The following is a 126,065-nucleotide window of genomic DNA, read 5'->3' on the forward strand; positions in this document are numbered from 1 at the left end:
CAGTTTGTAGTAATAATCAGAACTTCACTAGTCATCTGGCAGCAATACTTACCAATGTCTTTACTCACCAATGCCAGGCCAACAGATCAGACGCAATCTGGACTCATCTCTCCTGGAATCTTTTACATTGCAGCACCATCTTTCAGTACAAGAAGTTGCCTGCGAACCAGGAGCGGGAATTTTTTGAAACTCAATAGTAAACCAATTGTGCTGCACAACCTTTCACTTGAGAGAGGCAGTAGTCTGTCTCATATGACAGCATGGCAACCTTAGCAAGCTTTCAGCACCCTCTCTGTACATTCTTTAATCAGTAGTGTTGAGTGGACTTGACGAATTGTTCAGGTTCAGCAAAGTTCTCTGAAGTAGAACATGCAGAATTTGACTCCTGGTGTCTGGAGTAGTTGGATGCTGCCCTGGGGCTGCCAGGAAAACATGGATACAACCTATGCTGGCATCCAACTTCTCCAACCGCTGGGAGTCAAATGACAATCATTCAGACTTAGAGAAAGTTTCTGAACCCAAACAGTTCGGCAAATCCGCTCAACACTATTCGTTAGACACATGGCCCACATGGACTTGCACTAGACCAAGATGCACAACCCTCTCAGCTATTGAATATCATCATCAGCTTTTTCCTGACTTTCCCTTTTCGGTGGCCTATATATTAATGAGCGCCACTTATGGGTGCTATGTCCACCTATACACAACAGAAAACATTAATTGGCTTTCACTTAAAGGGGTTACCCAGTCTTAGAAAAACATGGCTACTTTGTACCGGAAAAAGCACCTTTCCTGTCCTCAGTTTGAGCGAGGTTTTTTTGCAGATCAGTTCCATCAAAGTGAATTGAGCTAAATGTTCTAACATATTTAAAAAAAGAAAGAAAATGGCCACTGGAGGAGTTGAGATTTTTAAATAGAAGTAAATTACAAATCTATATAGCGTTCTGAAACCATTTTATTTGAAAGAAAAAGATTTTCGCTGGACAAGCACTTTAGGCTATAATGCATATAACACTGTCATCTAAAGGAGTGTATAATACTAGCATTGCCACTGGAGATAAACTACGGCCTGATAAGGTAGCAAAACTCATAGTCTCGGATTATACATAGGCCCTACGCGGAAATAATATACACAAACCATACAATTGCACAAGGAAAATTGTTGATATATAATAATAATTTCAGTGTAACACATACCCAGAATTTACTTTTTTTTTTTTATTAACTTCCCATTCTTGAGATTTCCATCCCACTATTATCTACAGTATACAGGATACAATAGAAGATGACATGGCTTATATTGTCCTCGGTTGCAGCGATTAGACAGATTTATGGCGCTCTATTATTAATGTGGAGCCATCACTCTAGCACAGCCCAGATAAACAGATTCCTGATAGTAAACATTCATCATTTACCAGCAGCGCCGCTCTTCCATTTGCCGATCCTCTTACACCCCATGGAGCAGTAACATCTGTAGGATAAGACTCACACTGTATTAAATGCTTTATGTTCACAAGATTTTATTGAAATAATCTTACAAGCATCTTCAACCACTCTTGGAACCCTCTACCCACGTACGGCTTATCTGCTGATGTAGCGGCTCCTTTTTTTCCTTTAACTATTTGCTCCGAGCACTGTGTTAGCTGTCTAAGCTGCGATAACTCATCAGGTTTCCCTGCAGTCCAATGGAAAACCCCAGGTAACACACTGCAAGAAGAGCTCTTGTACCATGTGAAAAAGCACTGACCAAATCGGCTCTGCTACATCTTTATTTGGACACTAAATCGTATATTTTTAGCCATAACTATTGTATGCATGCCAATATTTAAAGTGCCTCTGTCTCCAAGAAATAAACATTGAAAAAGCTGTAGCACTCCTCAAACTCCTTGGCAAACTCCTTGGCTGCCAGGTGATTGGCAGGGGTGTCACCACTGATGTAATATTGATAGGGTAAATAGGGTTCGATAACCCTTTTCACGTGAATGTACCATGTTTTGTTTTTTGCATGAACAGACTGTCACCGGTGCAAGGATGCCGGTGCCGCTGTCTTTTATTTGAACCACCACCTGGTTCCTGTGCACAGCACCGGTCTATTACTGAGCACCATCCGGGCATGAAGCACTGGAGGCAGGCCCACAGGCCCCCACTGTGACAAAACTCCTTCCCTTCTGTGACGCGGCTCCATTAGAGAGAAGGAAAAAAAAAAAAAAAAAGCAGAAAGTGCAACAGCAACCTACAGGTGCAAGTGCTTACCATACATACTCCCCCTGGCGTACACACAATAAAGACCTATGAAAAAATCTGAATCTTAGCAAACTATTTGATCAAACAGAGTGTACCATGTCACCACATTAAGGTGTCCTCAGAGACATGGTCCCTACTCTATTCTCCCACTAGCAATGGCCTCTCCCGGGCTAACAATAAGCTTACAACTGTGTAGATAGGATCTAAATCTCATTAAATGGAGCTGCATCACAGAGGGAAGGGGAGAGCATCACACTGGGGACCCGTGGGCCCGTCTCCAGTGCCCGCCGGCCCCCAGTGTGAATAAACCCCCTCTCTTCTGTGATGCGGTCATTTAGGGCCCTATTCGACGGGACGATTATCGTTCAGATTATCGTTAAGTTGTTCAAATCTAAACAATAATCATTCGTTTGAATAGCAGTTAACGATTAATGACCGAACGAGAAATCGTTGATCGTTAAATAAGACCTGGACACTTAGAATCAGTGGAGCTGTGTCATAGAGGGGAAATTGCCACACTGGTAGCCAACAGGCCTTCCTCCACTGCTTTATCATGGGAGCATATGAACTGAGCGGCGGTTTAAAAAAAAGGACAGTGGATCCGATATCCCCACACCAACGCCGGTCTGTTCATATAAAAAAAAAAAAAAAAACAAGCGATGTACCTAGTGGTACATTCGCGTTAAGGCCTTTTTTATCCAAAAAATAGATTGACCTTTACCTTTCCAATTCTATATAAGCAAAACGATTCTTGGGTTAGACCCCCCCAAAATTCCTTTGTTGATGTGGAAGTGCTAGTAAAAAGGGTTGGTGATCTGCCACAGGTGGAAAGGGCACACCAGACCCCCGATCCTTATTTATACAAAGCTGAGATTCCTCCTTTATATATACACCCTTGACTGTTAACTTTTATGTGTCAGACTCGAAACAGAGTTCAAAACAATGGTCCAAATACTTTGACAATAGGGCAAAAATTTACATTAAAGATTCTAATTTGTATTCTGAAATTAAATATTCAGAACATCTAAATGATGATTTAATAATCCATTATGTAAGGGAGAGGACAAAGAAAGGTTATTAATGCTTACAATACTATGCCATGAATGTTTAAATCAGAAGACGTTTAGTTTAGTTTAGTTCAGTCTGCATTTATATAGAGATTGTTTGGCGGATGTACCACATTATATTACACATTAGTCAAAAGTGGTGCACAACTTTAAGGCCATGTTCACACAGCGTATCTTTTCGTAAAAGTACTTTCTACGAAAAGACATGCTGCATGTTCTTCTATGGGATCCCGGCCAGGGCGTATACAAATAGTATACGCTCCGGCCGGGATCCCAAGTGGCGCCACAAAGAACTGACTTGTCAGTTTTCTGCGGCTGCTATTCAGCGAATAGCGGCCGTAGCAAACCCTTTCAGTGCACACTATGGAGCGAGCGGCTGCGGCCGCTTACTTCACAGTGTGCTATGGGGAGTTATGATGTGGGCGCGCGCTGATGCGCCTGCATCAGAACTCTACGGCCATAAAGATTAAATTTAAAGGAATGAATATTACTGCCGTGGCCTGGGGTGCTGTGGTGGTGTTATTACAGCAGGTGGGTCAGGTGTTTGGTGGCTGGATCACTTGGACACTTGTCATGGTGGCCAGAAGTGGTATGACCCACCCTCGGACACACGGGCACTGCTCTTGAAAAGGGTAACACAAGGTGTAGGTGTAGGTGCAGCAACAAAAATAGTCCAACACCTAACCAGGAATAAGCCTTTTATTTGTCAAACTTCAGTGCAATACAATAGAGACAGTACTAGGACCTTAGTAGATGCATAGGCTGATTTTAATGACGGCAATCTGGGCTACAGCCCGGGGCCCTGGGCTCCAGGGGGGCCCAGGGAGATTGCCCCCATTATAATAACACCGCCACATACCTCTGCCCCTCGGTCCAGTCCCCCCAGTGTGTTAAAGGGCAGCGGCTGCCAGATCCATTTACGGCCGTTCTGCCCCTTTAAATGCTAGAGGATCTCACGCCACTTCCTGGATGCAGCATGCGGCACGGAGCCAAGCAGAGGAGAGAAAAACAACGTCGCTCTGGGAGGAGAGATACGCTGCTGGGGAGCGATGTGAGAGGCGAGTATACTTTTATTATTTTGGTTTTTATATTGGGGCTGTACAACAGAGGGGCCTATTTTACATAAGAGATGCCACAGAGGGGGCTATTGTGTATAGGGAGATGCTACAGAGGAGAGGCTATTCTCTATAGGGAGATGCTACACAGAAGGGGCTATTCTCTATAGGGGGATGCTACACAGAGGGGGATATTCTTTATAGGGGGATGCTACACAGAGGGGGCTATTCTCTAAAGGGGATGCTACACAGAGGGGGCCAGTGGTGTAGCTACAGTGATCGCATCGGTCGCCATGGTGACCGGGCCCGCCTTCCAGGGGGGCCTGCACAGGCCCCTGCCACCTCACTGTGTCCCTAACCTTGATTGGTGCAGCAGCCCACCCATGGGTCACAAAGACCCATGGATGCAGCAAGCTGCTGCTAAATGGCTAGCTCCATTCAGAGCTCTTGTAGAAAGAAGGAACACCAGGGCCCCACTAGGGGGGAAGTGACCAGCAACCTCTTCTGCAGTGACCAGGACCTACAGCTACAGAGACTAAGTGCCTGGGGACTACTGCACCCAACATCTCCTAGGTAACCTGCTGTGTATACCATGTAATGTACACTACTACACCCAACATCTCCTGTATACATCTCCTGTATAACCTGCTGTACATCACATGTAATACTAAACACTACTGCACCCAGCATTTCTAGGGCTAGAGAGGGCGTGGTTAACAGGGGCCCAAATTTTCTGAACAGCCCGGGGCCCATGGTACCCTTAATCCGCCCCTGAGTAGGTGCATGTGACTGCAGTGTGTGAAGTGGTAGAGTGAAGTAAGGTTTGTCTGAAGAGCAGGTATAGGGACTGTCCTGGGGGCCTTGTCCAATCTAGTAGTGTGCTCTGCTGCCTTCTGCCCAACCAGATCAAAGAGTGCCAGGTTGGGTAATACAAGCCTTAGGCCTTTACTACTGGTGTAGCAGTCTCCTCAAGACCTCCCAAGGCAGCCGTGCGTGAGTCAGTAAGATACTTCAGCTTTCCCACTCTTTGTCTTACTGGGGATAAATTACTTGATTTGGTAACTGTCCTGAGAATACAGGAGAAGGATCTGTGGCGTTTACAAGGTGCACCCCAGAGGACGGTTACCCCTCCTGTGGGTTTAGCACTGTATACTGAAATAGATCTTTCTCATAAGAAGAATCTGTTTCTTGTTTCTATTATCCCTGACAAGGGCTCTGGCTTGGGCCAGACCCGGCTTCACTGCAGCAGGAACTCTTTCTCTCTCTTGTCTGGCTCTTTCTCCCCATACGCTGACAATACACCTTCCACCAGAAACTAACTATCCCTATATAGGGCTCACCAGAGCTAACTCCTATTGATGGGGCTGTGTAGAGAAAGGAGAGGGAAGAAGTATAATTGGTGGAAAACTGTGATAGCCACCTGCCCCTGTAATTGGACAAAACAGTGAACAAACAGTAGCCCATTCCCTTTAACTGTGTTCATATACAGAGTTATAGAGAAGAGGGAGACATCTAGTGGGGAAAACACATATAGCACCTTCATCCCCTTAGTGTGATACCTGACAGAGATACTTTACCCAGGCTTCGTGAACCACCCGTACTGGGACACTACATTACTGGTTTTAATATCCTGACTGATGCTTATCTTTCATCTTGAGGTCAGAACACCTACAGTATGATAGGTCAGTAAAACAGCCTTGAGATTTGACTAAACTAGACAGCAACTCTGAGTGTTTTGGATTGAGAGAAGAGAACTGAGAACGAATACGCTAACTGCATCTCCTGTTCTCTCTGCAATTGTCTTCAATTTCTAAACAGTATCTCTTAGCTCGGATACCGTCTGGAAAATTCTGAGCAATCCAAGTTTTAGGAATTTTTTTTTCCTTTTTTGTTCTAACACCATATGGACATAAAATCTCCCCCAAAAAATGTGCCAATGTAGCTCTGAGTGTGCGTGGGAGAAGAAGTGTGTCAGGACTGTCGATGAGATAAAAGGGAGAGTGGATAGGAATGAAATCCACCCACGCAATGAAAAGGTTATTTACTTGTATGAAAACAAGGAGGATTCAGCTCCGGTTGTATGGCAGCACGTCTTAATAACAGCACATTATTATTTTTAGTATTCAAATCATCATTACCCATTAACTTTCTACATTACTTCTCTCATTTGCATAGAGGATAATTATCCTTATTAGATTTCAGTAAAATCAAGGCAATTATCGTTCATTCCTCTTTATATTTTCATTGTCCTCCCCGTCTCCCTTCATGGGGGAAACTCACTTAGGTATCTTGAGAAGAGAAGAAGGTGGTTCAATGAATTTAATATCACGCAGAGACTCGGAGCAGGAAAGCGTCTGAAGCCTTTTGAAATGGCAGGGATATTTACATATCTTTTTGGTGTGATTATTTCCATGCGTAGCACGCAGGCTTTAAATGACTGGTCTAAGATTATCAAAGAAGAAGATTTTCTTGTAGGGGAAATGTCAGTATGTCTATGTCTGTAGAGCTAGAAAAACAATGAAAATTCAACGTGTTGTTATGTACTGTAAGACACTTGGGAGTTCACTGTTGCACAAAAGGGTATTTCAACATTTTGGGGGCCTACAATTTGCTGTCCTGCATGACCTTCAATCTTCCAACCTGGCAGATTGCCAAAAAATAAGCTAATGGTCACCATATACCTTAAGGCTATGTTCACACTACGTAAAACTACGGCCGTAGTTCTCGCCGCAGAACTATGGCCGTAGTTTTGCGGGGTAGGACATAGCTTTATTTTTAATGGGATCCCGGCCGGAGAGTACACACATTGTATACGCTCCGGCCGGGATCCCGTGCGGCGCCGGAAAAAAATGACATGTCAGTTTTCTGCGGCCAGAATTCAGTGAAGCTCTGTGAAGCTATGGGAAGCTCTGATTCGGGCGCACGCTGATGCACCCGCATTAGAGCTCCGCGGCCTGAAAGATCACCCGGCCGGTACTTAAGTATGATCCAGGCTAAGACCAGCCGTTCTGTGACCCGGCCGGGGTCACGGAACAGACGGTTGTTCACAGCGTGTGAACATAGCCTAAATGGTTAAAAGGTGGCTGAAGCCAACAACTTCGGCAGGACCACCTGACTCCACCCCAACAGATGATGTCCCGGAAGAAAAGGATCGGGCATGTAAGAATCAAACCCTTTTGTTCTCAGAAAAATAAGCCACCACCAGAGCTGTCTGACAGCGACATACTCCATCTCTCTCTTTACTGATAACATATTAAAACAAATGTACAAGTAGGTACTTTGCTTTGTTTTTTTTTTACATGAAAAGACTGGTGCCGGCATGTGGATGCCAGTGGCGCAGTCCTTTTTTTTTTAATCTCCCCACTGTGTCTGATTGATTCTAATGGAGCCGAACCACAGAGGGGAGGGTTTCATCACACTGGGGGCCGGGGAGTCCGCCTCCAATGCTTCATGCCGGGCTGATACTCAGTTACAGACTGGCACTGTGAACGGGAACTGGGCAGCGGTTCCAAAAAAAGGGCCACGCCACCGGCCTCCCAGCACCAGCGCCGGTCTTTTTATGTTAAACACCAAAAGTGATGCACCTAGTGGTACATTCACTTTAATGCTTGACCATTACAGATGAGTGAACTTGAATTTGCCTTCATACGAACCTGAACGATCGTCATTTGAATCCTGCTGCCTAGAGAGATGGATCCAGCCGAGGACTGCCTGGAAATCATGGATACAGCCTTTTGGCAAGTTCCCTCATCTCTATTGACCATGCCTAATGTTAATGTGTATGGAAGGATCGAGAGAGACACCTGTCAGCCAAACAAACATTAAGCCAACAGCTTTTGAAGGTGTATGGCTTCCTTTAGGGTAAGTCCTCCTAGGGTAAGTTCACCTTAACAAATTAACCTTTGAGCATTGTTTTCGGGGAAAACATGTTCAGCCTATTTTTAAGGGAAATTATTGGGGCAGGTGACCATGACCTCAAGCTGGAGAGATGTTGGGTGATATAACAAGGCAATGCCCCAAAGCATGCAAATAAATCAACTAAAGAATAGTGGCGGGGGGGAATTGGTGTTTTGTAATGGCGGTTTTTTAAGGAAGTGTTCACTTTACTAAATGTAAAAAAGGGGTGGATGTGGTGCACTGGGGGAGCGATTACCCTTATCAGTGCACCGATCCACCCCTACTCATGAGGTGGCACACTGTAGTAACATCACTCCAGTACACCGGATGAATATTAATGAGAAGGTATGGGCCTGATCGATGCACGAGACTGCTTCTTTTCCATTATATTAAAGTAAACATTTCCTGAAAAGACGCTAAGGATGAAGGTAAGAGACCTTCATCCTTACCACTCTGTGCCCCATGGGAACATAACAGCAGTTAGAGTCTTCTAGTGTCCCTCTATATATCCCATCCCTGGAGCGATGGATTGCAATAAGAGTGCAGGATAAGGAGCCCTATCTTACATTGCCTTTACTTTACCTAGTAAATCATGGTCCAAAATGTGCAGCAGCAGCAGGAAACATTTGCTGCAGGTGACCACTGCAAAGGCCATGCAAATGCAATTGCAATGTGAATTTATCATTTATATGCAGTAATTGACAATTTCATTGCATTACAGCCTCACCCAATTGCAATAATTAATCTTTTAACTGCCGTCCAGCCATCATTGCGTTAACGCTTTGAAACTCCAGTGTGTGTGAACATATCCTAAACAGAGAGCTAAAGCTCTGTTCACACGGAGCAAAACAGGCGGAATTCCCGCCAGCCTCTCTGTCATAATGACAGTATATGGGAGGCTTGCGTGCCTCCTCTCTCTGCGTCTCTCTGACATGGACATGTCTATTCTTCAGCGCGGAGAGAGGAGGCGCGAGAGCCTCTCATAGACTTTCATTATGAAAGGGAGGCTTTTGCTCTGTGTGAACGGAGCCTAATACATTCAAGTGTTCATTTACATTGTTTGTCTATAATAGTGATATGACCATATTTTATGAGTAATTACTGTCTGGATCCATCCATGGTTTACCTACTCTTACCTGCAACTGTACATCTTCCATAGAAAATGGATTTTAACGGGTATGTCTTATATCCTATCATTAGTATCCTAGAAAGCATCTTCTCTGTGCTATACAATGAATTATAAAAGTATGCTATGATGGGAATACCCCTTTAAAAGATAGATTATATTCCAATTTGTTTATAGGGAGCTCCCAAAGTCTTTACCTTTTGTATCTTGAAGGTATATATTCCCCACTGCAACCCAGCAGGACACTTGATGCAGCTAAGCATGACGTGTTGGGATTGTCAATTACTACATACTACTGTATGTCTCTGTCTATATATTATGCCAAAAATAGAAATAACTATCCCCCCACCCCATTAGTGTTTAGAAATGAATTCTCATTCTCTAAAATGAAGTGGCAAATATTTTCTCATTTGTTCTCTGTGGAATTAATAAATGGAAATGTCTATAGAAAGAACTAGGTGGAATGGAATAGATGCAGCACTAGTCTGTGGTCATCGTCCTCATTGCAGGTGATATGTAAGTCTATGGGGGGGGGGGGAAACATTTCTGTAAAAAATGACGAACGCACTAATGACGAATTCACTAAATGCAAAAGAGGACAAAAAACAGGATGGATTAAACACCATATGGCAATTGGATTTAATATTTCCCCATTAACTCTCAGCTAACTTCTGACAGCAGAGCTTCTGACCACAAAAAAAAAACATGCACCAATTTTAGCATTTTTAGTGATTTTTTTTTTTATGAACAACACCTCGCCTGAGTCCATTCTTATAGGGGTTACCCAGGCTTGGAAGTACGGGTATTTGCACACTACAAAATACACGTAGAGACTGCAAACAGATTGCGCCGCACAGCCTACACTTGAAGTTCTGCCCGTCCCATAGATTTAATGAAATTCACCGTTGAATTCTGTCATCCGCCCAAAGAATTGACATGCCAATTCTTTGGGTGGACAGCAGAATTAGACGGCGAATATCATTAAGTATATGAGATGGGCGGAACTTTAAAGGGGTTGGCAACTTTATAGTAAAATAGTTTGGTGTATTAGTAACTGTACTCAATGTATATACTGACAGCAGCTCTCTGTGTGCCTCATGGAGCTTAGTGTCACTGTTATTTATTTATTTATTTATTTTTGCAGAAACCAATAGTACAGGCGATTTTAAGAAACTTTGTAATTGGGTTTATTAAGCAAATATGCCATTATCTGCATTTAAAAAAGACTTTCCCTGGGTCCCCCCCCCTCCCTTCCTCTCTCTCATCCACTGCTCATTATTAGAAAATCTGACTAGTTTACATCAGTCGAGCCCTGTGCAACCTATGGAAAGGGGAGGGGGAAGGAGGAGGGAGATTACTAGCCAGCAGAGAACAGAGAACAAAGGATTACACAGTGGGAGCTGTGTGAAAGCTGGTATTCAGAGGTCAGGGAGGTCAGTGCTGAAGGAGATGAAGCCTGGTGATTAGCTGTAAATTAACTCTTTGTTGTCCTGTTTTGGTGCCTCATCTCCATCCACCCCTCCCTTCTCCATAGAGAACCATGAAGACAGGGGGGAGAGCTTCAAACTGATTTTTCATGATAAGCATGCATTTTTAGGTTAATAAATCCAATCACAAAGTTTTTTAAAATTGCCTGTACTATTGATTTCTGCAAAAATAAATAAATAAACAAAAAGAAACGACAGTGACACTTAAAATCAGACTCCCCTCCTTCAGGCTGTGCTGCCCTGCTCTGTTTTGTTTCTGTACATAAAATGGCTGACATGGAAAAGCATGTGACCATGCCCCGTCCCCTATGTCCTCCATAGACATACACAGGCTCAGTGGTGAACACTGGGGAGCGTGGCATGGTCAAATGGGGAGCTGCTGTCAGTATATACAGTGAGTACACCTACTAATAATGTATACTGAACTATTTTGCTATTAAATGGCCAACCCCTTTAACCCCTTAACCACGCGGGCGTATATTTACGCCCTGCGGTCGTTAAGGACGTTCAGAGCGGAGGAGCGATCTCCCTTACTGAAGCCGGCCGGGGACCGCTCCAAGATGGCGCCGTCCCCGGCTCGGCACTCGTTTACTTCCGGTTGCAGCAGCCGGAAGTAAACGAGTGCCTATCTCATGGATTTCTGCAGCATATCTATGCTGCAGAGATCTCTATAAGAGATCAAAGCACTTATACTAGAAGTCCCCCAGGGGGGCTTCTAGTATAAGTGTAAAAGTTAAAAAAAAAAGTTTTGTTATTAATAAAAAGCCCCCTCCCCTAATAAAAGTCAGAATCACCCCCTTTTCCCAGGTTATTAATAAAAGTAAATAAATAAATCTATATTATAAAAATCAAAGTCTGTCTGTCTGTCTGTCCTTGTGTCTGTCTGTCCTCTATAGACTTCCAAATGCCTGAACCGTTTGACCCCAAATTTGGCACACAGATACATTGGGTGCCCGGGAAGGTTATTGCGAAGGTCCCGTCCCCGCCAGATGTACAGGAGGGGAGGGGGAGGGGAAAGAGAGGCGCCCCATAGAGATGAATGGGAAAATCTCCTCACTGCAAACACAGGTGATATAATTAGCTGCAGCAGACACGGCAGTTGGAGCCTTAGCAACCAATAGGATTACTGCTTTCATTTTCACAGGGAGCAATGGTTGCTAGGGAAGCTGCCTCACAACATCCACAGTAATAACTGGTAGACCCCCTACTCCATCTATACAGTACATGTATATACAGGGCCCCCTACTCCATCTATACAGTACATGTATATAGGACCCCCTACTCCATCTATACAGTACATGTATACAGGACCCCCTACTCCATCTATACAGTACATATATATACAGGACCCCCTACTCCATCTATACAGTACATGTATATACAGGACCCCCTACTCCATCTATACAGTACATGTATATACAGGACCCCCTACTCCATCTATACAGTACATGTATATACAGGGCCCCCTACCCCATCTATACAGTACATGTATATACAGGGCCCCCTACTGCATCTATACAGTACATGTATATATAGGACCCCCTACCCCATCTATACAGTACATGTATATACAGGGCCCCCTACTCCATCCATACAGTATATGTATATACAGGGCACAACAGGTATACCAAACTGACTGGGTAACACTGCCACACCAGACCTGACCAATACCGCCATACTGTGACTGAAAAACACCTCCATACCAGACCTGACCAATACCGCCATACTGTGACTGGGTAACACCGCCACACCAGACCTGACCAATATCGCCATACTGTGACTGGATAACACCTCCATACCAGACCTGACCAATACCGCCATACTGTGACTGGGTAACACTGCCACACCAGACCTGACCAATACCGCCATACTGTGACTGGATAACACTGCCACACCAGACCTGACCAATACCGCCATACTGTGACTGGATAACACTGCCACACCAGACCTGACCAATACCGCCAAACTTTGACTGGATAACACTGCCACACCAGACCTGACCAATACCGCCATACTGTGAATGGATAACACCGCCACACCAGACCTGACCAATACCGCTACACTGTGCTGGATAACACTGTCATACCGGACCTGACCAATACCGCCATACTGTGACTGGATAACACTGCCATACCAGACCTGACCAATACCGCCATACTGTGACTGGATAACACCATCATATCAGACCTGACCAATACTGCCATACTGTGACTGGATAACACCGCTATACCAGACCTGACCAATACCACCATACCGTGACTGGATAACACCGCCACACCAGACCTGACCAATACCGCCATACTGTGACTGGATAACACCGCCATACCAGACATGACCAATACCGACACACTGTGACTGAATAACACTGCCATACGGGTAAATACAACCCTGCAGGTATACAGGACACTACAGGTATACAGGACCCCAAAACTATACACTACAGGTGCACGGGACCTCCACAAAACTATATACTACAGGTATACAGGACCCCAAACTTTACACTACAGGTATACAGGACTCCAAAACTATATACTACAGGTATACAGGACCTCCACCAACTATATACTTCAGGTATACAGGACCTCCACCAACTATATACTACAGGTATACAGGACCCCAAACTATACACTACAGGTATACAGGACCTCAAAACTATACACTACAGGTATACAGGAACTCCACCAACTATATACTACAGGTATATAAGACCCCAAACTATACACTACAGGTATACAGGACCTCAAAACTATACACTACAGGTATACAGGACCTACACCAACTCTATAATACAGGTATACAGCACCTTCACCAACTCTATACTACAAGTATACAGGACCCCAAATATACTACAGGTATACAGGAACTCCACCAGCTATATACTACAGGTATATAGGACCCCAAACTATACACTACAGGTATACAGGACCTCCATCAACTCTATACTATAGTTATACAGGAGCCTCAAACTATTTACTACAGGTATACAGGACCCCCGAACTATATACTACAGGTATACAAGACCTCCACCAATTATACACTACAGGTATCCAGGACCCTCAAACTATAAACTACAGGTATACACGACCTCCATCAACTATACATTACAGGTATACAGCACCAACTATATACTACAGGTATACAGGACCCCCGAACTATACAGTACAGGTATACAGGACCTTCACCAACTGTACACTGCAGGTATACAGAACCTCCCTCAACTATACACTACAGGTTTACAGCCCCCCCAAATACACACTACAGGTATACAGGACCCCCCCCAACTATACACTATAGGTATACAGCCCCCCCAACTATGCACTACAGATATGCGAGACCCCTAAAAACTATACATTGTGGGTATACAGAACCCCTCCAACTATGCACTACAGGTAAACACTAATTCCACTGATTAACTCAGATGAAACAATACCTTTAGCTTGGCCTCCTGGGCACCTTAGAACAAATCTTATTAACACACTGACACTTTATACCCGGGCAGCGCCGGGTACATTTTCTAGTAAATCAATAAACATGTTTGTAATCGCCCGAACTATTAATTAATCACATTCGTGATCTCGCACAGTAAACGACGTAAGCGCAAAAAATCCCAAAGTGCAAAATTGCAAATCCAGAAAAATGTTAATAAAAAGCGATCAAAAAGTCGTATATAAGCAATCAAGGTACCGATAGAAAGTAAACATCATGGCGCAAAAAATGACACCTGACACAGCCCCATAGACCAAAGGATAAAAGTGCTATAAGCCTGGGAATAGAACGATTTTAACCCCTTAACGACCGCGGGCGTAAGTGTACGCCCCCAAAACCCGTGCCTTAACGCAAACGGGCGTACATTTACGCCCGCGGTTTCCCCGATCGCTGCGTGTACACACGCAGCGATCGGGGAAGATGGCCTGCTATAATGTATAGCAGGCCATCCCTGCTTGTCGGCACGGGGGGTGATTAACCCCTCCCGTGCAGACGATCCCCGCTATTGGCTGATCAATTCAGATCAGCATATGGCGGCGATCTGCAGCTTTCCAGGTCACCGGTGACCCGATGGCCCGGAAAGCAATGGCGGTCGGTGCTGTCCGAGGACGACACCGACCGCCATTACTGTTAAAAGTAACGGTGGCCACGGTGCCACATCCCGATCGCCGGGACCGGCCGGCCAGGAGCGGCCGGCCGATCACGGCGATATAACTACCCCATGAAAGGGTTAAATACCTGCTGTGGACACCTCAGCTAGGTAGCTGAGGTGTCCAGAGCAGGTATTGACCCATACTCACCGGATCCAGCGTCCCGATCGCGTCTTCCGGGTTCCGAACGCGACTTCCGGGTTCCGAACGCGTCATCGTCTTCGTCGGCGTCTTCGTCTTTTTCCGGCGGTCCCCATCGGTAATCATCGGCTCCAGGGTCGTCAAACTTCGGCTTTTTCCGGAATTGGCGTTCTACTGCCCCCTAGCGGCTGATAAGTGTATATAATACACATATCAGTAGCTATAGGGTTGAAGAAAGATTTTTTTTTTTCCCAATTTTTTTTTTCTATTTTCCGCACCCTATCGCCGCTGAGTGCTGATCAGCATCGCACGTAAGTGCACCACTGATCAGCAACTCCTCCTTTTTGGCGTAGAGTGTTTTTTTCCTATATCCTACAGCCATGGTCTGCTTATAAGTGCCGCACATAAGTGCGGCATTTATCAGCAACTCCTTTCTTGGCGTAGTTTTTTTTTTTATACTTAATGTTAAAAAAACATGTAAAAAACACCATTACACTACACGGAATAAAGTTTTACACTACACCACTACATACCCCATATACCAATCCCCGTATAAAGATGACCCCCAGGGTGTTTTCGGTGTCGGACCCATACGCTATTATTGCCTCCGACACGGAAACAGCCAGTGAGGATGAATGGGGGGGGTCCTTTGTTCCTCCATTCATCCTCATCCTCATCATCCAGTGACGTGTCTGGGGGTAGCGTAGCGTACGCTGCCCCCCAGACACGTCTTTTCCGCCAGTACCGTCCCAATAAGAGATCACGGTATGGCGTGAAATTCTACAAACTCTGTGAGCCTACCTCTGGGTACACTTACAGATTTAGGGTACGTGCACACTGCGGAATGGCAAAGGATAACCCTTTGTACATTCCGCAGCTGGCACCCGCCGGCGGACTGATGCAGGCGCGCGTCTCCACCCGTGTCATAGACTCCATGTTATGCTTGGGCGGATTCCATCGTCCATCCAAAGAATGAACACATTTGACGGAGAGCGGAATCCGCCCGTGCATAAAATGGAGTCTATGACACGGACGGAGACGCGCACCCGCATCAGTCTGCCGGTGGGTGCCAGCTGCGGAATGCACAAAGGGTTATCCTTCGCCATTCCGCAGTGTGCACTTAGAGTGTATGAAGGAAGGGACACCCAAATCCAGCCCCAGATGCCCCCTCCCCCCCCCCCCATCCTCGGAGTTAGTGGGGAGATCGTTCGGGAACTGATCTTCCCACTGCTGGATAAAGGTTACCACCTGTACGTGGATAACTTTTATACCAGCACCCCCTCTTCCGGTCCCTCGCTGCCCTGTAGCTTGCGGCACGATCCGAACATATCAGAAGTAGTAATAGCGCCCTAATATTTAGCAGCCATGGAGCGGACCCAGCGCTTCTGGATATGAAGGACCCCGTATCGCACCAGGGCAACATTTTCCAGGTGACGTCCCCCACACTGGAAAACAGGAGACCCCAGAAGAAGTGCAGAGTGTGGTGTAACAGGGGGATCAGGAAGGACACAATTTTCCAGTGTGACACCTGTCCTGATCACCCCCGGCCTCTGCATACTGAATCGCTCCAAGGCGCACCACACGTCATTGGGGTTCTACATTATCTAAATTCTGTCCCTTATTTCTATTTCAGGGGTCACGTTGATCCGGGGATTATTCTGATCGCCATTATGGAGTCGGGAAGAAATTTTTTCCCTGTGATGAGGCTACTGTTGTCTGCCTTACGAGGGTTTTTTGCCTTCCTCTGGATCAACACAGGTTGAGTTTGATGGACACCTGTCATTTCCAACCTTATAAACTAATAATTGCCCTAATACCCCCAAATAAATTAGAATTGTCCCTTTTCCCCAGCTAAATAGGTATGGCCGCCATTCCCATTAGAGGATGCCATGATGCAATTACAGAGCCTCTGTGCGGCCAGGACAGTAGAAACCCCCGACAAGTGACCCCATTCTGGAAACTACACCCCATAAGGAATCTAACAAGGGGGGCAGCGGGGATATGGCCCACTGGTGACGGCCACATTTGGGACGTGAAAATGAAAAAAATTGTATTTTTTATTTTCACGGCACATGTTCTACATATGTGCCTGTTACCAGTGGAGTCCATATGCTCACTGCACCCCTTGTTAGATTCCTTATGGGGTGTAGTTTCCAGAATGGGGTCACTTGTCGGGGGTTTCTACTGTCCTGGCAGCACAGGAGCTTTGTAATTGCGACATGGCCTCCATCCTCCATTCCAGCCTCTAAATGGCGCTCTGTCCCTTTGGTGGCTTGCCCTGTGCCCATATGGCACATTATGTCCACATGTGGGGTGTTTTCGTACTCAGGGGAAATTACCCTACACGCTTTGCGTTTATTTTCTTTTTTAACCCCTTGTGGAAATGGAAAACAATCAAGGCTAGACCAACATTTGGTGTAATTTGTTTTAAATTTTTACTCTAAATCATTAATCTTGTCTTGATTTTTTCATTTTCACAAGGGGCTAAAAAATAAAAAAAACACAAAATTTGTAGAGCAATTTCCCCTGAGTACGGAAATACCCCACATGTGGACATAAAGCGCCATGCGGGTGCAGGGTAAGCCTCCAAAGGGAAGGAGCGCCATTTGGTTTTTTGAGGCTGGATTTGGCTGGAATGAATTTCGAGGGGCCATGTTGCATTTAAAAGGCCCCTGTGTTGCCAAGACAGTTGAAACCCCCCACAAGTGACCCCATTATGCAAACTACACCCCTCAGGGAATGTAACAAGGGGTGTAGTGAGCATATGGACCCCACTGGTGACGGGCACAAATATGGAACAATGTGGCGTGAAAATGAAATATTACATTTTTTACACTATAATGTTGGTCTAGCCTTGAATTTATTATTTTCACAAGGGGTTAAAAGAGAAAAAAACACACAAAATGTTTAGAGCAATTTCCCCCGAGTCCGTAAATACCCCACATGTGGACATAAAGCGCCATGTGGGCGCAGGGCAAGCCTCCGAAGGGAAGGAGCGCCATTTGGATTTTGGAGGTTGGATTTGGCTAGAATGGATGATGAACGCCATGTCGCATTTATAGAGCCCTTGTGCTGCCAAGACAGTGGAAACCCCCCACAAGTGACCCCATTCTGGAAACTACACCCCTCAAGGAATCTAACAAGGGGTGCAATGAGGATATGGACCCCTTGATGACGGGCACATTTTTGCCGTGAAAGTGAAAAAATGAAATTTTTCACTTTCACGTCACATTGTTCCACATTTGTGCCCGTCACCAGTGGGGTCCATATGCTCACTGCACCCCTTGTTAGATTCCTTGAGGGGTGTAGTTTCCAGAATGGGGTCACTTGTGGGGGGTTTCCAGTGTTTTGGCAGCACGAGGGCTCTGTAAATGCGACGTGGCCCTTGAAATCCATTCCAGTAAAATCCAGCTTGCAAAGGCCAATTGGCGCTCCTTCCCTTTGGAGGCTCGTCCTGCGCCCCCTTGGCACTTTATGTCCACATGTGGGGTATTTCCGTACTCGGGAGAAACTGCGCTACATGTTTTGTGTTTTTTTTTTCTTTTATCCCTTTGTGAAAATGAAAAATTGAAGTCTAGAACAACGTTTTAGTGTAAAAAATACTTTTGTCTTTTTTCACGCCATATTGTTGGGAAAATCTGTGAAGCACCTGTGGGGTCCAGATGCTCACCGCACCACTTGTTACATTCCTTGAGGGGTGTAGTTTTCTAAATAGTGTCCCTTTAGGGGTGTTTTTTAGGTTTTGGCACCCCAGAGCCTCTGCCAAGCTGAAGTGATACAGTCAGAAATGACCAAATATAACGGAGCCATTGAAATGCACTAGGCGCTCCCTTATATCTGAGGCTTGTGGTTGCGTCAAATAGCGCAATAGGGTCACATATGGGGTATTTCTATAAACTGCAGAAACGGGGCAATCAATATTGGGGTGCATTTCTCTGGTAATAAGTTTATAATTATGAAAAATATTGGATTACAATAAAATCTCTGCACAGAAAATTAAAATTTTCAAATTTCTTACACACTTAGCTTTTATTTCTGTGACTCCCCTAAAGGGTTAAAAAACTTTCTGGATCTGCTTTTGCAGAGTTTGAGGGGTGCAGTTTCTGAAATGGGGTGCTTTTTGGGGCTTTCTAACATACAGGCCCCTCAAATACACTTTAAACCTGAACAGGTCCCTAAAAATATCTGATTTTGAAATTTTACTGAAAATTTGGAAATTTGCTGCTAATGTTTTACGCTTTCTATTGTCTAAAAAAAATGAAATATAGTTTAATAAATGCTGCCAACATAAAGTAGACATGTTGCTAATGCTATTTAATATATAATTTATGTGGCATAACCATTTTCTGTATAAGCAGAAAAGGTTTAAAGTTGGAAAAATGCATTTTTTTAAAATTTTTCACATTATTTTGATTTTTTTCATAAAGATTCGTTATAAGTATCGACTCCAATTTACAAGAAATGTGAAGTACAATATGTCACGAGAAAACAATCTCAGAATCAGCCGGATAGGTAAAAGCATCCCGAAGTTATTAATGAATAAAGTGACACAGGTCATATTCATAAAATTTGCTCCGGTCCTTAAGGCCATTTTAGGCCCGGTCCTTAAGGGGTTAAGGAACATATATTTGTAAACAATGGTTTTAATTTTTTACAGGCCATCACATAATATAAAAGTTATACATGTTATATATCGTTTTAATCGTAAAGAGTTGTGGAACATATATAACAAGTCAGTTTTACCCCAGGGCGAACGGCGTAAAAACACATATCCACTAAATACACAAAATGTGTTTTTTTTTCAATTTCACCACACATTGAATTTTTTCCTGCTTTTGCAGTGTACTTTATGCAAAAATTCAGCCTGTCATTGCAAAGTACAATTAGTGGCGCAAAAAATAAGGGCTCATTTGGGTTTCTAGGTGAAAAAATGCAACTGCTATGGCCTTTTATACGCAAGGAGAAAAAAACGAAAACGCAAAAATCAAAATTGCCCCGGTCCTTAATGGGTTAAGTGGAGGCTGCGCGGCGGAATCCGCTTGAAGTCTGTGTGTGTATTCCGTAGTGTGCACATACCCAAACACAGCTATTTATTGCAAAATCAGCACCACCCCTGTCATCAGGTTGTGTGTGGTATTACAATTCAGCTTTATTCGCTTCAATGGAACTGAGCTGTAAAACCGCACCCAAACTGAGGATAAGAGTGGTGCTGTTTTTGAAAGAAAGCAGCCATGTTTTTCCAAGCCTAGATCACCCCTATGATCTCTAAATAGAGGCAGGAGAAGTGGGCAGCTGAGTGCTTCTCTCCCTGACTCCCTAGGATTTCCATCTTGTTACATAAGACAACCTCCATCATGGAGCTCATTCTGTGTAGCAAGACGGAGATCGCAGAAAGCTGTTGAAAGAGGATTTCTGCCATGCACTTCTTGCTATATCTAGAGATCAGTAGGCCAGACCCTAACTAATAAAAAACTCTTGATGTGGTGTCCCACCACAGGTGTTGCTATTGGTTACACCCTTCATAAAAGCCTGTACTTATTGTGAGTCAGTGGTGATAAAAGTAGTGATAAAGTTTTGCCACTAGAGGTCGTTATTACAGATGTATGTAAACAGATGCTGCACGGCTGAAGTATGGAAAGGGTTGTTTATTTGTGTGTCACATGGATCTGTGAACTTATGGGTCTTCTTCTTCTATCCTATTATCTCTCACTTTACTTCTTCTAATGCACTCTTCACCCATTAACAGCACACCTTAGATACGCTAAGGAAGGAAGTCACATGGGTAGAGGAAGCATATGAGTCTTTTGTTTTGGACGTTGTAGGGGAAGGACACAAGCTAGAAAACTCCCTACAGTGGTCCACTTGGGCCCTGGCCCTCTGCCAGGTCCCTCTACCTTGTGGGTCAGTCTTAGTCAGGTTCCTGTATGAGTAGGAAGCAAGGCAAGACACTGCAAACAGTTTCGCCTCCGTTTATTCTACACAACACTATGCAGTGTTAGACCCCTCACAGGAGAGGAGAAGTCAGAGATCATCTCAACCCACGCCATGGACTAGGAGAGTATCCACACACCTCTAGGACGGGTCCCCCAACACTGGTAGGGCATTAGGTGGTGCGAAGACCCAAAGGTCAAAACATGGGCACAAGTATTCTTTTCTTCTTCTAAGTATTCTTCTACCTCATCCTCCAACATCCCAGCAGAGCACAGTACTACTTGGGTTGGGACTCTCATGACATCCTCCTCTCTGCTCCTCTGATTCTTTGTATCTCTCAACATGCAATTCAGTCAGCACAACTGTACTCTCCACTGTATCCCTATCACAGATCTGGTTGCTGTATTATTAAGTGCACTACCGAGTGTATTATCAAGCGTCTTATCAAGTGTTTTCTCAAGAGAAAAGTATCCTGTCAAAGCAAAGCTGTATGACCTGCTGCACACAAGTACTTTCCAAGTAAAATGAGAATATTTATGGTAAAGAGACTTTGTGATTCTTCACCCCACACCAACACAGTGTACACTACATCCTTGGGACATCTCCCCTTTCTGTGGGTGGCAGTACCGATAGTCCAGGACTCCACTCCAGCCCACCCTGATTATAATATCCCAAGGGACCCCGTAGCAACCCGGCAGATCACTGTCCACAGGGGAACAAGGTACAACTGTCCCTTTAAAATAAAAGTAGGTGTGCCACCATACCTGTGTGCATAACCGGCTCTGGCATCACGACATAACATCACTGGGCCCAGTTGTATCTCGGCCAACCACCTTAGATCTGGCGTCACACCTCAACATCTAGCAAGTGACCGTCTGCTCCTCCGACATAACACCTAATTGGGTCACCACATTGACACATTTCTGACAGAGCGGGAAATACCATTATGTAAGGTCTATACGATTAAACAAGGGAGGTTTATAAACTGCTTCATGAGACAGCCTATTTAAAATGGTTTTCCATTAATATCTTACCAGTGGGGGTTCTGACACCCCACACCACCACAATCATCTGCCAGAGTCACAGTGTCCACATAGACAATAAAAAGAGCCTGAAGCAGACAGCTCCATACACTGTGTAGTGGCCATGTTGGGTACTGCAGCTCAGCTCTCATTTACTTCAGTGGGAGGTGGGCTGCAGTAACCCAGCATGGCCACTACACAATGTATGGAGCTGTCTGCTTCAGGCTCTAGTGTCAGTGTACTCCCCCACCTCTAGCAAAAAGCTGATCAACAGAAGTACCATTAGAGATGAGCGTAATTTGAGCATGCTCGAGTCCAGTCGTTTGGCATTTGAATACCGGTGGATAAAGAAGTTGGATTTAGCCCCAGAGAGTCCAGAAAAACATGGATACAGCCATAGGCCTGCTCGAGTTGCACTCATCTATAATCCCTACCTATCACATACCGATGACCTACTCTAGGCTATCCATGAAAAGTATACAGTACACTATTACAATAAACATAGATAAGTGCAAACCATGTCTTTACTTGACCTTTTTAACCCCACCCACTAGGGACCACTATCGTTTTCTAATAACCCTATCCATTACAAGGATCCCTATAGTGAATTTCCAGTGCAGGGCTCTTCCTCTAATAATGTATGCAGCCTTGCTGTCTCATGATGTTTCTAATAAATGCTCAGCATTTAAAAAAGCTGAAATTTCCATAATGTCCCACAGATGAGAAGTTACCCTTGCTTACTACATCATCCATAATCAAGCAAAATGTTTTCCTTTACAATATGCTGCAGCATATGATCACTACAGGCTGACCTCTATTTGGTGACATTATACGCTGCAAATTACATTTCTGCTGATTGAATTTTCTAATTCAGTGTTTTTCTAACAAGAGTACTCGAGAGTAACCCATAGGTTGAGCAACGGGGAAAAAACAAATTACTGTGCGATTTTAGTGTATTGTCAAAGGGAGATTTTGTATAATAAAAATAGCAGGAATATGGAGGAATTTGCACTTGTGTCTGGAAGCGGTTATTGTCTTTCTGATAACATGGTCATTGGAAGTGGAACCTGTATTTATAATCAGGAATTCGATTTCGTTTTTTTGAACTGCTTGATGGGAAACTGTTGATAGATTTAGCTTAGGATGATGGCTGTATAAATAACATAGGAACTGCGGTTTTCATTAGACGTGACAGCGTTTTATGTCGCCTTAGAGTAGGAATCCCATTTACAATATGAATAGTACAATATGAATTGAGGGATTACTTAGGCTAGGTTCACACTGCGTTTTCAGCATCCGGATTGCAAAAAACGGATTCATTTGTGTGCATCCGTTTTTCCATTGACTTCCATTATAAAAAAAAACGGATCCGTTTTTTTTGGCGGACCAAAACGGACCAAAAAACGTTGCTGACCCTATTTTTCTGGACGTTAAAAAAAACGGATCCGTTAAACGGATGCTGAAAATGCAGTGTGAACCTAGCCTTAACGAACAAGTATTTTCTAGAATAAGGCAAGCCTCTTGGGTACATGCCCTCAGAATCAAAAAGAAAAATTCTACGACTCTCCGTTTGTTCTGCTGTTGATTTCCTTGTGACATTAGACTTCTTCTAGAATCTATCATGACAATCCGATCCTTCCACCTTCCAGGTGTATGGCCACCTGTAGAGAAGACAGACTTTAGATGTGCCAGATTTATCAATATCAAGCGGGCTGTTAAAGGGATTTTCTAGGAAAAAAGGTAACGATTAACTTTTTGGCACGACATTACACAGTAAACAAAGTTTTTTTCGGTTCATTTTGTGGCAGTGGTTACCTGTAACTGAAGATCAGGTCCTATTCACTTGAGCTGCAATTACAGTTCGCCACCACTAAACAATAAATGGAGACGAACTCTGTTCACCGTGTAGTGTGGCACCAAACAGCTGATTGGGGCAAATGCTGGGTGTCGGACCCCTTCTGATCAGTTACTTACAATGTGGTAACTCAGGGGTGCTAGGTTTCACTTCCAAGAGTACTTGTCACGGGGCTCAGAGTGATAGTAGTTCTCCCTGGATACTAGAACATACCCCTTAAAGTATTCCCAGAGTTCCCCTCTGTTGTGTAGTGGTGCGGATAAGAGCCTAAGATAACTTAAACAGTTGAAACGTTTCCTTAGTAGTTTTTTTTAAAAGACACAGTACAGGGCCTTTTTCCAAGGCTCAATTTGCAAAGTGAGAGGTAGTTCTGCCAGTAAGTTCCCCTTCAGAGGTTTTGTGGGTGAATCCTATTTTACCAGTTCAGGCTGGGTTCACACTACATATATTTCAGTCAGTATTGTGGTCCTCATATTGCAACCAAAACCAGGAGTGGATTAAAAACACAGAAAGGCTCTGTTCACACAATGTTGAAATTGAGTGGATGGCCACCATTTAATGGCAAATATTTGCTGTTATTTTAAAACAACGGCTGTTATATTGAAATAATGGCAGTTATTTACTGTTATATGGCGGCCATCCACTCAATTACAACATTGTGTGAACAGATCCTTTCTGTGTTTTTAATCCACTCCTGGTTTTGGTTCCAATATGAGGACCACAATACTGACTGAAATATACGTAGTGTGAACCCAGCCTCAGTCTGTAGTTAGAGGATACTTAGTTTAGCAAAGTCTCTGATAGTTTTAAAGAAGATTGGTACTTGAGGAGTTGGGCCTATGGGGAGAGCTGCCTGTTTACTGTTTAAATATGCCTGGCACTCTTTTATGAAGATTCTGACAATCTTGCATAGAGCCACGATAGACTTTAAGGAATAATCTGTACAAGAGATCACAGAATGTCAGGTCCAGTGGTACAGGCCCCAGGTTTGCATTACTGGGCAGAACTTCTTAACCTGCTGAGAGAGCCAAGTACAAGGCAGCAGGATACATCAGCTATTAGCAATTTCTCCAACTGCTTGAAATATGTCCTTGCTCAGGCTTGTAGGACTTTAAGATATTTGAGAGCGACAATCCCCTAAAACATGAACAGTTGTGATCCCCTCACCTGTTGTAGTTTACTTACCCCTTTAGTACTCTAGCAGGCAGTGGCTTGTTTTACAGGAGCTTGAAGAGAAATAATCAGGTTACAGTTTATTATTTGCTCAGGCTCTGGCCACAAGGCCAGGCCCTGGAAAGGACTTCCGCAGATACTCTTTTCTGTGCTGCTGTGCTCAGGGACTAAACTAGGACAAATCTGAGCACATGGCTGTCCTCACCAGACATCTAAGTAAGGGCTGAAACTTGTTTCCTATAGCGGAGAGTAGCCTAAGTTACCTTGGTACCTGAAATGGCAAAATTAGAGGGAACTTTACACAGGGCTATGATAGGCCCAAAGGTTTAAAAGGCAGCTGGCAAATGTCCTCTCACACATTTACACATGTCACATAGGAAATTAAGCATCCTTCAATTTAGCATCCTTCAGCCTGTGCTTGCTGTAAAGGAAATAGTGCCATCTTGTGGCCAAAATCCAGTAAACATCTTTTATCCACAGAGTACCCTGAAATATACATAGTCTCAGTGCTGATATAAATACATGAATACACAGCAGTGGCACATGAGTTCTGGGACATTGCAGTGGGTTATCCTGTAGTGAACTCTTCAGTTAATTTTGCCTGGAAACCCCCTTTAAGTCTGTTGCATTTAAAGACCATCTACTCTCAGTTTAGTCCAACTATTAGTTTTTCAAGCTAAAAAAGCTCTCTATATTGGTGCAAAATGGGAGGTGGGAACTTATATTTAACCCCTGGATTCACATCAACACCTACATTCACCTGCACCAGGCCCAGTGGGCCGCACTTGCTGCTGTGTGCAGTCTCCATTTAGTCGCTGAGGCAGGACACCACTGCAATCACTGATTGGCGACTACACACGCCGACCCCAAACATAACAAGTGCTGTCTACCAGGCCTGATGCCGGTAAATGAAGGTAGAAACATCAGCCCAGGAGCTTTTTTATCTCAAAAATGTTGAGCCAGATTTTAGTGCACCTTAGGCCACACCCCTTTTTTCAGCCTGGCAGAAACAAGTATATAAAGTATCTAAAATTCATATTTAATGTGAAAAAAAAGTCCTGTTCACCACATTTTTTGTATCTTTTAATGTATACCAGAAGAGAACTGTATGTGTATCTAAAGACTAATTTACTCATTCAAGAAGAAAAATGAATCAAAAGAAAAACCGTAGACGATCTTATTTATCGGTGTTTGCACGCCTCATTTATACACTCCGGCTTTTGTACTCTAATGGACTAAATGAATTAGAAAATCAATGTTTATTCTCCTCTGTCCATCCCAGTAATTAAAGGAATATTTCAGCGTGTGTAATCTTACTTCACATAATAACAGAAGTCGTTCTGAAACGTCTTCAAAGGCAGAATGGAATATGCTTGTTGGGCAAAGCCTGATAATGAGAGAGGCAGGGAGGGGGTGGAGAGGGAGTGGAATGGGGGGGGGGTGAGGGCTCGGGGTCTGTTCGAATTATAATTTTTGGGGCTGAAAAATATTAAGGAAACCTACGGCAGGTCTGAGCTGTTGTAGGTTGCCCTACATGCAAAAAAAATGCATGTCCCCAGAATGTCAGCAGAAAAACTAAAGGAGCTGTTTTATTATGTGGGGAATTTTCCAAGGTCACTTTTTTGTCTTTGTTTTTACTTTGTCATTTTATATATTAGAATTTTTTAAATATGGAGACTTTGGGGAAAATTTTAATAAAAATCAAACGCCCCCCACCCCACACCCCTGCGTGCTGCGCCAGATTGACTAAGGCTCTTAGAAAATCTGGGTAACCCGAAACGGGCGCACAAATCTACACCTGCACCAGAGCAGCCACAGATTTACATCTTCTAACAGGTGTAAATCATGATAAATCAGGCGTCAGGACTGCCAGGAACACATGGTTGGCTGTATCCATGTTTTCTTGGACAATTTCTTAAGCCACTGATATTCAAATGCCGAACATTCGGAATGGAGCATGCTAAGCAGTGTATACCAGGAACATCCCACAAGACCTGTAGTTTTGCACACACCCCGTCATCTGGCCATCACAATTTGCCCTTGTCGAGTTTACTTCCAATTTTTCCTGCTCCCAACATCAACACTGCTTCACCTGCAGCCTCATTTCTCCCATTCGTTCACACGTGCCGTGGCATTGAGATAACAGTGTTAATTACTTCATCCATGAGTGGTTTTAATGGTATACTGAGTGGCATATCTGTCACCGAGGTGGTGGATAGTCTGTGAAAGCCAACTAATATTAGTGAATGTATACTCTCCCAAGAGCAATTAGTGAAGGTGGCAGTTTTTTTTATTAATGAACTGAATGGTACATAGAAAAAAACATTTTTTACATCAGAAGAAGCTCATATAGATGTCTATGCCTGGCTGATATATACACCTTGCTTCTATAATATCTTTTGTGTCCACAACACCCTTCAGATATGGCTTTATTTCTGAGGTTACTATTAACCTCAGAAATAACCATCATAATCTGTATATATAAAATGCAGAAATTAGCCAGAACTCCGATACCTCCGTTCACACTATGCAGTTTGCACTTTGCCGTGGCTAAAATACAGACAAAAATAGGAGAGTGCAACAGCAACCTGCAAGTGCCAGGGACAGAGCCTTAGGTCGCTGTTAAGCATTTCCTCCCATTTCCTGTAAAGCCTCCATGTGAGCATGCCTTGTTACAGTGCAGTGGATCGCTGAGCAGATGAGCGCAGAACACAGCACATGATACACATACACATGAGCACATAAATTCTCCCATCTACCCCAACTATCCCCTTCTTCTAACATATCCCACAAAAACCATAGACACGTAAGTTAGTGGTGGAGTAAATGCTTAACAGAACATGAATATAAATACTATACAAACAACATAACAGATCCACAAACAAGAAAAGTCATATAGGGCTCCATCTAACAACATCAGTGCCAAAACGTTTACGCTAGCCGCACCGTGCTGACTCAGGAGCTGATAATTATTCAAATAGCTCTCCAATTATACACCACCGTTCCCAAGATCCTACCCCAGTGTGAACAACACCATGCCACCCTCAGAAGTGGGGGAGTATCATCCCTTTACCAGGTCCCACTTTAACCAACTCCACTTTTAATGTGCCCTGCAAGTCGTCCCTACCGCAGGCTGTCATGACAGTAAAGAAAAATAAAAGTCCTTACCCGGACACCATCACATTCAAAATGCTGCTACTTAGGGCAGACAAGCGGGCTGTAGCTGGTACAGTGGGAAACTGACACTCCATGTGGTCTTCACCTCTTCTTATAGGCACATTAGCTCCACCCCTGGTAAGTGAGCCCCAGTAGGCGGGCAGGTACAGTATGATAAAACATTCACTTTAAAAACTTCTGCTATTTCATGGTGACATGTTAGGAGTTTTGGTCCATGTGGGTGCTGAGACCCCATTGATATAAACTTGTCAATATGAAGTCAAAAATTTTCTTATCGCTATCATGACAGCACCAATGGAGATTGTCCTTTGACCCTACATAGGAACACGAACACAGAGAGGTTAAAAAGGGTATCCCCCACCCCAAGTCCACCTCAGTGTGTTTCCTGTTTCCATGTAAGATTGGTGCTAAGAAATGTCTCAGGATCCTCAGGAACGAAGTTTTGTTATACCAGGCTTAGTCTGGTCCGTTGCGGTCCCGTCTCTTTGCCCTCCAGGGTCCTGCCTCCTGGCCTCTTCTGCAGTCTTTGAGCCTATATGCTGGGAGAAGCTGGGTTCTCTGATGCACATCCGGTTTCCACGGGTCTTAGCTTTGGTTAACAAAGTTTTCTGGGGGACTCTTAAAGTCTTCCTACTGCCTCCTTGCTGTACAAAACAATTATTGTCTCAGGGAGACAGTAGTGAGAATTTAGAATGGGTAGAGTGGCAAAAAATTTTTTTTAAATGAACTGGCATCAGAAAGTTATGTAGATTTGTAATTTACTTCTATTTAAAAATCTCAAGTCTTCCAGAACTTATGAGCTGTCGTATGCCCTGCAGGAAGTGGTGTATTCTTCCCAGTCTTACACAGTGCTTTCCTCTGCCACCTCTGTCCATGACAAAAACTGTCCATAGTAGTAAAAAATCCCTGAAGAATGCTTCCCTGTTTTGCACAGTTTCTGTCACAGACAGAGGTGGCAGCAGAGAGCACCGTGTCAGATTGAAATAATCCACCACTTCCTGCAGGACGTAAAGCAGGTGATAACTACTGGAAGGCTTGAGATTTTTTAATTAAAGTAAATTACAAATGTATATAACTTTCTGACACCAATTGATTTGAAAGGAAGAAAAATGCCAGTGTACCCCTTTAAAATCTGCCCACACAACCTATTGACAATGTGTTTCTGACTGTAGAGCAGGGTCTTCCAGGAAGGTTTTCTCCTGTTAAGTCCATGTTATGTGACATTGATTAGTTGGGTTGAGTCAGCCCGTATGGTTCCTTGTGTGACAACTGCGTCGTTGTTACCTATTCCAAAGTCTACATTCAGCTTTTCTTTCATTATTCTTGAATGTGAGGTGTTAAATAGTTTTAAAGTTCAATGATGCTTTGAGCAATAAATAAAAATGTAAATTTCCTGACTTGCTGCTATAAATATAAACCTGACATGCTGCGATAAATAAAAATGTTAATTAAAAGTTTTTTTCCTTGCTGCAATAACTTAAGATGTTGAATAAAAGGTTTCTTTCTCACTTTATTCCACATTTACTTTCTCCATCCCTAGTTGGCAAAGGTTACCAAACAGTAAAGAAGGTATACCACTAGTAGTGACTATGGATTTATTTTTCACTGATCACTTAAAGGAGAAATCATAATTTTCCAGTAGGCAGGGAGAACATAATAAACAAGTGATACTTACCTCTCCTCGTGCCTCCACAGCACTGCGTCACAGGCTCTGGGGCCCGCAGACAGAACTCATTTTCCTCCAAGTACAATGTCGTCCCGACTCAGGGAAAGTACCAGTGACTGGAGCGGTGTCAGCTGAGTCGTGATGGCCCTTCAGAAGGAGATCCTGGAGCCCAGCAGGGAGTGCCAAATCGGTAATGTAGTGCTGCGGAGGCAAAGTGAGAGGTAAGTAGAGCCTATTTATTATGTTCCTTCCTGCCTCCTAGAAAATTATGAGATAGATAGATAGATAGATAGAGTTTATATATAGTTTTTTAATCTGAGCTTTGACATTGTTTCCACAATTTTATTTACCAAATTCTATTTTACATTGTAATGGAGAAGGTAAAACACTGTAGAAATCAGGGCACCGAAGGCTATATCATGTAGAAAAACAAAACATTTTTGAAAACTAACTTGATGCTTATAGATATTTTCCCATGAGGAAGAACAACAAGTCTTCGATGAACAGCCAGATGTTATAGACATTTCAGATATTGAAGATGCAGCTCCACCTATGTATGCCAATTTCACTGTCTCAGACGATTAAGAAGAATCCAAAAGCTTGAAACCAATAAACAAAGAACAAGCAAGGCCACCCCAATACCTTCCCTATTAGGGAGGAAGAGACTAGAATTTGACTTTCCTTTGTATGAACACCTTAAGAAGTAGCCTATCTGCTAGAGATTGGTTGTCCTCAAAGTGATGAAGACCTCAGAGCAGCCACTCAGTGGAACAGATTGCTAGCCTTTTGACCTACTAATAAAGGTCATCTGCTTTTGATAATGGCTTCAAAGGGGGAACTGTTAAATATTTTGTATATTTAGTGAAGCCATTACAATATGGCTATGCAAAAGAAGAGCCCGTGGAGCCTCATTGAAGAGTCTCAAAACACAGGATAGGCAGATATCCCTCTGGGAAGGACCCAGCCTAGGGGTGGCTCCTGTAAGGAAACCACCAAAACCACCATATAAAGTGGCCCTATAAGTCAATGTAATGACAAGGGATAAACCAAGGCCAGGTATCCATCCACATACAGCTGTTTCGGGGTGTTGCCCCTCATCAGTGTGGAGCAGGATTCTGGCTAGGTGGGAGCAATGCCTAGTAGAGCCATAAGAGAAACAGATTGCTGATCTCAGGGAGACCAGCCAAATGATAACACTGCCGGCTGCTAGCTAAAGCGCTCAATGCAGTGAAATCCTAGGTTCATTGCCCCTGGGAAACATGAATATGCAAAAGAAGAGCCCATATGGTCGTTTTGGTGGTTTCCTTACAGAAGCCACCCCTAGGCTGGGTCCTTCCCGGAGGGATGTCTGGCTAGTCCTGTGTTTTGAGACTCTTCAATGAGGCTCCACAGGCTCTTCTTTTGCATATTCATGTTTTCCGGGGGCAATGCACCTAGGATTTCACTGCATTGAGCGCTTTCGCTAGCAGCCAGCAGTGTTATTGTTTGGCTGGTCTCCCTGAGATCAGCAATCTATTTGTCTTATTACAATATGGCGGTAACCTTAAAGCTTATGTAAGTAAACGTTCTTGTACCTCAGCCAATCAAGTAATGGCACGAGCCTTAGTAGAAGAACACACGTCCCTAGGATATAAAAACTAGCTGCCATCTTTGAAGAAAGGAGATCCACCTTAACCATTAGTGTGACAGGGTGTTTGATTCTCAGTGCACAATATAAACTTTAAAATTTGTAATTTGGAACAGACAGTCAATATGACAACAATCTTGCTGCCCCAGGTCCAGAATAGCATCCCACAAGATTATTTAACCACTAAAAGGTTATTCCATAATTAGAAAAAGCACAGCTACTTTCTTGCAAAAACAGCACCACCCCTGTTCTCAGGTTGTGTGTGGTATTACATTTTAACTCCATTCCTTTCAATAGAACTAAGTTGAAATACCACACACACAACCTGAGGACAAGGGTCATGCTGTTTCTGGAAAAAGTGGCCATGTTTTTTTTAAGCCTAGACAACCCCATTTACATACATGCCTTGAAATACATTCTATGCATCTTATTAATGTTTCAATAAAAAAAATTGAAAAAAGTAAATTAGCCATATCTGCCAACAATCATTATGTATGCAGATCTCCCCGAGCTGTTATTATATATTCATCATCAAGTCCCAATTTCAAAAAAAAAAAAAAAAGAAAAGAAAGAAAATTAGCATAATTTGAGCTGTTTAGTTCTTTTTATTGTGAAATATTTGGATACTTCTTTCTTTTTCCCATTTATAGGTTTTTACTGCCTATCAGTCAACTTCTTCAAAAACTCCAAGAAAAATTCCGTAAGCTCAAGACTGCCAATCATTTTTATACCTATGATTGAAGTGTTAGAGAAAAAGTAGATATTATCTTTAAAACATTGTGACACTGGAAAACAGCTTCAAACGCTTCCCGAAAAATGTGTTGGCAAGTACGTTTGTGTTACGGGATGAAGGAGAGGGAGGGAGAGAACATTTTTGGTTGGAAAGCTAAAATTCTGATTTCTAAAGAACCTGTGAATTATGTAATGCTGTCAACTGAAAACCTTTAAAGCTATATTTTTGTCAAGCGGAGAATGGACTAAATTCTTGGTTTCGGTTACATAATGCTCCCAAGCCTTAAGTAACAAACCTTCCTACGTGAACCGAAACGCGTGGGAAACAGAGAATAAATTAGGCCAGTAGATTAGTGAACAAAAGAGAAAATAATTCTCAGTCATTTTAATTTACTGTGCTATCTGATAAAAGATTTAGCCAGTATTTAAAGTTTATTCCCAAATTGCTATTTTCCTCCTTTAAATTTAATGTCTTGGAAGATTATGGGATCTGTGCAAATTAATGACTGATGAAGATGTAATATTAAGCTGGTTTATGTTATTGTTCATCAACACGTCTGTCAATTATTATGATTAAGCTGGAGAAACATGCAGATATCTGTATTTTTAAGTAAGCTTTATCGAATAATTAACGGTCACATCGTAGTCACATAAACTGATGGAATATTTGCCATAAAGGCATGACTACTGCTATGGGGCCTGGGAAGTGATGGTATCCAATGCATCTTTTCAATACCTGGGTAATTTTGGGTTTTAAACTACAAGCCTTTATGTGCATGGATCCTAAAGAGGTTTTCTGGGCAAAAGTACTACCATCCCACTCCACTCAGTAGAAGGATCCAGCTAGCCAGGGAACTCTGGGGTGCGTCAGTGTTCCAAAGGGCCTTACCACACAGAGCACTACATTAAAACTGTACAGGTACACAATAGGGAGCTATCAGCTGGTTAGATTTGACTAACCTGCTGATAGTTCCCCTTTAATAGAAGTGAATTATAATACCATACACAACCTGAGGACAGGTCTGATTCAAGAGACCCGCCAGCAGTTCATCCATTGATTTAAATCCTTGTTGAAATTGATTGGATGACCGCCATTTAATGGTAAATAATTGTTATTTTAAAACAACGGACGTTGTTTTGAAATAATGGCCCATTAAATGACAACCATTTACTGAATTTCCGCAGGGTGTGAACATAGAACAGAAAAGAGAAAAATGAGATGGCACTCACCAATGTTCATTAAACTTTATTCTTCGTATTTCATAAAAAACGCAGTATAAACACCGTCGAGTGGCCAAGACCCTTCCAATCTGCGTGACAGCTATTTCATGCGTGACTGCACCTCTCCAGACCACTGGTCTGGAGAAGTGCAGTCACGTATGAAACAGCTGTCATGCTGATTGGAAAGGTCTTCGTGTTTTAGCCAGCCAATGGTGTTTACACTAAAGTTTTTATTAAATACAAAGAATAAAGTCTACTGAACGTTATTGAGTGTCGTGTCATGCCAACACTGACTTATGTGAGAGAGAGAGCACCCCAGTTTAGAAGCTACATTCAGAAAATCCCCCATCTAAGCTATACCGACAGAAGATTAACCCATAGTGCCGACTGCTTTGGGTGTAAATATAGCCTTTCTGTGTTTTCAATCCACATCTGATTTTGGTTGCGAAATACTGACCAAAAAAAAATTACTGACTTCTATTTCATTTCCATCAGGGTATTTGAACCAAAGAAGAAACTGCTGGCAGGTCAATAGACAGGTAAGTTACCCCTAGACCACAGCTCCAACACATTTGGGCTCAGAGTTTCAACTATATCTGAGTGTTTCTTTCACACATAAACTGCCTACAGAGGACTGATCTGCAATCAGAGACACTGGCTGACAGCTGAGCGAGCAGGAGGCCGGGCAGCATTGATTATTCATTAAGAGGAGGGAGGAGGAAAGAGTGGTGAGATGTGCCAGAGTGTGGCACAAACAACTCCTCTTTGGCACTTCATTACAGTAGGATTGTGCATAATCCACTGCACGGACAAATTACCATAAAATTCCATGCTCACTAGGGGACTGCCAGCTACAGCACACTGTCAGCACATTAAGTAGGGCCCGGGATCTGACAGATTCCCTTTAACCACAAGTTCTTCAGTTAAGTTCCTCATTCTGGAGTTTGTCCCTATTCTTCTGTATGTGTCTAGTACATAAAGCTTGTAAGGGGGTGCTCCCCTTCCAGGATGACCAATTTGTGGCTTGGGACCAGATTTGACTCAAAAATTTTTACATGCATTATGTTGTCAAATTCGCACATGACCCTTTATTGGTCAATTTACCAAGTGTAAACCTACTCCAAGACTGTGTAATGTGTTTCTAAAAGAAGAAAATTGGTTTCTTGGAATATTTTGCAATATTTAAAAAAAAACTAATCTTTGTTCCTAACACAAAACTTTTTTTTTTTTTTTTACTTCTTTCTTACTTCTCTGTTACATTGATACATTTATGAAATCGAAATGCTGGAAGAAATAATATGCTGATATCCTCGAATTTCACAAAGTCCTCAAGAATTATATTAAATTACACAGTTTTATTCGGCACGGGGATAATGTGGTGAAAGGTTTACCTTGGGCAAATACCTATTTTAACTTAACATTTATTAAACAAACATAGGAAATCACAAGTAGTTTAAGGAATGTAAATCCCGGGATGTTTTTAATATTTCAGCACCTTTTATATTTGAGATGCATTCCTTCATTTTCCCTATGTATACATTGGCTAAAACGTAATGATAAAACTCATCGAGTGTGGTTAATAGAATTTTTATTTTGACATATATAAAGCATTAGGGTGAATACACATAGGGGGGAATTTGTTAAGTATTTTTTGCAGGTAAAATTCACAGTGGATTACGGCACCAGATAAATCTTACCGACATGGTGCAAGCTTTTTCTGCTCAGAAATAGGAGCATTCTGCAGACTTCCAATGTGGGGTTATTGCAGGTTTCATTGTAGCAAGGTGAAAACTGAAGGAAAACTGTAAAATCAAGATATAACACATGTAGATTTCTCTGTGTGAGATCTGCAATGAAAAATTTCCATCATTTGTGGACAAGACGAAAGTAAAATTAAAGAAAAGAGTATATATGTTCCAAGGTGGCAAGCGATGAATGTCCCGACACTGAGAGAAAAATAAACTTGACTTTCAAAGTCTTGATAGCCATGGTATCAGAGTAACAAGCACACCATCAAAAGCGTTCATGGTCCCCACCCATGGATGCTGAGCCGGACACAAGTATATTGCAAGTCAAAGCCATTGCCAAACAAAAAGATCAAGCAGTTGAAGTCTAACATGCCCAATCCTTCTGACCCCCAACATCTGCCTTTGGAGAAGAGTGGGGAGACAACCAGGCAAATTAGATAGCTGGCCAGCCCTGTTGAAATCCCTACACATAGCTTGTAAAAAATAATATCTTAATTTTTGGGGGGGGGTTTGTAAGGGGTAGGGTTATGAGTTGTCAATGTTCTAAAAATAGTATAGCCTTCTTACCTTCAATGAGTGATACATGTTTTTAAAAGACTTGGGCAACTGAAGAGATTGGAGGGATTTTTTTGTTGTTGTGGGGGAACGTCTACCCTGCTTTAAGGCTTCTTTTTACATAGGAGTGTTATCGGTTATGAGTATTCCTAGAAAAGCTCATTTAAGCAAGAAAAACAGCCGATTCGATTTTATGTGCGGCAGTAAGATTTATCCTTATTGGCCACCCATCTCTCTTGATAAATGAATGTTAATGGATGCACAAACAATACAGTGATCATTTGTGCATCCCAGACGTGATCATTATTGTGTTGTCGCTCCCTGTAATATAAGCAGCAGGAGACCGATGCTCTCTTCAGTTGGCCACCAGGATGATCATCAGGACAGTTCTTCTGCTTCTCGCACCATCCCCCCACCCCTCACCCCCTGCTATTAAACCCACAGACAGCAAGTGGTGAACATGGAGTAAGTGAGGGCTTACCTGATAGGTCGACACTCACTTTCTCTTCAGTATCTGGTCTTGTAATACGCCCCTTATGCCCCTATGTGACGTGTCCTGTAGGTACAATATCAACACAATTGACCCGAACATTTTCTGTGTAGGAAAGGACCCTCAGAATCCCTTCCTCTGATGGACCCCAAGATCCCCATTGAGACATAGAGAATGAAAAGTAAAGGCCCTATTACACGGAACAATTTTGAGCCGTTACAGGCGATAATCGTCCCATGTAATAGAAGGCAACGAGCAGCCGACATGAACTATGTTGGCTGATCATTGCTGTCATTTGTCTTTCAACATGTTGAAAGACAAATGACTGTGATAGCAGTGATCTGCTGCCATCTCTCCGTGTAATAGGAGTGGCAGCAGCAGACCGCTGCTATCCTATATGGGCTGCCTGGATGATCACCCGGGCAGCACCTCCCCGCGGCCTACCCTGAACTTACCTGCTCGCTGCCGCTGCGTGTAACAGCTATGGCAACAAGCAGGGAATGAGGAGCAAACAAGTGCTGGCATCACTCGTTTTCTCCTCTATGTCGTCCTCTATGTCACCAAGGAGACTCTGCGGATCCAAAGTCAGTAAAGAATCTGGGGGTTGCTCGCATTGTACGGTCAGTTCTCCTGCCTTAAAGCACCAAAACCTCTACAGCCACACAGTGACATTATACTGACTAAATTCTTGCATAACAAAGAGCATTGTCTCCTGGTAAGCATGCAGAGTTGATAATATAATTAGCAAAAAATTAGCTTCCACTCAATCATAACTTTTAATATGTTGCTGCCCACGGTGAGACTAACAATTTATTCCATACTTCCATTCCAAAAATTACGATAGTTACGTATTAAGCCTAGCATTTCTTTTCTATAGAAATACCTGAATTTCGCAGCTGGTCAGAGAAGCTGTAACTATATCTTGTCCTCCTTTTTATTTTTAATTAAGGACTTTATTTTCTTTCATTTGCCAACGCTTGAAAAGTAGATGTTTGAATTCAAGAATAAAACTGTATTAATCTTTCTACTATAAAAGCATTCTACGTTATTGTCAAACAAAACAGCAAGAAAATGTATTTTATTAAAAATTCTGCATTTACCCCATAGTACCATCTAGTGTTGAAGTGTAATATACGTCCCACCATTTTGAAGCCTGTTTATTAAACACAAGCGAGAAATGCTAAATTCACTCTGTAAACCAGACATGCAATGTGAATGTAGATGAGGCTACCTTGTAAAGAAACCCCAGTATCAGCAATATAAACAATCGGAATGAGCCCTGGGCTACTGTCTGTGCTGGACGCATAATGTTAAATAGCAAACACTTGCATTCCCCGTGAAATAACAATGCTTGAGCAATCTTCCTGAGAACTCTGCAGTCTGCTGTTCCTCAGTTTTTCTTTCCTGGAAACATGTTCATAAACTGACATCACGGCATAAGTCTTTTACCTATAATAAGTTTATTACTATATCCTTTTGATGGTTTATTTATGCATTTCCAAGAGGAATTGTAGAAGAATCGAACAATGCAAGGCTATGTTCACACTACGTAAAACTACGGCCGTGGTTCTCGCCGCAGAACTACGGATGTAGTTTTGAGGGGTGGAACATAGCCTTATTTTCAATGGGATCCCGGCCGGAGCGTACACACATCGTATGCGCTCCGGCCGGGATCCCATGCGGCGCCGGAAAAAACTGACATGTCAGTTTTCTGCGGCCGGATTTCAGTGAATTCCGGACGCAGAAAGACCTGTCAGTTCACACAGTGAAGCAAGCATCAGAGCTCCGCGGGCCGGAAAGATCGCCGTGTGAACATAGCCCAAAGATGTAAGGAAAGATGTTCCAGCATTGATACTTTATTCTGAATACAAGTTATTACTAATCCGACGATTAGTAGTCAAATCACGGCAAATGGCGAGGAGAGAAATATTCACTTGAAGGATACTCTGAAGAAGAAAAATTGTTGTTAAATCAACTTGTTCGAGAAAGTTATACAGACGTTTAAATAGCTCCTATTTAAAAATCTCTTTTAAAGGTTCTATAGTACTACAGGAAGTGGTGTATTCTTTCCAGGCTGACACAGTGCTCTCTGCTGCCACCTCTGTCCATGACTGGAACTGTCCTGAGGAGGGAAAGTTTTCTGGTTCAATGTTTTTATTAGGTTTTTTAAGAACAAATTACAAAAGAGAAAATCTATAAGCACTTACTTTAGTGCCAACAGTATAGTTAATGTTTAGAAACAACAGGAATAACATTCGGTATATTATATAGATATGAAATTGTGGTAACATACATTCAGCATGGTAGAATGACATTAGGTGTAGCACCTCCTGAGAAAATTGGTGTAAAGTATACTGGTTTGTCAGTAAAGATAATATACAAGGTAAAGAGAGAAAAATAATATATTATAATATAATGTACATTTCGGAGGGAAAGTTTCCTATGGGGATTTGTTACTGCTCTGGACAGTTCCTGACATGGACAGAGGTGGCAGCAGAGAGCACTGTGACCGATTGGAAATAATACACCACTTACTTCAGGTCATACAGAAGCTGATAAGTACTGGAAAGCTTGAGTTTTTGTTTAAATAGAAGTAATTTACAAATCTGTGTAATTTTCTGGATTCATTTGAGTTGAAAACATTTTTCCCCAGGAGTACCCCATTAGGTGTTTTTTAAAACTTGACCTAAACCTTCCACTGAGCTACCATAGGCAAATCAAACAAACCTCCTCCTATGGCTCTGTGAGTGGAGGAAGCCCTTCTGTCCCTGTTCTCTCCCAGGCCCCAATTTGAAGTATTTTCTGTGACCAGTGTCAGACTGGCTGCAGTTATCCCCTCCCCTGCTGTCAATACAGTGCCCGAGACCTTGGAGACTGAAGGAGAAATTGAAGCACCTTCTATCAAATTCACTTCAAAATTAATGTAAAACCTTAGAATCTGCACAAAGTGACACAAAACCCTCACAATTTCCACCTATTGTGACCTAATGAGACACTACACTTCTATTTTACCGTCTTGGGAAACAATCCAACATAGTGTGCCTTGCTCAGACTCCTGCATTACTACAACTTCATTTTGTAGAACACTAGAAAGACATGTGATCATAGGAAATGTACTATTACAGGGAAGCTATACTTGCCTACACATCACATAAAAATTAGCCAAAGGTTTGATGGGTAACCTTTGGCATTACTGCTGTTGCAAAACTACAATTCCCATCGTATCTAGACAGCCAAAGCCATATCTTTGGTTGTTTAGGCATGATGGAAATTGTAGTTTTGCAACAGCTGGAGGGCTGATGGTTTCACCATCCCTCCCTTAGAACATTCCATCAGCAAAACAATCATATTAAGCCTAGGACTGGTTGGTCCTGTCCCATTTGCCACAAGGTGAGAGTTTGTGTGGGACATACTTACCTCTCCATGCTCCTCCCGATGCCCGCCGGCTCCAGTCCCCTGCTCAGTGATAGCCCGCTTAGCCAATTACAGTCTGCAGGGGGACAGCACAGTCATTGGCTAAGAGGGCTGTCAGTGAGCGGGGAACCAGAGCCAGCTCCAGAGGGCATCATGAGGCATGCGGAAAGGTAAGTATGGCTAGTCCTACTAATTATATATATATATATATATATATATATATATATATATATATATATATATATATTATTTATTTATTTTTATTTTATTTTTTTTCAAATTTTTCCATACCTTAAAGGGATATTTAAATGAAATATACAAAAATTTAAATATTAAAATGAAAAAATGTAAGGGATGAAATATACAAAAAAAATTGAATTATGTCAAAGCTCAAACAAAGATGGTGATAGGGTAAAAAGCACTAAAACAACATTACGTTCTTTTTTAAAAACCCTCATAGTTAAACTGAAAAGTTATAATAAATTCTAAAATCATTTGGTAAGATATCTTAGTCAAACTACAGGCTCATTAAGCCCAAGATCTATGAATAGTAATGAGTGAAGATGAAGGGTCCTGTGCCAGACATTAATTACATTTTAATGTGATAATCCTGCCTTTCAGGTGCCAACATGAAAAGAGGGGTCCAAAAGAAACTGCTGAGGTTTCACATTCTAAACTTTCTATCTAAGTAGGGAAAACATTTTTACGCTTTAAGGGCACGTTTTATTCTAAATCTAAATGAAATGTGTGTTAATAGATTGTAGGCACCTAACACTGCATCTCCCTAAGCCAGGGGTCCTCAACTGACAGACCACGGAGGCCAGCTGTCCGACCCCTGCTGAAGCTCAGTATATCTGTATACTGAGCTGCGCTCTGCACAGTAACTATGAGCGCTCGTAACCATTGGCTCCCTCCCTGTCAATCACCCCCCAATGGCTGCAGCGGTCACAAGAGGCCACACCCTGCCTTTGGTGTTCAAGTGACGTCACTGGAGTTCCGGCGCTAGGACAAGGGGAGAGTGGCCTCTTGTGACTGCTGCAGTGTGGCCACAAGAGCAAAGAGAAGAGGAGACGCCCGGACCCATAAGTGTTTTTTGCTATATGCTAGATGGGAGGGGGAAGCACAGGAAATCTATATAATTAAGGAAGCACACAGCGGGGGTCTATATATTACTGGGGGAGCACACAGGGGTGGCTTTATACTACTGAGGAGTGCACAGGGGGGGCTTTATACTACTGGGGGGTGTGCAATGGGGCTATATACTATTGGGGGAGAGCACAGGGGGCTTTATACTACTGGGGGAGCGCACAGGGGGCTATATACTAATAGAGGAGTGCACAGGGGGGCTATATACTACTAGGGGAGCGCACAGGGGGGCTATATACTACTGGGGGAACACACAGGGATCTATATACTACTGGGAGAGCAACAGGGGGGCTATATACTACTGGGGGAGCACACGGGGGCTATATACTACTGGGGGAGCAACAGGGGGCTATATACTACTGGGGGAGTGCACAGGGGGGCTATGTACTACTGGGGGAGCGCACAGGGGGGGTTATATACTACTGGGGGAGCACACAGGTGTCTATATACTACTGTGAGAGCAACAGGGGGCTATATACTACTGGGGGAGAGCACAGGGGGCTTTATACTACTGGGGGAGCACACGGGGGGGGGCTATATACTACTAGGGGAACGCACAGGGGGGCTATATACTACTGGGGGAACACACAGGGATCTATATACTACTGGGAAAGCAACAGGGGGCTATATACTACTGGGGGAGCACACAGGGGCTATATACTACTGGGGGAGCAACAGGGGGCTATATACTACTGGGGGAGTGCACAGGGGGGGCTATATACTACTGGGGGAGTGCACAGGGGGGCTATATACTACTGGGGGAGCACACAGGGGTCTATATACTACTTGAGGAGCAACAGGGGGGCTATATACTTTGTACCTAATTTCAAAGGACCGGTGAGAGAGAAAAAATGCCAGTTTTCCCACTAATAAGCATCAATTCTGTATGTAAATAGTTCAACAACCTTTGTGAAAAGTAACAAAACATGTTTACTACTGATGTTCAGCTCGGACCTTAACCTGACAAAAGGCTCCGGTGAGTGGACCTTCACTAAAAGTTTTTAAGTACCCCTGCCCTAGGCCATGCCATTTCTACAGTTTTGTGTTGTTGATATGATTCCACAAGCAATTCGCTGTTTAGGTGGGCCAGGGGTACCCACTATATAACTACATTATATAATTCACCAAGCCCACAGGCCCTAAGGCCATATCACTAATGGCTAATACACTGATCTTTTGAAGGGGAACTGGAAAATTATATAGAAGTGTCTCTATGATGTATAACTGCTTTGTCTTACTTGCAGTTCATTTGCAACCAGGAAGTGCCAAAAACGTCCCTTGGTCAGATCCACATCGTCTCCTGGTCCATCCACTCCAACTGAGACGAAGCTCATGTGACCCATGTCTTTCTCTGTGGGTCTGGCTGTAAAGGACAAACCCCTTACATATCAGCAATGCAGGCCAGGCCCCTTTGTTTACATCACTAAGTCACATGACATGATGTTTGTGCTCTCAAACAGCTCCAGCCAATAGCCAAACCAGTTGCAGCACCAATCCAGCTACTTGGATTAGAGAAGGCTGGACAAGTGCTGGTTCAAAGGCACAAATAATAAAATCATGATAGGTGACTGTGTGTGCCTGTCTGATGTTGCTCCCCAGCATGTCCCTGACTAATTGGCTAATTAGTATCACATTGATTATCACCTATATTTAAGGTAATCGCCATCACTGTGTTCCACACTGCAGATTCCATTCGCCATAGAATGTGTTCCATGTTGCAATTTAGCTACTGTAGATAGATAGATAGATAGATAGATAGATAGATAGATAGATAGATAGATAATCTATCTATTCATAGAATGAAAGATAAATAAATAGATAGATATTAGATAAATAAATAGAAGATAAATAATCTTAGATAATAGATAGATAATAGTACACGGAACGATTATCGTTCAACTTTTCACAAGAACAATCGCATTTGAACGATAATGTAAACACAGCGAACAATCAAGTGTGGAACGATAAATCGTTCATCGTGATCTTTCAACAGGTTCTTGAACCATCGTTGGTCGTTCACTGAAAATTCGCAGATCGTTTTGTGTAAACAGTCTTTCAACGATTCACCCTATGTGTGAGATAGGCTTAAAGGGGTACTCCAGCGGGGGGTGGGGGCCATTTTGGGATCTGGCCGGGGAGGAGGTGGCTGAGAGAAAAGACGTCCCCTCACCTCCCCAGATCCAGCGGCGGGTCCCGTATCGCGGCGCCTGGGGCCTCCTGGTGTCTGACGCGGGCTCGAGACGTGATGTCTTAAGTCCGCTCAGATCCTGCCTCTGTCACTGACTGGCTGAGCGGACTTGAGACGTCACGTCTTGAGCCCGCGTCAGACACCGGGAAGCGGCTGGGAACCGGGGACCGGAGCACCGCGATACAGGACCCGCCGCTGGATCCGGGGAGGTGAGTGGACGTCTTTCTCTCAGCCACCTCCTCCCTGGCCAAATCCCAAAATAGCCCCCCTGCTGGAGTACCCCTTTAAGCGATATTAAAACGATCACAATAACGATTTTATCAAACGATATATCGTTCCGTCTAAACCCTAATCGTTCTAAAAAAACACATTGTTACTTCAAAATTGTTAGTTGTTCGATTGGGCAATCTATCGCTCTGTGTAAACGGACCAATAGATAATTTAATGTGATACTAATTAGCCAATTGGTCAGGGTAGCAACATTAGACAGGCACACAGTCATGGGTCATGATTTATTCTTTGTGCCACTTGTCCAGCCCTCTCTAATCCAAGTACAGTAGCTGGATTGGTGCTGCAGATGATGTTCTGTAAAACATTAAACAGACTGCAAAAACGCAGAGTGAACCGAGAAAAAATCCATAAACAAATTTCTTTGATTTCATTTTTATTTTTTTTTTATTTCTCAGGAAAGGAAACGTATCCGTAGTAGTAATGAGGGAATAGTGAGATATTCGAATATTCGATATTCGTACGAATATCCCGCGAATATTCGATCCCATCCCAGATAATTCCCACATTTTGTAGTGCCATACTATGCACCAAAAGTACCCACCTAGATATAAAACCAACTATTGTCTAGAAAGTGCCATATGGTATCCAATACATATCATGCTTTTTCCACCGAGAGCCATCTAGGTGCATAATTCTGAATAGTGCCCAGAAGATTCCTGAAAATATTACTAGTCACAAAGCCAAAAATCATTTTTCCTTGTTGCCAGACCCAAAACACTACCATCACACTAGCAGTCCCAGTTTTTTAGATTTGAAGTTATCTATTCTTTATTGTACTTTCTAATAGTCCTGTTATTATGATATTTACAGAGAATATTACACATCTGACACTAGAGGGAGCAATGTTCTCAAAGTCTAACACTAGAAACAGTGTAAGCACGTGAGACTCTCTAGTTTCGTAACAATTTTGTCTTAATTGGAATTTTTCAACCTGTTGAAAGACTATGATCAGCCAAGATTGTGCACGTTGGCTTATCATGGTCTTTTAACAGCCGCTATTACACAATACAATTATTAGCCAGAACGGCCGGTAATGGGATAGAAGGTCTGACAATTAATCTTGGCACTTTACATGACATTGTAAGAATATGATAAATACAGGTCAATGCTCTTACTTCTCCCAAAATATTCCTCATTTTAATGACCCCTTCTTTGAAGGGATTTTTCTCTTTTTGTTTTAATGGGTACATACAATGTTTTATATATGACTGGGGGTGATGTAGTAAAAAAAAAAGTATACTCTGTTCTCAGTAACAGAAGTACTGACACATGGGCATCAGACAATGTCAGAGCAAGAACTGTGGGGGATTGTGGAAGGTGAGTATAACTTATTTTTTATTTTTACATAACCCCCTAGCCAGGGGCTTAGCTAGGGGTTTAGCCTAGGGGGGGCGAGTGAGTCCCAGTGGGCCTCCAACCAATTATGTTACCCATAGGGAACCTCAGTAGATGACAATGCTTTCCGAATAATAAAGGCTATTTTCTACTACATTATTCATAGTGAATATTTCACGTATATAACCATGTACAGGGTATGTGAGAGAAGCCAATTTATACCTCCATGTAGTATTTAGACCCACTATTAGCCCTAATATAGAACGCAGGGTCCCTCTATGGTATCATATAGTAAAAAGGCCAACATCTATACCCTAACATAATAGATTATCCCCCCTTGTTCCTCCATATAGAAGATAGACCCTCCCAGCGTCGGACTGGGCCACCGGGGAGCCGGGGGTTTCCCTGGTGGGCCCCTCCCCCTCCCTGCTTGTTGGTGGGCCCCTGCAGAGCAGTGTTAGGTAGAGCAGCCTTAGGTGTGTGCTGCTGTCATCTGACTGGGCCCTGGGTGATGTTTCCCAGCCAGATGACAGCACGTTCCAGGGCCCCCTGATACAGGCAGATCCGTGGGCAGCTCTCCTAGGGCCCTCAGTGGGCCCCAGCACGCTGGTCCTCCTCACCCTGGGCCTGCCATAGATGCTGGTGTCAGGCTGTGCAGGAGGAGCAGAACGCTGCAGCTATGACAGGAGCTCTGGCTGCGCTTCTCCTCACCAGCCTCCTGCTCCAACTAAAGTGAGAGAAGATCTTATCAGCAGCGCCCAGGAGGTCAGATGTGGCTGCTGAACAGTCAGGCAGAGGTCAGTCAGCTCCCCCTCCCTCCTCTGCTGTCCTGGGGCCTGAAGAGAAAAAGCTCCACAGGTATAGTGGTAATGGGAGGTCTGACATGTGACTGGAGATGCAGGGTGACTATACTGTATGTGTGATGTGTGACTGACTCTGCAGTGTGTGTATATGGATATAATAGTGTGTGGTGTGCAGTGTGTATATAGATATAATAGTGTGTGGTGTGCAGTGTGTATATAGATATAATAGTGTGTGGTGTGCAGTGTGTGTATATAGATATAATAGTGTGTGGTGTGCAGTGTGTATATAGATATAATAGTGTGTGGTGTGCAGTGTGTGTATATGGATATAATAGTGTGTGGTGTGCAGTGTGTATATAGATATAATAGTGTGTGGTGTGCAGTGTGTATATAGATATAATAGTGTGTGGGGTGCAGTGTGTGTATATAGATATAATAGTGTGTGGTGTGCAGTGTGTGTATATAGATATAATAGTGTGTGGGGTGCAGTGTGTGTATATGGATATAATAGTGTGTGGTGTGCAGTGTGTGTATATAGATATAATAGTGTGTGGTGGTGCAGTGTGTGTATATAGATATAATAGTGTGTGGTGGTGCAGTGTGTGTATATAGATATAATAGTGTGTGGTGTGCAGTGTGTGTATATAGATATAATAGTGTGTGGTGTGCAGTGTGTATATAGATATAATAGTGTGTGGTGTGCAGTGTGTATATAGATATAATAGTGTGTGGTGTGCAGTGTGTATATATAGATATAATAGTGTGTGGGGGTGCAGTGTGTATATATGTGTGACTAAATCTGCAGTGTGTGTGTATATAGGTATAATGTGTGGGGGTATAAATGTGTGTATTAGTGATGGGTAGTTCGTGAGTGATTAGTTCAAAATGAACTAATCTTCAGAGTGAACTAGTTCATCTAGTTCACCATCCTGACAGAGATTAGTTCATTATGAACCAAACAGAAAGTGGGAGGAGCCAGTGATCCCTCATCCAGCTCCAGGAAACAAGCTCCCTGCTCTCACACTTGCTCTATAGCTCCTGAAGCTGTAAAATAAGGTAGTAAAACACTATACCGCACACATCACATACAAATATAATAGTAATAATATTAATAAAATTGAAATTGCACAGTAGACAGACACAGCCCATATGTGTGTAAGAGAGAGAGAGAGAGAGAGAGAGAGAGAGAGAGAGAGTTAGTTTCTATATGTGGTTCATGTCCCTCACCAGTCTTTGGGATTAGATCAGCCTCCTGTAGCCTAGAAGATCAGTCTTGCTAAAATCTTTACCTCCTGGCTCCTGTTCTGTACTCAAAATGGTGGCTGCTGATCTGCTTCTCAGCTCCCTCATACACATTCATTATGAGTCAGTCCTCTACACTACCACAGGGGGCAGTGCTGGGCTCAGTGATATGCATCACATTGAACTAGACTCTCCTGATTCACTCTCAAACCATTTCGTTCAGCAGTTCATCTAGTTCATTTAGTTCACAGGTCCCATGATGCCTCTCTCTATCAGCTCCTCATAGGATATGGCTGGAGAATCAGCAGGCTGTTTTAGAGGAAGGTTTTCTTTGCCCCCATAGCAACCAATCACAGCTCAGCTTTCTGATATTGCTCTGACAAGTGAGAGAACTGGAGAATGATGAAAGTTAAACATTTTTTTAAAAAAGTAAGCTTTCCAGTACTTATCAGTTGCTGTATGCCCTACATGAAGTCATGTAATCTTCCCAGTCTGACACAGAGCTCCTTGCAACATGACATTCTGTAGGGCATACAGCAGCTGATAAGTACTGGGAGGCTTGAATATTTAAAAAAGAAAAAAAAGGAAATTACTAACTTGAATAAATAACTTTTGAATTTATTTTCTCCAGAGTACCCCTTTAACAAAAGTTTGTTATATAATGATCAGATGTATTAACTATATCTGATCATTTTAACAAGACTATAACTCCTCCTAGGAGCCACAGCTTCTGTGTAATGAACTAGAACTGTTCAATATCTTCTCAGCAGAATCCAGAGAAATACTGAACTAAATGAACTCATCTTTTGAACTATTCTTTTCAGTGAACTAGTTCATAGTGAACTAATCACCAAAACGAACTAGATTTCCCATCACTAGTGTGTATGTGACTGAATCTGCAGTGTGTATATAGGTATAATGTGTGGGGGTGAAGAGGGTATACATACCTCCCAACTTTTGCAAAGAGCAAAGAGGGACATGTGCGCCGCGGTCCCCATAGCAACCCTCCATAGCCACACCCCTATAGAGACCCTCCATAGCCACACACCCATAGCAACTCCCCTACAGTCACCACATGCTGCTGACTAAATAGTGCCCTATACAGTATCCAATCCCCCCAAAAATGCCCTATATAGTATCCAATCCCCCATTATAGTGCCCCACATAGTAACCAATCCCCCCAATAGTGCCCACATAGTATCCAATCCCCCTATATAGTGCCACACATAGTATCCAATATCCAATCCCCCTATATAGTGCCACACATAGTATCCAATCCCCCATATAGTGCCCCACATAGTAGCCAATCCCCCATATAGTGCCCACATAGTAGCCAATGCCCCCCATATATGCCCCACATAGTATCCAATGCCCCCATATATACCCCACATAGTAGCCAATCCCCCATATAGTGCTCACATAGTAGCCAATGCCCCCCATATATGCCCCACATCGTAGCCAATGCCCCCCATATATGCCCCACATAGTAGCCAATGCCCCCCATATATGCCCCACATAGTAGCCAATCCCCCATATAGTGCCCACATAGTAGCCAATCCCCCATATAGTGTCCCACATAGTAGCCAATCCCCCATATAGTGCCCCACATAGTAGCCAATCCCCCATATAGTGCCCCACATAGTAGCCAATGCCCCCATATATGCCCCACATAGTAGCCAATGCCCCCATATAGTGCCCCACATAGTAGCCAATCCCCCATAGAGTGCCCCACATAGTAGCCAATGCCCCCATATAGTGCCCCACATAGTTGCCAATCCCCCACATAGCGCCCCACATAGTAGCCAATCCCCCCATTTGTGTGGCCCGAACAGAAAAACAATAAACCAGTAACTCACCTGTCCCAGCAGCTCCTCTCCCGGCAGAGCGCGCACTCCCGTCATCCTCCGGGGCGGGCAGCGGGGTATACTGACACTGACTGCCGGAAGTGACCTGCAGCCTCTATCATGAATTACTTCCGGCACAGTAAGTGTCTCTGTACCCCGCTGCCCGCTCCGGAGGATGACGGGAATGCGCGCTCTGCCGGGAGAGGAGCTGCTGGGACCGGCCGACAGGTGAGCTACTGGTTTATTGTTTTTTTGGTGGGGCCACATATAATGCGGGACATTGGGTGACGTTCCCGGACCGCCGGACAGCACCCCGAAAACGGGACTGTCCCGCGGAATCCGGGACAGTTGGGAGGTATGGTTATAGGAATTGCTGATACAATTGAACAGGAAGAGACCAGTTCTCCCAAATCAGCCATCAATATCACAGCTGACTCGGGGAAACTGCAGAGTGACAGCATGTGGTGTGGGGGGTGACGAGACCCCCGATTGTACAGGCCTGGTGCGACCCCTATAGCTACGCCACTGGGCAGAGGTGGGAAAGATTTACTGTATGTTTAGAAGTAAGAATAAAACATCTCCGCTGTTCTTACATAACAAATAAAATCATCATCACAAAACCGGCTGCCTGTACAGAGATAGCCAGGCGGCAGCTTCATCAGGGGATCTCTGTCCTTCCTCTCACACAGTCCACCCTCTACCTTATAGCAGTCAGTACTCAGCAGCCTGATGGCAATCAATCACTGTCACTGTCTGTCACAGCTGCTGCTGCTCCTCTTCTGTCCCGTCCTGGCAGGCCACAAAGTGACAGTGTCCTCCAGCTACTGTGACCTCCATGTGCTGCTCTACCTCCTCTTCTCCTCACATAGGACTATGCAGGTTACCTCACCATCACGGAGGAGACGAAGGGCCGTCAGCAGCAGGACCTATAATCTTTGCTGAATTTGGGGAGGGCGGGGGAAGACTCGCACCCGGGGTAGCAGACCCCACCTCTGCCTTACCTTGTGTACCACATTTTATCCACATAACCCCTGCAGGGGGAGGAGGGATGGATTTAAAGGGTCATTCTCATTAACAATTCTGACTGTCGGCTTTACTGTCTCTGTGATGCCATTGGTTGGCACGTTCGGTAATTAACTGAAAGGTTGGTGGTCTGAGCCCACCCAGGGGTCCCTTAACACCTTGTCTCTGCCGCCTATTTTGGCCTTGATGACCAGGCGCCATTTTTTTATTTTTATTTCTCACCTTCTAAAAGCCATAGTGCTCATAGTGCTAAGCTGCAATACCAGACACGACCAATGGATAAGGGGGGTGCTACTTCTGTAAAAAAAATAAATTAAAATAACGTATGGCAATTATTATTTTAATAAAAAATATTTTGTAGAATGACCCCTTCTATTAGATACAGTATTAAGGGATCCATGTTCATCCCCTAGATGGGCCTTATTTATACAGATAAAGGCTATGTTTACACAACGAGAAAATACGTTGACTGGGTGTCTATGTCAGTTTCCTGCTGCCGCTATTCAGTGAATAGCGGCCGTAGAAAACCATGTCAGTGCACACTATGAAGCGAGCGGCTGCGGCCGCAAGCTTCATAGCATGCAGTGGGGAGTTCTGATGCGGGCGTGCATGGATGTGCCTCTGCGGGCTGAAACATCATCCAGACGATACTGCAGTACCGGCCAGGATGATCTTTTCAGAGGCCGGCCGGTCTCTTACACCATGTGAACATGGCCAAAGGCTGGCTTCACACACAAAAACTTACAGTTCGGCTCCCTTACATAAATTACCACTGGTCAAGGGTAACAAACTCAGAAAAAACCCATATAGACCAAAATACATCACAATTCATTTCCAATCATATGTCATCTTTATTGTAAATTTCCCAAATCACCCATAAAAAACATATTCACACTAGACAATTAAAATAAAGAAAAAAGTGGAGGGGCTATTCAAGAAATTCACAAACACTGTGTGACCCGTAACTCATCACCATAATAACACCATATTATCACAAAGACGCAATTTCCTAGGTATGGGACATGGGACACTCACACACAGTATATTTGAGTCCGTATTGTGGTCCTCATATTGCAACCAAACCCAGGAGTGGATTGAAAACACAGAAAGGATCTGTTCACACAATGTTGAAAATGAGTGGATGGCCGTCAATTGGCAAATATTTGCTGTTATTTTAAAACAACGGCTGTTGTATTGAAATAAAGAAATTTGAAGAAAAAAAAAAAAAACAGCAGCCTGGTGTGAACAGGTCTCTACATGTCAGTCACATGACCCATCAGCATCATTTGATTTGAAAATAAACAAACAACAACAACAACAACACGTTGCTAGGCAACTCTCCTCTGTCTGTTGGATCTCCTCGCCGAGTGAAGACAGACTTTCTGCGACAGACAGCCCCCGCTGATCTTTAGCACTTTTTGGCTTGCGATTTTTTTGGATTTGGACTTTTTGGCTTTCGATTTACCGACTACGATTTTTTGGATTTTGACTTCGACTATGGATTTCCTGGATCTTCATCTTCTGAACATGGATGCCACACCGGAGGAGTACTGGAGGATGGCCGGCGCCCGCGCCCTTCTGCCGGTCAGTGAATTTATGGCTCTTACTAAGCCCCTGATGTCCCAGTATGGGGGAGGGACCCCAAAACCAGAGGCCCCAGTGCAGCTGCTAATGGGAGGAGAGCGGGAACCAGTCATAGGGAACCCCCATCATCACCAGGGCCCCAATCCCCCAGTTACTGAGCGCCATGGTGTCATTACCACCATGTACTGCCATATGTAGGGGGATAATAGTGGTTTCTTTAGATGATGGTTGCCCCCCTGCCCTATATAGCCGCACAGGTTACACATATGATATGTCCCCCCTTATTCCTGCTATAGGACAGTTTACATTCACTGTATTCTATTCTCTTTAGATCTTCTATCAACGCCTTCCCGTGCTTTATGGAGACATCGCTGCCGGTAAGATATTTCAGGGCTGTAGCTGGGAAGGGGGAGGCTGGTGGGACATGTGCCCTGGGTACTAGGTGCCAGGATGGCATCAACAAGCCCTGTTGGCCAGGAGACTTGGTGTCTCAGGGGGGCCAGGAGCCCCTCATCCACATGTGGCCTTGTTGTGGGGATTGCCTGTATACTGTATATTGTTGTACATTTATGACTGATCCCATTTATCTTCTTTCCTTCTGTGTTTAGTCGACCCCAAGACTTCGGATTTGAGGACCCTTCAGCTTCTGGCCTACTCTGCGAAGTTCCTGCCGTCTCCCATCTTCAAGCCGGACGTAAGTCACCACACTGTCTACTATGATCCCTGTTACAAACATCTTCTCTCCATACTTCTAGAAAGTTCAAGACTTTCTATCACAGACTTTACTTTTTTGTTTTAGCGCTTCATGATGACCAACGAGGACGCCCAGAAGAAGTACAGACCAGCGCCCAAGACCGAGGAGAGGCCCCAGCCCAGAACATCTCAGCGAGCAAGACTCCTGTGCGCCTGCTTCTATGAAGACCTCATCATTCGTCCCTCTCCGAAGAGATTCAGCATGAAGAAGATCAACATGGCTAAGGAGAAGAGACGACAGCAGGAAGAAACAACATGAGAAGGAGGACCACCATCATCCAGACCGGTAATGTATGACACCTGCACCGGCATCTACACTACATTACACCCGCCCCTACACCACCTGACACCGGCCCCTGCACCGCATGACACCTGCCCCTACACTACATGACACTGGCCCTTACACCACCTGACACCCATCCCTACACTACATGACACCTGCTGCTACACTACATGATACCCGCCTCTACACCGCATGATACCCACCCCTACACTGCATGACACCCGCCCCTACACCACATGATACCCGCCCCTACACTACATGACACCCGCCCCCTACACCGCATGACACCCGCTCCTACAACGCATGACAGCCGCCCCTACACCGCATTACACCCACCCCTACACCGCATGACACCCACCCCTACACCACATGACACCTGCCCCTACACTACATGGCCCCCGCCCATACACTACTATCAGCCCCCCAGTTAGTTACACACATTAGCAGCTTTGATCCAGGGTCCTCGGACCGATCGCCGCTATTTGGGGTCAAGAAGGAATTTTCCCCCTGTGACACAAATTGACCCCGGTGTCCAGAGGTTTTCGCCTTCTTCTGGATCAACAGTTTAGGGATCCCATAACAACTGCATAACAAATTCATAAATAAAATTCTAAATTATACCCATATATTGTGTGTCGTCTCGTTTTTTTCTAATGGAACAAAAATTATTTCATTTGCACAAGGTATTTCCTATAGACATAAGGGAATTATTAAAGGGACAGTACAGGATTAGAAAAAATGTCTGCTTTCTCCCAAAAAGACACAGCACCTGTCTGTAGATTGTGTATTGCACTTCGGCCTCATTCACTTTAATACCGCTCACAACCCATAGACAGGGGTGGTGTTATTTCTGAAAGAAAGCCGCCATGTCTTCTAACCCTGTACAGCCCCTTTAACAATTCACATTTGTGTCTATAGGCCCTATTCCACAGGCCGACTGACAAGAGCAAACGAACGCTATTAGCGCTCGTTTGGTCCTCGTTCTCCGCTCGCTGCTTCCGCTATTCCACGCGGCTGCAGTGAGCAGGTGAGTCTGGGGGAGGCCGTGGGGAGCTGGGGGGGGGGCTGCCCGGGGGATCACTGATCGTCCAAGCAGCCCATAGGATACAGCAGCGTCTGCTGCCGATGCTCCTATTCCACGGAGCGACGGCAGCAGATCGTTGCTGTATCAGTCGTTTGTTTTTCATCATGTTGAAAAACAAATGACTGCAACAACCAGCCGACATGAACGATGTCGGATGATGGTTGCTGTCAATTCCAAGGGACGATTATCGGCCGTAACAGCCGAATACGGCCAATAATCGTTCCGTGGAATAGGGCCTTATGGGATCCAATGGAGTTTCTAATATTTTTGATGGTAACATCAGTACAATGTGCGGCTCTGTTCTTTCCATCAAAAATACTAAAACCCCAAATATTGGCCATGATTCTTCCTGTAGGGTGTGAGCCACTTATTCTCTGGACCCTACTGAAATAATCATGGATGTATATGGTGGAGCTGGGGGAAGTATCAGGTGAATGAGCGGTTTAAAGGGGTATTCCCATCTCAGCTTGTTGTCCTTTATCCAGAAGATCGGGGATAACAAGCTGATCACTGGGGACCCCAAGAATGGGGACACAATCATCCCTGCAATGAATGGAGCGCTCACCATATCTGCGCTGCCACCGCGGCTTGTGCTCCATCCAGTCTCTATGGGGTCACTGAACATCTCCAAATGCTAAACTCAGAAGCGTCCAGTGTCCCCATAGAGAATGAATGGAGTGTAAAGGCCCTATTACACCAACAGATCTGAAGCCAAACCCAGGAACAGACTATAAACAGAGAACAGGTCATAAAGGAAAGACTGGATTTCTCTTCTTTTCCAATCCACTCCTGGGTTTGGCTTCAAATCTTTGGCAGATAATCTGTTGTCAGATCTGTTGGTGGAATAGGGCCTTAAGACACGGTGAGAGCTTCATTCATTGCAATCTTGGAATGGGTGAGGACCCAGCCGTTGGATCTAAATCAGAAGTAGATGTGATAAAAAGCAATTCTGCAATTTATATAATTATTTTTTTCTAAGAAGAGATAATCCACAGCCTGCAGCGTAGCTACCATGGGGGCAGGGTACGCCGTTGCTATGGGGCCCGGGGGGGCCGGGGGCCCGGGCGTTGAAACATGTGGCCTGCATGATTGCATCCCTGCATCCCATCCAAGGTGGGTGCTTTTAGTGCTGATTGTGGCAGCGGTTCGCCAGCACCAGCCGCCCCCCCACGAGACACCATGCCGTGCGCCAGCATGTCTTGCCAGTCGCGCGGGTAGCCGTCCCGCGCACGTCACCTCACAGCATTTCTTCAATACAGCAAGTCCCCCTACGGATAAGAGGTGCTTCCACACGCTCCTCCTCCCAGCCAGGGACATTGAGGCTGAGGAGTGCATCTTCAGGCAAGCTGTGTCCCCCTGCGGCTCCTCACATGTGTCCCTCTCCGGCTCTCGCTCCTGTCCTGTCTCCCCCTGCAGCCCCCATCCTGTCTCCCCCTGCGGCCCCCGCTCCTGTCCTGTCTCCCCCTGCGGCTCTCGCTCCTGTCCTGTGTCCCCCTGCAGCCCCCGTCCTGTGTCCCCTTGCAGCCCCCGTCCTGTGTCCCCCTGCGGCCCCCCAGCTCCCGTCCTGTGTCCCCCTGCGGCCCCCGCTCCCGTCCTGTGTCCCCCTGCGGCCCCCGTCCTGTGTCCCCCTGCAGCCCCCGTCCTGTCTCCCCCTGCGGCCCCCGTCCTGTCTCCCCCTGTGTCCCTCCTGCGGCCCCCGTCCTGTTTCCCCCTTCGGCCCCCGTCCTGTGTCCCCCTGCGGCCCCCGTCCTGTCTCCCCCTGTGGCCCCCGTCCTGTGTCCCCCTGCGGCCCCCGTCCTGTCTCCCCCTGTGGCCCCTGTCCCAGTGCTGTGTCTCCCTGTGGCCCCCCATACAGTGTCCCCTGAAGTGTCCCCAGCAGCCCCCCATATATAGTGTCCCCAGCAGCCCCCCTCCCCATATAGTGTCCCCAGCAGCCCCCCCATATAGTGTCCCCAGCAGTAGCCCCCCCATAGTGTCCCCAGCAGTAGTCCCCCCATATAGTGTCCCCAGCAGCCCCCTGATATAGTGTCCCCAGCAGTAGCCCCCCCATAGTGTCCCCAGCAGCCCCCTGATATAGTGTCCACAGCAGCCCCCTGATATAGTGTCCCCAGCAGCCTCCCCATATAGTGTCCCCAGCAGCCCCCTGATATAGTGTCCCCAGCTGTAGCCCCCCCATAGTGTCCGCAGCAGCCCCCCTCCCCATATAGTGTCCCCAGCAGCCCCCCATATAGTGTCCCCAGCTGTAACCCCCCCATAGTGTCCCCAGCAGCCCCCTGATATAGTGTCCCCAGCAGTAGCCCCCCCATAGTGTCCCCAGCAGCCCCCTGATATAGTGTCCCCAGAGGCCCCCCATATAGTGTCCCCAGCAGTAGCCCCCCCATAGTGTCCCCAGCAGCCCCCCCCCCATAGTGTCCCCAGCAGCCCCCTGATATAGTGTCCCCAGCAGCCCCCTGATATAGTATCCCCAGCAGCCCCCCCATATAGTGTCCCCAGCAGCCCCCTGATATAGTGTCCCCAGCAGCCCCCTGATATAGTGTCCCCAGCAGCCCCCTGATATAGTGTCCCCAGAAGCCCCCCCCCATATAGTGTCCCCAGCAGCCCCCTGATATAGTGTCCCCAGCAGCCCCCCCCATATAGTGTCCCCAGCAGCCCCCTGATATAGTGTCCCCAGCAGCAGCCCTCCACACATAGTGTCCCCAGCAGCAGCCCCCCATATAGTGTCCCCAGCAGCAGCCCTATATAGTGTCCCCTACCTCAGTGGTAAAGAACAACCAACACCCTCATCACCATCACTGCCCAGAGAGAAGAGGAAGGCAGGCACACAAGCCACACAGGACCAGAGGACAGAGCAGGAACCAGGACAGGTGAGATTACCCCCAGAGAACTACAACCCCCACTAAGTCCTTCTAACTGTTCATGATGGGAGTTGTAGTTTTGCAGATGGACATTCAAGTCGCTGAACTACAACCCCCATCATGCCCTATTGACGGTTCATAGTGGGGGTTGAAGTTCTGCAACGGATTAGAGGTTGATATAGTATAGGAGGGGGGAGGCAGTGGCACAGTAGAACTACATCTCCCATCATGCTGTGTGGTAATATGCAAGACTACATCTCCCAGCATGGTGTGTGGTAATATACAGGACTACAACTCCCAGCATGGTGTGTTGTAATATGCAGGACTACATATCCCAGCATGCTGTGTGTGGTAATATATAGGACTACATCTCTCAGCATGGTGTGTGGTAATATACAGGACTACAACTCCCAGCATGGTGTGTGTGGTAATATACAGGACTACATCTCCCAGCATGGTGTGTGGTAATATACAGGACTACATCTCCCAGCATGGTGTGGTAATATACAGGACTACATCTCCCATCATAGTGTGTGGTAATATACAGGACTAAATCTCCCAGCATGGTGTGTGGGGTAATATACAGGACTACATCTCCCAGCATGGTGTGTGGTAATATACAGGACTACATCTCCCAGCATAGTGTGTGTGGTAATATACAAGACTACATCTCCCAGCATGGTGTGTGTGGTAATATACAGGACTACATCTCCCAGCATGGTGTGTGTGGTAATATACAGGACTACATCTCCCAACATGGTGTGTGGTAATATACAGGACTACATCTCCCAGCATAGTGTGTGTGGTAATATACAGGACTACATCTCCCAGCATAGTGTATGTGGTAATATACAGGACTACATCTCCCAACATGGTGTGTGGTAATATACAGGACTACATCTCCCAGCATAGTGTGTGTGGTAATATACAAAACTACATCTCCCAGCATGGTGTGTGTAGTAATATACAGAACAACATCTCAGAGCATGGTGTGTGGGGTAATATACAGGACTATATCTCCCAGCATGGTGTGTGGGGTAATATACAGGACTACATCTCCCAGCATGGTGTGTGGTAATATACAGGACTACATCTCCCAGCATGGTGTGGTAATATACAGGACTACATCTCCCATCATAGTGTGTGGTAATATACAGGACTACATCTCCCAGCATGGTGTGTGGTAATATACAGGACTACATCTCCCAGCATCATACATGTGTGACTGAATCTGCAGTGTGTATATAGGTATAAGGTGTAGGGGTGCAGTGTATATATGTGTGCTTGTGTGACTGAATCTGCAGTGTGTATATAGGTATAAGGTGTGGGGGTGCAGAGTGTATATATGTGTATGTGTGACTGAATCTGCAGTGTGTATATAGGTATAATGTGTGTGGGTGCAGAGTGTATATATGTGTATGTGTGACTGACTCTGCAGTGTGTGTATATAGATATAATGTGTAAGGGTGTAGAGTGTCTATATGTGTGTGTGACTGACTGCAGTGTGTGTATATAGATATAATGTGTAAGGGTGCAGAGTGTATATATGTGTATGTGTGACTAAATCTGCAGTGTGTATATAGGTATAATATGTGTGGGTGCAGAGTGTATATATGTGTGTGTGACTGACTGCAGGGTGTGTATATAGGTATAATGTGTGGGGGTGCAGAGTGTATATATGTCGCATCAAAAGAGAAAGACCTGTCATATAGAGACACCAGCGCTCCACCAATAAATGTAGTAGCCAAAAAAAATCTTCATTTTAAATAGTACACAACATGCAAAAACACCAAAAGATAAAAACCAGGAAGCCATGATGTAACGTGTGTGTGTGTATTTTTTTTTTTTTTTTTTTTGTTCTATCCCCTATTAGTGCTGGGGTCACTTCCATACACTGAGCCCCCACAGAACTATTCTGTGTATTCTGGTCTTCCACACAGCATCCAGTGTACAATGCACCTAGAATCCTCCTACTACAACAGCTGCAAACACTACAACTCCCAGCATTTACTGACAGCACACAGTCCTCAGGATATGATGGGAGTTGTAGTATATCTGAATAGAAAATCCCCTGATAATAGCTGGTGCTGTAGATTTATTGATCTTAATCTTCAGGGCTGATGGTTGTTTCAGATTGCAGCCACTAGAAGCCTCTACACAACCATCAGTTGTTAAAGGATTCTCCTCTCTGGAGCTACAACTTCCAGTATACCCTGACAGCTTCATAAGTGTAGGGCATTCTGAGAGTTGTAGTTCGACTAGTTGTGGACACGGATCAATCAGCATAGAATTGGGTCAGCATGTCGCTTCTTAGGGAACAAACACACACACCGTATACGCTGCGTATTTACTGCTGCGATACGCAGCAGATTAGATCTATATAACTGAACACAGCATCAAATCTGCTGCGGATCTGCTGCGTATACGGTGTGTGTGTTTGTACCCTTAATGGTTCTTCATTGGTGGGCCCTCAGGATCATTTCCCCTGGTGGACCCCAAGTAGCCAGTCCGACACTGGACCCTCCCTGTGCACACCTATATAGTAGTCAGGCCCCTCTGTACCTTTATATTAAAGTTCAGCTTTTCTGTGCCTCCATATAGAAGTTAGGCCTTTTGTGCCCCAATATAGTATAGTTATTATTTCCCTCTGTTTCCATGTAGTAGTAGTTAGAGCCCTCTGTGCCCTCATATAGATGTTAGACTCCCCTCTGTGCATCTATCTAGTATCCAGACCTCTCTGTGCAGGCAACCCCCCCCCCCCCCCCCCCCCCAAAGGTAGTATCCTCCATGTAGGCATCTCCTCCAGCACCATCTGATGTATAAAAATCCCCCTGGTATGTATTCCCCATGCAGCCACCCCCCACCCCCAGCAGTAATCTCCCTGGTAATCCTCCTGGTGGTTAGACACCCCCACCAGCACTATGAGTAGACTGTACCTCCAAATTAGGTACCCCCTTTTCAGTTAGCAAGCACATTCCATACCCCAACCCCCATAGATAACATACATCCCAGGAGTTTGCCCCACCCACATAGGTTTCCTCCTCTATAACTAAGGGGAAAAAAGCATACCTACCTGCTGTGAGGTTGCAGTACTGTAGTCTTCTGAAGTCAACTCTCTCCCTGCTCTGTGAGCGCACGAGTGACATCACTCATGTCCCATAGCTCTAAGGGAGGAAATGGCCTCTTGTGGCCACAACAGTGATTGGCAGGGTGGTGAGCGAATGCTCTCCTCGCCTTGTCAATCACCCTGATGCATTCAACTGTATGTTCTCTACGCATACAAGCGCATACAGCTAAATGGTCAGACACAACATTTCTTAGCCATGTGGGACCCCTAGGAGCACTGGTTGCTGGCCAGGGGTCACCTACAGCCAGTAGACATATCTTAAGTCTGTCTGCAAAAGCAATAGCTTTTGCACACAGCATTAACTGGCAAAATCTTCAGTGGGCCCCTACCTGTGTGGGCCCGGGAGCGGCCACCCCCTCTGCCCCCACCAAATTAAGCTACTGCCCCTAGCTTATACAAAACATGATTAAACAAAGAATTTATCTATCTATCTATCTCCGTAAAATAATGTAAAATGAACCACTAAAGATCCTTGTATTAGTATGGGAACATTGCCGATGCCACCAAGAGTTGAATTCCAATTAAACTAATGCAGATAATGTTAAATGGTATATAGAGCATTGGTTCTCTATCAATGATACACATAGCTTTCAGGAAATGCCTGAAAGCTGTGTAAGATATACAGTGATAACGGGCAAAGAGTAGCAAAAAGACAGGAAGAATGAAAGCACACAGTCTATTTTGCAGTGAATAGTCACCATGATGGAAAGCGGTTAACACTTGATATACTCTCCTTACTGTTTGGGATCTGCTAGACAAACATATATTTCCCTCTCTGTATCTTCATATAGTAGTTGGGCCCACCTATGTGCCCCAATATAGTATTCTGTCCACCACTATGTCCCCTTATAGTATTTGGCCCCCTCTGTGGACCTATACAGTATTAGACCCACCTTTGTGCCCCATATAGCATTATTGTACATTTTTTATTTTGTATTACTTATTACTAGAGATGAGCGAATAGTGAAATATTCGATAATTCGAAATTCAATTCGAATAGCTCTCGATATTCGTATATTCGAACGAATATTGAACCCCATTATAGTCTATGGGAGAAACATACTTGGGACCCGTTTGGAATCAAAACGGATGCATACAAATGCATCTGTTTTCCATCAGTTTTTTCATCCATTTTTTTTTTTTTTTTTTTTAAATAGAAAGGCCCCTTACATTCAGTGGACAAACTTAAAGGTGTAGTGCGGTGCTAAGAAATTATTCACAGAATAACACACATTACAAAGTTATACAACTTTGTAATGTATGTTATGTCTGTGAATCGCCCCCTTCCCCGTGTCCCACCACCCCTGCACATGTACCCGGAAGTGTTGGTGCAGTATACATTACCTGATCCGTGTCACGCATTTCCGCCATCTTGTGCCAAGCGTCATCTTCAGACGGACGGCCGAATCGCTGCTGTCATCCCTGATGCCGGCCCCCCTCTGCCGCATCATAACTGTGCTCAGCCGCGATTCTGATGACGCTGCAGAAGGATGCCGGCACTAGGGATGGTCGGAGCGGTTCGGCCGGCTGGAGATGACGTTTGGCACAAGATGGCGGACATGCGCGACACGGATCAGGTAATGTATAATGCACCAACACTTCCGGGTACACGTGCGGGGGTGGTGGGACACGGGAAGGGGGCGATTCACAGACATAACATACATTACAAAGTTGTATAACTTTGTAATGTGTGTTATTCTGTGAATAATTTCTTAGCGCCGCACTACCCCTTTAATAACACCAAGATCAAAGTCAGTAAAAAAATTAGTTCTTTTTTTTTTTTTTTGCAAGTGATGGTGGCATGGTTATGAGACAAAGAATTAGAGACGTCTTCAAAGGAGATACTTGCACTTATATAAGGTCCATCTACAAGTGAATACAGACCCTTTTACATTGACTGCTATGGCCCCATACACATATCCGTAGATGTTACAGATCCATGCGGGGGTTGTATTGCATTGTATAGCCATAGGATCACCTATTGTTAATGAACGGATCCATACTAATGCCAACAGTTACTGATGTCCGTAGTTGTGGGTCTGCAGGTACACAAGGTACTACGTATGTGTATATTGGGCCAGAGACGGATTTATGGATGTCGACCTCTGTTATGTCTGTTATTCTGGAGGTGTGGTAGTACATACAGGTGTAAGAGACATGCATGTGGGTCTGTGAATTGGTCTTGGTTAGAGGCCAAATATTTCACGTGGCTTAGTTTATGGAGCACCGCTGTAAATACGGTGACCTTATCATACCCGATAATGTTAAGCATAGTCATCTCTAGGCAAGCCAAGATCTAGGCAAGGGGGACAACACAAGAGGGTCATCTATAATGGGAATAACACTGGGACATCTATAAGGGGGACTACACAGAGGGGGGGCGTATACAATAGGGCATGTACTATAGTGGACCACACAGAGGAATGCATGTACTATAGTGGGATCACATAGTGTCAAGGCTAACCACTAAATGAGGGTGTAAAGGGGCCAATACAGATGTGCAGTGTGTAGAAAGATGAGGATGGTGCCAGAGGGAGGAGCTTAATATGTCTGTCTGGCAGATTCTGTGGATTTGTGGCTCGGATAAGTTCTCATAATGGCTAAGGACAGAAGAAGATGAAAAGGGAAGAACTCTGATCAGAGAAGACATCCCCTGTGAGTCACCTGATATAACTGCAGTGTAATGTATATGGTGTACAGAACCTGTGTAGAGCTTGGTACCTCTATATGACTGGATGCGGTGATAGTGAGCTGTGTACAGTGGATTATTTAGTAGCAGCGGTGGTGTTAGTCAGTATGCGGTGACATTAGTCAGTATGCGGTGACATTAGTCAGTATGCGGTGGTAATATTTGTTATTTGTCATCTGGTACAGTGTTTTATTGGATTTAGTATACTGGATAACAATATGGTGGTGATGGTAATATTTGCCCCTTGTGTACTGGTAATATTGGCAATATTGGTCTCAGTATACAGGATTTGGTTAGTAACAGTATGGCGATAATATGTATGGTGATAATATTTCCTATATACTGGTATTATTGGTAATATCGGTCTTGAGATATATACCAATAGCATCGCTTGGTCGAGGAAGGGGGGGCCCCAAGTTGACCTCTTCACCAGGGCCCAGGAGACATTAGCTACGCCCCTGGTTTACACTATTGCTTGTTGGGTGTCTTGTGATATATCTATAACTGTGTTTTGTTACAGTATGTCATCATGTTATGATATTGGGTTTTGTTTAACAGAAGGTTGCCATGGCCCTTTGCCCTGTGACTAGGTGACCACAGTCTATGTGGTTATTTAAATGGTTGTCAAATTTTGGAGGGGGACTTCTGAGATAGGGTGATAGGATAGAGGTGAGCAAGGAAACCCTCTTCCTCATGTCATGTCCCAGAAAACCCTTTTAGACTATGTTCCCACAGCGTGAGAGACCGGACGTTCCGTGACGGAGCACACGGTTTCTAAAAAGATCATTGTTCCTCGTTCCCCGTTCGCTACCGGCACTATTACACGCACAGACATCGAGCGGGTAAGAGCAGGGGGGCCACGAGGAGCAACACGAGATAGCGGCAGTCTGCTGTCGGACGGCCAACAGCCAGCAGACCATCCTTATCTCTGTAGTTTTTTCAATATGTTGAAAGACAAGATTCAGCCAACATCGTGTAAGTTGGTTGATCGTTGACTTTTAACACTAGTTATTACACCAAGCGATTATCGGCCTTAGCGGCCAATAACCAGCCAAATACAGCTGATAATCGCTTGGTGTAATAGGGCCTTTACAGTTTCAGCATGCAGTTTTAGCTAAAGTCCAGCCCACTTTTTTTACACAAGTCAGCACCAATATTTATATATAAAATCCAGATGCAACATTGTGATCACTTCCCATACCTGTGCAAAGAATTTAAAATTTTTATAAGTCTAAGAATGTTACAAATAATTAATTTCAAGTGCTGCGTTCACATCTGCGTCCAGGCTTCTGTTTCTGACGAATGCATTTTTAATGGATCCAAACACAAGCGTAACAGATCTTAATGGATTGCATTGACTTTCGCTGATCATTCACTTTTAATATGATGTATTAGTCACGGACTGCATGTCATGTCTGCAATGTGTCTGCGCCAAATGTTATAAATTTTCAATAGAAGACAGGGTTTCTTCCTCACCTTTGAATAACAGTCATTAGTATGGAGGGGGATAGGGTCAGCAAGGACATGCTTAATACAGCAAAATTGTATCCGAACAGATCACAACGGCTGATTTTGCCAGGGAAAGCCATGGTCAGCACACTAGTGTATATAGTACGAGGATATATTTTTCTACATTCTTTACAGACTCATGTACCTGGCCATATCTACAACTATAAGGGTATGAGTACACTACGGAATTGAGGCAGAAATTTTAAGTGCGGTAGTCTACGCTTGAAGTTCTACCTGTCCCATAGATTTAAAGCGACTCTGTACCCACAATCTGACACCTCCCCCCCAAACCGCTTGTACCTTCAGATAGCTGCTTTTAATCCAAGATCTGTCCTGCAGTCCGTTTGGCAGGTGATGCAGTTATTGTGCTAAAAAAAACAACTTTTAAACTAGCAGCCCCGTGCCCTATGGGAGTGGCCTAGGTTGTGTATACATTAGGCTGGCACACTCTCTCTGTCCCTCCTCCCCGCCCTCCTCATCATTAGGAATGCTCCAGGCAGATTGTCTCCTATTCGTCAGCTGTGAGAGGACGGCACATGGGCTGGATCCTTAAGGACCTGTGCAAATGTTCAGCATGGAGAAAATGTTCCAGGGGCATTCCAAATGATGAAGAGGGTGGGGAGGAGGGACGGAGGGGTGGTGCAAAGTTAGGGCACAGATACTCCCGTAGGGCACGGGGCTGCCAGTTTAGCAACACAATAACTGCATCACCTGCCGAACCGACCGCAGGACAGATCTTGGATTAAAAGCAGCTATCCAAAGGTACACGTGGTTTGGGGGGGGTCAGATTATGGTTATAGAGCCGCTTTAGGGATATTCTGAAGCTCAATCCACCATCCACCAAAAGAATTGGTATGTCACTTCTTTGGGCAGACAGTGGATTGAGCTTTAGAATATCATTCGCTTAAAAACACACTAGGCAAACTACAATTACCTGATAGACGGCTGACTCATTAGCCACTTTCTTGGGACGAGAGGGGAAGGGAGTGGGGGGGGGGTTCTGGAAGGGGTTTTTGGTTAGGGGTTTTGGGTAGAAAATTTATAGTGGATGTATATATTGTTTTCTGATGATGCTGGCTATGTACACCCTGTCGGGCATGGAATGGACTTTGTTCCTGTGACAATCGAGGAGAATCTGTATCTATGTTTCTATCCTCCTGTTTTCTTTTATGGCCTTTTGTAGGGCCCGATGTACAGTGTCATTCTATCTGTATGATATGGCATCTATTCTGTCTTAGACAAGAGAATGTTTTTAAAAAAAAAAAAGAAAAAGAATATCATTGAGTGTATGGGACAGGTGGAACGTCAAGCGGAGACTCCACTTGAAATTTATGCCCCAATTCCGTTGTGTGCACATAGCCTAAGGCTAGAAAGAGGAACCTTTACCCATACAATTCCCTTCATGTATGGACAACCAAAGCATAATGGAAATTGTAGTTTTGCAACAGCTCGAGAGATAAAGATTCCCCACCCTATGAGCGTGAAGATGTAGCAATCACATGTGGGTCCAGGTACCCATAGAATTTGTGACTGATGTTATGCCTACAGAGGCTTTTTTTCTCATATTCAGCATCCAAGGACACTACGTTATTTTGGGTTTGGCTTAGAATAAACAGTTTGCCTTAAGTCAAATGTGAATGATAAAAGAATGATAAAATCAGAGTTATCTACCAAGGCCTACTCAAGGATACATAGGACCAAGCCTGGTACCTTCAAAATCCAAGAAACTTCTTTAATACGGGCCTCAAGGATAAATCTTCTGTGGTCTTTGCAGTCCAAAATTATTTATTCTACTAGCCTGAGAGGATAACAGGGGGTCCTGGTATCCAACACCTCTGTGGCCCTCAAGTTAGCTTCAGACACTTCTACATCCCTGTGAGCCAACCTGTAGGATTGCATCACTTCAGGTACTTCCAGCATCTAAGGGACCAACCTAAGCCACCTAGAGACTGTCACTGGTAATGTCACTTACCTTTATGAGTACCTTTCGGCAACAACTGTACTACAGTAACACCAAGGAGTGCTAGCAGGGACCATTGGCTAGGCAATTTCTCTGGTGCCCCAGGACTATTAACTTTTTTTTCATTGTGACCACCAGGCCAGTATTAAGGACCTGTAGCTAGGGATTAGCGGACCTGATGATGTTCAGGTTTGACAGGTTCAACAGAACTGGAAAGAGAAAAGGTCTGGTTAAGGTACATGGACTGAACCCAAACCCGGACCCAAACCGCCATTGAAATCAATGGGGACCTGAATTTTTAGGCTCAAAAAGTTAGTATGGCCAACAAGGCGTTAATTGGAGATGCATAGCATCCCCACTTAACCCCCTGGGGGCCAGATTGTGCTCTGTTGGGGGTGATTATACTATATCCTCCTGGGCATGGCTCAAGTCTTATGTCTTCTCAAGTGGTGTCCGCTCAGCCAATCAATGGCTGCAATGATGTCCCACCTCAGCCACTGATTGGCTAAGCAGATGCTGCAGGAGCCTTAGCTGAACAGTAAAGACCTGAGCCAAGCCAGGGATGGTAAGTATAATTCTGCTCCTCCCAACACTGTTCAGTCTAGCACCCAAGGAGTTAAGTGGGGATACTATGAAAAGCAGTTGGCTGCATGCGCACCCTAGTGGTCAGAGATGCCATTGCAGCAGAGGGAGCATACAGTATAGCAAAGAAGCGAACATGATGCTGCCGACGCTTGAGAGGCTCCTCTGTCAGTGTTACACTATGCATCCCCACTTAACCCCCTGGGGCCAGACTGTGCTTCATCTGCAGTGCAGAACTCACTGCACCTGCCCCAGCAAAGAACGAGTTAAGTGACACAGGAAGGTAATCATACTTATCCTATCTTCACTGCTCGATCTGCTGGGTCTGCTCCTGCAGAGCCCATTCTGCGGTTGGGGTGGGACACCACTGCAGCCATTGTTTGGCTGATTAGTGATTTCAGAAGCAAACCAGAACACTGCAAGCGCTACGTGCCAGTCTGGTGAAGACAGAAGACTGTAGCCCAGCATGGTAAATATAATCTCCCTCAATAAAGTCTGTGGGAATGCATTTCCATAGACTTAAAGCTTGTTGATATACTGATAAGCAACCTTTTGTTATTTTTATTCTGAACACCAGACCCGAACATGGATTTCGGTGGTGAAACCCATGTTCAGGCCAGGGACCCACACACAGAAATTTGGGCACAGACCAACTCTAGGAACAGTGACCAATGCTTTCTACTGTGTGGAACTACAAGCACCATGTTATCCTCCTCATAACACTTGCTCTGCTGCCAACCCTCTACAGTGTCTGGTGGCTACACAAAGATCCAAACTCATTTTGTGCATTCTGCAATAAGAAGGTACCCATCCCCATATGGTACAACATGGAGGAACCATGAATAAGCAAGTGGAGTATAATGGTGTAGTATAGGACCAGTGGCATAGCTACCATAGAAGAAGGCCAGGCAGCTGCTATTGGGCCTGTGCCGGATGGGGGCCTGGGGATGCACAGGGAAGATAAAACCCATCCTGTGTCCTTCTGCTTAACCCCTTATGTACTGCTGTGTGTAAGTAAACTTCATTTACATGCTGCAACACAAAAAGGGTTAAAAGGAGAAGTAGATGTCTGCTTCACTGCTCTGATAACTCCTGACCTCTGTTGTCCGAGCTCCTGCAGAGGTAAGGGGTTATCAGTGCACAAGCTATAAAGCAGGGATCTCCTTTTCTTCTGCTTTGAACCCTTTTTTGTAAGGTTTGTGTCAGATAGTCTGCTCCTAGTCTGACTGCCTGTGGCCACATCACAGAGCCTATACATCTATATATGCAGTACTTTGTGTTGTGTGGAGGGGAAGGTGGGGGGGGGCATACATTTTTTTTTTGCTTTGGGGTCCCATGAATCCTAGCTACGCCCCTCATATATACTGCAATGTATAAACTTGTTATGTTATGGCTAAAATGTAACCCAAAAAATGTCTGGAATTATAAAGAGCTTACCATTAGTATGCAATTCAACCCTCTTAACATACTAAACACTACACAACTCTTATACTGGGTCCTTATTTTATATCTACATGCCAATTTAAACAATGAATACTTAGATACTAGCGTAATCCTGTTCTACAGGTATGCAGAATAATTGAGGTTATACGGAAACCTAAACTTTTTTTTTTTTTTTTTTAAATATGACTTGGGTCGGCATGAAAAAATGCATACTCTCCTACCTTGGAAGCACCCCCTATACTGGCATCAGACCCCAGCTTGTTACTGTTTTTCCTACTTCTGAGACTGACTTGCCTTGACTGAGAAAGCCCGCTCAGCCAATCACTGACAGAGGCGGGACACAACTGCCATGGTGAATGAGCAGAGGCCCGTATGACATTACAGGGGGAGGTGCAAGGAACCAAAGTAGAGAAAAAAAATAATATATATATATATATATATAGGAGACGGGGAGAAGAGGATGGTTAACTTACCCCACCCTGGAAAGGAACACAGGCTACAAAGGGGTTACCAGACTGTGTCTTTCTGCATTCCCCCCACCAGGACAAGGCACACAGAAAACTCTGTGTGCCGTGTCTGCCACCCACTCCAGCAAGGAAGGGGTCACTTAACCCCTTCCTTTCTGAGGCGGGTGCATTCGGATCAGCATTTTGACCCAAACACAGACTTCACTCCATGTTCGGGGAAGAACGTTGACCCGAAAAAAAGACTGAAAGAGACGTTCACACAGAAAGCCAAAAAAAGCCATGCGTTGCATTGGAGTTTTTTTGTTTGTTTGTTTTTTTTTGTTTTTTTGTGGCGTAAAAAAACAATGTGTGAGGGCATACTTATTATATTTTATGTTGTCATTAAAAAAACTTTTACAATTATGTTAACATATAACATTTAGATGAGCAATAATACCAACCTAAAATATATACAGTACAATACGCATAAAAATAAAAACGCCAGTGAGTTAAATGTTTGCATTATCTCTGGTGATCTATAGGACTGCGTGTAAAGAAACTGTTCAATAACCAATTTAGCTGTGCCTTGTCTGTCTGTATATAAAATGCAGCTCTCCCCAGGAATCATTATCCAGCGCCATCTCCAGTGTGCTCTATTATGATCCTGATATATCCATTACACCGCTCTCTGCACCACTTGGATGCAGTGCACTGCAGAGACGATGATATAGTAGCTACATGACAGGTGCACAATGCACTGCTCTGGGCAGGATACAGATCCTATAGAAATGCATTGACCCTTGTTACGGATAAGGTCTTTTCCGAATACTTTGACAGACTCTCTGCTTCTTCCTGAATCTCTGGCTGCAACTCAACTTCAGAGCTTGTTCCATCCTCTGCAGTGTTAGTGCAGTACAAGGCCGCTTTGGAGATTGCTGCATTGCTCACGTCTCTCCTTTTTAGTTAAATCTACACCTAGACTTATGTTCTAGACCGGTTTAATGGACCTGATGCTGAAGCTGCCTAGTGACCGGCTGAAACCGTAACTGCTACAAAGTCAAGCAGATGGAGATTAGGCACACAGAGAGGGGAGGATGCCTGGGAATGAAGAGGAGGGAGTGGATGCAATGGGCTGGGTGAGGAATCCAAGACACCTGTATGATGTTACCTGCTAAATAATATAGGACTTTGAGAGCTTGGGTATAGGAAACCAGAGACAAGTAGCAGAGCTTATTGGAATACAAGCCTGTAGGTGTGCAGTTCAGTTCTGGGATCACTGAGCCTTGGAAAAGACACAGAGATATAGAGGTTAACCTTGGAAATCTATTGTAAGGCAGATATCGGAGCGAGCAGGGACTATATACTCATACACAAATGTAAAGGGCTCAGGGAATATGGAAATATTACAAATTGTCTTCCGCAAAGTTTAACCCAAAACCGATCTTCTCTACCCAACTAAATCTTCAAGGAAAGAGCGCAGGTACGTGTAAGGAAGGAAACCATTTCATGTGCAAAGAACTGAAAAGTCAAAGTTAACCCACTGCCTGGACTACAATTGCTGGAGAAGTGCTGGGAATAGTGGAAAAGATGGTGCATATTCCGGACGATGCAGATTTTAACTCCTTCCGGGAACAGTGTGAGAGTCCTGAAGGCTGGCAGTGCCAATACAACAAGGGGGGGGTGACAGTATGGAGCCAGGAGCAAGATTCTAGTAAGGCTGTAAAGAAACTCAAGGTAAAGTAAGACGGATCCTCTAGTAACTTTACTTTTTTGGTGCAGTATTGTAATATTACAGTTTGTGTGTTTCTTCTTATTATAGTGTTTGTATCTCTTTTATATATCTGCTTTTATTTGTATAGCGCCAACTGATTCTGCAGCACTTTACATAGTTCTGGTCCCTGTCCCCATTAGGGTCTACAATCTAAATTCCCCTATCTGTATGTTTTGGGTTTGGGAGGAAACCCACGTGAACATACAAAACTTTTTGCAGATGTTGCCCTTGTTGGGATTAGAACCCAGGACCCCAGCGCTGCAAGGCTATAGTGCTAACCACTGCGCATTGTAAATGGGACCCTGAATACAATGGGTTACAGAATATAACAAAGCAAATATAATGCGCACATTATGTAATCTGCTATGCTTACTGTTAAAAATATACTCTCCAAGTGCTGATCTTCAGAATCCGAAATCGCAAGGGAAAAGAAGGGGGGAGGGTATTTACTTGTGCGTCCAAAGAGATGAGATTAGTCTTAAGGAAACTATACAGATGGAGCAGAGCTGGTTGGTGTTTTAATAGTTACTTTTGTGCCTTTATGATAACGCATTGAGTTATGGTAACTTGGGTATGTTTACCTGCAGCCCCATGGAGAAGCACTAAGAATAAAAGCTATGATAAATGACATAGCCAGCTCTGCTACATCTAAATCTTTTACTTCTGATATACTGTAGATAAATGCATATAAATAATATACTTTACTTGCAAGAGCAATTTGAGTAATAAGGACATGGAAGTAGGGGACAGCAAAGATCCTATGGCTGCTCTCCCTGGCACCATGAACCGTATAGAACAGCTGTTTATGGCTATCCTACCATTCCCCATTACCTCCTATTCAGATACGTTAGCGAAATAGCTGAGAAAGCAATTGCATGCTATAAAAGCCAAGATGAACATTCTTAGTTGGGTGCAATGCTACAGCTATATTCTAACTGTGTATTTATTGCTACAAATTGGGCTGAATCCCACCAGAGAATAGCAAGTAAAAAAAAAAATCTATAAACTGAAAATACAGCAGCGTAAGCGCCTTTAATAATGAACGTGTTACTTCGTATGACCACTGAATCATCATGTTATATTTCATTAACCTTTATTTAAAAGTATAGAATTGCCTAAAGGCCCATTTCCAACTACCTGGCTCAAAGGGAAAATTGGTTGTCCTAGGACTTGTCATACACAGGAATGGGCTATGTTCACACACAGTATTTCCGTCAGTCTTTTTTTCAACCAAAACCAGGTGTGGAACTCACAGGGCAAAATTATAATGAAAAGATTTGCAAAATAAAAAAAAAAAAAAAGACTGACAGAATGTGTGAACATATACATACCAGCATGGGGAATACAGCAATGCATGTGCTTCCACATCTCTATATTCCCCAATGCCAACTGTATATACTTTCCAATTCTAATATATACAGGGACGGCATCAGCACAGGGCTTACCTGGGCAAGTACCGAGGCCCACAGCGCCTCTAGGGGCCCAGAGAGGGAGAGGGGCCCAGGTCTCTGATGTTCTACCCCCTCACTGTAGCAGTACCTAACTGCAAAACCTGTAACCAGGCCCACCACATCAGCCAATATATGGAGTATATTGAGGAAAATGGCCATAAAACATACAGTAATGTAATAAACCGGTAAAAAAATAATAATTTATGACATGTTTTTTCTGGGACCCTCTAGGGTCCAACTTCATTAGCCACCACTCATCAAATATCGCACCTTCAGGCTCGGACAATCCAGAGCGTGCTCGAAAATTGCTGGTCCTGATTAGAGATATACGCAACTAAAGTCCAATTGTTCTGCATTTGAATACCAGAGGCTGAAGCAGTTGGATGCAGCCCTAAGGAGTCCAGGAAAACATGGATACATCAATAGGCTGCATCCAACTTCTTCAGCCACTGGTATTTAAATGCCGAGCGCTCAGACTTGAGTTGCACTCATCTCTAGTCCTTATGTATTGTTGCCCATAGCAACCAATCAGAACTCCACTTTAATTACTTAAATTTTAACAAGGTAACCATGATTGCTATGGTTCCTGATGTTTGTACCTTTGCTATGGAGCAAGTGAAACACAATGGGGGAGATTTATCATGTTTTATAGTAAGGTTCTCTTTGTTAAATCAATAAGAGCTCAGCTTTCATAATGCTCTAGAAAAAGGAAAGCAGAGCTTTGGTTGGTTGCTATGGGCAACAAAGTGAATACCAGGAAGTCTCCTACACCAGGCCTGCATCGATGACATCACATCCCTCTTGTGACACTTACAGTGACTGTACCACCATGTGATGTGACTCCATTAGAATCAATAGAACCCTATCATAGAGGGTCAGGGGTTTCCTCCCACTAAGGGTGGGTCGGCCCGCCTCCAGTGCTTTAGCCTGGGCCTGGTGGTACAGTCACTTTAAAGGGAAAAAGTATCATCAGAACATTTATTTAAATCAAGTTTTGATGTGAAACATATATCACAAATTTTAGCTGTGGCCCGGTTCCTGCGTACGGCATTGCTGGCAATGGCTGGGGGTAAAGCACAGGTGGTGGGCCAGCCACCCCCAGTGGAAGAAAACCCCACCCTCTATGACGCGGCTCCGTACGCAGGAATAGGGCCGCACCAAAAATTTGTGATATATGTTTAAGTTTTGATGTCAAACACATATCACAAATTTTTGGTGCAAGCTCAGTTCCTGCGTACAGCATCATTGGCACTGGCTGAGGGTGAAGCACTGGAGGTGGGCCGGCCGCCCCCCAGTGGGAAACCCCCCCATCCCTCTATGACGCAGCTCCTTTAGAATCAATGGAGCCGCGTCATAGAGGGGTGGGAGTTTCCTTCCACTAGGGGGCGAGCCATCCCATCTCCAGTGCTTCACCCTGGCCAGTGTCCGGGAATAGAATGATGCCATAAGTGGTTAAAAAAAAAATGACACTGTCCATCTGCAAAGCTTAAAGTGACACTGTCACTTCCTTTTTGCATTCTGACATCTCTACACAGGTGTAAAGGGTAAATTTAGCGATTTTCATACCTTATTTTATATCATATGTCATGGTGCTTGTTCAAGTAAAAAGTCATCTTTTATCAACTGCAGATTGTGTTAAGTGGGCGGGGCCTCACGGCATTAGCGCCACTTAGCCCCACCAACAACGCCAAAGTTGGCCCCGCCCCCTCACCAGCCATTGGAACACGCTGGCCGAAAGGTCTAGACCCCAACCCTTTATGTCGGCCAACCAATGGGCGTCAAGGGGGCGGGGTCAATGGTGTCATGCCGCGAGGCCATGCCCACTTAATAAAATGACACTTTTTACTTGAACAAACACCATGTTGTATGATATGAAATAAGGTATGAAAAACGCAAAATTTACCCTTTACACCTGTGTAAAGATGTCAGAATGCACGAATGCACAAAGGGGGTGACAGTGTCACTTTAAAGCAAATGTACTGATGGTACAGCCAGGAGAGAATACACTAAACCCCAACTTCTCCTGGCTCGTTGTTGTGATCGGTAAGGGTCTGGACTCTGTGATTATAAGGAGGAGGCAGCTGGAAAATGATGTACAGGATTACAGTGGACAGTCAGGCGCAACGTATTTAATCCATTTGCCAGCATTTCGGTGAAAACATACTTTTATTAGGTCCCATGCTGTATGCAAATCTCCTTCATCTAGGCATCAGGAAGTCTTTGTCTCCTGAGTAGTCACAGGCTGTGGGCTGCAATCCACTGTAATCACACCTCTCTGAGCATGATTTACAGCGCAGTCGGTGCTTAGACTAAGATATGAGCCGGCTTCTCTGTGACATAGGAAACCACACACAAAGGCGTGCTTACCACGACTGTGGAGTCGGTAAGCCACAGCCCTAACTCTGAATTTATCAAGCTCCAACTTCTTCATGAATTTCCAGTCAGACACCAGGGCAGGGGAGTTATTTGTCAAACTTGAGTAAAGTAGTTTTGGCTCAGCAGCTTCTTTGTAATGTCCTATGTGATCCTTGGGCGACTTCTGGGTGAATAAGGCAAAGATAGAAAGCAGATTCTCCTGTGTGTGTGCAGTGGATGTAGCTAGTCTCCAGCCTCCATGTCCTGAACAACCCAGAATTAGACTAGATGGACCAGGTGATCCTTTTTCTGCCCCTCTCGTTCACACATGCAACCTGCTGTAGTCAAAGCGAACACGCACGCAGCCTACTGCAGCCATAGTACACTGAAGAAAATCACACAACCTTTTTCCAAAGAGAAAACGCCACACTGAGGACAGAGTTTACTGCTGAAAAATATTCAACATCAGATGCTTCCGTTTACTTATTGCTCCCGAGAGCAACCACATACTACCATGTCCTGGGTGCAAGAAGTGGTAGGTGATGCTGACTAGGATTCACTAGGAGAATTTTTTTTTTTTTTTATATATATAAATATATATACCGTATTTTTCGTATTTTTTTCAACCCTTTCACAATAGCTGCTTTATTTCTATGCTCTACTGCGTGACTTATAGCTTTAAAGCAACTCTGTACCCACAATCTGACCCCCCCCCCCCCCCCCCCCCCAAACTGCTTGTACCTTCAGATAGCTGCTTTTAATCTAAGATCTGTCCTGGGATCCGTTTGGCATGTGATGCAGTTATTGCCCTAAAAAAACAACTTTTAAACTTGAAGTCCTGTGCCCAATTGGCGTGGCTTAGAATATCTGTGACATAACTTTGCACCACCCCTCCTCCCCACCCTCTCCACAATTAGATCATTAGGAATGCCACTGGAACATTTTCTCCTGTCTGAACATTGCACAGGTGCCTTAACGATCCAGCCCATGTGCCATGCTCACACAGCTGATGAATAGAAGGCAATCTGCCTGGAGCATTCCTAATGATGAAGAGCGCAGGGAGGAGGGACAGAGAGGTTGTGCCAGCCTAATGCACACACAATCTAGGCCACGCCCATTGGGCATGGGGCTGAAAGTTTAAACGTTTTTTTTTAGGACAATAACTGCATCACCTGCCAAACGGACCCCAGGACAGGTCTTAACATATACATTTATGATTTTGATTTTTTTTTTTTTTGAATAAAGATATATTGTTTTTTATTTTTATTTACTTATTTTTTTAATGTTGGTTGATTAAGAAGGCAAGCTCCAACTCCATCCTCCGCCTTTTAGATCCCGTTGCTGTTGTAGATGTTTGTGCCCTACATTGAGAATGCAAACTGTTTCTAAAAAAGTTTATTAGTGAGCGTTATCAGCAAGTCAGCACAGTTACTTTCATCTGCGACTCTGACACGTGAAACGTTTTGGCTTTCAGGGTATTTCTGGAAGATCAAACGCTCTTGTAAAATGTCGGTGTTCCTTCACTGGCGGTAAACAGTGTGGCTGTGGCTTGGTAGATTCTAGTATTACAACACGGCCGGGCAAAAAAAAAATCATAACATCGTTTCTAAATAAATTTCAGCTTTGACAAATCTAGGGCATCCTATGTCTGGGATCCGCAGACGCTAATTCCTATAATTTCCACACTGCAGATGGCACTTTTTGCATCTCTTCAAGGTGTGATATATGCATGGTACCCCTCCTTAAATCCAATAGCATCTTTATTACCTAAGAGCATACAGTATCTTTCCAAGGCAATCTGTCTACCTTGCTCCAGGCTGGCAATGAAGTGCTGCTTTTAAATCTTACCTAGCAAATAATTCAATTTGCACTGTGGTTTGCAATGCATCTCTGGCAGCGAATAGTGGAAATATACAAAGCCAATTTTAAACAAGATGCCTTATTTAATAGTTGTCGGGCCACTAGGGTATGCAAAAGTTTTGAAGATTTGCTATTTAAAAAAAAAAAAAAAAAAAAAAAAAAAAAAAAAAAAAAAAAAAAAGCCAAAATATATCAAATGGAACAAAATGTAATTTCTTTTTATCTAAATAATGTAATGCTTTTTTTGCATTAATATTCAATAAATGAATGAAAATTAGAATTTTTCATGACAGCCTCGCTAGGAAACATTCCCGGGGGTGAATCTAGTGTGAGACGAGGAGATAGCGGGCAATGCTCTGTGGGAATAAACAGCAAGAATCTGCAAATAGTTGTTTGCTAAAAGAAACCCCTTCTAAATGCTATACTGTAAGTCAGTGTCTCGCATGGCAAGAAGCCTCAGATCCCGAAAGAAGAAAGAGCGTCTCTTTGGAGAAGTAAAGGGTAATAACTATTATTATTTCCAGATTGCCCATAGGGCAAATAAATTCCCCAAACACTGCCTATTGCTTTTCAATTAAAACATAACTTTTATTTTTGGACCTTTTTGAAAATGTAGATGAGTAACCAACCCTCTGTCTTGTTTGTCCTTGAGGAGAATTCCAAAAGGTGCCTGGAGTCTTATGGGCCATGCAATGCTCCACTGGGAAAAAAAAATATGCAAAGTGGCCTTCCTCTGGTAGAAAGAAAACTTGTTCTCTGCTGCCACCTCTTGGAGGTAGTGTTCCTGCAGGATCTGCTGCAGGTTTGAAGTTGCAGATTTAAAGCATATCAAATCTGGGCCATCAAATCTACTGCAGATATTGTTCTTGTGAACGCACCCTTAATGAGGAACTGCAATGTTCCCATAAAAACAAAAATTGCACAAAGAGCCTATAGGTGAACTCACCGATTTCCACCACCACTGATTGTTTGACACCTTTACCTTGTCTATGCTGCCCCTAGCTCCAAATTCAAACTTTTACAAATAATCATAGTTTTACATTATGCCACTCAGCCAGGAAACTACACCTCCCAGCATGCATTGCACCTTAGAACTAGAGATGAGCGAACCCGCCGGATTTCGCCAGAGCTCTCGGCGTCTGATTCCCGCTGTCTGCAGGCTCCGTGCAGCGGGTGGATACAGCCGGAGGACCGCCTGGAAAACTGGGATACAGCCTAGGCTGTATCCCAGTTTTCCAGGCGGTACTTAGGCTGTATCCACCCGCTGCACGAAGCCTGCAGACAGCGGGAATCTGATGCCGAGAGTTTTGGTTCATACGAACCAGAAATCCGGCGGGTTCGCTCATCTCTACTTAGAACCAACTGTCGGGTACCCAGCCCTGCCTTGTAGTATCGACCCACCACTGGCTCGATCTGCTTCTGCTTTGCACAGTGAACACAGTATCTATCTTTTCACCTACACAGATTAGAGCGAGAGAGAGATGAAACAACAGTGTCTTCTTTCACCTATACTACTCAGGAGAGGCTATTATTTCCCTGCCCTTGGTCAGGTGATCACTGTGTGATGTCAGTAATAACCTGTGTTACAGCTTGCCTGGCAACAGAAGAGCGGAGACAGAGTGGACCAGGAAGTGAGGATTTTCTGCAGCTTCAGAATGTGCTGCAGAAAAATTACCCAATTCACGTAATAGAAACCTATTACAAACAAGCATAGATTATAGGGAGGGGGATTGAGCAGGGTTAAACTTTTAACTGGAGTTCCCCTTTAAGAGCTTCCAAAAAAAGAGGTACTCATCCCTTACACTTCTACATTGGTTAGTATCCCAGGGGATGCCAGGTGTTGAAGTACCACTGCGGCACTTGTCACAGTGGAATATGGTAGCAAGTATAGCCCTTTTGTGTAGTACAAAAAAATACAGTGCAGATGAACCACAGAGTCCAGGATAACTTATGCTTTATTTGAAGTTTCTTTAAGGGTGCCTTCACACGTACAGGATTTGCTGCGAGTTTTCATCAAAATCCGCTGCGAATCCATGTAGTGTGACGTTTAATGGGGTTACATACCTGCAGCTTTCATTCCACTGCAAGTATGTAACCCGGCCCCTTTAACCCTCCGCAGCCCGGAGCATACATTACCTGCTCAGTGCCGTGGTTGCAGGTGAGGCTCCTGGCGGTCCCCATCAGACAATCAGTGCTGCCCGTGCACTGATTGGATAATGGGGACTGACGGGAGCCAGGAGCTTAACACGCAGCCGAGCAAGTAATGTATGTTCCGGGCTGCGGAGGGTTAAAGGGGCCGGGTTACATACTCCCAGCGGAATCAAAGCTACCCTAAATCAGTGCTTTTCAATTCCAGTCCTCTGGCCTCACCAACAGGTGATGTTTTGAGGATTTCCTTGCTATTTCACAGGTGATATAATTATTCTCAGTGCATCAGGTATTCTCACAGGTGTTCTTTGTATGGGAAATCCTCAAAACATGACCTGTTGGTGAGGCCTGAGGGCTAGATTTGAGAAGCACTGCCCTAAAGCACCGTACAGATGAAACGTTGTTTGTTTGTTTTTTTCGGGTGATTTGCCAGCATTTTACTTGCATACTGGTGAAAATGGCTTGTTACTTTAGATATAGGACTCCTTAGAGTTAACTACAAGTCTAGGAAGTGCAGAACTCTGTTGGGGTGATGACTTTAAATACTTGACTTCTGATAATATACCATATTCACAGTTTAGAGAATACCGCCATGTAGTATAGAGTTTTCAAAAAGCTTACATATAATGTGGTAATTCCATTATGTGATACCAATATAATTGAAATAAGTAAAACTTTCAAGTCTGGCCCAGCCTGTTCTAGCTTTTTTTTTTTTTTTTAAACTTCTGAACCTATTTAAATTTTTGTGCCATCTCATCAACCGAATTGGTATCATATGATAAATGTTTGTGCAGTACTCACAATGATTCCTTGTCTTTGTGAAATTACCAGCTGCAACAGCGCTGTGTGTGTTATACATACAGTTTACTTTTAATAATAGTTTTTATGGGTTATTATCTTAGGTTCAGGCAGTTTAAAGGGGAGGGGGGGGGAAGAGTTGTAACAGGTCATTGTATTAGGATTAGAGATGAGCGAACCTCGAGCATGCTCGAGTCGATCCGAACCCGAACAATCGGCATTTGATTAGCAGTGGCTGCTGAAGTTGGATAAAGCCCTAAGGCTATGTGGAAATCATGGATATAGTCATTGGCTGTATCCATGTTTTCCAGACAACCTTAGAGCTTTATCCAAGTTCAGCAGCCCCCGCTAATCAGATACAGAATATTCGGGATCCGATCGACTCGAACCCGAACCCGGTTTGCTCATCTCTAATTAGGATGGTCATAGCAAGTATCACATAGCATGCTCATAAAAGGGACATTGAATTTTGGTCATGTAAGGCCAAATTTACACTACAACTTTTTGGAGCACTGCAAATGGATTTTAACTATTGGGTGATAGCTGCAATCCAAAAGATTTAATGCAGCTCAGTATATTACTTATGGTAAAGCCCCTATTACACGGGACGACGTGAGGAGCAAGCAAGCGAGGTCAGCGCTCGTTTGCGCCTGTTCCCTGTTTGCTGCCGCCACTATTACACAGCGAAAGCAAGCGGGTGTGAGCCAGGGGACTGCCGGGTTGATCGCTTGATCGTCCGAGCAGTCCATAGCATATAGGAGCGGTCTGCTGCCGCCACTCCTATTCCACGGAGCGACGGTAGCAGATCGCTGCTATATCAGTCATTTGTCTTTCAACATGTTAAAAGACAAACGACTACAACGATCATTGTGTTCAATTACAAAGGCCAATATTGGCCAAATACAGCTCATAATCAGCCCGTGTAGTAGGGCCTTAGTTCACACAGTCAGGTTTTTTATTGCCATTATTGAACCAAGAACAGATTATAAATGGAGGACAGGTCATAAATAGGGATGAGCGAACCGGCCGAGGTTCGGGTTCGTATGAACCTGAACTCTCGGCGTCTGATTCCCGCTGTCTGCCCGCTCCGTGGAGAGGGTGGATACAACTTTGAGGACCACCTGGAAAACTGGTATACAGCCATAGCCATAGGCTGTATACCAGTTTTATAGGCGGTCCTCAGGCTGCATCCACCCTCTCCGCGGAGCGGGCAGACAGCGGGAATCAGACGCCGAGAGTTCAGGTTCATACGAACCCGAACCTCGGCCAGTTCGCTCCTCTCTAGTCATAAAGTGAACACTGATAATTCTTCTCCTTTCAAGTGCATTCCTGGCTTTCTTTTCATTGATTGCAATTAAAAACTTGAATGTGTGAACAAAGCCTAAAGCTACAGCCATAGCTCAACAGTTAAAATCTACTCTACAAAAGGTTGCAGTATAGGCCTCAGCATTGTCCCTTTCAAGTTAACAGGACAGTGCTACATTATGTCTGCTACAAATAGTACAACCAACAAATAGGCTTCCAGGCAATGTAACCACTCAAGAGTTTGCAGCATTCACATTCTATATATTTTTTTTTCTTTTAAACTGAAAAATCCTTGTTAAGGGATTGTCTGCTGAGCAATGTTTCCATGTGGTAACACTTAGGGCCCTATTCCACCGGACGATTATTGTTAACGATTAACGATCTCAAACTACCGCTATTGTGAAAGACCTGAAAACGTTCACTCATTTCCATGGAACGATAATCGATACTTAAGATCGTAATTGCGATCGTTTTTCTTCGCTATTGTGTTCGTATCTATTGCAAACGACCGAACGATGTCATATTCAATGCGAACTATTTGCAAACGAGTAACGATAAAAATAGGTCCAGGTCTTATAAAGCGATCAAAGATTTCTCATTTGGTCGTTAATCGTTAACTGATTATCGTTTAGATTCGAACGATTTAACGATAATCTGAACGATAATCGTCTGGTGGAATAGGGCCCTTAGTTGTATAAAATCTGGGAAACCTATTAGTAAGGTGGGGTACTCGGCCAGTAGGGTTGATGGTTTTTTTGTTATGACTCCAGCACTGTAGAAGTGCACAGGTTTGATGTTAGTCCCTGCTTTGTATGGCTGGTTTATGTCCCCAAATGGGTGCTGTTTGATCTCCTCCTTGCCTTTTCCATCTGTGGGTGTCAAAGGCAACATGATTTAAAGGGGTGCATGAAAATGTTTCTTTTACTTAAAATTTGTCTTTCTGTCCATGCTCCACATTACGTAGCGGTTATATTGTGTTTGGAGTGTATAGTTGACAGGCTGTGATAGTGGCGTAATGCTGCGTCTTGTATGTGTTAGATGAACCCAGGCATGCTCCCCCTGCTGTCCTATATGCATCCAGAGGTGTCTGCATCATTTTCTGAGGTGTCATGGTGGATTTGGAAACCTTAATCCGACCACTTGGAGTTTACCAAGTCACAAGCATTTTTTCCCATAGTCTTTAATGGGATTCGATATTCGATTGAATATTTAAACTTCGCAGTCTGCTCACATTGAATTTTGAACTTTCAAATATTTCACTACTCGCTCATCTCTATTCATTACGTGACCAGGACAAGAATTTTTGTTTGTTTTAACAAACATACTTATCAGCTGCTGAATGTCCTGCAGGAAATGTTGTTTTCTCTTCAGCCTGACACAGTGCTCTCTGCTGCCATCTGTCTGTGTCAGGAACTGTCCAGAGCAGGAGAGTTTTTTTATGGGGATTTGCTGCTGCTCTGGACAGTTCCTGTCTCGGACAGAGGTGGCAGCAGAGAGCGCTGTTTCACACTAGAAAGAAAACCAGTTGATTTGAGAGAAAAAGATTTTCACTGGGGAACCCCTTTAAAGTGAACATTTAAGGGGTTATCCAGCGCTGCAAAAACATGACCACTTTCTCCAGAGACAGCCCCACTCTTGTCTCCAGTTTGGTGCAGGTTTTGCTGCTCCGTTCCATTGAAGTGAATGGAGCTTAATTGTAAACCGCACCTGAACTGGAGACAAGAGTTGTTTTGAAAGTGGCCATGTTTTTGTAGCACTGGATAACCCCTTTAATGCAATGACAGAAAGCAGAGATCTTGAAAACCATAGAACTGATATAGTGTATTGGTAAAATATATAATTTCTTGTACAAATTTCTATACTTGCTGAAACCTGTCATGTTTCTTATGGCTTGGATAGTGGATCCTAAGGCCCCGATTACCAGAGTGATCCCCAGTTGGCAGCTAGATGCAACAGCAGTGACCGAACTAAAACGGCTCTGTTAGATTAGAATGTGGGGAGACTGAGACAGAAATCGGGAAAGGGAGTAGAACTACAAGTGCCAGGCAAGGTGACTGTAGAGCAAGGTTGAGGTCAGGATCCAGGAGTAGAGCCATGGGGACAAGGAGCATAATCCTGGGGTTAGACAACAGGCAGAATCTATGAACCGAGCTAGGTCACACATAAGTAATAAGTATGAAGGTAAATCAGGCTAGAGCAGGGGCCTCAAACTCGCGGCCCGCGGGCCAACTGCGGCCCTCGGGACACTAGTTTGCGGCCCCCACCTCAATGGTAACTTTCCTGTAAGTGCGGCCCTGACACTGTGCTTGTCCTCTGCTGCGTCATCAGCTGCTCAGCCGCGATTGGCTGAGCTTAACTTTATGCTCAGCCAATCGCGGCTGAGCAGCTGATGACGCGGCAGAGGGGGGCCGGCATCAGGGACGGCTGCAGATGTTCGGCCGGCCTCCCGAAGACGACGGAGAGGTGGGCGGCGGCGGTGGTGGTGGTGGGAGGGGAGGTGTGCGGCGGCGGTGGTGGTGGTGGGAGGGGAGGTGTGCGGCGGCGGTTCGGGGCAGGTGAGCGGTGCAGGGGCCTACAGCCACCTAGCAGAGCCGCTGCCCCCTAGCATCCCTGCCGCACATGCAGCTCCCCGGTCTCTGGAGGAGGAGGCCGCGGGGACTGCAAGGTGATCGCATCGCTGCAAGTCCTGGGGCTTCAGCAGGATCGGGGGATGCAGTGCAGCCCCAGGACTTACAGCGATGCGATCACCTCACCCTGCAGTCCCCGCGGCCTCCTCCTCCAGAGATCGAGGAGCTGCATGTGCGGCTGAGAGGAGAGCGCTGGTGCCGGGGGTGAGAGGAGGAGGAGGGGAGTGTGCCCAGCTCCCCCCAGCTCCCTGTGTTACCCCCAAATCCCCTCTGAGACCCCCAGTCCCCTGTGTCACCCCCTGCTCCCCCCAGTCCCCTCTAAGTGACGCCCAGTCCCCTTTGTCACCCTCAGTCCCCTGTGTCTCCCCTCTGTCACCCCCTGCTTCCCCCAGTCCCCTGTGTCACCCCCAGTCCCCTTCTTGTGGAAAACCTGATGCGGCCCAGCCTCACCCAGACTCTACCTCCAGCGGCCCCCAGGTAAATTGAGTTTGAGACCCATGGGCTAGAGGCAAAAACTAAAGCTTTGGCATACACTGAATACTCTAACTGGCTTAAATAATTACATAGAACCAACCAGCGACAAGATAACTGGAAGGCGACAGAGCTGAAAGAGTTAAATAATGCAAGTGATTTGTGAGCACCCTGTCCCTGCTAAGATGAGTTGTGATCGGAAGACTGACTGGTGTCGCTCGGACACTGTGGGGGACCAAGATAGGTGAGTTCGTGGTTTGTTTGAAGTTTTTTTTTTTGTTACTGTAAATGACTATTTCTAATGTACATCTCAGCGGCGATCACATGATCTTGTTAGCTTAGAGTGTTTTACAAGCAGCAGTCATCTGATTATATACAGGTAATGACTCCCATGTTCTAGTGTTCTATTTTTAATATTTAACAATGGGACGGAAGTATCTTCTTGCGGCTGAAATGTCACAGGTCTCATCTGTCCTGTGAGCTGCCGGGAGACTTCATCTACTGATTAAATGATCTGTGGCCTTTCCAATGACGTCACTTATAAAGGAGTCTCCTAAGCCCATGAATGGAAGGATTTCTAAAATTCATGTTACTAATATCAAGTCATGTACGGAACATGGAGAGTTTAGAAAGTTTTCTACTACAGTACAAGTGATGTTCACTAAACTGAACTACTGTAGTAAAGATCATGTGCCCAGAAGACGAGAAATTGCCAGAATGTAAAAAAAAGAAAACACTATACAATGGTTGTGAAATTAAAAAAAATGTCAGTATGATGGCTATATAATTGTTGCTATTTTCTGTGGTGTGTTACTCGGCCAGTGATGGTGATTGCCGTGACACAAGTGCTAGTCCAACACACAGGTGTGATGTTGGTACCTGCTTTGTGTACGGCCGGTTTGTGCCCAAATGGTCGGTGACCTGCGGGTTGTGATGGGTCCCTTGGGCTCCTGTCACGGTAGTCCTGAGTGGCAATTGACCCACCCAGACTATCGGTACCGCCACCCACAGAAAGGGGAAAAATGAACCAAGGTGGGTATAGGTGCTGGTGCAGAGGAAAGGATGACTGAGTGCCAGTGATAATAAAAAAAACTCAGTCGTGCGGAGGAGATGCTTGAAAATGTTGAGTAGAGGTAGTTGTAGCGGAGCTTAGGAAGTTTAGAGTAGAGTGGAGCAGCATAGAGGAGAGGAGTTTGTCAAGGGAGTCCCAACCCAATGTAGTACTGTGCTCGTGCTCTGTCGGAACGTTGGAGAGATACTTGAGAGTGAGAGATACTTGTACCCGTGTTTAGACTACAGTCTGACCACCTTCTGCCCTACAGTGTTGAGGTACTTGTCCTAATAGGGTGATACAAGCCCCAGCCCTGCTTACCAGGGTAAAGCTAACACACAGGCTATCAGATGGAGGGGCATAGTTAATTTCAGGTTCCTGGAGGGCACCCGTCTGTATAAGCAGGGTGAAAACTGACTGTATGCATGGCAGTCTCCATGTAGTATAAGAGTCCCTGTACTTTATGCCACCAGGAATGGGTTGAAACTTGAGGATCTATGTTCCTCTTTTCTGGCCAGGGTTCTATTCTATCACTGGGGTTCCAGGGGTTTTTGGCCAATAAGAGCTACTGGCAAGTACCACTGTGCTGGGGCTATAAGTAGTGAGGGGAGGGCTAACATTCAGTTCTCAATGACCTTTTATAGGAGCTGTTTTTCTTTTTAGGCTTTGGGAGCAAGTTTGATGTGCTTGGCGGGAGTCCACCGGCAGCACACTGTGGCTACCCTTGGGAGTATGCACTGTTCGTGCCAGTTGGTTTCCAACTTATGGTTGATCAATAAACGCTGTGGCCTACCATCACCCAGCAAAGAGTTAAACAGTGTGTGTTTTATTCCTGGCAGTGTCTTCAGTTGGTTATGAGAGCAATTGTTATGGAGCCTATATGCTGTCTGGACAACCCCTTAAAGGTATTGACTCACTGCCCAGTGGCTCACTTTCAGTTTCATATCATCGAAGTCTAATCCCCTGGCTTGCGGAAGGTGGGCTGAGAGAGTGGAACAGGTGTTATGTTGCAATGGCTTAATGCAGGAAAAAGCATGGCCAGTGGCTGCACAATGTCACTGAATCCCTGGGGACCACAAGCTTTTGCCCACATACAGCGACTGCAGGCTGAAACTGTATGAAACCAGAAGTGGGCCACAGGGAAACAAGGAAAGGTAATACCCAGGTTCCCAAATACCTAGCTACTCAGCTCCCAAAATAATCCCTTTAACTTTCTGGCTGTTCCCCTTTGCACCAAAACCCCCACACCCCTGGTCGGTATATACTTCGATGTAGAAGTAAGTAATTCTACGTAATAAACTGTTGTAAGATATATATTTGTAGGGTTGTCACTGAGTTTTACTTGAGACTTAAAACTCTTTTGTATGCTGTAATAGTCAGAACACAGCTTAAAAAAAAAAAACCGCAGATAATGAGAAGGAGTCAAATCTGAGGTTATTGCACTGCAGCACATTGTGAATTCTCAGAATATGCAGAAACGTCCCTTCCGTGGAATCATTAAATTGCTCCTTGTGCATGTTGTACAATGCAAATAAAGGAGGAAGAGGTCATGCTCCTAGTCCTGTCCCAGTAATTGTTGTAGCTGGAGATCCCAGAGGGGCTGATGCATATAGATCATTAGTTACATGGATCCAGTTCCCTTACTTCAGCTGAAATATACGTAGTAAGAAAACTGCACACAGGATGACATCTTCTAACAATGCCTAGAGATGTGTCAGAAGCTAGCATTGGTGGAAGTTCAGACATTGGTGTGTGTTTTTTTCTTTCTACTCTCCACTATACAGTACTTAATACATACATATATACATGGCGGTCTGAGACCAATGTATTTATCCGCATGTGCCTTACTGGCTTAGTATTGGAATTACATTTAAAAAAAAAAAAAAAAAAAAAAAAAAACATTTTAAGGGAATGTATCCTAAAAGTGTCACTGTCATTATTATCAAAACCTTTGATATGTCAGAGATCAGCCTGGGTCTGAGTTTTCAGACCCTGACAGATCATGAGAACGAGTGGGCAGAAGACCGCGCTCAGTGGAGTCCTCTCCCGGCTCTGTGTCTCATGATGAGTTGGAGTCATAATGTAAATCTATGAGCCGACTCTTTTCACTGACACAAAGCAGTAAGCGGACCGCGTTCCCACGATCGGTCAGGGTCTTAACACTCAAACCCGGACTGATCAAAACTTTTGACATGTCTCTCTGACATCCAGAAAGAAAGTTGTCTGACAGCATCCAGTAGTGCAAAAGAGCAGTTTGTTTGCATTGACTTCAATGCCGATCATTGCGTTATAAAAAGAACAGCTGTTTTAATTGAAAACCATGGCGGCTCTTTTCATAAAAAGTATGGTATGTGAACATAGCCTTTAACTGATCCAACTCCAGATCTGTAGCTGTATGGTCTGACTAGTGATTTGCAAAGTAGTAGTAGAACTATGTTTTTTTGTCATGGCATCTTACACCTCTTTTGCTGCACTACCAGTGGCTGTATCAAGAATTGCAGGGTTCCACAAGGCCTGGTCCTGGCACAGTTGTATATTGTTAGAGCTGCTGAAAACCTCCCCTCCCCTAATGTTAGCATTAGAATAGACATAAGATTTAGGGAAACTGTCTGTGTCAGTAGAACTGTGGCCATGGCACAATGTAGAAAAGCGAGCAGGGATAACAGTCAATCCCTGCTTGCTCTGCTACAGGGTGCCACAAACGGCTTACCCAAATGTAATGTCTATTCAAATGCTAAAATGTGTTATAAAATGTGGTGCCACTGGGAGTAAGATGTTATCAGTGATATGATACAGCTCAGACAGAGATGGTAAATGTTGTGACGCCAGTGCTAGTCCAGCACACAGATGTGGTGTTGGTACCTTCTTCGTAGAGTGGTTGGCCGTATACCCCTGAAATGGTCGGTGACCCTCAGGGCTGTGATGGGTCCCTTGGGCTCTTGTCACGGTAGCCCTGAGTGGCAATTGACCCACGTTGACTATAGGTACCGCCACCCACAGAAAGAACAAAATGACCCAAGGTGTGTAACCTGATGTGTTTAGGTGCTGGTGCTAATGTAAGGAGGACTGAGTCCCAATGATAAAAATAAAACAGCTTTACTGTGCAGCCTCTGAATAATATAAAACACTTTGGCAGCAAATAGATAATCTTTGTACAGGTAATAGTGCTCAACTGGGTCTGTGCTGCAGAGGTACTTGAAAGTGCTGAATATAGTAGAGGTAGGTGTAGCGGTGCTTGGAGAGTTGAGAGTAGAGTAGAACAGCGTAGAGGAGAAGAGTTTGTCAAGGGAGTTCCAACCCAAAGTAGTACTGTGCTCTGCTGGAACTTTAGAAGAATACTTGAGACTTGAAAGTGAAAGATACTTGTACACGTGTTTAGACTAGTGTCTGACCGTCTTCTGCCCTACAGTGTCAAGCTTACAGTCCTAATATGGTGATATTAGCCCCAAGCTGTGGTTACCTAGGTGAAGCTAAGTGTTCCGATGTCACCTGCACTGAGAAATAGAATACGTAGACCTTACGGTATCTTTGTTCTATCCAGGCTAGTTCCTCGGTATATCAGGTTACTGCCCTGAACTTTGTAGAGTGGTTCCCGGTGTGGGCTGGGTTTATCCCTGACTCTTCTCCTTCTTGTAGAGTCTAGCACTGCATAGTAGTGATAGTGATAGTATACAGAATGGAAGAACTGAGTATCTCTGGTTGCTTCATACACGTGTGACCAGGGGCGTAGCTAATGTCTTCTGGGCCCTCGTGCGAGAGGTCAACTTGGGGGGGCCCCCCCTCCTTTCATGACCAAGTGATGCTACTGTTGTGTGTGTGTGTGTGTGATATATATATATATATATATATAATATACACTACCGTTCACCCAAACAATTTTGTGTTTTCCATGAAAAGTCACACTTCTTCACTACCATACGCTGTGAAATGAATAGAAAAGACATTGACAAGGTTAAAAATAATGATTTGTATTTGAAATAACATTGTTTTTACATCAAACTTTGCTTTTGTCAAAGAATCCTCCTTTTGCAGCAATTACAGCATTGCACACCTTTGGCATTCTAGCTATTAATCTGTTGAGGTAAGCTGGAGAAATTGCACCCCACGCTTCTAGAAGCAGCTCCCACAAGTTGGATTGGTTGAATGGGCACTTCTGGCGTACCATACGGTCAAGCTGCTCCCACAACAGCTCAATGGAGTTCAGATCTGTGACTGCGCTGGCCACTCCATTACCGATAGAATACCAGCTGCCTGCTTCTGCTGTCAATAGTTCTTGCACAATTTGGAGGTGTGTTTAGGGTCATTGTCCTGTTGTAGGATGAAATTGGCTCCAGCATCTTTTCATTTGTTCTGCGTCTCACAAACGTTCTTCTTTGTAATCCAAACACCTCAAACTTGGATTCATCCGTCCACAACACTTTTTTCCAGTCTTCCTCTGTACAATGTCTGTGTTCTTTTGCCCATCTTAATCTTTTTCTTTTATTGGCCAGTCTCAGATATGGCTTTTTCTTTGCCACTCTGTCCTGAAGCCCCAAATCCTGCGGCCGCATCTTCACTGTAGATGTTGACACTGGTGTTTTGCGGGTACTATTTATTGAAAATGCCAGTTGGGGACCTGTGAGGCGTCTGTTTCTCAAACTAGAGACTCTAATGTGCTTATCTTCTTGCTTAGTTGTGCAACGCGGCCTCTCACTTCTTTTTCAACTCTGGTTAGAGCCTGTTTGTGCTGTCCTCTGAAGGGAGTAGTACACAGCGTTGTAGGAAATCTTCAATTTCTTAGCAATTTCTCGCATGGAATAGCCTTCACTTCTAAGAACAAGAATAGACTGTCGAGTTGCCATTTTGAGCGTTTAATTGACCCCACAAATGTGATGCTCTAGAAACACAATCTGCTCAAAGAAAGGTCAGTTTTGTAGCTTCTGTAACAAGCTAGACTGTTTTCAGATGTGTGAACATGATTGCACAAGGGTTTTCTAATCATCAATTAGCCTTCTGAGCCAATGAGCAAACACATTGTACCATTAGAACACTGGAGTGATAGTTGCTGGAAATGGGCCTCTATACACCTATGTAGATATTGCACCAAAAACCAGACATTTGCAGCTAGAATAGTCATTGACCACATTAGCATATATGTATAGAGTGTATTTCTTTAAAGTTAGGACTAGTTTAAAGTTATCTTTATTGAAAAGTACAGTGCTTTTCCTTAAAAAATAAGGACATTTCAATGTGTGTGTGTGTGTGTGTGTATATATATATATATATATATATATATATATATATATATGTATATATGTGTGTGTGTGTATATATGTGTATATATATATATTAATAACACCAGCATATAGGAAGAGAAAATATTATCACCATACATATTACCGCTATATTGTTACTAACCAAACCCTTTACATTGAGACCAATATTACCAGTATATAGGAAGGAAATATTACCGCCACAACCACTACCATCACCACCATATTGTTACTGACCAAATCCTGTATACTAAGACCAATAAAAAACACAGTACCAGATAAGGAGTAACAAATAACACCACCACATACTGACTAACACCACCGCTGCTACTGAATAATCCACTGTACAAAGATCTCTATCACCTCATACATATTTTCATGCTTGAAAAAGACCACGAGAGGCAGTTGAAACGTTGCACCCTTTTATATGGAATAAATTCACGTTTGAACTTCATTGAACCGAGTGCTGCTGGTGTATTCATTTAATCACCTTATACAGTCATATAGACGTGGACACAGCTCTACACAGGTTCTATGCACCATATAAATTACAGTGCAGTTATATCAAGTGACTTACAGGGGATATCTTCTCTGATCAGAGTCGTTTTCATTTTCTTCTCCATCTGCCCTGGGTCATTATGAGAACTTCTCTTAGCCACAAATCCACAGAATCTGCCAGACAAACAAATTAGGCTCCTCATTACTGGCACCATCCTCATCTACAGACTGCACATCTGTATTGGCCCCTTTATGCCCTCATTTAGTGGGTAGGTAGGCTGACTGTATGTGATCCCCCCCTTATAGTATATGCCCCCCTCTATGTAGCCTCCTTATAGGCCCCCTCTCCCCCTATTTAGTTCTCGTATAGATGCCCCCCCTCTCCCACCTCCCTTATAGATGGCCCCCCTCTCAAAAAAAACACAACTTACCTGCCATCCGCTCCCCCGTCGAGCCTCTCTCCTGGTCTGTCCCTGGCTGATGTGCGGCTGCCGGGGTGTTCAGTCAGAGCCACAGGCGCATGGGGAGATCTCTGATGCTGCCGGGGATAGGACGGGACACCCCCGGCAGCCGCGCATCAGCCGGGGACAGTAAGAGCTGGACTCTTGTGACCGGAAGCAGAACAATGAGAGAAGCAGAACAATGAGAGAGCGTAGTGGCGAGGGGGGGCCTGGCGGGCCCACCTAATGGCGGGCTGGGTCACAGCTGAGACCCTGGTAGCTATGCCACTGCATGTGACTTAACTAGACTGCACACACTATGTTGACTGAACTGCTTTCCTGTCCACACGGGGCTAACTAGCTACTTCCCCAGGGGCTGTGTGTGTGTGTGTGTTTGGAGAGCAGGAATAGGTAGTGAAAGAAAAAGTATCTCCTATAGGTCAGCACAGACCACAGGGTATAATAATAACAGTAACCCTTTGCTTACTTCAGCTGTTCATTGGATAACAAGACTTAAAAGTAAGACTGACACCTAGTGGTGAAACTAGAGAATGCTACCTTCATCGCCACTGAACTGAAGAGAGAACTTTATGACAGGTGCCTAGGGCACTTAACTGTGGGACATCACAAAAAGACACCAGGAGAGGCTTAGCATCACCAGCAGCAGCGCAAACAATATGTAACTCTACCTAAACAGGGCTTGTGCAGCCCTGCAGTTCCCGACACAGTGATTGGTGGCAGCTGAGGGGACGTATCACCCATTAATGCTGACACTCAATGTTAAAAAAAAAAATAATAATAATAAATTTTTCAATTCAATTTATCTATTTAAATAGAACTTTTTTAACTAACTAAAAATGTGAATTTTGGAACCAGACATAATGTGGTCACAACATACTCCCTCCCTAAAGTAATCTGTTATAAATCTCATAATGTGCACAGGCTCCTGGACTTTGTGCAGTAATTAAAAATCCACTCCATTTCTAGAGCGATTAGCTAAATCCTCTGCTACCTGATGTCTTATGAAGGTTATAAGATCATTCTATTAAATCCTGGCTTATACTGAAGTTCTGAACCGGTAGAGCAGCAAACATCCAATGTTTCGCCTGTAGTCAGTCTATTTAACCTGGTTTATATATTCACCCGTTTAGGATCCATAATTGAGAAGACAATAATAATAGTCATTACGGAGCTGCATTTGATAACTACTTTTTCTCTGGTATTTGAAACTTGTTGCCCCGGAGAGAAAAGCGGATTAAACATTAGAACTGGCAGAGTCTGTGTCCGTAACCCGGAGCAGTTTGATGATATTACAATGTCTAATTCTTTGCTTATGGTTTAGAAGCTTACATGGAAAGCAAGTAAGGAAAAAAATCCTAATTAGAAATGTTTGCAAAGTTTTCATTGCACTTATGACTATTAAAAGAGTCTTTTAAAGTGCGTGTAAGAAAGGTCCTTGTCGTACATCCTAGAAATATGCATTTAGCTAACAGTGGTTGGTCCAGGTATAGAACCCATGATGTTGGGGGGCGTGTCTAGCGCTGCATGGAGGAAGTTGCATAGAGCCTTCGCTCTTGCCTTGGATCGGCAAAAGCGGCTATAAAGCGAACCCCAGGCAACTGAAAAGATCCCCAAGTTGCTGGGACAGTACCCTCAATCTCCCGACATGACTGGAGGTCAGAAAAAGAGAGCAGCGATGAAGCTGACCCGGTTTCTGAGCGCCGGAGGTCCGAGCCAAGATGGCGCCGTCCTCACATCAGTCGCGCACCACACGAGCGCCGCACCGCAGCTGCAATCCACTACCACCTCTGCAAAAGCTGTGCCTTCTCAACACCTACCACAGCATGAGGTAGGAAACGTACTTAGTCCACCTGGCACACTACTAGCCCTGGCGGTATCACCATCTAGCGAATCCTCTCATAGTGGGGACATAGAAAATGGCGGAACTGCTGCATCACAGTTATCCCCTGCCACAGATACGTTATCCCGCAGTATGTTGCACGCAGACCTGTTGGATCTGGAGGCCCCATCCTTACCTCCAATGCCTTTTTCCTGGAAGCAGCCTCCTGTGACCCAGCATACCAGCTGGGTCACGGGCAACAGCCCTAGACAGCCCAGGGCAACAGGAGGCTCCTATCACCATTACTACTATGAGACTTTTGCTGGGTGAACTTAAATCATCTTTCCAACAGACTATAGAAAAGCTGATTTCCAGTGTACAAAAGGATATAACAGCTCTAGGAGATCGCACTTCCCATATAGAGAATAGAATGGGTGAAATGACCTCAGCCCATAATGATCATGTGGACATGTCCCACGATATGGAAGCAGACCTAGTCTATAAAATAAAAAATGGCAGATATGGAGGACAGGGCACGCAGAAACAACGTTTGGCTCAGAGGAGTCCCTGAGTCAGTGAGAAATGACATGCTGATGGAATTTGCAACTGACTTTCTGGCGTGCTTGTTGCCTAATGCCTCCCAACTAGACCTAACGGTAGATAGAGTCCACCGCCTACCGAAACCGAAAAATCTGCCTGCAGACATTCCAAGAGATGTCATTCTACGCATACATTTCTTTCACATAAAAGAAGACATCATGGCAAAAATGAGGAATAGTCCGACGCTTCCGGAACGCTTCAAGCACATATCTGTATACGCGGACTTATCAGCGGCCACCCTGGCAAGACGCAGAGCCTTCGCCATGAGCACAGCTATTCTTAGAGCAAATGCTATACAATACCGCTGGGGGTATCCAACGAAGCTGCTAATAATGAAAAATGGTACTGGAGTGGTCGCCCAAACACCTGAGGAAGCCATGGAATTATGTACAGAATGGAACCTGCGGCCTACGACCCCTAACCTGCATGCCAATAAGAGGCCACGTCCAGCTCCAATATCTCCTGAGTGGCACACAGTCACCCGTACGAAGCCACGTTCTGCCCATCCACAACAGCTGATGCCTACCTGCTCCAATAACTGAACAATGTATCGATATGGTGCGGGGGTTCTCAGTCTGTGCCATACAATTTGCCGACACTGGCACACGATTCATCTGGTATTTACTCCCGATCCCTCCCTAGAGAAGTGAGAGTGACAGCTACTTACTTCATGTTCTCATACTATTTCTACTCTTGTATGGTTATGTTATGGGTTATTCTGTTATGTTATGTTATGCTCCTTTTGAAATGGTCACACATTGTAGAATTGAACACGACTACAAGAATTACGGTTTACTGCTTATGGTAATTACAGTTGAGCACAATTTCAGTGTATATGGTAGACTGAAGAGATTTAACAATGATTTCCTTAGATAGGTTCACAGCAAACCGCTCTTGGTTGAAAATGGGAATTTAATATAATTTCTGTTAATGCCAAGGGGCTAAACTCTCCTTTCAAGAGGTCCCAATTATGGAAGAAGGCGACCCAGTCATGTGCCGATGTTCTCTGCGTTCAAGAAACGCACCTAAATGCATCTGATGCCCATAGGTTACGTCACAAGCGCTACCCTCACCTATATTTATCTGCAGCCTTGAATAAAAAAGGTGGCGTAGCTATTTGTGTCAAAGACTCTATAGCTTTTTCGGTACAGCACCAAATATAGATCATAAAGGCCGTTATGTGATCTTAGTATGCCTGATTAATGACGTTCCCTACACAATAGTGTCCTTATATAGTCCTAATAAGAAACAACTTCTTTTTCGTAAGCAGGTACTCCGAACACTATTACCGATATAATCTGGCTCCTTAATAATTGTGGGAGACTTTAACAAAACCATTTGGCCTAATGTGGACTCTACCAATCCTGGCCCCCATCCGTCCACCTCCCCACTAGCCGATCTCTTTCACAAACATGCATTATTTGATGTGTGGCGGGTGCAACACCCGACAGAGTCGTATTTTACCTTCTTTTCCCATCCCCACCAAAGGTACTCCAGGATCGACTTTCTTAGTTGATCAATGTCTTCTTTACAGAATAGAATCCTCTACAATTTGTACCATTACATGGACTGATCACTCCACCATAGCGATTAGAATCCAAGAAAATTTCAGCACCCCTAGAGATACCCCATGGCGGCTTAATAATTATATACTTAAACACCCTAAATATACTAAAGATACCGACAAAGCTATTTCGGATTACTTCTCTTTTAATGAGAACGGTATGGTTAGTGACGTAACACTTTGGTGCGCATACAAGGCGACGATGAGAGGCCATTTTATCAAACAGTCGTCCTATGAGAAAAAAGTAAGGACCCAGCAAACGATGGCATTACAAACTCAGATAGCTACTCTGCATAGGAGAAATAAAATGGCCTTCTCTTCTTCTACTCTACAAGATATTTCTAAGCTGACTGCTCAACTACATGAAATTAATCTATATAAACATGAATTGGCTCTAAGGAGGCTTAAAGTCTCATATTCTTCACAGAGCAACAAATCTGGCTCTATGCTGGCTAAGCTTCTAAGACAACGGAGTGCCAAATCTAGAGTCCCATATATCTTCTCTTCAAACCAGACAAGAATATCGGATCCTAAAGGCATCTCAGATGCTTTAGCTGACTTCTATGAGTCTCTTTATAATTTAGCCGCAGACCCTCATACTCCTCAACCTACACCATCATTGATCACTTTCTTATTGGATAAGTGTGACCTCCCAAAAGTAACCCCCCAACAGTTGGAGGAACTTTCTTCACCTGTTACCGATCAGGAGATAAGCATGGTTATTAAAACTCTTAAAACAAACAAAGCACTAGGGCCTGACGGTCTTTCTAACGAACTATATAAAATGTATGCCCCCATATTGACCCCCTATCTTTCTAGAGCCTTTAATTCCATAATGTCCACTGGTACATTCCCTAAAGAGATGCTATCTGCAGTTGTTGTTGCTTTACCCAAACCGGGGAAATCCCCAGATAACCCAGCCCACTTCCGACCCATCTCACTGCTCAACGCAGATCTAAAATTGTATTCTAAATTACTGCCCCTCCGCCTAGTGGAGGTTCTTCCTCAGATCCTTCAGAAGGACCAAGTAGGGTTCGTGCACGGCCGTCAAACCCTGGACGGGACTCATAGGTACCTGGATATTATTGCATTAGTCGAGGCCTTACATTGGATGCGGAGAAGGCGTTCGACCGGGTTCACTGGGGGTATCTGAGACAGGTCATGGAAAAGTTTGGCTTGACAGGCCTGTTTTTAACTGCAGTGATGGCATTGTATACACTACCTTCCGCAAGGGTTCTTTCTTCTGGCACCCTATCTAGAGAATTTAGTATAACTAATGGCACCCGCCAAGGATGCCCTTTGTCTCCTATGATATTTACACTAATTATGGAACCTTTTAGCTCACTTGATTAGGTCCTCTCCGAATATAAAAGGCATCCAAATAGATTCCACAGATCACCGCATTGGTCTCTTTACGGATGATGTAATTATAAGTGTGACGTCTCCTGTACATTCATTGTTTGCTCTAGAGCAAATATTAAGTGAGTTTGGGAAAGCGAGGTACTACAAAGTTAATGCGTCAAAATCACTGATTCTAAACATGGGAGTCCCTGCCCCCCAACAATCCCAATTGCAAAACATATACCCGTATAAATGGACAGATGGCCAAATTCCATATCTAGGGATCATTCTCACGTTTCCTCTAAAGAAATTAGTACCGGTTAATAGTGCAAACTTAACAGCAATTATATCTAAAGAAGTAGAAACCTACAAGAACCTCCCCTTATCCTGGGTGGGTCGCATAGCTGCGGCAAAAATGATGGGTATTACCTAAGATACTTTATTATTTCAGGAACTTACCAGTATCCTTCCCTTTGTATATAATAGCTAGATTACAAAAAAATTATCAATACTTTTGTATGGAAAGGACAAAAAGCGAGGATTAAATCTACCATTATGTGCTTACCAATGTCTAAAGGAAGGGCTGGGATGTCCATTAGTTAAATATTATCACTGTGCATCTATTGTGGACCAAATTAAGTCCTGGATGCTTGGAACTAATATGAAGCATTGGGTGGATAATGAACTGTCTATTACCAAAGCTACCTCCTTTTAGGGATCTGTTGTTGATGGCTTTGCTTCCCGGTAAAATTATTTCTTCCTTGAAGAATTCCTCCCCTACGATATTAGCAGCTCTATCAGTTTGGAAGTTGATAGCACTTCAATATAAAATTCTCCCTCCGAGATATAAATTGTTACCATTAGAAGTTATCCAACAATACATCCCGGGCCTGGAATTAAGGGTATGGAGAGAAAGGGGTATATTAACATTGGGACATTTATATGTGGGAAATGTTATGAACTCGTTTTTACACATATCACAAACCTATAACCTAACGTATAAAGAGTTTTACAAATATTTGCAAGTGAGACACATGGCAAGTAGCTTACCACCAGACAAACCCTCTCGTCTTTGAGCCTCCAGGCTTTGAGCGTTTTTTCTATGACACTTAACGCTTAAGTAGCGTACAAAGCCCTATTGGGTAGCTCATCTGCCACTCTAACCTTTACACAAAAATGGGAAGAAGACTTGGCAACCAAGTTTACAACTGATCAGTGGGACAGCACATATAAAATCCCTTATACTCTTTCTAAATGCTCTAATCATCTAGAAGCTTCCAGGAAGCTTATGTACCGATGGTACCTTACACCATACAGATTAGCTAAAATATACCCTGGCGCCTCCCGCGTGTGCTGGAGATGCCATAAAACTGTGGGCACTCTACAACACATTTGGTAGGACTGTACCACCGTAGCGCAATTGTGAAAGAAGGTCCATGAGTTAATATGTAAGGTTATAAGTTATGTCCCTCCATGGAATCCAGGCATACCCTAATTATCTATCTTAACTCCTCCATAATGTGGTTAACAGGATATTTAGCTACATGACTGTTAGTGATTGTGCTCTGCCTTATTTGCATTCTCATTCCACCTCCTAGAGATTTGTTGTAGTTTTCATAATGGATATGTGTTGACCAAGTATGTTGGTATATTAGTAGGTTGTATTGGTTATACTTGAACTGGTTTAGTTCATATTGTTTGTTGGTTTGTTAGTTTCCTTTGTTATCTTCTTATGTCATTTTATTCCGGTATGTATGTACATTGTCTTTAAAATCAATAAAATATTTGAACAAGAACCCATGATGTTAAAGGAGAAGTCTGGGCAGACCTTTTTTTTTTTTCAGCAAGTGCTAGTGAGGATGAAAGATACCTCCTCCTCCGCTCCTGGTACCGCTCAGCGGACCCCCTACAGCAGCTGACTGGCTAAGTGGACCTCACCCGTCACAACCAGGAAGCGGCTGGGGACTGGAGCGGCGGTATGCGGCCACCAGCGCTAGAGCAGGGGATGTAAGAGCATGTTGTTTCTTTTATCCATCCCCTTGCTTAAAAAATGGGTCTGGCCGGACTTCTCCTTTAATTACAACAAAGGGTGAGATCATGGGAGGGCAGACTGGATATGTTCCCCAGGTGTAAAAAGCAATTGTATCGGACCATTGGCACCAGCAGCAGTTAGGAAATTTTTTTATAAAAAAATGAGCATACACTATTTTGGCAGCAGACTCTCCAAGCCAAGCTTTATCCTTGCCCACAATAGAGAGTCCTATCCAGCACACCACATCTGTTTATTCCATTGGAGTGCATTTCATAATCTTTTTTTTTTTTTTTTTTTTTTCTTAATTATTTTGTACTCTGTGGCAGCTGTGATATATTTCTATGAATATGCATATAGGAATCATTTAGCAATAGCACCAGTGCAACTTCTATTAATGACAATAATTTTTACAGACCTGCTAGCTTTTCTCAAAGAAGCTACTCCTACTCTGCATTTTACCTTTTTATTAATTGCTTGAACTTGTTACCTGTATAAAAAAAAAACACCTGTCCACTCACTCTATCCCTTACACACCAACCTCTTAACCATTGCAAAGACCAAGGAGCTGTCTTAAGAACACCTGGGACAAATTTGTAGACCTGCACTAGGCTGGGATGGGCTACAGACAATAGGCAAGTTTTTTTTTTTGTTTTTTTAGAGTAAGAGGAGAAAGAATATCACTTTAAATTTAGGTTTACATGGACAATAACATCATTGGAGCTTGCTCAGTAAAGCCATTAGGTCTTCCTCTACTCTCAAGTTCTCTCCAGAGCAGTGATAGTACTGGCAGCAAACTCACATATATTTAAATGCAAAATATGTGTTGGGTAGCTGTCTGCAGTTCGACTAAGTGTGCTAGGATCAGCTAAGGGGACGAGCCCTTTTACATAAGCCGATTATCAGTATTCATCATTCCTTGGAACTCTCATTAACCTGACCGGTCCAAAAACAAGGAAACCCTAGTTCGTCAGTTTGAGTCTTTTGGGCAGCCATTAAAAATTAACCAACATCACCCTGTCTGAATCGAGCCTTGCTAACATAACAAAGAAGCGCCAATCTTGTTAATCTTGCTCCATGAGTGTTTTTTTTTGTTTTTTTTTTATGGAAAATAGAAGTTACTAAAACAAAGCGGCCAGAAGAGCCAAAAGGTCCTTTATAACTGCACATTGTGAATTGTTACAACCGGGCATGGGAGGGGATGATTTATAGGCTAAATCAGACAGCTGATGCAATGCGCAAATGGGTGTCATAAAATAATATATCCATGCATCCATTACTGCATGGAAAATGTGCAGCAGCCAGCAGCGTTCTCTGGTCAGATGTTGGGAGTTTCAGGAGTACAGTATGAAGGGGGGAGGGGGGTGTAACGTAAGGTAGAGTTTTTGTTTCCTCGCCAATTTTGTTTCCTCGCCAATTATGTTTTTTAACTACTGAAGGTTTCTTTCTGCCTGTTTGAGCATACCATTTAGGCAACCATACTGTGTCTCTATTGTTAATTCTTTTCATGTTTTTGCTTTTATACCTCTGTCTATATATACTAACTAAATCTTTTTATGTTGCAAAATGTATTTGTGTTCTATTATGTGCACTACATTTTCTCCTTTTTGTTTAAAACAGCCCCCTTATCATTCTTACACCTTTCACCACTTATGTAAAGATGCTTTCGGCTACTTCGAAGACCGTTCCACAATAAGAAAAAAAAAAAGAAATTCCCGGGAGGCTAACTCTGTATATGTTGTGAGGAGATATATTTCAAGGTCTGCACTTACCAACCAGATAACTGCAGCTCTGGCAGAAACCGCTCCAGTCTTCTAATTAAAAACAAGTTCAGTCATTTTTTTTCCCACTCTCTCTTTAAGAAAAGGAAAGTAGATGGTCGTGCGCAGTCAGCAAAAGAACAACATTAGTGAAGTGTGAAATGAAAGGAGCAATGATCTTCGGTAACGGGCGGTCTCCATTTTGAAGATGCGGCGCTCGGAGTATAGATTCACATTTAAATCGCATTAAACATTTTGTAAACACGTTGAATTAATCTTATGCTGCTCCTGAGCTGAAGCCTGCATTATAATACAGAGCTGTATTTACTATTGTTCAAGCTTCAGAGCTCAAATCTTTGTTATTTTTGGTGCGTCTGTCTCCACTGAGTTTTTACCGTGTTCACGGCAAATGTAATCAAAGTAGCAGCAACTAAAGCGGAGTATACACTTTAGAAGCTGTATCCCCTAACTGCACTGTAAACATAAAAGATGGAGGGAGCCTGAAAGGAAGATGTGGGGAAGAATCCCAGGGAAAAGGAGAGGAGAGGGGGTGCTCATTCTTCATACTTCCTGCTGCTGCCGGAACGCAGTCACTCTCTGCCTCTATATATTAAGATGAAACCCCAGGTTACTATATAGAGGCAGTGAGTGACCAGGTGACAGGCATGTAAAGCAGTGCTGGGGGATTATATGTCATCCTGGAGCTGCTAAACAGGGAGGCCCACCAAAGAGTAGGGCCCACCGGGGGGATTCCCCTGTTCCCCTGTGAGCCAGTCCAAGCCTGATGGCACGTGTCTTTAAGATGGGCAGACTCAAACCTGATCCATGCAATGATCTAGCACTTATCAATGAGCTTTTACACGGCTCAATGATTGGGCCACACAAACCATTGCTGCAATCATTGGTGCGGCCCCTCACTCGCTTCCCTTATGATTGTTGGATGCACATCCTGTTATAGATGTGAGGCCAACCAGCAATGATTTTTAAGGCTGCATGATCCAAGTGATTAGCCAACATACAGGCCATTGTTCATTTGTTGGCTTATTGCTTGGTCTTTGCTAGGGCAATAGTGTTGAGAAAGCATGATTGGTCACGCATAGTGTTGAATCGAGCATCAGGGTGGTGCTTGGGTGAAGGTGGTCATACACATTCAATATCTAACTGCTCGTTCGGCCATCAGTTATATATCGCCTGCAGAAAACTTTTCCATTTTTTTGTTCTAATTTTTGTATATTACATCCCTTGAAGGGATGCTTAAACAAAATATACAAAGATTAGATCGCCAGAATTTTAAAATGTTGTAATCTTTGTATATAAATCTTAAACATCCATTCAAGTCCACAATACGGCTATGTATGTTCCTGCTGCTGTTGCCCCATGCAGCAGGAATGTATATAAATGTTTTTGGCCATAAAGGGGATTTAATGTGTGCAGGGCCGTTCCAGTTTGATCGGCCCTGCACACATTAGAGTCTCTGGAGCCGAAGGTAATGACAGGCAGCTGCGATCACCCCTTAAACGCCGCAATGCAAGTCAGTTACAGAATAAGCACCTGTCAGTGACTGATCGGGACCATGCCGGGGGGACCCGATCTCTTGCTTTGACATTGGATCGGCCATCTGCTGATAGTCTGCCCTTAGGCAAGCTCTATGAGAGGATCTCCAATAGTACTAATTAATGCTATGCCATAGCATTGATCATCATATGCAATCTAATGATTGCATATTTACCTGTAAAAAAGTTTTTTGCTTTTTTAAAGTGTAAAAGAAAAAAGTTTTCAAAAATATTTAAATAAACCCCAACAAAGGTTTAAATGACCTCCTTTTCTATTATAAAAATATGTAAAAAATAAACATAATGGGGGAGATTTCTCAAACCTGGTGTAAAGTGAAACTGGCTCAGTTGCCCCTAGCAACCAATCAGATTCCACTTTTTATTCCTCACAGACTCTTTGGAAACTGAAAGGTGGAATCTGATTGGTTGCTAGGGGCAACTGAGCCAGTTTCACTTTACACTATGTTTGATAAATCTCCCCCATGTTCTATTGGAATGAATGGAATCACAGCTAGTTAAAGCTCCGGCCGGGATTCCATCTGGCCGCACGTAAAACTGACATGTCATTGAACCTGTCAGTTTACACAATGTAGCGTGCAGCTCCGGCAGAGGTAAATTGTGTAACTAGAAAGGGCTGGGCCCCATAGCAAACTTTTTTGATTAGGCCCCCATTTCCCCCTCACCCCACTATAGGTAATCCCAGTTTGTTAGCCCTCTGAAAAGTACATAGCAATGCATATGTTAGGCATCTCCCCTCGAATTCCCCCAGTAGATAGTACCCAACATGGTGGACATCTCCCATAGTGTCCCCCAAAATAGGCATTTCCCTTAGTATCCTACCCCCCCCCCCCCAGTACATAATGTCCCCCATGGTATCTCCCTTGGTAGTATTATGACAGCTCAGGAGGCCCAGTGTATTGCAGTTATGGGCCCCCTAATGCAGTGGGCCCTATAGCAGCCGCTATGGCTGCTATGGTGGTAGTTATGCCCCTGCCCTAACACCATTTTTTGGACATATTAATAAGGGTTATCCATGGAGCAGAAAGGGGTCTCACCTGCTCTGTTCTGCATCGCTCACTTCTACCCTCTGCATATCTCAGGAATTTACCTTCTGAAATGAGAGGGTGCCGCTGGTAATCATTGTGTGCCCTGTCCAATAGCTACAGGAGGTTGCCTATACATTGGCAACTTTGTACAGCTGTTGGACAAAACCAAGCCTGCATGTGATGATCATGACCAAGCCCTCTCAACTTAGAAGATATGCTTCGACATGGGGCAGGAGTAAGGGCCAAAGCAGAATGAAGCAATGTTCCTCCCGCCTTCTAACAGCCATAATACCAGGGCAGTTTCTAGGTTCCTAGTCTGTGTATTGTGGCATAGAGCAGTGCAGCACCCCTAACAGATAATGTTCTACTGAATGCAAAAACATTATTCAGGGACTCACAGGTGACGTCTTCTTTGATCTGAGGCATCACTTTCCTTTTTCTCTCCATCCAGCCCAGGCCTCCATGACGGTTAGTTGCAGCCAGGGGCGCCGCAATCATGAGGCGACCTGAATCGTCTGCCTCAGGCGGCGCCACTAGCTGTCACCATGGGGGCGGCATTCAGTGGCAGATTATAATATGAGCGGTTCGGCGGCCGCCCACATTATAATCCGCCACTGACTGTACCATGTACTGGAGCCCCCCCGGCCCCGGGCAGTATCTGTAATGAGATGTTGTGAGCAGGGGAGACTGTATTCATAAGCGCCGCGCTGTAATGAATCAGCCGCGCGGTGCTGTTACTACAGCGCGGCGCTTATGAATACAGTCCCCCCCGCTCCCAGCATCTCATTACAGATACTGCCCGGGGGCGGGGGGGCTCCAGTACATGCATTCCACGTCCGTGATCCGTCAGGATCACGGAACGTGGGAATGCAGCCTTTAGTCCCTTTAGTGCGCGGCTGCCGGAGGTGTCCCATCCTGTCCCCGGCAGCGCGCGCATCAGAGAGATCCCCGTGCGCCGGAAGTCACAGCCACAGGCGCACGGGGAGATCTGTGATGCGCGCGCTGCCGGGGACAGGACGGGACACCTCCGGCAGCCGCGCATCACCCGGGACCAGACCAGAGAGGCTCGACGGGGGAACGGAGGGCAGGTGAGTTGTGTGCTGTTTTTTGTTTTATCTGCTGTGCAGGGGGGGGGGGAGAGGGGGACCATCTATAAGGGAGGGGGGAAAGAGGGGGACGATCTATAAGGGAGGGGGGAAAGAGGGGGACGATCTATAAGGGGAAACCATCTATAAGGGGGGGGACCATCTATAAGGGAGGGGGAGAGGGAAGAGGGGGACTATCTATAGGGGGGAGAAGGGGACCATCTATAAGGGAGGGGGGAAAGAGGGGGACCATCTATAAGGGGGGGGCCATCTATAAGGGAGGGGGAGAGGGAAGAGGGGGACTATCTATAGGGGGGGGAAAGAGGGGGACCATCTATAAGGGAGGGGGACGATCTATAAGGGGGGGGGACCATCTATAAGGGAGAGGGAAGAGGGGGACCATCTATAGGGGGGGGAAGGGGACCATCTATAAGGGAGGGGGGAAAGAGGGGGACCATCTATAAGGGGGGGGCCATCTATAAGGGAGGGGGGAAAGAGGGGCACCATCTATAAGGGGGGGCCATCTATAAGGGGGGGGGCCATCTATAAGGGAGGGGGAGAGGGAAGAGGGGGACTATCTATAGGGGGGGGAAGGGGACCATCTATAAGGGAGGGGGGAAAGAGGGGGACGATCTATAAGGGGGGGGGGGACCATCTATAAGGGAGGGGGAGAGGGAAGAGGGGGACCATCTATAGGGGGGGGGGAAGGGGACCATCTATAAGGGAGGGGGGAAAGAGGGGGACCATCTATAAGGGAGGGGGGAAAGAGGGGGACCATCTATAAGGGGGGGCCATCTATAAGGGAGGGGGGAAAGAGGGGGACCATCTATAAGGAGGGGACCATCTATAAGGGAGGGGGACCGTCTATAAGGGGGGGGAAGAGGGGGACCATGTATAAGGGGGGGAGGGTGACCATCTATAAGGGAGGGGGAGAGGGAAGAGGGGGACCATGTATAAGGGAGGGGGGAGAGGGGGACCATGTATAAGGGGGGGAGGGGGACCATCTATAAGGGAGAGGGGACCATCTATAAGGGGGGGAAGAGGGGGACCATCTATAAGGAGGGAAGAGGGGGACCATCTCCTAAAAGATCAGCACCCTCCTCTCCTGACATCCTCTGTGCTGCTGGGACTTCTCCTATAGGATTAGCACCCTCCTCTCCTGACATCCTCTGTGCTGCTGGGACCTCTCCTATAGGATTAGCACCCTCATCTCCTGACATCCTCTGTGCTGCTGGGACCTCTCCTATAGGATTAGCCCCCTCCTCTCCTGACATCCTCTGTGCTGCTGGGACCTCTCCTATAAAGTCAGCCCCCTCCTCTCCTGACATCCTCTGTGCAGCAAGGGACCAAACATTATGTTTATTGGGGACAGCAGTGGGGGGGCAGTAGTGGATTATAATGTGGGCGGATTGACGGGGGGGGGGGCCTCATTCTATAGTTCGCCTCGGGCAGCAGAGAGGCTAGAATCACCCCTGGTTGCAGCTCCGCACTTCCAGCAACTTCCTTCCCCTTTGCCCTCCTATAAGGTCCCAAACTGTAGTAATTCTGCTGCTTGGTGCAGTAAAGTCTGCATGGTGTGACCTCCATTGCACTGACATACAGGATAATGAGAAAGCTGTGTGACCTCCATTACACACTGACATACAGGATGCTGGGAAAGCTGTGTGACCTCCATCACACTGACATACAGGATGCTGAGAAAGCTGTGTGACCTCCATTACACTGCCATACAGGATAATGAGAAAGCTGTGTGACCTCCATTACACTGACATACAGGATGCTGAGAAAGCTGTGTGACCTCCATTACACACTGACATACAGGATACTGAGAAAGCTGTGTGACCTCCATTACACTGACATACAGGATGCTGAGAAAGCTGTGTGACCTCCATTACACTGCCATACAGGATAATGAGAAAGCTGTGTGACCTCCATTACACTGACATACAGGATGCTGGGAAAGCTGTGTGACCTCCATCACACTGACATACAGGATACTGAGAAAGCTGTGTGACCTCCATTACACTGACATACAGGATGCTGAGAAAGCTGTGTGACCTCCATTACACTGACATACAGGATGCTGAGAAAGCTGTGTGACCTCCATTACACTGCCATACAGGATAATGAGAAAGCTGTGTGACCTCCATTACACTGACATACAGGATGCTGGGAAAGCTGGGTCACCTCCATTACACTGCCATACAGGATGCTGGGAAAGTTGGGTGACCTGTGGCGCTGGGGGCGGAGCTTATCATCGCGAGGGACGGGGCTTATCGCGGCGGGGGGGGGCACGAAATTATCTAGATATATCTGGGGCTCCCTCAGGGCAGGATTCCCCCACCCCCTCCTCATTATCCCCCACCAGCTACTCACCCTGCTCTTCACCACTCCTCTTCATGGTGAGTGAGTCCTCCTCTTCTGGCTTCCGGTGCAGGCAGCCAGTCTGACATACAGAGGCCGCCTGCACAGGAAGCCTCTGTGTCTCTGCCCCTGCGCGTACGCACAGCTAAAGGTTTGCCAGGGGATCTGGAACTTAGATTCCAGATCCCCGGGCAAGCCCTGAGGATGTGGGGGGTGCGGGCCAGGTACTGTCGGGCACCGCAGGGCGCCCCCTAGCTGTGGGCGCCCCGTGCGGTGGCCCGGCTCACCCGGCCCTAGAAACGGCCCTGCATAACACTTTTGTTTTTCCACCTACAGGGCTGGTTGGGGGTGTCATTCTTTTTGTGCCATGATCTCTAGTTTTTATTGATGTCATATTGGTGTACAAGACAAATTTTGACCGCTTTTTATAAAAAAAATTTCGGATTGATTGCTGATTGATTCTGATTGTACAATTCCGACCGCTACAGTGTATAATGGAGGAGATTTATCAAACATGGTGTAAAGTAAAACTGGCTCAGTTGCCACTATCAACCAATCAGATTCCACCTTCCATTTTTCAAAGTGTCTGTGAGGAATGAAAGGTGGAATCTGATTGGTTGCTAGGGGCAACAGAGCCAGTTTCACTTTACACCATGTTTGATAAACTCCCCTTCATGTGTTTTAAATAAATCACGGCCATTGTTGCAAATTGCAACAACAGCCATGATTTATACTAAACATACGTTGTGTGAATATAGCCTTATACTGCACATACAGTATGTATAGATGCACATGTCAACATATACTGTATAGGTATGAGCAGTCCAACATTTCACCACTGTTCACAATGTTCTGCAGTTACTTAGCTTGGCAATAGGGTCGAAACCTTAGTGCTGCCAATAGATAGATACAGAAATTCAATGATTGTATGGGCTATTGTATGAGATTGTATAAGCAATATAATTGAGGCACTATAGTACATACAAAATATACAGTATATAGTAAAATGACAGACAGGATAATTATCACTATGCTCAGCAGGTAAGGGGTTAGTAGTGTTCTAGTGAACACCTAGCTGCGGTATCTCTGTGAAGCTCCGGCTTGTTTCCTCTTGGCTGTGAATAGCCGCTGGAGATGCCGCCAGGGGTTTCAGAGGCCTCGTTTTGTGTTCCTATTAATTATGGATGAAAGATAATGAGATGACAAGACTTGGTTCCCCCATTGATGTAACAACAAAGGGGTTTCTCTCAAGGAGATGGAAAATTGTCGTGGACCAGTTCATTCACAAGGCTTTTAAAACCACTACAACTCTGCTGGGTAAAATGAAGATTCAAATAAAGATCCCTGATCGTTTATAGTATACACTGCATCTATCATGGGGTGGAGGTAAACAGGATTGCTATACATTATTCATGGCGTTATACTTTCTGAATCCTATTAAAAAAATAAATACTCCCATACAGGTTTCTATTTGACACAGGATGTTCGTGCCATAGACAGCCAAACTATGGGATGTCTTTAACTGAATATATGAATACAGTAAATTACTTCTATTTACGAAAATCTCAAGCATTCCAGTACTTATCAGCTGCTGTATGCCCTCCAGGAAGTGGTGTATTTGTTATTGTGCTCCCTGCTGCCACCTCTGTCTATCACAGGAACAGCAGATAGCACAGTGTAAGGCCATGTTCACATGACGTAAGACACTGCCGTTCCAGAATGGCCGATGTTTGAGGAGATGATCCTGGCTTGACTGCAGTATCGGCCGGATGATCTTCACTCCTGATGAATTGGGATGTGGGCGCATCCGTGCATGCCCGCATCTCACTTTGACACTGCACACTGCAAATTGGCAACAACGGCCGTGATTATTACTTAACTTACGTAGTGTGAACATAGCTGAAGACTGGAAAGAAAACTCCACTTCCTGCAGGACATACAGTAGCTGATAAGTGCTGTAAGACTTAATTTTTTTTTTTATAGAAGTCATTTACAAATCTGTGTAAATTTCCGATACCAGTTGATTTAAAAACATGAAAGTAATATAGTAGGAATATATATAAAGGCATCCATCAATGTTCTTACTGTTACATAACTAAGCGCACACCACTCAATCCATAATCGTGATCATATTGTAGAGCAGGGCAGCCGTCGCCCCGAGCAAACAACAGAGCCAAGAGAATAACTTACATAGGGCATGTGACCCGTACAGTTGGCAGCCGTGAGTGGAGCGCTCCTTCCAACTATCTTTGTCGGCCTTTTTCTCCCAGAAAATGCCAAAGATTTTGTTGGATAACATAACTGTACAATACAACTTGGCCAAAAAAACTTGCTTGAAACAGGAATGCATCACTCTGGCCATTGTATCACATCCAGCAAATAAACTATTCAGAAGGCGAAGGGAGATGCCAAAATATCTGTATTAAGTTTAGAATAATCAAGGACGTCTTATTAACGGTTTGCATGACATAAACAGGGGCCAATCTGTGACCTTCTGGGACCGCCAGATTATCCTACATGGCAAAATCAAACTAAGGGCCCTTTTACATGGGCCGATTTACAGCACCGAGGGGACCGTAGATGACGTAGGAGCACATCGGGGAAGCAAAGAGAGGCGAAAATAGACACTGTTTTTCTAGGTCCTCCATATGCCTGCAAAAAGGTGAATTAACATGGTCTGAATACCTTTTTTCTTCATGTCATGGGCAATAAAAATAAAAAAACTGCAAAAATAAAAAATCGTATAGTAATTTATGCTAAAATGAGAACTCCCCAAAATTGCTAGAAAAAGAAGGAAATATTGCTGGCAGTTTTTGGGCATTTTATTTGGCGTCTCTTTTCCACTGCATCTTGTGAGCTAAAGTTGTCTGAAGGAAGCCTTAAAGGAGAATTCCGGGGTCTGTTAAAAAAAAAAACAATCACCAAAAAAACAAGACATCATGTACACCTTTTGTATAGTAACAGTTTGAGCCCAGAATCGCCACTCTCGGACCCCCACATCGCCCATTCTGACTATAAGCTGGTGTCTCCTCACTTCCTGTCCAAGCTGTTACTCTGCCACGCCCACTGTATACGCCCCTCTCCTCCTTGTCCAGCCCACTCAGTCAAACCTTGCTGTTTGTCCCACCCCCTGAATGTTACCACCCTCCCAGTGCTTAGCCTGTATTCCTGCCACCTGCATTCTCTGTGGCATCACTGCTAGTGTCTGCACACCTAATGTGCAGCTTTGCAAAATGGTAAATTACACTGACAAATCACCACATAGTATACACAGCCCCCCCTCTCCTCCCCTTCTGGTCACTACTCACACTGTCTTCTCAGTGAACCTGCACAGCCTGTCATGCTTTGTCCCCCCTGCAGCCCCCACCTCATCCCTTCTGATCACAGCACACATGGAGCTCTCAGTGAGCCTGCACTGCCTGTCATGTTCTTTCCCTCCTGCAGCCTCCACCTTATCAGCGTTCTGGTAAGAGCAGACACACTGAGCTCTTGGCCTGCCTGCTCCAGCATCTCATGCCCTCTCCTCCCCACCTTCTCTGTCCGTATCACAGCTCATACGGAGCTCCCAGCCTGCCTGCTCCATTCTCATGCCCTCTCCTCCCCCCCTGCAGCCCCCACCTCCTCCCGTCCTGATCACAGCTCATACAGAGCTCCCAGCCTGCCTGCTCCAGTCTCATGCTCTCTCCCACAGCCCCCACCTCCTCCCGATCTGATTACAGCACACACTGAGGTGTTCTCAGTGTGGCTGCTCTAGTCTGCCGTACTTTCTCCCCCTCAGCAGCCCCCACCTCATCCCGTTCTGATTGCTGTACAGAACGGGTTGTAGTCAGTGTCTGTACAGGAAGGAGGCATCTCTATGAATATGCATGAGGCTGGGAGGCGTGCCAGGAGCTCAGAGCACGCCTGTACAGTGACGTGGCAAGCCCTACATCACGACCCAAGGTGCAGCTGGGACCCTGCACTCGTCGTGACGTCAGCACAGAATGAGGAAGTAAGCCACTTCCTGCAGCTGGAGACCCAGGGGAAAGTCTGGTAAGGGACCATAATCTGACAGGAGTGTACATTAGGAACTTATATAACTTTTTATGTAGGGAAGAAGTGGGGGAAAAAAAATTTCGCCGGACTTCTCCTTTAAAGTGAATGTAGCACTTCAATGCACATATTAGACATTTCACACAAACTTATTGGCAGCGTCGAGCTGATCCTTTTTTCAAACCACCGACTGGTTTCTGGGATCTTTGCTATTTTCTAAAAATGCTAATTAGGTCTTCTGGTGCACTGGAGACGGGCCCGGTGCCCCCAGGCACTGATATCTTTACCCCCAGGTGTTCCCTCAGTCCCACCTTCTGAGATCATGCACTGGGCCGGACGTGACACAGAAGGCGGGCCTGAGAAGGATTCACCCCAGGGTGGACATATTTGGGCACTGGGCCCACCTGCAATGCACCGAGACCTTATTTGCACATTTATAAAGTGGCAAAGATTTGGGGAACTGGGTGGCAGATTAAAAAAAGAGGACCACACCATCAGAATCAGCGTGGCACTGCCAATAAGGTTGTGTGAAAAGCTTAAGTGCATTAAAGTGGTATATTGGCTTCAAGAGTTTCAGGAAATAGTGGGAAGCTAAGAGTGCATTAGCACTGATACATTCAGGTGCAGTCTGACTAATCCCCTGACTAGGGAACATGTCACCACTCCTGCCCTGTCTGTTTTAGTAAATACTTGTATTCCCCTGTAAAATTCTATAGCATCTTTTCTTAAAGCTCAGTGATGTGTTGTCCTTCTTACTAGTAATCACTTAGTTTCCAACTGGGTGTTACCACTTAGGGGTGTGTCCCTACACTGGAACCCACAGCTCTGATTGGATGGTGCCAGGCAATATAGGAACATACCCCCAATTGGTAACGCCCACTTGGTTACCCCCATTTCTAGTAAAAATTAGGAATGGAACATCTTATAGCTCTAAAAAAAAAAAATGATGACTAAATGTTGTTTCATGGGCAATTCACTTAATTGCTGGAACAGACGCAGGAGTGGTGACAGCAGGCCCTCTTTAAGCTGGCTTCACTGCCTTAAAATTGTGGAAAAACAACAACAGAAACGCCAAGGTGTTGTGTATTTTTTTTTATTTTATTTTTTTTTTGTGCAAAGACCCCAGCGGCCAGATGTTTGCTGATGTTAGCCAGATGTTAGAAAGTTTATGATTTGACTCTCAAATGGTGTTTTTTGGAGTGGCGTTTTTGAGGTTTTGTGGCAGTTTTTCCAAAATGCAGGTGTGGAATGGAATCGTTTGGTCATCTCAAAAACACCATTGCTGTGTGTATGTTTTTTTTTTTTTGTTTTTGTTTTTTTTCCGGGGATAGCCTTTTGATCCAGCAACTATGTCATGTGGTAGTAAAGTGAAAGGAAGTTGAGCCATGTTGGCGCACACAATAACGCTTAAACCCAAAAAAAAGATTACTCGCGTAAAAAAAGGTAAGGAAAAAAAAATGCAAACATGAAAAAAAAGTTGCCTTACGATAGCATTTTTTCTGGTGTTTATTTGAGGGCCAGAAAATTGCCACACAGAAAAACTACCTGTGAGGGAACACTTAAAGGGAACCTGTCAGGTGTTTCACCTCATGCTGCACGCACCAGGCAGGATATTTAGACTCTGGCTCCCCTATTACAATTAAATTGGATTTGCGCTGAAACGCTGTGGTGAAATCCTAGTTTGAAGATAGTATTGATTCTAGTAGTTTTTATTCTTTCAAAATGTTATTTAAAAAAAAATCTAGTGACCTACTCCATGACTGTAAAATGAAGTTGTCCTTTGCCCCAGGGCCAGGCGTTCGGCGTAGGAGAACTGTAATGTATTCTGGGAGTGCTCTGCCGGCACCTGATATTCCAGCCGTTTTCTCAGCCGCTCACCCACTGAGATTAAACTGCTGCATCAATAAGAGTGAGAAATAATCAAAACAAAGCGGACGCCGGCAATATAAAGGGCAGCACTCTCATTACTCCACATCAGAGCCGCAGGCTCATCAAATATTCAGGTGACCCTAATGACGGACGCTGACACTCCATTCATTCTGCAAGCAGTCACTTCCTGCTCCGAGGGACACAGACACCCAGTGGAGGAGGTCTCCATGAATTATTTATACCAGCTCTGAAGATTTGATATCATGGACCAGTTTGGGTTACTAGGTAATGGTTTCTGGTTACCTCCCAGCTGGACTCTTGCTGTGATGACTGGTTCATGAAAACCAGCTCTGGGAACAGCCAGTGACCGGACCGTGACCCAACCAGCTCCTCTATGAGATCGGACGTTCTTACTACTTTATTGTTTTATAATCATGAAGTCTTTGATACATTTGTTTACATTGGAAATCTGCCCATCGTAGCAACTGCAAGAAGAGTTTAGGAGCCGGAGATTATTAATAGGCTGCTAAAAGCGTAAATGGATTTCTCTGCGTCGGGCTGGCGAAGAAACAAAATGTTATAAAGTTGTGAACTGAACTGATCTTAACTTTTTACCCTCTCTAGATCGCTGATCGTTGCCTTTTAACACCAGCTATTACACCGCCATCAGCTGATAAACGGCCAAATACTACCGATAATCACTCTGTGTAATAGGGCCTTAAAGGGAACCTGTCACCCCCCGTGCCGGGGTGACAGGCTCCCGACCCCCCGTTAGAGCCCCCTATACTTACCTAATCCCGCCGGGTCCCGCTTCTGGAGGTGGTCGGGTGATGAAGATCTCAGCCGCTGCAGCCCAGCGCGCGCGCTGAGAGATGAGTCCAACACCCATAGAGAATGACAGGAGAGTCCAGCGCTCCGTCATTCTCTATGAGCGTTGGACTCCTCTCTCAGCGCGCGTGCCGGGCTGCGGCGGCTGAGATCTCCGGGACCCGACCACCTCCAGAAGCGGGACCCGGCGGGATTAGGTAAGTATATGGGGCTCTAACAGGGGGTCGGGAGCCTGTCACCCCTGCACAGGGGGTGACAGGTTCCCTTTAAGAGATCCCGTCCAGGGATCATAAACTAGTTACAAGTTATACTGAATCTTTACCACAAAGATATATCAATCTGCTCAGCTCTTCCTGCTCTATAACATGATGGCGATCGATTAGAAAGCATTGTCTTGGTGACAGGTTCCCTTTAGGCCATTGTTTAACGCTACCTATGGATGGAATTATTCACTATGATCATTCATTCCGGTCAAAGTTAGTGTTAAACAACGACTGTTTATAGTAGAATGACTATTTGTGCAGCGTGCGAACATAAGGCCCTATTCTACTGAACGATTATCGGCCGATAATCATCCCATAGAATAGAAGGCAACGATCAGCCGACATCATTCATGTCGGCTGATCGTTACGTTGTTTGTCCTTAAAGCATGTTGAAAAACAAACGACTGCTGCCGTCGCCCTGTGGAATAGGAGCGGCGGCAGAAGACCGCCACTATCCTCTATGGGCTGCCCAGACGATCTAGCGGTCACCTAGGCACCTCCCCGCGGCCCCTCCTGCACTCACCCGTGCTTGTTTGCTTCTCATAGTCACCCTGTGGAATAGGGGCTATAGCCCTATATGTTTCTTGGACAAATTTTATTGTTTACCCATTTTTAAGATACGCCATCAACATCTGATCACTGGGGGTCTGACTCCCATCACCCCTGGTGTTAACCAGCGCCATTGCATCACTAAACACAGTTAAAAAGAGCCAGAAGCAGCCGGCTTTTCTACAGTCTTCATAACTGTCCTGTGTCAACGATCAGCCGACAAATGAGAAAACACACATTTATTGACTGATCGCATCTTTTGTGCGGCTAATGAAATTGTTAGTGACCCCAGATCAATCTCTGTAAACAGGGGATGTGCTGCACTAATAATCCAGTGACTGTTCATGTGGCTCAGCCGCACAATAATGGAGCCGTGTGAAGGCTCTGCAAACAAGCTATCACAGTGACTGTCACTAGTTATCAGGGCCTAAAAGACCTAAACTGCATTTCAGCTCCTATTCACCCCAGTGTGTGATTATTACACACAGAGAATAAGAAAAAAGTATATTTTAGCCTCAAAATAGTGTGTGAACATAGCCTTGGTCTGTTATATCTCCCTACTTAAAGGGGATAGTTAGGATTAGAAAAAAAAAAAAGTACAGCAACTTTCTTGAAGAAAAGAAAACGGCACCACATTTGTCCTCAGGTTGTATGTAGTATTACAATTCACCTTCATTCACTTCAATGGAACTGACATCAAAAGAAAGTCACAGTGCCTTCACTAAAAAACACTATGGAAGAAAGTGGAATGGTGGAGTTTATTACAGGTGTAGCAATCGTGGATGTGGGGGTCGTGGTGCGGCTCTGTGATAGCATAGACTTCTGAATCATCATATACATGTAGAAAAAACGGGAGCGCACTCACCCAATAAAATTTCCTTCTCTTTATTCGTTCATATCAGGTTAAAAGCCATCCATGTATAATCGGGTGGTAGATACGCCAGAGTACTGTATTCACACAGACGTGACAGCTGCTTCGCGCCCTGCCGGCGCTTCTATCAAACGTCGCACCCGATTATACATGGATGGCTTTTAACCTGATATGAACGAATAAAGAGGAAGAAATTTTATGGGGTGAGTGCGCTCCCCTTTTTTCTACATGTATATGATATTCAATGGAACTGAGCTGCAAAACCCACACCCAAACTAGAGCCAGGAAAGGTGCTGGTTTTTGGAAGAAATCGGTCATGTTTTTCCAAATCTGAATAACCCTTGTTTCTCTTAATTCGCCATTTGTCATGTTAACTATAAAAATGGCTAATGCTACCAAGCACTATGCCATAAGCCGGAGTGCCGTGAGGTGGTACAGCAAGGTGGGGTTGGGGTACACTTGGGCACTTGCCATGGTGGCCAGGAGTGGTGTTAGAACCTACCCCCAGACACATGGGTATTGCACTTGTAAAAGGGTAGCCCAGGTGTAAGGTGTAGGGGAGGGGCGGCGATACAAACTTAGGATAGAGTCCAGCACTTAAACAAAGGGACTTCTTTACTTAAGACTGCTTTGGTGCAATACAGTACGAAAGTAGTAGCAACTTCAACAGCAGGTGCAGATGACAGAGGTGAAGAATAGTAGAAGTAGTTGAGGTAGCTTAGAGTAGGTATAGGGACCGTCTTGGGGGCCTTGTCCAACTAGTAGTGTACTCTGTCGGCCCAGTTTAGTAGTAGTGTTAAAGAGTGTGAAGAATACTCGCACTCACGCCTTCTGTCTACATAGTCTCGATGAGGTAGTAAGAGCCCAAGGCCTTTACTGGGTGTAGCAGACTTTCCAAAGTTTCCCAGAAGAGCCATGCACAGTTAATAAGATTCTTCAGCTTTTCGCTATTTGTCTTACTGGGGACCAGTTCCTTGCTTCGGTAACTGTCCTGAGAATACTGGAGACGGGTCCCTGGTGTGGGCAAGGTTTTCCTCCTGAGGGTTTAGCACTGCATCTTAGAATAGGCTGATTGCATAGAGGAAATCTGTTAAGTCTCTAGTCACTGACATGGTTAATGGCCTTGACTGGGCCAGGCTTCACTGCAGCACAAACTCTCTCTCTGGTCTCTCATCCCACCATCTACTAACTGAAGAAGACCTCCCACCAGGAACTAAGCACCCTTTTAAAGGTGACATCTGATTGGTGGGGCTGTGTGGAGAAAGAGGTGGGAAACAGCAAACAAATGCAGGAAGCAACTGCACCTAGTAAAATAAAGAAAACAAAAGTTAACCCATTACCTTCAACTGTGCTCATACAAGTAAAGACTACAACGGAGAGTGACACCCAGTGTGGTAATAGAAATAAGCACCTTCATCCCCTTAGGGTGATACCTGGCAGAGGTACTTTATCCAGGTGGAATAAAACTTGGTGGACCACACGTACCAGGACACTACAAATATATACTATAAGTATAAAGTATGTGAATTTTACTATATATCTTGGTCTTCATTTGTTGTCACTGTTTCCTCTTGCAATATATTACTGTTCATTACCCTGGAAGTTATGATGTAACCTCCAGCATCAGCTTTCATGATAAGAAATAACATACACTGCTATACTATATCTTCATAGTCTTCTTTGCTTCCACAGATGCGCATTATTTGCAAAGATGTCTCAGCAGAGGTTCTCTATGATGTGCTCCATGACACCAGCTACCGCAAAAAGTGGGATACTAACATGATCGACACCTATGACATTGGAAGGCTCACAGTCAATGCTGATGTGGGCTACTACTCATGTAAGGAACTTTTTTTTTTTTTTTTTTCTAGGCCAATGATGTCTATGTTCCCCAGAGGCAGGTTTCCCCAATATCTAATCTTTGTTTTTGTACAGCTGAGGTGAAGAGATATAAAAGTATTCCATTGAAGAAAGGTTTTGGCTTCCACCATTAAAGCTTTCCCAGCAGTGAGTTACAATTAGAGATGAGCGAACCTGGAGCGTGCTCGAGTCCATCTGAACCCGATCGTTCGGCATTTGATTAGCGGTGGCTGCTGAACTTGGATAAAGCCCTAAGGCTATGTGGAAATCATGGATATAGTCATTGGCGGTATCCATGTTTTCCAGACAACCTTAGAGCTTTATCCAAGTTCAGCAGCCCCCGCTAATCAAATGCCGAACGATCGGGTTTGGATCGACTCGAACCCAAACCCGGTTCGCTCATCTTTAGTTACAATGTGTCATACCACGTTGTTCTGTTACCTTTTTTTTTTCCTCTCATTACAGGGAGGTGTCCGAGTCCACTAAAGAACAGAGATTTTGTGACCCTGAGGTCCTGGCTGCCATTAGGCAATGACTACATGATAATCAATTACTCAGTCAAACACCCGGTAAGCCATGAATGTTGTGACTTCTTATGTGATCTGTGACAGTCGCCCAAATCTGATGGAGTATAGGATGTATATAGTATGTCTGTGTGACTGTGACCTGTCCTGCTTGTGCTACTACACTCAGTTCTGCCTGTGCCAAAAAACCAGGAAGAACCCTACAAGGAGAACACTCTCAGCAGGACAATGCATCACGCCACAAGGGTTGTACAGTCATTGTTTAATTCCAGGAACATAGGGGAAGATTTATTAAACATGGTGTAAAGTGAAACGGGCTCAGTTGCCCCTAGCAACCAGATTCCACCTTTCATTTTCCAAAGAGTCTGTGAGGAATGAAAGGTGGAATCTGATTGGTTGCTAGGGGCAACTGAGCCAGTTTCACTTCACACCATGTTTGATAAATCTCCCCCTTAATGTTTAGTTTAGTTTCCTTTGCTTTCCTTGCCTTAAAGGGGAAGAGAGCTAAAGCGTTCTGCTCCCCATTTCTGTGAATTTATACATCGTTTCATCCACATGTGATGATCAGGATATACACCTGTCCCCGCCACGTCTATTTGTAACAAGATTCACAGGAAGTGAGTGCTGACGACAAGTAGAAGGTTTCAGCAGTCCTCTGCCCCACGAACACCACCTTTTAAACCATTTCCGTATTCAGTAGAATGGTCTGGTCAGCGCATGGTAGGACCCCTCTATCTGATATGTGACCTCCATTTCCTGTCCACATGGGCCAATATTCCTGCGGAACTATTCCAACACCTAGGAGAATCTATGCCATGAGGCATGGCTGCAGTGCAGATGGATATAGCTGGTTCAGCATGCTACTAGATAGGGTTATCTATTTAAGCAGCCTTCCAGTATATGTTTGTTGATTTGATTTTGCTTGTAGCCACACAATCCACCAGTCAATGGTGAGTGGATTCATAGTTAGGAGTTTCATCTCAGCATCTCCTTCCTCCAGACTCACCCTCACCATTGACTGTTGGATTGTGTGGCTACAAGCAAAATCAATCAATCAACATATACTTTAACAGATAATCAAATCCAGTAGCGTGCAGAACAAGCTTTGGACAGTTCCTGAAATGGACATCCGAGATGGCAGCAGAGAGCACTGTGTCAGACTGGAAAGAATACATCACTTCCTGCAGGACATACAGTAGCTAATAAGTACTGGAAGACTGGTGATTTTTAAATGGAAGTAAAAAAAAACACTTCTGTATAACTTTCTGACACTGGTTGATTTGAAGACATCTTTTTTTTTTCACCTGAGTACTCCTGTAACCAAATTGTGCAATACCATTTTGGATAATAGTCCAGTAGACCTAGTTGTATGGTGAAAAAAAAAAACATTTTTGGTAAGACCAATATTCAACAATAAACTTTTATTCACAATAAACTCCATTTCCATTGCAGAAACATCCTCCCCGAAAAGACTTTGTTCGAGCAGTTTCACTGCAGACTGGGTATCTCATTAAAGCCAATGGAGAAAAAAGCTGTGTCCTCTATTACCTTACACAGGTCGACCCGAAAGGTAAGATGGCTGTGCACTGGTGAATTGTTGCATTGGAAAATATTGAGCTGTGAATCTGTCAAATACTGAGAGTTGTAAAAACAATATTCTTTAAAACACCTAAATGCATTCCAAACTATCCAAGATGATTTGCAGTTGTGACATCCATATGGTATAAGAGCATTTTAAAAATCCTAAAAATACAAACTTGAAAAGTTAGAATTCCATCAGAGAATACGCCTAGCAAAGCGGCTAGTGGGAACTGTAAATCTTAAAGAAAGTGTCCTCCATTGTGTATGGTTTATTACAAGTCTGCAGCTTCTTAGGCTACACTAAAACTATTTGACCATTAGGTGGCGCTGTTGATTTTGCATAAAAAATCTTCCTATAGCCTTAAAGTGCAGCAACTTTTCAGAGTTGGTCTACCTCAAGTATGATGACATCTTGCAGTTTGTGACTTGTTAAATGATCTATAAATGGCCGACCTCATCTTTTGTTTTTGTTTTTCCTTAATTGAAGGATCATTACCAAAGTGGGTGGTGAATAAAGTTTCCCAATTTGTGGCTCCAAAGGTAAGATTATTTTTGTTACAAAATATTGATATGCTGCACCCTATAGATAAAAAAATAATAATTAATATATTTATATTATTATTATTATTATTATTATTATTATTATTATTACTATTATTATTATTATTATTATTATTATTATTATTATTATTATATATTTTTTCTTTTATAATACTTATTTAATTAAAAAAAATTGTGATATATAGATATAGATATATATATATATATATATATATATATATATATATATATAGTAAAAGGCACATAAAGCGCACCGCAGCAAAATAATTTATACTACTTTATATGAATAAAGTAGAACAAAATCCCAATATTAACAGGGTCACCAAAAAACATATCTGTAACCTTTTTAACTGTTCATATTTATACAGAGCCGCAATGGTACTCGGCTGAATAGTGCGGTACAATTAAAAAGGTTTTCTTGGGACACCCCACCCCCTACCCCTTAGAACAGAACAGAGAGCAGCTTTGTACGAGTGGCCTTACTGGTGGTCCTCATACATCCGTGCATTAAAAGGGCAGTCAGTGATACAATTTTCTCTTCAGCAGCTTTATCTTAGAGAGGTCTTTTATAGTGTAATGGAGAGCCTATTTAAATCATCTTACACAGTGTCTATATACATAGTGCCATAGTGTGTGCTTAAATAGTTCTGCTGTTTGTTCACTTTAATAGTGCTGCATAGTACATACAGTACTTAGAGAAGGTGCCACACATTTATATACTCATATACTTACTAGTAAACTACTAATGTACCCAATGGATATGGCATAGGTACACTGCTGTCTGCACTAGCATACTCTCCTGGCCTCGAATGTAATCTAGTAAGTAGATGTGGCCACAGCCTAATGGAGCTTAAAGGGGTATACCGGAGATTGAACTTTTTTTACCCCCCCTAATACATTGCTTTAAAGGGGTATTAGTCATAAACATAAGTTTTCATATGTTGCTGCCCATAGTGAGAAAAATAATTCCTTCCATGCTTCCGTTATTATCTATTTAGTCTCCTTTCCCCAGTTTTCAGCTGCTGCTGCTTTCTGCTGAAGACACAACAACAGTGTGTGAGCTTTTCTCTCCTTCTCCCCCTCCTTTCCGAGACGGTTGATGTAAACAAGTCCCTGGCAGGCTGTTTCTGCAACTTTGTAACTTCTTATTAATACCGGGAGGGTTAATCTGAGGTCAAGTTGCTGATGAACTCACTGTTGTTATTAGCATTTTGACCTTAGATTGACCAAACGAGGGAGAGAACAGCTCACACACAGTTATGTCTTCAGCAGAAAGCAGCAGCTGAGAACTGGGGAAAAGAGACTAAATAGTTTATAACAAGTGTAGAATAAATTGTTACTCACAATGGGCAGCAACATATGAAACTGTTGGGAACTGCAGGGCTCTAGTATAGTCATTACTTTAACACTGCTTAATGGCCCTATTACACAGGCCGACCTGGAGTTGCAAGCGAGCACCGACCTGTCAGATCAGCGCTCGTTTGCTCCTCGTCCCTCGCTTGCTGGCGGCGCTATTATACATGTCAACAGCGAACGGGTAAGACGGGGGCTGTGGGAGGGCTGCCCGGACGATCTTTATATCGCCCGGGGAGTCGGCCCCTAACACTCCTATTACGCAGAGCAACCAATCTGATTCCACCTTTCATTTTCCAAAGAGTCTGTAAGGAATGAAAAGTAGATTCTGATTGGTTGCTAGGGGCAACTAAGACAATTCTACTTTACACCAGTTTGATAAATCTCACCCTAAGTCTACTTATGTGCAAGAGAATAACATGTTTCCAATATGTTTCACCTATCACATGATTCTATATAGGCAATGAAGAAGATTTACAAGGCTGGCTTGAAGTATCCTGAATGGAAGAGAAAGCACGACCCTCATTTCAAGCCTTGGGTTTATCCAGAGCAGAACTCGTTGCCTACCGTCAATCTGGAAGATCTGGCGATCCAGCGGGCGGACGAGCTGGAGAACATAGACGAAAGTGGAGTGTCTGAGGAGCGGATGCACATCAGTGATGAAGAAGATGGCCTCACCAAGGATTCTTAGATACTATTCTTCCATACGCCCTCTAAAGATTAGGATGGTTTTCTAATCCTTGTGTTCTCCTACCAAATAGAGTCTGGTACTAATTAACCCTTGATGATTTCTGGTCCTGCTCTAACATTTGTACCTGATTTTGTCAATCTATCAATGAAAATAGATACGATTTGAATACTAAAAGACTTTAAAGGGAACCCTATATCTTGATTCTCACTTTCAGAGACCATTGAGTCTTTTTATTTCATATGATCCTATTTTCTTTGAAGAGTGGGACTTAAGGAACACCCCAGGGAAAACTCGACCTTCTAGGCCTGCACCAGGCATAAAGCAGTACATCAGTTTTGCCGTGAGTGTTCCTTTAAAGGGAACCTGTCATCACTTTCATGCTGCCTGAACCACAAGTCATCAGGGTGGACCCCACCAGTCTTGAAAGGATCGCTCCCTGTTTGGGTATATGGAGAGATCAGTCAGTCAAGGATAGCAGGCCAAGTTAAAGGGGTTATCCAGCGCTACAAAAACATGGCCACTTTTCCCCCCTACTGTTGTCTCCAGTTCAGGTGCGGTTTGCAATTAAGCTCCATTTACTTTAATGAAACTGAGTTTCAAAACCCCACCCAAACTGGAGACAACAGTAGGGGGAAAGTGGCCATGTTTTTGTAGTGCTGGATAACCCCTTTAAAGCCACTAGGGACCACCACTTGGGATGATTTTTGATTTAGGCAGCATTGAAGTGCTGACAGGTACCCTACTAGCCTGTATTTGGTATGGACTTGTGAAGACTGCAATAGTTGAAAGCCTCTATTCATTAAAAGTACATTGTTTAAGATGTTACTAAATAAGAAGACATTGAGCGTACTAGACTAGGTACAAAGGTACAAAGGTCGAAACTTCTACGTGCAGGCGAAGCTGGGGACAGAAGTTTGGGTTGTTCTGGCATTTCCATGTTCGAGCTTGGAACTCTCGCCAGGTCGCGGTACATTTTCACCGCAACCTGATCTTCCGGCATCCACTTCACCTGCACACAGAAGTTTCAGCCATGACGCTGTAACAGGTACTCCTCTAAAGCATTGCTCTACATATAATAATCCTACCCTGACACAAAATTCATATTGGAGGATTTAGGCTATGAAACTCCAACCTTGCATTTGAACAAAGATTCTAAACAGTTACTTTAAGAGAACCCATTAGCTGTCCTGACATGTCTATTCTGGTCCACCTGTTTATAACATTCTGTATTGTGTTCCTCAGTTATTCTTCCTGGAATAGTAGTAATTTGGGCAGTCTGACTGCTGTAGTCTGATGAGCACTGTGTCACACCGTGCAGGGACAAACCCTATTGACAAATATTGGCCATTTCTTCATATACATCTAGGAGGGATGGCAGAATAACACAATGCAGAGTTCTAGAAAAGATGTCAAAAAAGATGTAATTTCATAGGGAATGCAGGTATTCACCATGTGAGGTGATATGACAGGTTCTCTTTAGCTCTGTGAAATTTATTACAGTTTCCATATTCAGAATAAAGAGTGGCGCTGTCCCATTGGTTTTCAATGACAAGGACTGAAAGCAGCAATGTGGTGGGAAATGGTACTGCAAGGTGCTTTTCCACAGGCCAAGTATACGCAGGCAGAACGGCCCATGTAGGTCAGTGATCAACCGATGAACAAATAAATTGTCTGTCGGCTAATGGCATTTTTTGTGCGGCCATTTAAACCAGGGGTGGGGAACTTTGGTCCCTAAAGTAGCTACGATTCTGTGGTTCTGCAACAGCTGGAGGGTCGAAGGTTCCCCATCCCTGATTTAAACAATCACTAGTTGGCCGAAATGTAAATGGCAATCTGTGGCCGACTAAGCATCCGTTTTTGTTTTTTTTATCATGGAAGTCCAATGGAAAAACGGATGCACACAATTGCTTCTGTGTTTTTCATTCATTTTTCTGCAAAAAAACGGGTGGAAAAAAAACAGATTGCAAAAACGTAGTGTGAACCCAGCCTAAGATGAAGGTTATAGAGATCATTTGTCCAGACACGCGATTGCAAAGGAGGTTTTATTACTATTTAATATGGATAAAAATAATATTACAATAGGGGAATATTTCTCTTAATAAACTGCTCTTAGGATTTATGAAATCATCTGAATTGATCTCTTCTGTAAAATGCTGGTGTGATCTGACCTGAGATTTATTTACAACAGAGAAGTGTGCTTAGATATATTTTCTTGAGCAATAAAACTGTGTGAAACTATGTTTTTGTCCCCCTTTCCTTCAGCTTTTGATCTCCACAGATATCTGTTGCTTTTACTTTTTTAAGGACCTTTTAATCGACAAAGGTCAGAAAGTTATACAGATTTGTAAATTACTTCTACTTACAAATCTCAAGTCTTCCAGTACTTATCAGCTGCTGTATGTCCTGCATTAAGAGAAGTTTTCTTTCCAATCTGACACAGTGCTTTCTGCTGCCACCTTTCCTGCTCTGGGCAGTTCCTGCCACAGACAGAAGTGGCAGCAGAGAGCACTGTGTCAGACTGGAAAGAATACACCACTTCCTGTTAGTTAATTTGAAAAACAATATTTTTTCTCCAGATTACCCCTTTAATTGTTGTTGTTCTTTATTTAATTTAGTAAAACCAAAAACGGCACCACAATTGCAACCGTAATATAGAAGTTAGCTGTAGAAAAGTAAACAGAAATCGAAGAGCTGATCTCAACCGGTAGTTGTTTACAGAGCCTTAAAGTGTCACTGTCGTTATAACTTCCAAAATCTAAATCAACAGTAGATGTGATATAAAGCAAGTTTGGAACATAGATTGATTTTTTTTTAATTATCATGGAAACTGCTCTTCCTGTGTTCTGTTTTTTTTTTTTTTTTTTGGGGGGGGGGGGTTCTCCCCCAAAGAGTCTAAACACATGAAGTCCCGTGTTTCCCAGGTCATCTGAGCGCTCACAGACAAGGCAGTCACGTGACTGATCGACACATTAAGACGTAACACTCTTCATGAGCTTCTGGAGACTGGACCTGGATTTCTGGTAAGTTCAGGTTTTTTTTACAGCATGATAATTAAAAAAAATAATGAATGTATATTGCAAACTTGCTTTATATCACATCTACTGTTGATTTAGATTTAGAAAGTATAAAGACAGTGACACTAATTAGAATATGTGCACACATGGGGGGAGATTTATCAAACATGGTGTAAAGTGAAACTGGCTCAGTTGCCCCTAGCAACCAATCAGATTCCACCTTTCATTCCTCACAGACCCTTTGGAAAATGAAAGGTGGAATCTGATTGGTTGCTAGGGGCAACTGAGCCAGTTTCACTTTACACCATGTTTGATAAATCTCCCCCATGATGTTTAAAGGCGTGAAGAGCTTTGCTCATTCATCAGCTGGGTGCAGGCCTTGTTAGCAAGGTGATATTAACAGGTTTTGAGATGATTGCCCTGTGTAATAGAGCCCTAAGAAAAACATATGAGGAAAAGCCTAGAATGCCAAGACACATTTGATGACAATGACAGTAATGTTTTTCTTGTGACAATCACTCTACATAAATCCAACATGGGCAGGGTTACATTTAAATGGGTAACATCACCATTACAAAGCTAAAGGAGGCAGATAACACAGGATTCCTGATAAGTGATGGTTACATTTGCTACCCCCCCCCCCCCCTTCCTGCACAATGACTTCCACACAGGTCACAGAGCGTGCCCAGAAACCTGTCACAAATTAATTTAATTAGCTAAGAGGCTAACCTGTTCAAGCCAAGCAATACTCTCCGAACCCGAGCACTCATCGATTGACTCCCTGCGGCTGCAGAGGTTGGATACAGCCTTAGGGAGTCCTGAAAAACATGAATATAGCCATAGGGGAGTCAAATGCAGAGCCTTCGAGTTTGGGGAATGTTGCCGAACCCAAACAGTTTAGGGTGCACTCACAAGTACACACACAGTAGGAGGGTTTTATCAAAACAGGAGCATGAGCATTGGTTACTGTTGGCAGGTCATCCCCCCCCCCTTCTAAGTATATGGGGTCCCAATTATGGGGGTCTCTGCAATTATGACACTCTGCGGAGAGTTCCAGATGCATATTCATGAGGAGGGGTAAGAGGGCGGTGGCAGATTGGTGCACTGAGGACAGTACGGCAAACCGCCTAATTTGCATAATAACTAAAATTAAGGCTTCCACAAAAACTGCACTAAGGATAACAGTAAAATGTACCTTCATTCTCAGCGTCTCACATGCTATGGAAATGTAACAGCAGGTTAGAATTTTCTAATCAACAGTTAGTTTCCCTTTAAATTAACAATTTCCTTACTTATTTTCAGCCACATCCAGCTGCACTCTATCACACCCCCATACTATTAAAAGGCAGTAAAAATAGAAAATTGTGCATTAATATAGACAGGAAATTCATCTCCTTCGGCCCACACCCACTTCCCCAAACAAAGTATGTGTACACCTTAAATAACATTATCGGAGTAAAACTAATGGTCATGATCGGGAAAATAAATGCACTATTTTAAACCATAGCATTTATCCTGTCACCATAGGATAAATAGGATCCATCACAATAGTCCTGATATATTAGATTTATTTATTTTTTTATGTTAAATATTTTACACCACTGTGTATACATGTTTCTAAAAAAAAAAAAAAAAAACGGGACAACCAAATAGTCCTATTGGTGAAGTGTAAGATTCTGCACTGAAGACACGTTCCCACAGTTTTTTTGGCATGTAATATGTGTGATATGTGCCATAAAGGGGAACTAACAGCAGGTTAGACAAATCTTACCTGCTGATAGCTCCTTATTGTACAGGAGGTGCAGAGGATGAAGGTATGTCTCATGCCTTCATTATCGTCGCCATTCTCGTGCAGTTGGCCGTTTACTTCTCGGTCCAGTAACACTATTAGGAGGACCACCCTGTCCCCATAGGGCCGGTCTGGCCTGCCCCCAGCTAGCCTGCTCCATTGATAATCATTAGAAGGGGCAGGGAGGCCGGTGGTGGAACAGCTCTATAGGGTGGGGCAGTGCTCCTAATGGTCTGAGGACTGGACTGAGGAGTAAAAGACTAAATGCAAGGGAATGGTGCAGAGGATGAAGGTTAGAGACATACCTTCATCTTTGGCACCTCCTAAATAGGGAAATATCAGCAAGATGCATTTATCTGGTTCCCCTTAAACCCCTGCCCTCGTACCTGTATGTCGCCACACCCGCTAATTAGGACAGTCAAACATGACAGCTGCTTTTAAATGTTCTCATTAGCCCCCATCCCTGGTGTCTAGTGGTCAGTTCCCCCCCCCCCAATGTCGGCACAGAGGGTGATTCGTTGTTCTTGCTGGGCCAGGACCCAGCGTTGGAATTATGCTGATCCTAACTCGATAATCCATGTGTCTGGTCTGTTGCAGACCAGAATAATAGAGCACTGATCTAATGGATCACTGCTTTATTATATACACAGCATTGATCTCAATGGGAGATCAGTGCTGTGTATATAGCAGTCCCCCAGGAGGCTTCTAATTAATGGAAGTGGGGGAAGTTTTTTATTAATAAAGAATCCCCTACCCTAATAAAAGTTTGAATTACCGCCCCTTTTCCCATTTTATAAATAAAAAAAAAAGTAAAATAAACATATTTGGTATCGCTGCGTGTGTAATCACCCGAAATATTACATTATCAGATTTCTGAGGGTAAATATTATCACATTTCGCAGGGTAAACGGCAAAAGTGCAAAAAATTCCAAAGTGCAAAATTGCACATTTTTGGTCGCATCAAATCCAGAAAAATTGTGATAAAAATCAATCAAAAAGTTGCATATACACAAGTAAGGTACTGATAGAAAGTAAAGATCATGGCGCAAAAGTGTTATAAGGATGGGAATAGAGCAAAAAAAAAAAAAAAAAAAGTTTTAATTTTTTTAAAAGCCATCAA

At 44.2% G+C, this 126,065-nt stretch overlaps 1 protein-coding gene across 1 annotated transcript; it reads left to right on the forward strand.

Moving 5' to 3' along the window:
• Positions 1-69,538: 69,538 nt before the first annotated feature.
• Positions 69,539-120,623, forward strand: LOC138773051 (START domain-containing protein 10-like). The gene is made up of 6 exons (XM_069953963.1): positions 69,539-69,685; positions 115,265-115,412; positions 115,898-116,001; positions 117,409-117,526; positions 118,025-118,077; positions 119,912-120,623. The coding sequence occupies exons 1-6, from the start codon at positions 69,539-69,541 to the stop codon at positions 120,140-120,142; spliced, it is 801 nt and encodes a 266-aa protein (XP_069810064.1). The 3' UTR covers positions 120,143-120,623.
• The last annotated feature ends 5,442 nt before the right edge of the window (positions 120,624-126,065 follow it).

This window comes from Dendropsophus ebraccatus, chromosome 1 (assembly GCF_027789765.1).
Source record: "Dendropsophus ebraccatus isolate aDenEbr1 chromosome 1, aDenEbr1.pat, whole genome shotgun sequence".
NCBI classification, from domain to species: domain Eukaryota; kingdom Metazoa; phylum Chordata; class Amphibia; order Anura; family Hylidae; genus Dendropsophus; species Dendropsophus ebraccatus.

Excerpts from the sequence above, each read along its gene's own strand:
- LOC138773051 (XM_069953963.1), top strand. The coding sequence starts at position 69,539 with ATGGTGCATATTCCGGACGATGCAGATTTTAACTCCTTCCGGGAACAG. Across the intron at positions 115,413-115,897 it reads TGATGTGGGCTACTACTCAT|GGAGGTGTCCGAGTCCACTA; the intron begins GTAAGGAACTTT and ends CTCTCATTACAG. Across the intron at positions 116,002-117,408 it reads ATTACTCAGTCAAACACCCG|AAACATCCTCCCCGAAAAGA; the intron begins GTAAGCCATGAA and ends TTTCCATTGCAG.